General features: G+C 39.8%; 3 protein-coding genes across 5 annotated transcripts in view; 2 read left to right on the plus strand and 1 right to left on the minus strand.

Moving 5' to 3' along the window:
* Positions 1–9491: 9491 nt before the first annotated feature.
* On the plus strand, positions 9492–97317 carry SEC24D (SEC24 homolog D, COPII coat complex component). Of its 2 annotated transcripts, none has more exons than XM_037509527.1 (23): positions 9492–9594; positions 11716–11874; positions 20150–20279; positions 26008–26156; positions 27216–27482; positions 28034–28164; positions 33540–33651; positions 36671–36798; positions 55661–55799; positions 60245–60360; positions 67979–68103; positions 72277–72468; positions 73168–73261; positions 80296–80412; positions 81151–81321; positions 83378–83474; positions 83595–83740; positions 85270–85408; positions 86474–86592; positions 89258–89437; positions 90765–90956; positions 93613–93702; positions 96502–97317. In XM_037509527.1, the coding sequence occupies exons 2-23, from the start codon at positions 11757–11759 to the stop codon at positions 96640–96642; spliced, it is 3093 nt and encodes a 1030-aa protein (XP_037365424.1). In that variant the 5' UTR covers positions 9492–9594; positions 11716–11756; the 3' UTR covers positions 96643–97317. The 2 variants fall into 2 exon arrangements, with proteins under 2 accessions (XP_037365424.1, XP_037365426.1); XM_037509529.2 differs by lacking the exon at positions 9492–9594 and adding an exon at positions 9777–10346.
* Positions 97318–99689: 2372 nt separating this feature from the next.
* On the minus strand, positions 99690–118700 carry METTL14 (methyltransferase 14, N6-adenosine-methyltransferase subunit). The gene is made up of 11 exons (XM_037509530.2): positions 118479–118700; positions 114986–115074; positions 113991–114078; positions 112829–112909; positions 112383–112470; positions 110141–110231; positions 108792–108933; positions 108373–108465; positions 106864–106980; positions 105614–105824; positions 99690–103616 (listed from the first exon to the last, which is right to left on the minus strand). Exons 1-11 carry the CDS (start codon positions 118542–118544, stop codon positions 103312–103314), a joined length of 1371 nt encoding a protein of 456 aa, XP_037365427.1. The 5' UTR covers positions 118545–118700; the 3' UTR covers positions 99690–103311.
* The window catches only part of PRSS12 (serine protease 12), a 111366-nt gene continuing 82217 nt past the window's right edge, over positions 115031–144179 (plus strand). Inside the window, exons 1-2 of one of the 2 annotated variants that reach the window (XM_054694537.1) lie at positions 115031–115174; positions 121494–121545. In XM_054694537.1, the coding sequence (XP_054550512.1) occupies positions 115151–115174; positions 121494–121545 (76 nt within the window). In that variant the 5' untranslated portion in view covers positions 115031–115150. Of the gene's footprint in view, positions 115175–117950; positions 118169–121493; positions 121546–144179 lie in introns of those variants that run through there. The other variant, XM_054694536.1, reaches the window with a different exon arrangement.

A 144179-nucleotide genomic window follows, 5' to 3' on the forward strand; every position in this document is an offset into this window, starting at 1 on the left:
TGTGTGCTTGACTATCCGGACCTCAACACTGTCATTATGGGGAAGGAGATCATTAGTTTCTAAGGCTTTTTTCTAACTTTGATATTTGGTTATTCTATGAAATCTGGGCTAATTACCGAGATGCCCTCATACTGCGCTTGAACCTCTGGTCAAAGACTAAAGTAGGGGTGGGGGAGACAAATCAGCTTAAATCAGTTGAAAGGTTCACGGTTGCCTCCCTCAACAATGATAGCTCATTTTGCAACAAAGGAACAAAAAGGATTACATTAATAGTAACATATAGTATTTCTTCCAAGAGAGCAAAAGTTAAAAGTAGCAAAGCCAAAGACTACATAGATAAGACATATGCAAGTATCAGCATACACACTGGGCTGCCCTTGCTAAATCTTCCAGGTAAAATTGATAATGCAAATAAATTCAGAAATCAAAGAAAGCAATTACAACATAGTAATAAATCCAGCGAGAGCAAATGCTCTTATTTGAATAGTGTGATAGTTTACGGACCTAGGATCTGACAGAGCTGATTGTGTACACTTAATTTGGCTCAGCCACTAGCAATTCTGTGTCTTTGGGCAAGTTAATTATGTGTTCACTGTACATTCTTTTAAAAATAAAGAAATAGGGCCTCCCTGGTGGCTCAGGTGGTTGAGCACAACACTATGAAGCTGTCTGCAGCCTCTGCAGTGCAAGTTTGAACCCAGCTGGCCGTGGAGATACCCACATGGCGCAGCAGACCTCTCCTGTCTTGACCGCCTGTTCTGCTCCCCACTCCGTCGCTGGTGAATCATCTTACCCGACCACACATCTGGCCTGTACACTGGTTCTTGTATGCATGAATAAATAAATCTTTAAAAAATATACAGAAATACAGAAACAAAATTTTAATCAAAATATAAATAAAATAATTTAAAAAGTATATTTAAATATATTACAGTATAAATATATTTAAAATATTTAAATGTATTTAAGTGTAAATATATTTAAAATATAGAAAAATATCAAAAATGAAAAAAGCCTCAAAAAGGATTCTGGGAAAAAAATTGAAATTTTTAGTTTTCAAATCTGTTTACTCAAGGAAATAAAGTCAAAAGAGGTGTTTCTGTATTTTTAAAGTTAAACAGTTGTGTAGTATTCCATTTTGTATATATTCTTCCGTTTCCTCATACACTCATCTGTTGGAGGGCACTTAGGTGCTAAAACTATTGTTATTTTTAACATTGAACTTATTATTCATTCTAGAGGCTTGAAATATTTATGATATTAAGATTACCAGATCAAAACATGCTCTATTATTTCACCTTTACGAAAAACATCACTTAAACATGCATGCCAAAGTCATTTCCATTAAAAGTAAAAAAGAGAAATGTTCATAACCACATTTGTTATTAATTAGTGTTATTAATCAAAATTATTCTGGGAGTTCCAATGAACTTCAAATTTTTTTTTAAAAAGTTAAATGAAATTATTTGTAAAACTACTGGGATAGGAAAAAATGAGCTGATGAGGTAGCTATACATGTAGAGAGCCCAAAGTATTGCAGTTTTGAAGTAATAAAAAAAAGGAATTTGAGGGCCTTCCTGGTGGCCTAGGGGTTAAGTCTCAGCATTATCACACTATCAGAACTGTTGCCTGAGTTCAATCCCAGGCCATGGAGCTAACACACATATGGCACAGCAGACCTCTCCTGTCTCATCCGCTGCTCCCCTCAGCAGTGTATTTTAGTAAATCTGCTTGTTCTGCTTCCTACTCTGTTCTGGTGAATCCTCTCACTGCCCCCTATCTACCCCCACCTCTGGCCTACACCCCAGTTCTATACAAAAATATATAAAATTTTTAAAAAAGAAAGTGATAATTCAAGAAGTTACTTATAAAATATTAAAAAAAAAGTAACTTTTTTTCTTTTTGGCAATAGACATAGACATGAAAAAAAAGAAACTCACAAGAAAACAAATAATACTAATACTACTACAGAATTAAGCTGTAAAGAGTTAAATTAAAAAGGAAAACACAGGGTTTAAATGTTAAAAAAAAAAAAAAAAGAGTAGACTAATTCATTGAAACTCCCCAAAGCATGGCAAATAATAGAGCATGTGTTGAGCTAGGACTCTTAACATCACAAATATTTCAAGCTGCTAGAATGAGTAAGTTCAATGTAAAAATAACTACAGTTTTAGCACGTAAGTGCCCTCCAACAGACGAGTGGATAAGGAAACTGAAGAATACATACAAAATGGAATACTACACAGCTGTTTAAAAATATGATATAGTAGCTTTTGGGTCAAAATGAATGGAGCTCAAGATTATTATGGTAAGTGAAATTGTTAGGGGGAAAGAATGTCCTCAGCTAATTCCATACAGGCATTGTGGACTCCACCCCCACTCCGGACCAAAGCCATCAGGACACTGGGAAAGACAAATCCCGTCACCACGAAAAAGAAGGCTGCTGGGACCTGAGGGTGGGGTTAAGCAGCCAGGTTTGGTATAAAAACCAAACACATGGCCTCCTGGCTTCATGGCTGAAGGCTTGGGGCCAGCTCTCAGAGTGCCATTTGGGATTACAGATCAGCAGAAAGAGTAGGACACATTTAAGACTTTATCTCCCACTTTTCTCCCTGAGCTGTACATTTCCTCATTTCCCCTTCCCTTGTAAATAAACCTTTTATTAAGCTTTTGTGTGCACCTGCAGTGGAGTATTAATAAGACCTTTAAGCACGCGGGTGAGGACCCACAGCCAGGCAACCCGTTTTGTATCGGGGCTGCCCTGTAACAAAATAAGTCCATGAAAGACAGGTATCAGATGGTGTTGCTCACCTGTGGAATCTAAATAACAAAAAAAAAGCATGCACAGGCAAAATACAGCAGGAATAAATCTTGAATTTAGAGAAAGAATTTAATGGTTACCAGAAGAAAACGAGGGGAAGAAGAAGGGGATTAGGGAGGGAGGTAGATGGGATACTGGCTTGGGTGGTTTGGTGGAGGGTGAGTGGAACATATGCATATATGGGGGAGCAAAAATGTGAGCCCAAAATTAAAATTTTAAAATTAATTTCAATTCAGATATAATGCAAATGCAATAATTTATAGATATTTAAAACATGTAAAATGATAATTGCAAACAAGAGAATGGAAATACCCAATAACTGTCAAAAGTATCCCCTTTGTAATCTCTCCCTCCCACCTCTCACTGCGGCTTCCCCATTTCCAGGCAACTACTAATCTACTTTCTGTCACTCTGGATTGGTTTCCATTTTCTCAAAATTTGTGTAAACAGAATCATAAATGTATGTTCTCCTTTTCATTTGACATAATTTTTTTAACTGAAAATATTTGATACATAACATTGTGAAATTTTCAGGTATACATTGTTCTAATTGGATAAATGTATATATTTAATATAATTGCTGCTATTTGTAGTGCTATTTAGCATCTGAGCACAATACCTAATCATCATTTCTTTTTTAGTGGCTGGATGATTATATTTTAATCTCTAGCAAATCTGGAGATTTTAGTGTAATATTGTTACTGATATTCACTGTGCTGTGCGTTAGACCTTTCAGGCTTATTCTTATTCCAAATGACATACTTAAGCATCATTATCCCCTCCCATTCCTATCTTCCAGAAACCACCATTTTAGTCATTTTTATGAGTTCGATGTTTTTAGAATTGACATATAAGTGACATCATCTAGTACTAGATGTCCTCTGTCTTATTTAGCACATAGCTTTTGCCATTTATGTTGTCACATGTTGTCACAAATGGCAAAAGTTCCTTCTTTTTACTGACTGAATAATATTCCACTGTGTATATTACCATATTCATCCCCTGATGGTGTTTTGGACAGTTTCCATGCGTTAGCTAGTGTCAGTTGTCACAGTAAACATGGGAGTGCACACAGCTTTTCAAAATCCTGCTTTCATTTCCTTTGTCTATATATCCAGGAATGGGCTTGCTGAATCAGACAACAGATCTATTTTAATTTGTTGGTTTTCCATATTTACATTTTTCCGATTTCATTCCCACCAACAGGGAACAGGTTTCCCCTGCCAGGCAAAAGTGCGGTGTTCCTGTTTAACAAGGTGGTCCCCAGGAAAAGGGGAAGGTCCAGGTTTCCTGCCCCACCCAAGGGAGGGTGGGGCTGAGCAGGGAGGAGAATAAGCTGGAGAGACTGGAGGAAAAAAGAAAAAAGGATGGAGAACAAGAAGACCTGGAGGAGACACATGGAGCAGAGGCCCTGGGCATTTACCCAGGAAGGGATGGGGAACTTTGGGTACTTGACTTAAAAACTGTATTCTTCCTCTTTTTCTGTATTACACATTAATTGTATTAAAGTTTCTTTCCATTGAAGGTCTTACACACTAGAATATGTTTTGTCTTGATGCAGTGGATGGCAGAACCTATTTAGAGTGGGAAGGCTTGAGGGTTTTGAGGTGTCTCTCCCTGTCCAGTAACACTGATGCATGTCATGGGACGAAATGGCATAAAATTATTAAAAAAAAAACATTAATTTATATGGGAAATTTGATACACATTCAAAATTCATTATTCATTATCCAAAATTCACTATTTTCCCAAAAATAGCCTACTAAATCATACCTAATAACACATAAAACCTAAAATAACACCAAGGAGGAGTCGAAGCAGCCATGAGATGATAAACCCTGTCTATATAAAGCAGAACTGCCACGAGATAAGCTGGTTTCACTTACCAGAGTGTGGACACAGTGCGGGCACAGGCAGGTGGCGGTGATGACGGGGTTGGGGTGTGGAGGTTGGGGTGACGGAAGACAACGGGAAAGGAGAGAGGCGGGGCATCTGTTAACACCCCAGTGTCCCTGAATCGCTCAGGCCAGCAGGTCACATCCCCTGGCGGCCCTGCCAGGCCTGAGATAGCACCTGGGGCTGACTCTGGGCCTCACTAAGCTACAGCTCTTCACAGGCTCGCAAAACAGCCCGCAAGCCAGCTCCAGCCTCATGTCCTTGCCAAATTCAAGCCATCGTGCTCCGCCATCTTGGCGGGCGACCTTGTGCCTCGGGGCACAGGTCTCCAGCACGTGCTTGGCTCTTGGTTCCTGTGGCTTCTCTTTGGGGCTGTGCTCTCTATTCTGACCCCCAAACCCCGATTTATGCCTTGTCAGTTCTTGGGGAGAGGGAGGCCAAGACCTGGTGACCTTCAGCGTCAAAGTCCACTGCGCGCGGCCCAGCCGAGGCGCCCGAGGAAGCGCCTCGGGCTGAGGCCGCGCCGCTCACGTCGCTCACATCACTCACGTCGCTCATGGAGGCCTGCCGCAAAGCACAGCCGCTGACCTCTCGCTTTGCGACTTTTGTCGTAAAAGCGGCTTTTGTCGTAAAAGTGTGAAGCCTCTCAGCAGTTCTTCAGTGAGGGAAAAACAGATACAGTTGTTGCTCTTTCATGCACGCAGTGATGTAACATGAACTTGTGAGAAGGTTCCCTTCTCGCCACACCTTTGTGAGCTCCTGATGTCTTGGCTTTTGATAATAACCGTTTCAACAAATATGAGGTGAGAGATTTTTGTGGTTGTGTTTTGCATTTCCCCAGAGGTGAATGATGTTGAGTATATTTTCGTGTGCCTGTTGGCCTCTTTGATGTTTTTTTTTTTTGGGGGGGGAGGAGGGGAGGAATATCTAGTTATTTTGGCCCAGTTTTTATTTTAAAAAATGTTAAATTTATTAATTGAGGTGATATTAGGATACCCCAATCAGTATGGCCACCGCACCTCTCCCACCACCAAATCACCCATACTTCTCCAGCACAGACCATTGTGCCTCCTTTCCTCATTGTTTTTACCCCTTCACCCCCCACTACTTCCCCCAAATTCTTCAGTGCCATAGTCAGCTCTCAAGGGTTGATTTAAAAAAAAAATGATTTGTTTATTTATGCATACAAGAACTGGGGTACAGGTCAGAGGTGTGGGGGGTGAGAGGATTCACCAGAGACAGAGTAGGGAGCAGAACAGGCAGACTGACTGAAATACTGCTGAGGGGAGCAGTGGGTGAGACAGGAGAGGTCTGCTGTTCCATGTGGGTAGCTCCCTGACCAGGGATCAAACTCGTGCTGCAGTGGCTGCAGATAGCTTCATAGGCTGCACCTTAACCCCTTGCAGCACTAGGAAGGTCCTCAAGGGTTGATATTTAAACTTATTTTTATCCGACCCTTACTTTGGTTTCTCTGTATTTGTTGTTATGTTACTGTATGAGTCCTTATGTATTTTGGATATTAATCCCCTATTCAGTATATAGTTTGCATTTTTTTCCCTTTATGTTTTCATTCTGTCATTTGTTTCTTTTGTTGGGCAGAAGCTTTTGAGTTTGATGTAATCTCACTTGATAATTTGTGCTTTTGTTTTTTGATGACTTTAGTGTCACATCCTAAAAAATTATCACCCATGTCGAGGAGGTTCTTCATTATGTTTTCTTCAAGTTTTATCATATCAGGTTTGATTCATTTGCATTTCAGATTTTATGCATGGCATTAGGTGTATGAATCCAGTTTTATCATTGTGTTTGTGTCTTTCCAATTTTCCCAGTACCATTTATGAAAAGAAAATCCTTTATTCATTGGCTATTCTTGGAACTCTTGTTGAATATTAATTTACTGTATATGCTGGACTTCAATTTTGCATTTTATTCTGCTTCATTGGTCTACATGTCTTTTGTGTGTGTGTGTGTGTGTGTGTGTGTGTGTGTGTGTGTGTGCTGGCAACATACTTCCACAATTATTGTGAGATTCATCTGTATGTTTTATTCAGTTCATTTTACTTTTATTGATGAGTATTCTATTGTACAGATATGCCATAATTGGTCTATTCACTGTTAATAGAATTTAAAGATTTATTTTGTTTATTTATGCTGCACCAGGGTGTAGGCCAGAAGTGTGAGGGGTAAGAGGATTCACCAGAGAGTGGGGAGCAGAACAGGTGGATTGACTGAAATACACTGCTGAGGGGAACAGCGGGCAAGTCAGGAGAGGTCTGCTGTGCCATGTGGGTAGCTCCCTGGCCAGGTATTGAGCTCAGATTTAACACCTTGCACTACTAGGGAGGCCCTGTTTCAATTTTTTAAAACATAAAGCTTCTTTAAACTATTTGTAGATTAGAAATCAGAAATTTTCTAATTTCCTAGGTGACATAAATGATTAGTGCTTCACAGCTCTGATTTTCCAAAGGCCATATATTAGAAAGAAATCAGTTGACAAAAAATTCTCTCTTTCTTTGTAGAATTTTGTAGAGTTGACTCTTTGCTTTCTTTTCCTTTAAAACTTAGAACAGAAAGATCCTAAAGAACACAGAACCCCAGCACAAGGACACTCCTGTGACCAATAAGTATATATGGTTACCTGAGTGGCCAAGTTAATTATATATGAAATGACAGAGAGTGAACTAAGGTGGATACAGGGCAGGTCAGACCAAGGAAAGCTGGGAATCCTCGCTGACCCTGGGGTGAAGGCCAGAAATGCAACCCTAGGAATAAGGTCAGGCATTTGTCATTTACGAGGTAGCCACTTAATGCCATGACTAGGGAAGCAGGATTGAAATTAAAAGTCCATTTCATAAGGAAAAAACACTTGTGATTAGTAGTTTCAATCACTGGTGAAACTATATGGTCAATTAATATTTTAGTTATTTGAAAGCTTGACTATAAGGCCATCACAAGGGAAAAGGGCAGAATCAGGAAATAAAGGAATAGCAAATCAGTGAAGTACCAAGTGGAAAAAAAAAAAGAGGAGAAAAGAGCAGTGGAATTATAATCCAAAGGCATGCCTTGTAACTAGCTCTAAGACTAGAAAGACATTTTCATTTTCTGAACCAGTTTATTAGTCTATAAAATTATTGGTTAAATTTAGTCATCATTCATTGAATATCTATACCTCTAGAATCCCTTCCAGATTGAAACACTTAGGAATTCAAAACTATCTTAGAAATGAAATCACAAGTTGTTCTGGTGTGACTGAGCAAGGGGTGAGAACAAATTTACAATTTCAAATGTAGTGTTTTTATAGGAGAAACAAATCAACCAGCTTATCACAGGGTGTTCCTAATTCCAAATGGCTGCTCTCTCCCACACTGTGACATAGCTGTGATGAAACTTTTTTTATTGCCCCTACAAGCTGTACTGATTCAACTCAGGCCAAAGCTTCTTAAATTCCATCAAACACTTTTATCATATCCAGAATATAAGGGGAAAAAATTAGGCCAATTTTTCATTGTGGATTTTTAAACCTGTCACCAGTGTTGAAGCTGGATGTAGGCAGGCCATTCCACCTTAAAATCTTAAAAAGAACAAAGGAGAAAGGGTCCACTCGTCTTTGTCCAGCTGCAACAACTTAAAATGCTTCCAAAACTCATGTAGCATCTCAGCAGGATCATGCAAGTGTTTAGTTAAGCATTTTGTCAGTAAAGGGATTCAAGTACCTTTTACTTTCTTGTGGCCCCAAACTGTAGATCCAAAACAAAATATTGGTGTGGTTTTACTTTTGTAAGCTTGAGCAAAGTGGCAGTTATATCAAACCTAGGGTTGGCTTGATGGCCTATTTTGGGGGGGTTGGTGGACACAAAGCAACGTGGTGAGAAAGCAATCAATTTGTTCCGATTTTTATGGCCAGGTAGAAAGGTCAAGTTCCAGGCCTCAGTTAGAGTTCCTTTCTTAGCTGTTTTTTTTTTTTTTCACAGCACGGTGAGCTAGGCTGGTTACTTAGAGGCACAGCCATCCCTGTTTGGGGTTGGGATCAGCCATCCTACTTCACAGACAATGAATGCAGACAATAGTTGAAGGAATGCACAGGAGTCTAGCAAGCCCAGCTTCAGCTCCCCATACTTTTCAGTTAAAGTCCTCTCCTCCCTGTTTTACAGGTTGCCAGGCTGCCTGGGGTGTCCATACGACTCCATCATCAAATTGACCTTACAACGTGCTTTAATCACCTTTCAAGTATATTCTCCTGGTCCGGGATCCTGCGCTTTCTCGAACAGTCCCTGAAGCACCTAGACTCTCCCACTCCACTAATATGAATGAAGAGCTGAACCTGCAACCTGTTGAATGAAAGAATGAATGAACCCTCAGCACGCACTCCCTCCTCCCCTGCTCCACGCTGCGAACGTGGCTCCGACTTAGCAACCACGTTAAAATCTGGGTCCCTGGGAGAGACAAAGCAAAACAAAAACAGAACAGGAAAGGGGTAAACGAGAGAAAAGGGAGGGCCCCCAGGCGGCCAATGCGCCGGCCCGCAGCCCGGCTGAGGCTGCCCGCCGCCGCAGGCCCCGCCCCCTCCGCCGCAGGCCCCGCCTCTCCGCCGCAGGCCCCGCCCCGCCCCGCCGCCCTGGGCGCCTGTGCGCGTGCGCCGCGGGAGCGCGCAGCTGCTCCGAGCGCCGGCGGCGGGGGCGCGCGGCCGGGAGAGGGCTTGACGTGGCAGTTCCCAGCCCAGCTGCGCTGCGGAGCGCGAGGCCAGCCCGCGGGGACGCGGGGCCCGGGGACAGGCGCGGCGGGAGCGGCAGCCGCAGCGGAGCTCGGTTACCGGGGGCAACGGCGCTTGGAGCCCGGCGCAGGCTCTCGCAAGCCCCCGGCGTGAGGAAGCCCACCAGGTACAGCCTCGGCCGCCTCGGCTCGCTCGGGCGGGACAGCCCCTCCCGGCGCCGCGCGAGTGGGGTGCGGTGCCCGGCCGGGATGGGGGGCTGGCAGGAGGCGGGGTGCTCACCTGGGGCCGGGCGGCAGGGGACACCTCCTCCTCTGCTGCCCGCACCCCTCGCTGCGGTGTAGTAATGGGGTCCGGAGGGGAGGCGTGGGCAGTGGTTACCCGCCCCCCATCTTTGGGACTTGGGATGCAGGCACTGCCCGCTTGGGGTACCCCAGGGGAGCAGCCTGGGTTGTTCTCGTCTCCTTATCAACTTAATTTCCTCTTTGCCCGAGGAAGGGGATGTTAGAAATAATCGTGGTTAAAAATGGCAACTGTAGCTCAACGCTTCGGGGCATCCTTCTAGGGAGCCCGGAGACGGGTTTGTGCAAACCCCAACTTGGTGTCCAGGGTGGTCAGTGCACCTGGGCGGGAGCTGTCGGGTTGACAGTGGGCGAGTGGGTTCTGCCGGGGTTGGGGCTCCCCAGATTCTGATCCTAGGCCTGCTCGTGCCAAGTGGCTTTCTGCCATGTCGCCGCTTGAAGCTGAGTCAGGTTTCTGCAACTTGGTGCTCAGTGTGAGGAAGTTTGACGTGGCAAACTGGGTTGTTTGAGGAAGCAGATTCCTCCCAGGACCAACGAAGAGGACCCGACTGCTTCCTGCTCTGTGGTGTGAACATCCCTGCCTTTCCTTTCTGTCACTCAGCAACAGGCTGCTACGTAGGTGTGTTCCTGCTGACTTCCTAAGTGTGCTTGGTTGGATGAGCTTGACCAAAGCTCAGGCTGCCACGTCTCTCTCTCTGCTAAGTGGGAGGAGGGAAAGAATATTGTCAAAAACAAAGCTCACCAGCAGGCCTTTGCCTGGCTCTCTTCATTTTAGTTCCCGCCTCCCAAGGAGAAGAAAGTGCTCTTATGGTATTTTTACTCAGTGGCTTTAATTTTGGGAAGTTATGGCTTAATATAAAAACCAAACCAAGAGAGTGTCATTTCCTAAATACAGGTTCATTTCAGGTCTTAATAGGTATCACTGATCTTTTACCTTAAAAGGTAGCATTATCAAATAAAATGAATATTTCTATGCTGGGTGAAGAAACGGGCATTTGGAGGCTTTATTTGTTTGGTAAGAGGGAACAGAAGCCCAAAGAGGTTTTCCAGTTTATTGCAGGTCACACAAATAAGTATTGGAAATTTTGAAGTGAAAACCCACTTCTCTGGCCATCATTGGGAGTTTTTTCTGTCTTGTTATTAAATGTTTCAATAATAGTACTATGTGGACTGTCTGGAAAAAATGGAAAAGTTAAAGTACATTGATGTTTGTATTCCAGATAGAGGGTCAAGATAGTTGTTTCATTTGTGTCTATGTGTGACTAAACAGATTTGAAACTGTACTTTTTCCTTAATTACCTAAATATATGTGCATATGTTCTTACAGATGTGGTATTTCAATCTAAATAACTGTCATCTTCAACTGAGACCACTGACAGCTCCCCCAGTGTTTGCAGGCTACTGTTTAGCTTGGTCCGTTTACATTGAGCCCTAAAATGAATCCATCATCAACTTCTTTATCTTCTGGCCTATCTGTTGGACTATTGATTTTTCTTTCTCCCAACTGCCTGATTAAAATGACTAATTAGGATGCCACTAAAATGACACAGGTCATAAAATACCTGATTGCAGACCACTAGCAGTTCTGCTGGCCAGTCCATAGAATGCTGTGCAATGATTGGCAGTGGTGTGCTGTGTGCTGAATTGGAGCCATGGAAACCAAAGGCACAAAAATAGTAGATCCACTCTGAGAGACTGTATGTGAAATAGGTCATTCATCCATTAACTAAGTGGCTAGCAATTGTTCAGATTTTGTCTGAGAATTTGCCCAGGACTATAGAATTGAGTTACTGAGTTTTGTAGAGTTATGGCCGGAATCTTTTTAGGGGATCGTGATATGATATATTGTATAATATGAAGCTGTCTCATGCATCTAATAATTGTACCTTTCCTTAAATCATCATAAACATTTATTAACATTGTTTATATTTTTAGTAGCATTAAGTAGCTCTTGTTCTCTTGTTGACCTTTTTTTCCTTCTGTTACAGGGTTCTTTTGTGGCTCTATCCCTTGGAATGATATTTTCAAAATGAGTCAACAAGGTTATGTGGCTACACCCCCTTATTCTCAGTCCCAGCCTGGAATAGGCCTTGCTCCTCCACATTATGGGCACTATGGGGACCCAGCCCATGCAGCCTCTCCACCAGGTAAAGCGCATTACTTTGATATATAATGATCAACTTACACTCTGAGATATAAGATGTTCTGAAAGAGCAGCATTGGGAATGTTAAGTGGTCATTATATGATGCAATGCCTTGAGATTATAGGATCCTTTGGAAAAGGCTCTCAATCATCAGTTTGGTGGTTGTGTGAAATATAAGTTTGGTTTTTAAATATAGATTGAAACAAACAAGTTTCCTGAGTGTTTATTTTCACTGTAAGATTTGTTCTTGTTACTAATCAGTGGTGTAAGGTTATTGGAAATATTCAACTAAAAACAAATTTTACATATATATCTACTATTCATCCTATATATATATATATATATAACATATACTATTATATATGCCATTAATCATGTACACTCACACACAGTAAATTGGTTTTGGAAATGATAATCATTGTATTACTCAAGAATAATCAAAAAAAAAAAAAAAACCAAAACATGGTCTTAACTTGAATTCATTATTGAACATTATTAGTTTCTTTAAACTACCATACCAGGCAGATATGGGGGGTGGAAATGAGGAGGTTGCTTTGATGGCAGTTGACACTATGAAGCTGCCTCCCTTAATTGAGGGGCTGCTCTGAGCAACTATTTTTCACCCCTAAGTCTGGGGTGATGCTAGTAATAGCTTGTTTTAGGTGGATGTCTGAAATCCTCTGAAAATTTTTGTATAAGACAGTTCTTGGAGCCTCCCTGGTGGCGCAGCGGGTTGAGCACAGCGCTGTGGAGCTGTTCGCAGCCTCTACAGCGCCAGTTCGATTCCCTGCCAGCCAGGGAGATTCCCACATGGCTAGGCAGACCTCCCCTGTCTAGTCCGCTGCTCCCCTCAGGAGCATAAGACAGTTCTTGGGGCTTCTGAGAGAATGCTGAGGAATTCAACACAAATTCTTGGTGGAAATGAGTTGTGTACAAATTAGTGTCTTTGGGGTTTGCTAGGACTGACTCAGATAGGTAGGGTCCAGGCTGTGCTCCCAGCGTGTGTGCAGTGTGTTAGTGAGGAGAGCGCTGTAGGGGGGCTGGATGGTGGCATCCTCATGTTTCCTGAAAACGTGCACTAAGGCTATGCGTTTCTTGTGGTTACTTGCCTTTTTGATTTCTCCTACACCTAATTTTTAAAAACCTCCCCTCAAGGCATTTTCCTCTTGTCTAAAGCCAATACTCCCCCATTTGTAGTCTTGCCTTTCTAAATTCTGTGTGAACAATCTCCAGTTTCTCTCTTTCTGGCAATTCATTCCCTCTCAGCACTTATGTATTACAGTAAATATAAATTACTCAGAAACTAGTCCTAAAAACTTCACATGTACTGTTGAATTCTCTTATTAGTCCTGTTTTGCAGTTAAAAAAAAAACCCGTAATGTTGTATACTATGACTTGTTCAATGTCTCAGAGCTGGTGATGTAGCCAGGATTCATATACCCAGAACCCTAAAGAAAAGCAACAGCAAGTTCCAGTTTACACCCAGGGATAACCCTCAGCATTATTTACCCTTCCTTTCTCTCTTCACAGCCGTGTTCTTTTTTTTTTTCTTTTTTTTTTAAGATTTATTTATTTATTTATACAAGCATTGGGCACAGTCAGAGGCACGGGAGGGTGAGAGAATTCACCAGAGCCAGAGCGGGGAGCAAAGCAGGCAGAAGGACCGAAGTACACTGCTGAGGGGAGCAGCGGGCAGCAGGAGAGGGGAGCAGCTGGGGATCCAGCTGGTGCTGCGGAGGCTGCGGGCAGCTTCGCAACCCAGCGCTCAACCACTGCGCCACCGGGGAGGCCCCACAGCCGTGTTCTTAAACAAAAGGACCCACTTCACTCAGTGGCTCCCCATCCTTGCCTCGCAGACCCTCCCTTGCCCAGTGTAGTCTCCCTCCATGGTGCGGGACCATCACCCACTCCTTTATCCTGTCAGGGTCTTTGGTGGCCTCCCATCAGCAAATGCAGCTGGACGCTGTCCTTGCACTGCTCTTCTTTTCACAAAACTCACTTCTTTGAAGTCAGTAACACTCTCCTTTTGTAGCCTCCTGGGTTGCTTTCTGGTTATCTCTTGCTAACTAACTTTCCTTTCTCCATGACCCTCAAGGGTAGCTGCTTCTCTTTCTTTTTTCTACTGTACTTCTTTTCTCCACTCACTCTATAGATGTCCCCCAAGGCTGCATGATTGCCCATGAAGCGCTAGTGTCCCAGATCTGTTTCTCCACCCAGGTGTATCCCCTGAGTTCCAGACCCTTATTTTCAGCTGCCCACCTGTTCACATAGGCACATTGCACTCATCACGTCCACGACTCTTTGTCTTTCCCATACATCCTATTTTTTCCTGATACTACAAATCTCACTCAGCAACATCATTCATTCAGTTTTTCATGTTAGACATGTTTTCTGTTAAAAAAAAAAAGCTCTCCTTTTAACTTTTCTTACTCAGCTGGTCTCCCAATCCTTTTGGGATGACTGTAAACATCTCTCCTACCTGCTTCCTCCTTTTTTGTCCTCCTCTCACTCTTGTTCAAGCTCTGCAACTCACTTAGATTACTAAAATGGTCTCTTATCATTATCCTTCTCTGCCATCATGCTTTTCTTCATCCAGTTCTGTGCTGGGTGAAGGGATTTTTAGGGTTTGCAGATCTCATCCTGACTTCCTTGTACTTAGAATGCTTTATAGTTTCCCATTGCCCCTGATTATGTTTTAAGCTCTGTAGACCTTCATTAGTTTACCCATCTTCTTTTTGTCTTTTTTGGTTCGTTCCTCGGTCACTTTCCCATACCCATTCCTCAACTAATTGAGGCTTCACAATTAGTCATTTGGGGACCAGTTTGCCCTTACATCCTGATTTGCACCTCTTATCCCAGAAAGCCATTCTCTGCTTCCACTTTATCAATTCGAACCCAGCTCAAGGGTGCTGCTTGCAGGTGTTTCTGATCCCTCTTCCTCCTCGCGCTCTCGCACCTGTGCAGGCCTCTTGCCATTTGTCACGTTGTTAGACTGACTTGCCCGGAGCAGCGAGGCCCCCATTAAATTCCTATTCACTGAGCGAGTGAATGACAAGCTGCTGTATTCATCAGCAAACACTATGGTGTGTTCCAATATATATATTTTAAAAGCCCTGTCTTTGTTGGATTCAATTCATCATGCTTTAATTCAAACCTCTCTTTCCTGCAGTTCTCAGATGGATACCAGCAGGTTGACTCTTTGAAATATACCTTTCTGTAAGTGATGATGTTTTGTTTAATTATTTAAGTCTGCACTGGATAAAGTTGAATCCCTTAATCATCAAATGACTTTTCTAGTCTTTTTGCTGCTTTTCTGATAGACGCAGGCAACTTACTTCTGATTCCTTCAAGTGTCTATCCTGTCACAGATCTGGCCACTGCTAGCCCTTCTACTTCTCACACCCCGTATCTCCATCTGTGCCTGTGAAATACCAGTGCTCTGTAGTAGCATGTTTAACAGATTTATTGAGTGAGTACTTGTGGTGACAGAATAAAGTGGTGACTAAAATAAAGCTAGTTGTAGACATGATTGTGTCTACCATTCTAGGGGGGTGGTGCATTAAGTGGCAGGGATGATACAGGGGACACACTACTGTACAGAAGGTGGGGGGAAGATGGAGACCCTAACCAGGAAGAGAGGGAAAGAATGACCTGAAAGATGAATGACACCTGGCCTGGTATGGAGGCTTCTTGCCTGCGGGACTGGGGAAGGTGCTCGAGTAGGTGGCACAAGAGATTCTGCATGGCTTCAGGCAAGTGTTTGAGCAGCAAGAGCTGTGCCTGGCATGGCAGGCGGGCTGTTGACACTTGATTTAGAGGACTGGATTCTAAGGGCAGATGGGTGCTACTGAAGTGTTGCAAGCTGGGAAGTGTCGTCCTCCCATGTGCATTTTATTTTTTTTAAAGATTTATTTATTCGTGCATACAAAACTTGGGTACAGGCCAAAGGTGTGGCGGGTGAAAGGATTCACCAGAGACAGAGTGGGGAGCAGAACAGGCAGCTTGACTGAAGTACACCACTGAGGGGAGCAGCAGGCAAGTCAGGAGAGGTCTGCTGCATCATGTGGGTAGCTCCCTGACTGGGGATCGAACTTGTGCTGCAGAGGCTGCGAACAGCTTCATAGGTTGCATCTTAACCCCTTGCACCACCAGGGAGGTCCCCCATGTGCATTTTAGAGGTATGCTCCACGTCAGAAACTGAGTCACACTTGTGCTCATTGGAAAGGGGCAGCCCCCTGGTTCGCTGGAGCAGGGTTTCCTCCCCAGCTTTTTGGGCTTTGGGGGGCCACATCTTCTATTTTGTGGCAGGCTGGGCTGCAATTATAGGACACTTAGCTGCATCATGGACCTCTACTTAGTAGATACCAGTCCTCCCATCCCACTACCCTGTCTCCACCCTGCCCTCAAGCTGTAACAACCAGAAAAGCCATAGATATCACCAACTGTCCCTTCAGAGGTCAGGTCACCCCTGGTTGAGGACCACCAGTCTGAAAGCTCAGAGACAGGAAGCGGTGATGCCTTGGAACCAGGGTAGGGGCTGTGGGGTGGGTGAGGCCCCTAGTAAATGGTGAGCTTGTGTAGCTCCTCCACCTGCCACAGAGCCCACAGGAGGAGAGCCATGACAGTTCGGCTCAGAGGCTCCCAATAGGGAACTTACCTTTGTTTATTTTAAATAAATATTTACTTCACACATGTTTTTTTTTTTTTTAATTTTTGTTTCAGTCACTCAGATCCAGGGTCAAATTCAAGGTTTACTTTCCTGTGATGTATTTGTCAGGCTTTTGTTGATGATAACAGACACCACTCTAACATAAAGGAGCCTCTTAAAGGGTCCTTGGGAAGGTCAGAATGTTCAAGAGAGTAGGAGAGCCAGAGTTGGGTGTGTGAGGGCCCTCACTATGCACACCCCACATATGACTGTGCTGCTAGCAGCCACTGCCTGTCACCCCAGAACCACCCTTTCTTGACCCCATGCTGGTTGGGGTCTCCTGAAGGTTTGTTGCTTTGCTGAATTTAGAGCACATGGGAACTTAATTTGTAAGGGACTCCAGGATGGACACTTCATCTCTCTATCTCAGGAAAAGGCAAGCTAGAAAGAAATTGAAGTTGGTACTGAGTAAGCTGGTCTGTGTATTAAAGACCAGTTTGTGATTTTCAATATTTTCCTTCAGGCATGAGTGTGGCATGCCTCTCCTTTCTTGTTCAGATTCTCATACTACTATATGAAGAACCCACTTTATCTGTGATCACTTTTGAACATGACAGCACTGTGCTGAGGGGGAGACTGTGACTCTGCAGGTAATCATGATACCGACTCCCCTTTGCCCCCAGGATAGGGTCCAAGTGGCACACCGGACTTTGTAGTCTGATTCCAACCAACCTGGACAACCTCTGCTCTGGCCAATTCCCAGTCTCTCCACTCTGAACCTTTTGCCAGCCCCTCGTTACACAGAACCCTCTCTCTGCTTGCCCTTCAAGATTCAGCCCAAGCCATATTTCCTCTTCCCCCAGAAGAGTTAGTTTGTCCTTTTGCATATTATCACACTCATCATAAGGCACAATAATTGTTTGTTTATGTGGTCGTCACTTCCATAAGATTTCCTGGTGCCTCTACGGCCCTCAGTGTAAGTTTGAATCATTGCTGTAGACTTCATTTCTAAATATGAAAGGAAAAGAACATTTTTGTGTGTAATTTATGTGTATGTATTTAGTGTATAATAGCTCTGCTTGTCTATATGATAGATTTTTTTTTAAGATTTATTTATTCATGCATACAAGAACTGGGGTACAGTCCAGATGCATGGGAGGGTGAGAGGATTCACCAGAGACAGAGCGGGGAACAGAACAGGCAGACTGACGAAATACACTGCTGAGGGGAGCAGTGGACGAGACAGGAGAGGTCTGCCTTTCCATGTGGGTTGCTCCGAGGCCAGCAGGGATTGAATCCACATTGAAGAGGCTGCAGACAGCGTCACAGCACTGTGTTCAACCGCCTGCGCCACCAGGGGAGGCCCCTATCTGTTGTTTTTTTTATTCCCTGGTCAGGTATAGATTAGGGGTGCTGATAAAAATTGCTTTTTATCTACTTACTGGAGAAATGAGAGTATCTTTAGCTGATTGTAGTGCATGCAATTATTTACTATTTTAGAGTTAGTGCTGTGAATTTTCTACTTTTGTCCAAAATAATTTAAAAAATTAAAATACAAGTGTGCATGTAATCATGGTGTACATATTTCGTCAGAATAGAAATTCTTGAGATAAGAGAGACAGGGGATTTGATCAGAGGAAGGGAAACTAAGATTTGAGGAGTGATTACCTTCATGTATCAGGCATTGTTCTGGATAATCTCATAGCCACTGCATCACTTAGTTCTAGAACAGGCCTCAGTGATAGAGGACATTAATGCCATGGCAGGATTAAAAGTTGAATTTCTGAAAAAGTGTCTTGTCAGACCACACCTGTTTAATGGCAGGGAAGGAATTCAAACCAAGTCATTGTGACCACAAGTCTCATGTTATTCTAACCCTACTGGGCTTGGGGTTTACAACTTTCTATAAAAATGTTATAAGAATAATATTGTTTTTGTTCTCAGTATATGAAAATTGCTGAGTAGCATTGTGACTGTAAAGTTAATGTAAAAAAAAAAATCTTAAGGTTAAGAAATTCCTTTGAATAGAAGGAATAGAAGAACAGAAGAAAGCTTTGTAACAGTCTCAACAATAATATTCATGAGAACTACCATTTTGCTGGTTTCATTTCATCCTAGATTACCCAAGCATCTGAAAGCATGTTCTCTAAAGTGTTAGGTTGACATTATAAGAACCCGCCATGGGCAACTGCGAGGTCATCCAGGTAGTTCCCTTTTGAGCTGAGGGAGTAAATGCTCCAGAGGAAGAAAGAAAAAGAAAGGAGATGTTTAGTAGGAAACTCCATCATGAGGTTGGGCAGAGGAGAACATAGGGGCAGCTGGGAGATCACTGAAGCTGTGCCAAGAGGAGGGAGGGTCAAAAGGAAATGGAAGGAACAGAACAAGAACCAGCAGGATTCAAGTGGAGAGAGCAAATAGCAGAAATGTTTTGTTTATTTAAAAGTTTCTGTAATTTGGGGCCTCCCTGGTGGCGCAGGCAGTTGAGCGCAGGGCTGTGAAGCTGTCCACAGCTTCTGCAGCGCCGGTTCAATCCCCGCCAGCCACAGAACAACCCACATGGCGCGGCAGACCTCTCCTGTCTCGCCCGCTGCTCCCCTCAGCAGTGTATTTCAGTCAGTCTGCCTGTTCTGCTCCCCACTCTGTCTCTGGTGAATCCTCTCACCCTCCCGCGCATCTGGCCTATACCCCAGTTCTTGTATAAAAATAAATAAATCTTAAAAAAAAAGTTTCTGTAATTTAAAACTCATACTGGTCATCTAGTCTGAGCCTTTCCTTTGCCAGTGAAGGGAAACTGAGGCCTTCAAAGATTACACCCCCTGCCCTGGACCATACATCTGCTAGTAGGCTGCCAGGTGGGGCCGTGAACTTTTCTAACCTGAGCTCAATGTTTTCTCTTAGAAGAAAAGAGAAAAGGGATGTGAATAGTTCTCAAGAGAAACATTAAAGTCTGTTGGAGAAGGCTGCTTGCAGACGAAAAGTCACTGCAGGAGCATCCAGTGATCACATGATGCATTTTGTGTCTGAGCGAGTCTTCGGACACAGCAATGCTGCCCTTCATGTGTTTATCACCCAAGATTTGGAATCCTGGAGAGATGGTTAGCTTTGAAGTCTGGCTCTAGATGAGTTAGAAAAATTGATGCTACTCTCCATTTGCTTTCTTCATGGTGTAATGCAAGGCATAGTCAGAGGGTTTTTTGTTTTTCTGTGTTTTTTTTTTTGAGGATGTTCTACCAAGCCTCATACTGTTTGGGTTCACCGCCCCCCTCCCCATTTATTTGCTGATGTCCAACTGGCATTTTTCGCTGTGTATTCTAGCTTCTTTGGTGTGACTGTATGTTTGATCAAAGTGCCTCTACCATATGCAAAGTTTACTTCTTCTACTTTAATTTCTATTTAGTCTTAAATTGACTCCTATCTTTTCTGTTATCAGCTATGATGTCCAAATAGCTGTGCTGGGGCCTGGCACTGATAGCTCTCTGATGGTGGAAGCAAGTTTAAAGAAGAAGCTGTCTTAACCCATTCCTGTTCTTCCCCTACTTCCCTTCCCAGTTTGAATTTTTAACAGATTGTTGTTGCCTCCTCTCTCTTTGTACTTTTTGACTCTTCTAAATGCCTGCCCTTCTGTTGCAGGTATGATGAAGACAGCAGGGCCTGTGGGGCCTGCTGCCCCAGGGGGCATGTTGCCTCCGGGCCCTCCACCTCCTGGGCCTCATCAGTTTGGCCAGAATGGAGCTCATGCCTCAGGTCATCCTCCCCAAAGGTGAGCTACCTGCATCCCAGCTCTCATGTGCATCACCAGTTGTCTGAGTGCATTCTAAGCTGGCATGTGTATTGCTTGCAAATTTGACCTCTTGATATTGTCCACATCCTTAGAAGGATGTACTAGAAAACTGCCCTAAGAAACAAAGCATTTAGAAAAACTTGGAGAAAAAAATAGAACATAATAACATATTCTAAAATCTATCAAAAATTACTTGTGTCAATACCACACATTTTAGTTTGGGGTTATAGTCATCGTAATTTGAAGGTAAGTATTGATGTCTGATCCCTTCAGATGCCTATCACCTGTTTACTGAATAAAGTTTTAAATCACCTCTTCTCTTGACTCTTTCACAGAACAGACTCAGTGCCAATAGGTGTTTCATGAAGATTTTAAACATTAAATCACTTGGGTCCCATGGTAAAGACTGGATTGCAGGAGGCACAAGGACCTCTGAAAAGGCAGGAGAGTATTAAAACAACACAGGAAATAAATCTTGTGTTTGTGTTTATAATAAATTAAGGGAGGGAAAAGTTGGCAGCAGGCCTGGAGAAGCTAAGGTATGAAGTGTGTGAATTATTCAGAGCCCTGCAATCCACTGGGAAGGGAGCTGACCTCACACCTCTGCTGGAAATCCCATTATTGTTTGTCCTGCTAGGTGTTGTTGAGAATTGCAGTCCAAAGCGGTAGAGAGTATTTACTTTGGAGATTTTCCAAGGATTTCCCAGAGGTATCACTTCCCAGGTTAAGTATGAGTCCAGGTAATATGGTTTATGTGTGATGGTGGTTTGAATCAGGAGCAAGAAATTAAAGGACCTTACCTGGGAACCTTATGCCACTGCCTCTACCAGTAGTGTTGGGGGGGGTCAGGGGGACAGAGGGGAGAGCAGAAAAGCTGACACCCACCGTGTGGCTTCTGGTTGAAGCAATTCACTAGCCATGGGATGCCGATGCTTTCCTGGGCTACTAGGCCTCATTTTCCTCCCTTTTAAAGCGAGAAATAGAATTCTCAGCCAGAGAATAGAGGAGAAAATCTAGAAAAGTTCCTCGTTATGAACTCACAAGCATTTCAGATTTTGTTTAAAAGAGAAGGAAAAATCCAGTCATTGCTCTGAAGTCAGGAAAAGGTTTGGGTCACTGGTGTTAGCTCAGAGTAGGTTGAACTTTTTTGGTTGTTTCCACTTGTTTCGTAAATTAGGTTTAGGTTTCCCTGGAGTAAGTAAATTGCAGGCTGTACCCTCACACAGACCATAACTTATTTGGGGGTGTGCATGGCTCATCGTCGAGTACCTGGAAAGACCTACGCTCTAGAGTCAGAACCTTGTTCTGGTGCAGGCAGGTACCAGCAAGACGAGGTCTTTACCTCTATGTACCTTGGTTTCCTGCTCACAGTCTAACCAAAGTAACATGGTAGGACAATGTGGAAGGTGCATCCTTGCCGACGACCTCTTGTGGTGCCCACAAAGGGCTCAGGAAGGGTTACCAGCACCATTTCCACAGATGGAGAATGTCTGTCGCTTGCCTTTCCTGCTGGCTCAGTCTAGTCACTCCTGACAGACCAGTTAAGGAATCTGCTTGTTATGCTTCTCAGCGAATCACTGGCAGAATTGGCCCAGTCTCCTCCACCATTCACTTGCTTCAACTTGAAATGTGATTTCCAGGTTGGACATTGGGCTTAAGAAAGGGAAAGGCTAGAGACAAGTCTCAGCCTCCAGGGTGTCCTGCTACTTTGCCCTGGCGGGATACATTTCTGTGGTGTAGCTCACCTCCAGGGCAAAGGGCGCGCTGGCTGTGCAGGTGAGTCATGTGAGTCAGCTGGCCAGGCTGTCAGAGAGCACAGGTGGCTTCTGACCTTCTGGATGATTGCAGCATTTCTCCTCACCCACCCAAGGAAACTCTTCATTTTTACCATATTTAAAATGTCAAGTAAAGACTAGATGTAATTCAGTCATTACACTGATTTAAGCTTAAAGTATCTATTTTTTATTTTTAAATATTGCTATTTCAAAGGAAATGTCTCATAAAATTTAAAAACTCATACATAGTCATTTGCCCTTTTGATCTTGGCTGAGGCAGTAAATGTTTTAAACTTGTAAGTGGGGCTGAAGTCATCTACAGAGAGTTGCTTTTGGGTGGATTAGTCTATATAAAATCTAGAACCTAAAATTCTGTTTTTTTATTATGAGGAAAAGAATCAATTAGTCTATTGTAAGGGATCTATTTTGGTCAAGAAATGGTGATTTAACATGGGGAAGAAATAGATAGTAGTAAAACTACAGAAAAATTGGTTGTAGTGGGAAAAAAAGAAAGCAAGAAAAATAAGAGAAATAGTAATTTCTCTCTCTCGTGTGTGTGTGTGTGTGTGTGTATGTGTGTAAAGAAATATGATTTGGCAGAGATTTTGTTTTCTCAACTCTACAGTCTTAGTTTAAAATCCAGATTTTATTTTGTCACATCTTGAAAAATCTGGTACCTGATGTCCACATTCTAACAAACATCAGCACATTTCTTGGGCAGTTTGCTGCAAACTTGAAAATAAGAAGTAAATAAGTGTTTGAGGTTGAGTAGGCCACAGACAACTGAGACTTTGGATAAAAAGACTAGGTTTTCATGTCCCTCTTATCCTCTGGGTGTTATTCTTTGAGTATTCATTTTTTAAAGATTTATTTATTCATTTATTCATTTATTCATTCATTCATATATGTATAGAAGAGCTAGGGTACAGGCCAGACGTGTGGGGGGTGAGAGAACTCACCAGAGACAGAGCGGGGAACAGAACAGGCAGACTGACTGAAATACACTGCTGAGGGGAGCAGCGGGAGAGATAGGAGAGGTCTGCTGCTCCATGTGGGTTGCTCCCTGGCCAGCTTGAGATGGAACTTGTGCCGCAGAGGTTACGGATTACTTCATAGGTTACATCTTAACCCCTTGCACCACCAGGGAGGCCCTTGAGTATTCCTTTTGATGTCAAGTTTTCTCCTTTTCTTCATTCAATGAAATAGTAAATTAAAATGTGTAATTGACTGCTTCTTAGTCCATCTACATGTCACCTGAAGTAATCACCTTGAGAAATATTTAAATCTATATGATTCTTAATTTAACCACATGGCATTTTTAGCAGGAAAGGAATGCCATAACATTCCATCTGCTCATTTTTAAGATTTGAGCCTGAGAGCTAGAGGTTGAGTGCCCATGCCACAAACCAGGTCTCTGGGTGAGGGGTTGGAGGACATGGGGTTCCCACCTGTACTCTGATACCCACCCACTGTGTTACCTTGGATAAAGTAGCAATGAAACTGAAAAATATTAGACCACCGTGTATGTTTAAAATGTTCTGTTCATTTCTTTTCCCTTATGTGAGAGCTTTTATTAGCTTTTTAATATGAATTTTATTTTTATTTTCAAGTTGATAAATTTTTTTTTTTTAAATCCAAATCTATCTAAAGCCTAGAATGCTCAAGTTGGTCAGGAAAGAAATACTTGTGAATTTCTGAAGCCTAACTCCCACAATATATATTAAACATTGGATGATAATTAGGCATTTATGGGTCCAAAATTAATGGCTCATGGTTGTACATCCCCACTCCATATTTTAAATCTTTAACCTTTAATTTAAAAATCACTTGAGACTCCTTATGTAATAACTTTGATTTGAAACAGATTTCATCCTTCGATTTGAAACAGATTTCATCTCTGATCACTGTCTGCATAATAAATGATTCATATAATTTTCTCTTTTGCAAATAGTAACTTTGGTGAAATATCTATGAAAATGTTTTGGGGACTTTTCCCCCTCAAGCAACTGAGCAACACCTCCCCACAAATCACTTAACTGCCGGCCCCGGTTCCTGAGTATCAGATCCAAACATGCAACCTTACTGCCTGTCTGTAATTATTCCATATATCTAGTTCCATAACTGAGCTATTTTTATAGGACAGAATTTTTGAAATCAAAAGAAACAATTTCTTTTTATGAAGTATTGGATTTATAAAACACATTTAAGACCGTTCTTAAAATAATTTCTAGTAATACTACACTTCAAATGTATCAAATATATCTAGAATTATATTCTATCTTGCATATGTTTAACCCCCAGTTCATAATAGAAATCTAAAGAAAACTTTTATTTTAAAATGTTATCTTTAGCAGCAGTCTTTCTGCCCACCTGAGACTATGCAGGTGCTTCCTTTCACCAACTCTCTCCCTCTGCAGGGCAGCAGCTTCCTGCCTGCCCATGACCTGTACTATGCCGGGGCTTCTGTTCACTGACCTTCCTCAGCGGAGGCTGCTCTCCTCAAGGCCACCTGCCTGCAACCATGCAGGCCTCTCTCAGCAAACCTGTCCGTTTTGGGGCAGCTCTTTCTGCCCGTTTGTGTCTATGCGAGTGTCTTTTACTTTTCTGTCCCTTTCCTAATAAACCTGTTCTTTCAATATAAAAAAAATAATAAAAATGTTAACTTTTATATTGTCAATCTTCATTAATTTTTTCCAAAAATCGTGTAAATCAAGGACACTTAGAATAACTGTGTAAATCAAGGACACTTAGAATAACTTTTGTCATTTTGGTAGGAGAGAACAGCTTTGCTTCCCAGAAGTATTTACGTTAAAATCTTATTCATGCTATCTTCACAGCCGATTATAGCCATGTATCTGCTAGAGGATAACTTGCCCTTTTACAGAGAAAAAGCACATAATCATTTATCCACTTTACTGAAAGTATGGGTTGTTATCTTTCTGAAATATTTTGTAACATGCCATCAGAGTAATAGCTTGAAGGTTTGTTTTGTTTTGTTTACAATAATTAGTCAATTTAAGATATGGAGGAAAACGATGAGAAAAAATAGTGTGGTGTTTTGGAGAGGGTACTCACCTTTGTCACAAATAAGTTGTGGGTGGGGGACCCCAGGCCTCTCCCAGGCTCAGCTCTCACCTCTCCAGTAGCAGTAAAGAATGGAAGGCAAGAGCCAGGGCCACCAGGGAAATACTTTCTGGTTTCCAAAGAAATTGAAATCAGAGTGTACCATCTGGGAAAATTTAATGTTTATTTAAAATTGGTAAGAAGTCATAATGTGACTCTAAGAGAAGGATTTCACCTCCTTTGACTGATTACATAATGAGAACTGTTGATATGGCTGTCACTGTTTCATGCAAAACAAGGAAAATTAAGTGTACAGTGTGTTCAAACTAAACCAAAGGTAGAGCACAAGGGACTTTTTAGATTAAGAAAATGAGTGATTTTAAAACGATTTATTGGCTTGTTTGCTTTCAAGTACTGTCTTGTAAGGAATGGCTTGCTCATTGAAATTACAGAGCTGGTGACACTTAGTTTAAAAAACTGGGTAGAATATAAGGAGAATCTTCCCACAAATATATCCTTGAAGCATTTTGTTTTCTGGATTTCTGTGCTACTGATCCTTAATCTTGTATGGACAAAGCTGTGATGGGCTTATCTCCCCACATTGATTTCCAGCGCCAGTACTATGTTAACATTAGGATTTGTTGTTGTTAAACATCTTTACATCTTCAGCCTGTGAGCATTTAGATATGGGATAATGTTTCATGGTGTACTCTGGGATCATGTTATAATTAAAGACTTAGCATATAGCATCAGTCATTCCCCTAGTGCCTATTAGGTGGGCCTGTTTATTTTTGCAAGTTATGGACTTTGTGGCATGTCATTTGTGTATGAAACTATGATTCTGTTTAACTTCCTTTTTGTTCTCTCAGATTTCCAGGCCCTCCACCTGTCAACAGCGCGGCCCCATCCTATGCACCCTACCCACCCTCTACCCAGTCATCTTATCCGAGTCCTGCGTCTACTTCATCCGTCAGTCAGCTGGGCAGTCAGCTCAATGCTATGCAGATCAACAGCTACGGTACTGGCTCCAGTCTTAATGTTCACTGGCTACTTTGTGTTAGGAGTATTTTAATGAGAAAGTATTTTCTTCATTTTCAAAATGGACATAACTCTGACACACCAGAGTACTACTGTGGGAATCCCCACTGTAATAGCAGCATAACCAGCCATTGATCTTCAAGAAGAATGTTTCCATTCCTTAAAGTTAGCTTTTTAGAAGTCAGTGAAAAAAACCCTCAGAATGCTTCCCATCTTTTACTGATTTTAAAATGGTAAAAGCAAAGCAACTCAATTTCACATAGAGAAAGGGGAAAAAAATCTGATTTTTGCATCCCCCTTGTGTTACTTGCTTCTACTTCCAGTAACTGTTTGGTCAAGTCAAGGAGAGGATGTGAATAACTTTTTGAACCTATACATTACCTGAATGATGCTTGTTATATAATAACATTTTCTTCTATGTGATTCTCTACAGTTTTTATCAGATACAATCCTTGAATTAGTAGCATGCATCATGCAAAGTTGATGCAACAGAGTTAAAATTTATCCCACTACTTTTCTTTTTTCTTTTTTCTTTTTTTTTAAAAAGATTTATTTATTTATTTATTTTATACAAGAACCGGGGTACAGGCCAGATGCGCGGGAGGGTGAGAGGATTCACCAGAGACAGAGCGGGGAACAGAACAGGCAGACTGACTGAAATACACTGCTGAGGGGAGCAGCGGGCGAGACAGGAGAGGTCTGTCTCACCATGTGGGACACGAGCCGGCTGGCTGGGATCGAGCCGGTGCTGCAGAGGCTGCGAACGGCTTCACAGAGCGGTGCTTAACCACCTGCGCCACCAGGGGAGGCCCTTCCACTACTTTTCTTACTAAAATTATAAATGTTATTTTTACCCCTTTTAAATTCTCCAGTTGTATAAAATGCCCCAAATAGTGTTGCTCTCGCTTTCTGATTGAGGGTTTCATTTGCAAGGGCACCTTCTTGCTTTACATCAGCAAGACACGTGCTGGGCTGAGTACTTTGGAGAAGCTGGAGAGTAGAGAACCATGTGGTGCTCATGTGGTCTGGTCTTTCACAGGTTCAGGCATGGCCCCATCCACCCAGGGTCCCCCTGGCCCTCTGCCAGGGGCATCATTCCAGGGTCCCCCACGACCTCCACAGCCTTCCATTTTGCAGCCCGGATCTCAGGTTCTCCCACCACCGCCCACTGCACTAAATGGCTCTGGAGCCCCACCCTTGCCTCCATCAGCGCTCCCTGGGCCTCCACCTCCCAATGCTCAGTACCAGCCTCCACCTCTTCCAGGACAGACCGTGGGCTCTGGATATCCTCCACCTCCGCAGCAAGGTAAGGCTGGCTGGGCTGAGAGAAGGTCTTGGGTTACCTAGGGGTACCTTTCATTGAAAATCAACTTTCTGTCTATATTGTTAGGTTTCTGTCACTCGCTCTTAAAGAATAGTAGTTTTTGAATGGCCAGCACAAAGAAAAGGCAAATCCTAGATATTCCTTCTTTAATAAGATGAAATATGCAACATGCTTGCCTGAACAGATTGTTGCCAGTCAGCCTGACATCTGGGATGCTGGATTATAGTCATTTCTTTTTTTTTCTAAAGATTATTTATTTATACAAGCACTGGGTACAGTCAGAAGTGCGGGAGGGTGAGAGAGTTCACCAGAGCCAGAGCGGGGAACAGAACAGGCAGATGGACTGAAATACACTGCTGAGGGGAGCAGCAGGTGCGGCAGGAGAGGTCTGTCGCGCCATGTGGTACCCTCGCCAGGTAGCCGGGGATCGAACTGGCGCTGCAGAGGCTGCGGGCAGCTTCGCAGCCCAGCGCTCAACTGCTGCGCCACCAGAGGAGGCCCTATAGTCATTTCTTTAAACATTTCTTTCTAAGGAGGCACCTTCGGCCCCCAGATGGCTGGTGCACAGCTCTCCTACCCAGGAGGCTTCCCCGGAGGGCCTGCACAGATGGCTGGCCCACCACAGCCCCCAAAGAAGCTGGACCCTGACTCCATCCCCAGCCCGGTGAGTGCCTTTTCTCTCCTGAGGCCCTTCTCACAAAGGGTCCTCCTTCTCTCATTGTCCTCAGAAATGCTTGTTAACATTTATCTTGTCCTTTGTCATCATACCATAATGCCCATCCTAGGGGAAGGCTTCCTTCTCTCTATGAATGTATGGGGTCTACAGGGTGAGTTACAGCCTACTTTAGGGGTGTCTGTAAGGGAAACCTCCTGTGTGTCTTTGGTGTCCATATAAAGGTGGCAGCATCTATTGATGATGATATTGGCATGTGTTGACGGTATTGATTGAGGCCTAATGAGTGATCAGTAGGAAGAGTCTGTCCTATATGAAGTATGCCATTTTCTATAAAGCAGGTCCTTTTTCAACAAGAGAAAGTACCCAGAGAGTGAAGGGCAAAGTATTTTACATTTGTGTATTAAAAGAACAATTGTTCTGTATCACATTAGAACTGTAACTGTACTTCTTAACCCGTGAGAGTGATTTTCGTTGGAGGATTGTTGCTCTTTAGCACCAGTATCTGTCAGCTCTTACTAGGCTATTCTGCTTAACAAATGATCCCCACCTCTGCTTACCACTGCAGAAGTTTGTTTATTGCTTTGGTGACACGTCAGCAGTAGCTGTGCTTTAAGGCCTGCTCCAGGAGCCCTTATTGTAGACTCCAAGGTGAAGGGGCACCCCCACAAGGGACATGCTATCTCATCAACAAGGGATAAAGGGGAGAGAACAGGCCAATAGGTGCAGTAGCTCTGAAAGCTTCCATGCAGATGTGGCACATGAGCCAGCCACTCATGTGCCCTTGACCAAGGCAAGTCAGGTGGCAAAGCTGTGTTTCAGTGGGCAGGGGAGCATGTTCCTCCCTCAGGAGAAGCCGTGATGCTACAGGGCAGGCATGTAAGGTTCTTTGGGATAATGAAATTGATGCAGTTAACTTTTGTCTCTGAAGGTAGTTCTATAAACAGAAGTAAGAAAGGTAGACTAAAGACCACAAAGAGCTCCTGCATGAGCTAGCTCTCACTGTGTAACAAACCACAGGACAGACCATCCATATCAGCTGGCAGCATCTGAAAGATTCATGTTCTCAGGCTCCATCCCGGGCCTACTAGATCAGACCCTCCAGGAGAGCGACCTGGAGTCTGTGTTTTAACAAGCTGCTGCATGATTCTTAGGCATACTAGAGTTTGGGAAGCCCCCCACTAGGTACTCCCATCCATTGCCATGACTTTAAATGAGTTTCCCACTTTCCTAGTCAAGGACTTTTCTGGAAATCCAGATTCCAACCCCATTCTTAGAGTTCCTCAGCCATCCCTGATTGTCTCTCATACATCTCACATTTAGTTCTTTAGCTAATTCTATTGGCCCTGCCCTTTCTGCTCATCCTGTCAAAGCCTCTACCATTCATCCATCTGGATGATTACCATAGACTCTTCTCTGGTCAGCCTGGTCTTCCTGTCTGCAGACAACAGCCAGTGTCATCCCTTCCAGCGCTAAGTCCCACCCTGTTGTGGCTTAGAACAAAACCCTCAGTGTGCCTCTAGATAAAACCAAAGTTCTTATAGTCACCAGTAAGATCCTACATTATTTGCCACGCTTGATTCCCCACTCTGCTGGGGGCGTGTGTGCACACATACAAAAACAGACACACACGACACCCCCCCCACACACACACACGCCCCCTTACTCCCCTTCTCTCTAAGCTGGTTTCTTACCTCTCTTTTCCATTGCTTTGCGTCAGCTACACCAGCTTCCTATTATTCCTTAAACACACCAAGCACACTCTTGCCTCAAGGTGTCTGCACTTGACCCTAAATTCTCTTCCTTTATATCTGGGTAGCGATGGCCCATTTCTCATTTTCCGCATGTCCTCCTTGTTCTTTCCAATCTCTCTGGCTCCCCTGTTCATATCACTCCATACCCACAGCACTTATTTATATGTTTGTTTATTTATTGCCTGTCTTCCACCCTAGAGTGTCAGCTCCCGGAGGTCAGGGATTTGGATTTTTCCCTGCTACGTCTCCAACAGTTAGAACAGACCTAGTCCATAATATGTGTTCATGGTATTTCTTGAATGAATGAATGAATGTTAACAGCAAAAGCAATAGGCTACATGTACTGGGATTCACTCAAGATCCTTAAAATATATACATTGCAGATCAGTATTATTTTTATCTTAAAAGTAATGAAATAGCAATGCCAGATGGTGCCTGTTTATGTTCTATTACCAAAGTAATATGCTTTTACTAACTAAATAGATTCTTCCTTCTGGAAAGAAAGATGTAAAATCTCATTTACTGAACTCCTGCTACATGTCAGGCCTGCGCCAAGTGCTCTCAGCTACTCCTTTGGGTGTTGGTTTTATCCCTGTTTTGAAAGTGAAGAAACTAATATCATCCTTGAAATTCTTCCTCACTCTCTTTCTGTGTCTGCAGGAGGTTTACTAAGAAGTTGATCTCTGCTCTTCCCTTCTTGCTCATACCACTCCAAAGTTCAAATAATTCTGCTTTAGGCAGCCTGCCTCAGACATGCACAAATGCCTTATCTTTCTTGTTCTTGCATCTCAAGAGAATCAATCTTTTTCTCCTCCTCTTTCCTTTTCATTTTATAATCCCAGAATATTCTTTTCATAGCATAAAGAGTGTGGAAGTATTTCAAGTGGCACATCTTGTGAAGGAAAAAGAAATCTGTATGTTCACAGGTAGCTTTGGCACCATCAGGAATCACTGTCATCAAATCAAAGCACTTTAACAATTGATCACAGTGAAAAACTACTGACTTTCTGCTTATTGTTTTTTTTTTTTTTTCCTGAGCCTGCTTTTAAGAACAATCACTGGGGTTAAATAAAAAATTACCATAATATGTTTTTTTAAAATAACTAGAACCGTGGGACTATTTCCTACTATCTTTGTAGTATTCCAGGCAAGATGTGGATGAATTAAAAAATGTAGTCATCACATAGGGCATTGATTCTTTGGAGGCAGTGCTTTGTATATTGAAAACTGGTAGTTTATCTACCTGTTAATTTAATTTTATTTTGCAAAAGAACTGGGGTACAGGCCACAGTTACAGGGGTGAGAAGATTCCTTAAAGACAGAGTGGGGAGCAAAACAGTTGGGTTTACTGAAGTACATTGCTGAGGAGAGCAGCAGACAAGACAGGGAGATCTGCTGCACCATATGTGGGTCAGCTCCCTGGCCAGGGATCGAACTCAGGCCTTCTTTGTGATGGCACTGACACTTAACCTCTAGGTCCCCAAGGAGGCCTGCAAACTGGTAATTTAGAAGTAAATTTTTTTGAAATATGATCTATTGAAAGACTGAAAACTATCTATGTTCAGTATATTAATTATCATTACTTTTTTTTTTTATTTAAAAATTTTTAAATATAGGATTATCATTACTTCTACCTCACTTTCTTCTTTGACACGTCAGTGGTTGAAATGATTATAACAATTATTTATTTATTTTTTAAAGATTTGTTTATATAAGAACTGGGGTACAGGCCAGATGCACGGGAGGGTGAGAGGATTCACCAGAGACAAAGACAGAGCGGGGAACAGAACAGGCAGACTGACAAAATACACTGCTGAGGGGAGCAGCGGGCGAGACAGGAGAGGTCTACTGCGCCATGTGTGACCCTTGCTGGCCGGCCGGGATGGAACCGGTGCTGCAGAGGCTGCGGACAGCTTCACAGCGCTGCGCTCAACCACCTGCGCCACCAGGGGAGGCCCATAACAATTATTGATAAATATAAAACAATACTAATTTTGAATGACCCAGATTACTTTTGTGGTTGAAATACAGAATATAATAATGGTTTTTGATGTCTCTTCACATCTAACCTCATCTGTGCCAAACAGTAGTTATGTTTGGAGTATAGAGAATGTATGACCTTGTGTGTGTGTGTGTGCAGAGAGAGAGAGAGAGAGAGAGAGAGAGAGAGAGAACAATAAGTGTATAGAATATATAAGTCCTCAGTAATAATTCAAGTCCTGTGAAATTAGAAGGACAGAAAAGTATAGATTTCAAGAGAGACTAAATCTATCTGATGTTCCATAAAACCATCGATATCACTACCAGTTGGTGCCTGGATTGGGTAAGATGGGAGGAGAAAATGGTGAAGATAACTTTTCAGAATTTGGGGGAATACAGTTCCATATTATTAATAATTTCTTTAGGAATATAAAAACCTGCATGTCCTTCAAAGCTACCTGTTCCAGTCTGTGCACTTACCTATTTTTTCCCCCTCCCCCCTGCCTTTTTTTTTAATTCCCTTTTTTTTTTAACTACCTTGTCTCGTGTCTCTTTTGAGGGAATGGTGAAGATAAACAGAAAGATCATTATTAGAACTCTTTCTTAACTCATTTTTGTCATCCCTAGACAAATTACAGCAGTAAAACAATTTTGTATATCCGTATGCTTCATAATTTCATGTATCAGTTTTCTATGTTTATATTCTTCATCATTTCATGTAGAGAAATATAACATGTTCCAAATTAGTCAACAAAACCTGTGGATTTTTATTCCTTCTGTTATCTACACAATGACAAAACCAACGTGGGAATACATAATATTGTTGGTCTCATGTCTCAGAGAGGATGGGTGTGGTGGGGGTGAGAGACTTGAAATGCAAACTGAAGATCAAGAGGGATTTGAAGAAAAAAGTTAGCTTATTATTGCACATTTTTTAAAATTTAGTCATTTTTAGCCCTTTAGAGTTTTATTACAGGAAAATGTTTTCTTTCAAAAAGTTATTTTCAATTTCTTTTTCTACCAGAATCTTTTTTTTTAAGATTTATTTATTTATACAAGAACTGGGGTACAGTCAGAGGCACAGGAGGGTGAGAGAATTCACCAGAGACAGAGCTGGGAGCAGAACAGGCAGACTGACAAATACACTGCTGAGGGGAGCAGTGGGAGAGACAGGAGAGGTCTGCCACACCATGTGGGATTATCCCCGGCCTGCAGGGATCGAACCCGTGCTGCAGAGGCTGTGTACAGCTTCATAGCATGGTGCTCAACCCGCTGTGCCACCAGGGAGGCTGTCTATCAGAATCTTTTAAAAACACTTATCTCTGGTTCCAGTAAACAAAGTGAGTAAAAAGCTCTCTAAAGGATTAACGTCAGAGCTCAGAGTGTTACAGAATAGAACTGGGAAGCCAGTGGTCTCAGTAGTGACACGTACTTTATTGAGAAAGTAGACAGAAGTGCAGCTAAAGACATGGTAGACTCTCAATGAGACCTTGATCTGAAATGAACTGAAAGGATATAGGAAATGTCTTGTTTTTGTATTGTGAAACATGAGCAGGAGGGAGACAATTTTGGGTAAAGTCTTAGCTTAACTTGCTCTGGTATCTTGTTTAACTTGCTCCGGTATCTTATCAGATCCAGGTGATCGAGAGTGACAGAGCTGCCAGAGGAGGGCAAGTTTATGCCACCAACATCAGAGGCCAGGTCCCGCCCCTGGTCACCACAGACTGTGTGATACAAGACCAAGGTAACCCTCCAGCTATAGTTTTAGTTGAGATTGTGAAATTTCTTGCCATTTAAAAAAACAAACAGCACTGTTACCACTAATGGGTAACTCCTTAGGAGTTGATGAGCGAGACTGACTTGCTGTAATCACTCAACACAAAGAAGTTCTGCCAACCAATTCTGCTTGCTGCTTTAGAAGTCTAGCTAGTATCTGGTAAGATAGTGTGAATTCTCAGTTTAAGAAAATGATTTCCACTTGTGCTTTTAAATTAGTTCATGCCCTGCTTTGGTTTAATTTATTTACCCTGGAAGGTCAGCACAAGCAGAGCAGTTGAGGCTGGACACTGGCAAAGTCAGTAGGCCTGGGTCTTGCCCCTGTTGCATTTTTTCAGCAATTTTGGGTTCTGTTTCACTACTTTTCTACTGGGACAAGAAAAGACTGGGCTCTGCCTCTACTGACTGTCCTGTCTGTGCTGTCAGTTTAATAGTTTTGTTCCCCCATATGGGTTTGATCTTTCCAAGAAAATGTTATTCTGTTGTTCATGGCAAGTTAAAATACAGCCTGATGGAATTTGAAGTGTCAGATTCTGAATTTGCCATTTTAATGGATCCTGTACTCATTCCTAGAAGCAAAATGTGGGGGTGCAAACATGCATTTTTGTCTCTTTGAGTGGTCAAGCCTGCCAGGTGGAGCGGGGACCTCTCTCTGTGCTGCACAGTCCTTACAGAGCTGGAGGCACACTGTGGCAGAAGGTGCGCTGATGGGGAACTTTGCACCCCTGCATGTGAATCCAGGCTCCCTCCTCACTGCCAGCATGAGCTTGCTCATCTCAACTCTCTGAACCCTGGTATTCTTGCCTTGTGTAAAGTATGAACACTATGAAGATGATGATTTTTTTTTTTAAGATTTATTTATTTACTTGTACAAGAACCGGGTATAGGCCAGATACGCAGGAGGGTGAGAGGATTCACCAGAGACAGAGCGGGGAACAGAACAGGCAGACTGACAAAATACACTGCTGAGGGGAGTAGCGGGTGAGGCAGGAGAGGTCTGCCACGCCATATGGGTATCTCCCCGGCTGGCTGGGATCAACCGGTGCTGTGGAGACTGGGCACAGCTTCACAGCTCGGTGCTCAACTGCCTGCACCACCAGGGGAGGCCCATGAAGTTGATGATTTTTATTCATCATTGTTGACTACAAAAACAGCAATCTCATTTCAATCTAATAGTGTTATATAAGTGTTTTCTCAATTTCTATTTTTTTTCAGTGTTTTGAATCAATAAAAACATTTTTGAGGCTTTTTATAACCTAAAGAATACTCCCAACCAGCCTTATCTTCTGTTCATTTCCTTCTTTACGTCTGCCTCAGCTGTACCAAAACTCATCCCCTTTCCCCTCATGTCTCCGGTTCTCGCTTTGTGCAATTTTCTCTGCAACAAATTAGGTACTTTTGTTAAGGTATTTTATGCTTTTGGTAGCTCAGACTGAACACCTTGGAGTCCTGCCTGACTACTCTCCCTGTTTCTCACATCTCCCATCTTCACACCTTAGGTGTCATACATGTCAACAGTGAACCACGCACCTTCAGAGGATGCCCAGGCCTTGGGCACTTGTCACACATATTGCTGTCAGCTGGAGTCTACCACTGCCGGCTCACCTGGCACAGGCTCCAAGCTGGTCTCTCTGATTCTTCCCTCCCCATCACAGTCCATGCTCTAACCAAGGCAGAGGGAAATCAAGTCAGATCATGACACTGTTCTTCTTAAAACGTGGCCCCACCTCTCTGTTTCCCTCCAGAAAAGCCAGAGGGTTTAAAAGTATCTCAAGTGTTGACTTGATGTGACCCCTGTTGCTACTCTGAGCCCCTCGCCAGCTGCTGTGTCTCCCACCTGCTCCAGTCCAGCCACACAGGCCCCCTCACTTCCCCTGGCAGACCAGGCACACCCCACTCCTCTCCCTCCAGGGCAAATCCCTCCTCCTTGGAGTCTTTCTTAAGTGTTAACTTTTTTAAGACGTGGCCTGTAACAATTTAAAATCACAATCTCTTCCACTAAGACACCTTTAACCAGGTAGCATTTTTTTGTAGCATTTATCACCTTTAATAGCCTGTATAATTTACTCATTTATTCAGCTTAATATTTATTGTCCATGTCCTCTGCAAGAACTTAAACTCCAGAAGGAAACACCTAGGGCAGTGTGTAAAACTTAGTAGACATTCAATAAATACTTGATGAGTATGTCCTTTTGATTTGGGGATGTACTGTAATTTTATTTCAGAAATTTATATGAGTCATTCTAATGATTCAAAGATATTCTTCAGGCCATGGTTAATACTCATATGGCTGTGAAATAAAGGTATTTGAGGAGAATATTCATATATGGCTGTGAAATAAAGGTATTTGAGGAGAATACTCATATATGGCTGTAATACTCATATACAGCTGTGAAATAAAGGTATTTGAGGAGAACAAATGTGTATGAAAACAGATGAAGGTGTTTTTAAAAAGTAATATTTCTCTTGCAAGTAGAATTTCATCTCTAAATTCAGCTTCTAGATTTATAGAAAAGCCCAGTCAAATGGAATCATATTTGACAAGTATCACTTGCTGACTTGAAGTGGTGCACAAATGCTCACCCTCCCAGCAACAGATGTGTTGATAGAAAAGGATGAAGAAAGCTCTTGATCCTTTCTTGTTTCTGTATCTTTGCTTTATTTCTTCCACTGACTCTGAACATCTCCCAAGTCTGTCACTTGGCCATATTAGTATCCTGATTACAGAGAATAAGAATAATTAAAGCACCTCTTTTATTTATTTACTTTTTTGCAGTACAACTCAGAGTGCTTTATTTTCCAAAATATTATTGTGTACCCAGAATATAAATTGTAGAATTGCATGAGACTGCCTTTTTATAAGAAATTATATAGTCTTACAAATCAGTCTTACAAATATGTTGTCACAAACACCATGATACATAATTAAATATAACAGGGCAGACACTTTCCCAAGCTTGTCTGAAGTGTGTTATTTGATGTTCCAGGCAATGCCAGCCCCCGGTACATCCGCTGCACGACCTACTGCTTCCCATGCACATCGGACATGGCCAAGCAGGCTCAGCTCCCACTAGCTGCTGTCATCAAACCCTTTGCCTCAATTCCATCAAATGAGGTAAGAGTAGTAAAAGAAATAGCAGTCTAGTGGTTCCCAAATTCTTCTTTTATCTTTATTTTCTCTCACATTATTATGTGTTATAAATAGAAAATAGTCTGTTTCTATACTGCAGAAACATCTCGTCATTCATGTCATTAGGAAAACAAAGATGTGACAAGCTGTGTTTTCTGGCATCCTAAACACCAAGCATTGACAATCTGGGTCTCTTTGGGAACTGTTGTAGCAAAGCACACAAACAGAAAATGTGGAGTGATGCATGGTGATAAAGACCGAGGCCTCTTGGGAGGCCCTTCCGTCCTAGTTCAGGGCCCAGGAAAATAGAGCCTAAAGCTCCTTGATCTGACTGTGTCCACCTTAATAATCACAGGACCAAGATGCTCATAAATCTTAGTTAAGAGCATCATAATTAGAAAGCACAAGGTAAAGAAATCTGTGTGTGTTGATTAGGTAAGATGTACTCTATACATAAACAGTTAAGAAGTGGTGAATATTGACCCATTCTGACCTTAGGATACTGTTAGTTGGTGAGGTAATCAGATGTCCCCCTGCACTGACCCTGTTCCTCCACCTGCTGCCCCTGAGTGGCGGACACCCACTGCACTCAGGGGTGACACTGGGTGCTGTGGCAGAGCTGGTGAAAGGGAAGGAGAAAAAGAGTTTTGTGTCTGGCTGGAGCTTTGACCTTAACCCTGTTGCAGTGGTCCAGTGGGCTTGGCCGAACTCTGGTTGCATTTTTTGCACTAAAAGCTGAAACCTCAGATTCTCTTTCTCAGCCCAGCTCCCATGATCCTTTGAGGTCAGCTGGTGTTATGCACGCCTAGCACCATCTGAGCAAGAGGCAGAACATCTGCAAGAGAGAGCAGAGCTGGCCCCTTTCCTGGGTTGGCCATGCCAGCTGGTATGGGGGTCAAGTGGTATGCTGGAGGGAAGAGAACAGAGCCGGTGTCCACATAGACATGGCTTCCACCTACACATAAGTCTTCTTTTAGGGCTAGAGTGACCTGGAGTAGAGGAGGGCATTGAATGGGGTGTTCCTAAAAGCCAGTGTTATGCTTTGTGGACCCATTGTTTTTTTTTTTTTTTTTTAAGATTTATTTATTTATGCATACAAAAACTGGGGTACAGGCCAGAGGTGCAGGGGTTGAGAGGATCCACCAGAGACAGAGCAGGGAGCAGAACAGCAGACTGACTGAAATATACTGCTGAGGGGAGGAGCAGGCAAGACAGGAGAGGTCTGCTGTGCTATCTGGGAAGCTCCCTGGCCGGTCCGGGATTGAATTCAGTGCTGCAGAGGCTGCAGATAGCTTCACAGGGCTGTGCTTTAACCCCTTGCGCCACCAGGGAGGCCCTTAGTGGACCCATTTGTAACTCAAGAAGTACTGTTAGTCTGTTCTTACTGTATGCATGATCTCTTACATGATGGTCCTTGAAATTTAATGATCATAAATAACTCTTTAAAATTTCTATGCTCCATAAAAGCAAAATAGACCAATATGGATTGACAAAACTATTCATGCCATCTGTGATATGTATGTATGTTTTAAATAACATAGAAGCATTTTAGTTTTTTAAAATGTTTTATTCAGAACTTTTTTAAACATACAGTAAATTTGAATGAATTTTACAGTGAATACTTGTATACCTGCAACCCAGATTCTCCCATTAACATTTAACTGTCCTTAATTTATCACAGTTCAATCCATCTGTCATCAATCCGTCTTTTTTATTTCAAAGTAAATTTCAGTCATTGGTATACTCTCCCTAAATACTCCATCATGCATATCACTAATCAGAGTCCAATATTTGCTTGCAGATTATTTTTCTTGAGGTAACAGTCATTAACAGTAAAATGTGCGCGTCATGGGTTTTGACACCTGCATAGACCTGTGTAACTCAAACCCCTATCATAGTGTAGGATGTTACTGTCCCCTCATGCCCCTGCCCAGTCAACTTCCCACCCCTTCTCACAACCCCTTCTCTGCCAACCTTTTTTCAGATTTTTTTTTCATCCTGTTTTGCCTGTTTTAGGTCTTCCTATGGACTTACAGAACACGTGTTCACTCTTTTGTGTGAGTTTCTGTTAGCATCATGTTTTAGAGAACCATTATGCTGTTATTTAAATTTTTTATCACTGCAGAGTATCTCATTGTTTGTATCTTCCAGTTTGATTATATCATCTTTTATTGATGGCTCTTGGGCAATTTCTAGTTTGGGGCATCATGAACAAAGCTTCTTATAAGTATTCTTGTTTTTTTCTTTTAGATTTATTTATTTATGCAAACAAGAACTGGGGTACAAACCAGAGGTGCAGGGGTTGAGAGGATTCACCAGAGACAGAGTGGGGAGGAGAACAGGCAGTTTGACTGAAATACACTGCTGAGGGGAATAGCACAAGACAGGAGAGGTCTGCTGCTCCATGTGGGTAGCTCCCTGGCTGATTGGGGATCGAACTTATGCTTCAGAGGCTGTGGACAGCTTCAGAGCGCTGTGCTTAACCCCTGGCGCCACCAGGGAGGCCCCTGTTCATTTTTTTATCCCTCACATTAACCTACTTATTATCCCCTTCTAGATATAAGTAAATTGAGGCACAGATTTAGAGAGTGTGTTCTGGTCAGTTGCTACTGAGTAGCAGGATTGGAGTCTAGTCCAAGAGGTATGGCATCTGAGCCCTCCACTGTTACCCACATTCTTTCATTCATTCATTCATTCATTTCTGTATGCCTAGCCCATTTTCACATATCTGAATGCCCTTCTGAAGTCTATTCTTGGGGGCTCATAGAAACCTCAAATTTAACATGTAAGCAAATGTCTGGTCTCTACACTCGAAACCATTCATTCTCTCATAAATCCATAAATGACACGGACATTTATTTATCCAAACCTGAACCAAAATTAAACAATTATAGTTAATAGAAAATGAGGGACAACACTGATATTGATACTTAAACCTATAGTTAGATCAGTGGATTATTACATGTATAAAACAACTCTGTATATGAATAGCATCTTCATTTCTTTTCCTCTATAATAAATGGCATGCATATTTTTAGGTTTAGTAAAATTTTAGGGTTTTCTTCCTTATATGACTAATATTGCCGTCATTACTGCAATTAAAAAAAAAAGGTATGCTTAAAAATATCCTGATTTGGCATGTACCAAAAGGAATTAGTTAGTACAGTTTTTAAAAGCCAGTTCTATTGTTTGACAGAACTTTTTAAAGCTTGCCATTGTGTTAGCAACGACCTATAAAAATAAACCTAAGCTAAGCAGTTATGATTGGAGAATGTTCCCCGTGAGCATTTGCTTAGAGATATATGTTACTTCCAAGGGCATATCTGTGTTGTTCTTGCTTAATATTTCATGTTCTTACCATAAATTTTGAATTTTTATTTTTCTAAATGAAACCCACTGTCACCTTCACTATAACTGTTAGGTATTTACTCATCAAAAGTAATTGATAATTTAGTTAGCTCTTTTGTTAACTAATCTGTGATTTTATTTTTGAAGCTGTATTTGAAAAACTGAGGTGGAAATGGTAGAGGTTTGCACTACAGGATTGTGATTAATTTAATTTTGCATTTTCCTTAAAATAGGATATCTTTATATTTCAAACAAGTATACACATCTAATTATGCATAAAATTAAATAATTTCACCTATAAACCAGATGGCAGAAGCTTTTACTCCATCTGTGGCTAGATCCAGGAATATCTGTGTGGTTTTTAAGACTATAAATGGATATAATAGTCAAAGTAATTTCTTTCCTTATTGAATTAACTCAGTGCAGATAAACTTTTATCTAAGCCATTAAACTTTGCTTGATTTATAATCCTCTGTTTCCTCTGTGCTAGAACTGGGTTGGATTCTAGGGATAATAGAAAGGCAATCCTTATTGCTCTTGTCTAGGACTTGGAGAACAGGTAGGAATACAAAGCTAATTTTTGTACAGTGTGAAAAAGACTCTGATGGAGTATAACCTCCTCCTCTGGAGTTGAGGTTCAGGAAGTTTTACCTTAGTTATGACTTTGTGAACAAAGAGGTTTGTCCTATTATCTGTAGTATTTAAATTCCTTTTTCTTAGTGATTGTTCATATTCTCATTGATTCAGTAGATAAAAAAGAAGCCATTGGAAAGAAAAGGGAACAGATGTCAAAGAATTGACATCCAAAAAAGGAAACGACTGTCAGAGAATAAACCCAGTGCCAGCATATTACATCAGGAGTGGACTTTGTATCCCTCACCTACAGAAGGGATTGTTTTGCTCTGCATTTGACTTTTGATTTTAGCCAATCTTGCCGTCACGAGTTGACATAGGTTTGGCAGAGTTTACACTGCTGCTTAATGCATCAAAGGGGAATGCTGCCTCACTGTAGGATCTTGTCTGTATGCCAAGCTTTTTTCAGGAATCTAGCAGCTTTCAAAGGGGTGTTATCCTGATTCGTTAGATGTAGAAGCTCAACAGGTATTGGGACTTTTAAAGTCATACAGCTAAAACGTAATGCTATTGGAGCTTGAGATTCCAAACTCCAAGTTCTTTCAACTACATCTGGCTGTAAATGAGCTTATAAAGTTTTACTTGGTTAAGCATAGAAATGGCATCCCTTCCTCTGCTGATTGTAGTTTAATACTAGGCGTCTTGCTTCTGCCAGCTTGTGAATTATCTTCATATGTCATTCTTAGACCTCTTTTCCTGAAATCTTCAGGCTTAAGCTGGGCTTAGTACTCACTGAAGGCAAAGACATGCAGAATCCAGCAGCAGGCTGGACTTACAAGACAGGTCCTGATTGAATGAGTATACCCAGCTCACAATGAATCGACATTTCAAAGACAAAGTTAAACCAAACTACAGAATGGTGGTTGATTTCTAGGTATCTTGGCATTCTCTGCTAATATTTTTAGCATAGCACATCTTAATTATGAAGCTCCTTGGCAGTAGTTTGAGTCTGTTGATAAATACGTTGCTAATGAAGCAAAAATTTTCATCCTGCTTTGGCCAATTTGTTTCTTACATTAAATGACTACAGACTTTACTTATCAACCCCATGCATCTCCCTACAAACTCTGGGTAAGGAAAAGATCATTTGAGGGGTCCTAGGTGTATTCTATCAAATGAATATGCATGCTGGTGTATTGTCACATATTCGTGAGATATGTTGCATTTCATTATAAAGAGCAGAATAAGCAACCAAACAGGTAGCTTTTTTTTTTTTTTTTTTTTGATCAAAGATGTTTCAGGAACAATAAATACTGACTACTTTCTCAAAAGCGCAATAGGTAGTAACCAAAAGGTAGAATATGGGGATAGAAGCCAAGAAATGACTTTTGTTCTTCACTCTGTCTTATCTTGAGACCTTGGACATCCATTCCCAAGAGATAAAAACCTGACTGTGACATGCAAATCTAGAAGGCTGCTAGATCTCACTTTTCCTCTTTATTGGACATTTGGTGTGGATTACATGTATTTATAACACACCTGCACTTTATTAGAAATTCACGTCAATAAATTGCTCAACCCAACCAAAAGTGGTTTCATTTATGTTGCACTTTTAGTATTAGAAAGTGTGAAAATTAAAATAAAAACAAAACACAACAAGATTGTCATTATGCATATTTTACACATAGGCCAAATGTAGCTAGCTTTAGTGATAAATGTGTTCTAAAATGAACCTGACCATTATATAATATCATGTCCTTCAAAGAACTTGAAGAAGACTTACATTAGTAAATTATTGTTAAATGAAAACTCAGAAGCCTGCATCTATTTTCCCCCCAATATGTGAATTGTTATCTTTAGTTGTTTGCTTTAATGCAGTATTTTGAAAAGTTTTAACATAAAAACTTGGAAAAATAATGCATTTAAAATAATGCATAACGTGACTTTGGAACAGAATCTTATCCCTTATAGATTTTGGCCACTGTTTTTATAGAGCTTTGAACAAGTACTGTGAAAAAGTTTGGCAGCTGAAGAATACAATGTTATCCCTTTTTTTAGAACAGTGTTATAATAGATTTACAGGGAGAGTTCCATTTGCCAGGGCAAAGCTTGTTAGAACTCTATTTTGAGTTACAGTTTAGAAGCTAAATGTACCCAGTTGATTTGCTCAATCACAAAATTATTTCTGCACATCTTTATTTTTGTATTAAATTGGTACCTTTAGGAGAAACAAGAATCTAGAAGAAAACATTCTACCTTGACTAAATTTTTGGTTAATCTAAGTGTGCTTGGTCATAAGAGCAGGGCATGTGTAGCATAGGTGTGAGGAGACCAGCCCCCCTGGGTGTTGAACCCTGGGCATCTGTGAGGGAAGATGAAATATTTTCCAGCCATTTTGCTGTCATTTTCATCAATTCTAAGGTCCTCATTTTTTCACACTAACATTTCTAAAATATTAATACATTTCATTAACAACTTAGCATTGTGTCATGTTCCATTGGAAGCATTGGTGCCTTTAAAATTTTTTGGGATTTTAGAATCAATGAACACTCTTACACTTAGTGATCAAGTATGAGAAAGTCAAATATTTTAGTTTTTATTTGAATATTTCCTAGGTATCAAGTTCTCGCTGAGTAAAAGGCTAAAAAAGATTAGTAAGTAGAATAGTGTTCTTAAGAAGAGGGAAGGTGAAGAAAACCCTGTGCAAACCTTTAATTTGGAGTTTCATGTTTCCTGGAATAAAAATAACACCCAAGTGTGTGAAGCACAAGTGATTTTGGAAGCAACCCTTTATTAGGATCTTAGCATCATTATGATTAAGATGGCAAGGGTGGGAATTCACCAGGCACAGGAAGTTGGTTTCCAAGTTGACTCTGCCATTTCTAGTAGTGTGATCTTGAAAAGGACTTTTGAGCCTCATTTCTCTCATACATAGACTTTTGTTAAGGCCACTGAAATCTTAGTTGTTTAAAAAAGTATAAGAAATGAAAGTTATTTTTATTATCATCTTTATCAAGATTGTTACAATTTTTTTTGATTGTGCAACATTACATTCCTCCTTGGAGAACATTAATCATGGATGTTTGGGTATGTACTTACAAGGAGGAGATGTATGAAAATGACACTAATTTAAATTTGCCTGAAGTATACACAAGAGGAATATCTTCATATCCCCTTCAGGGATTCTGGCTCCATAGAAGCAGCAGGAGGCGGCTGACAGGGACTCCACAATTTATGGTCATATATAAATGGATAGGGTTGGTTAACTCATGTGCATTTTTTAAAAGAAATGTTGCATGGAATCTGCCATTTGATATATATTGACTTTTGTTAATCAAATGATAAGCAACCAGCATTACATAAACATTTGCATAGCTTTTGGTGCTTCAGAGGCATTTGCTAAAATAATTTTCCTCAGTCTCCTACCCACTATTCTATCCTTCTAACCAGTTAAGTCCCTAATTCGACTTTCAGATTTCAGTTCAAATGCCTTAGGATCACTTTCTGTAGTTCCACACATACCTCGTACCACCGTTTGCAAATTTGTATTTGTGTTTTTGATTATATCATTTTCCCACTGGATTCCCTGATGGCAGGGAGCAGATCTGATTCTTCTTTCTCCCAAGACCTGAGACTTAAGACAGTTCCTTCAATGCTTTTGAGCTAAATAAATATTTAATAAGGTATTTTCATTGTATAATATCACCTATCTATGAAAGTAAAATAGAGTCTTGAGGTCTAGTATTGTGAGATTTTCCACCATACAGATCTAGACTGAAACATTTATTGAGCATCTATTTTGCATAAAATGCTCTATTTGATATTGAATGAGTTACAAAGAAAGGAACTGGCAGTCTAGGAGCAAAGGCAAGGCTAGGACCTGTATTTCAGTCATTTCTTTATCCAGGCATCTGTCATTTAACTTGAATTTTCATGTCCTACATCAAAGAAAATATTTTATTTCTCACACATGTTCTTATAGAAAACAGCCACTTGGGGACTCACTGCAAATTTCCCTTGCTTTAAGTATGGCTAGAGATAAAACAGCTGTGCCAAACAGGATAACAGTTGCTGAAGGAATTTCTTGGGCAGTAAAATTCTTTGTAAGTTTAGCCTAGGGTTCACTTTTCTTCTCCGCTCTAATTTTTGTTTCTGTCACTATCATACCACTCTACGTACGTATGTAGTATTGGGTTGTGTGTGTGTGTGTGTATGTGTGTGTGTGTGTATGAGAGAGTGTGTGAGTGAGAGAGAAAAGAAAGGGGAAGGTTTAATGAGTTATACCTGTTAAAATGGATTAAAATTTTTAAAATTTTATTCATTATTTGGAGAAATGAGAGCATCCCTGCCCTTCATAAAGACTATTTCTGTAGTGTACATGTAGAAGAGAAAAGCCATAGTCAGGAATCTAGTCCATGTGGATATCATGAAACTCTTCCACAAAGATCATCTTCATGATCCTCAGCTAAACTACAGAGGCAAGTTGAAGTATATTATAGTCTTTACCATGGGAATGAGATTTGTTCATTTCATTTGCTATATCCCCTACTTTCGTCCTCTACAGTTTGAAAAGTATTGAAAATTCTTTTACCTGGACACTTCAAACATCTACATTTCTCTTTTTGTCAAGGATAAGAGTCAAAAATATGTATTATCTGATAATTGTCCCTTGTTATTATTTGATAAATTAAAAAGTTTTTGTCCCTCTCCTCCCGGCTCATGATTGATATTTAATAAATCAACAAAATATTTAGTGCTCTAGATGCTTTCTTTAGTTAAAAATAATGTGGAAATTATTATTTTTTAACTAAAGAAATTTTTTCTGAACATTTTAAAACCCTGTTTTCAAGTTTCTCCTCCAATGGCTTTTGATTATTTGCCCAAATGATATGAACTCAAAAAATTTGCTGCATCATTTGGAAATGGTCTGGCTAGGGCCGGGACTCTATATCAGGACTGGGGACCAGGTAGCATTTTGCGCTGACAGCAGATTGGACTCTTGACTCTTAAGAGTCCTGTATCTTTCCCACTCTGAAAAACTCTCAGAGAGAGAGTTTCAGATATGTTTGGATAAAATGTATAGCTTCTGCCAGTGTCTATTCTGAAAAGGGAAATGGTAATTTGATTTCTCTGCTACATTTATTTGTAGAATCCATTTTATAATTCTATAATCACATCAAGATTTTAGAAGATTTTCAGTGGTCTTGTACACCATCCTCTGGACAATAATACATTATTATTTGATGGGATCATTTATAAGTAGTGTCCATTTGGTCAAGGACTGTTTATGCTCCTTATTCAAACAAGGATTTTACTGGACAAGTATTTGTTCACATTTGCCAGATGTGGCTGTTGGTGCTTGTAATATGTCAGTGAACAAAACAAACTGCCCTGTGGAGCATGTATTTTAATGGAAAGAGGCAATACAGTGACCCTTGTAACAAGAGAATCATCTGCTGTACAGAGAAAGAACAGTGAGAGCAGGTAGGAGAGGACTGCCCAGAGGAGGGCTGGATTGCAGGTTTCTGATTAAATCATGCAGTCTTGTCCACCTGATTGAGAAGGTGTCATTTAAATAAAGACTTGACTTGAAAAATGTTTTGATGGTCTTTTTCTGACGGTAAGAAGATGTGAGACCAGTGGAGGGAAGACTTTAGCTAACTTGTAATTCTGCCAGAGAGACAGAGGGAGTTTGCCTCTAGGCATATTACTTCTCTTTCATCTCTTTAAAGTATTTTACAACTTTCCTTTGAGGTACAGAAAACTGCCAATTATTTTGTTATGGAAAAAAACAAACTTGATTCCTAGGGTTTTTTAAAGGCTACAATATATTAATCATCTATGGTACTTTCTGTATTCTTGTAGCAATTAAATATGTCTTCTGCAAGTGGTCTATAGTCAGACAAAAAATAACCTATAATAGGTTAGAGTTTAAAAGATGCATGGGAAAATGTCTTTCAACTATAAAATTCCTGAAGATTCTCATTCCTTGAGATCGGTGTGTCCAATATCTGTTCCAGAGAGAAAAATGATGCTGATCTTTGCAAATATACCCATAACTTGAAAGATTGCATCAACATAACCAACCAAAGAGACCTTTTTAATTTTTTGATTTAATCATATGGTCCATTTATAATTCAGTCCTGAATAGCACTGCTACTCAGGAAAACTGACATTATGGTGCTGTTTTAACTGCACTGATATATTTATTTTTTTCTTTTGGAACTTTGGATGGCCTCTCACCAGAAGCAACCCTTTTATAGATTTCAGGAGAGGCCTGATTTGCCCACCTTACCAAATAACCATCCTGGTATCAGGAACCTGGACAGAAAGGTCACAGCTATGTTTGCTTTAAGATGCCTTTGGTCATTCCTAGAGAGAAATGTCTTAATGTGGTTATTTGTACATCTTTAGGGATGGACTTAGCACTTTAGGATTTATTGTGCCCAGTCCTGACCTGTGATGAAGGAACTAGGACACAACCTCTAGTCCAAATATGATTTCTGTGATATTGAATATGCCTCTCTTCATTATTTTTATTTGCACTTCTTTCAGACTTTAGTTTTTTTTGCTTCTCCCCCACCCCTTCTTTTTTTGCTATTACTCAACAATATTGAGAATTAAGTATGTAATTTAGATGGATCATTGGTGAACCTGAAGCTTACAAAATGTTGCTAAGGAGTGAAGACTTTCAGTTAGATGTTTAATTTAAAAATTAGAAGTAATACTCAAACATATTCTGATTTTATTTTATAAGAGCTTTAAGTTGAATAAAATATAGGTGATGATGAAACAAGCAGAAATTCTAAAATTCCCTCATGGCAATTGTAAAACATGATAGAATTCACTAATTTGTAAGTAGGTTCCAAACCTAAACCAGATGTATCATTTTCCCAGAGACTTTCTTTGAGTTCAGTGACTGGCGAAATCTCTCAACTGCTGTCAGAATTGTTACCTTATAATAACAAGTGATTCAAGTGATTTGAAGAGGCAGAGGACAGAGAGATAGAGAGAGTTTGATTTTGAAGGCTCTCTGCAAAAACCCTCTAATCTTCCTCTTTATCTGCCTTCATCTCAGCTGACCAAGGCTGGTTGCCTACAGCCACCCATATGCCCCCGACTTTTCTGTTGCATTAGGTTGCCCTCTGATTGAAATTGTCCCTCTGTCATTCAGTGGATGGTAATTCCTCATCACTGCCCTCTTTTCCTTGAATAAGATTTTGTTGACACCAATCACAAGTGATTCTTCTTGTGCCTTTTTCTTTAGTGTCATTGTCTGTGGCCCTGGGCCTACGAGGGCATATTTGTCTGGACACACAATAGGTGTATTTGTTTGTTTAAAAACAGTTGCCTGCCCACTCAGATAATGTGCTGTATGAGCCACAACAGTAAATAGGTTATTAACCTGGGCTTTGTGGGTCTTAGAATTTAAAATGAGGCTGAAATGTGAAGTCATGATGCAAGTGTGGGATTGGGGCTTAAGGGGGTGGAGCACACAAGATAAGACTGGACAGCTGTGCTGTCTAAGCCCTCCCTGAGGGAGGAAAGAGACCAGCTCCCAATTTAGACTAGGTGTCTGAGAAGTCAGGAGGGGAGCAGGAAACCTCTGCCATTGAAGGCAGAGGCAGGAGTAAGGAAAATACTGGGCAGAAGCAGGTAAATTAGCGGTGGGGAGAAAGTCAAGATAATTCTTAGCTTTGGTTTTCTATTTTCTGTATGAACAAGGAGGCACAATTATCTGCTTACAAAGGTGGAAGGAAAGTTTATTGGGAGCTATAGAATAACTCCTGTAGAGAAAGAGAGAGAGAGATGACAAGAGATGCTTAATGGCAACCAGGGAGTGCTGAGGACTTGGTGTAAGGCACAGGACATGGACAAGAGCACCTTTCTCTGGACAGATACACTCTCCTGCAGAAAGGCTGCAGGAAGTGTCTGCATTTATAGCACAGGGGAGGTGGATAGCTGGTTAAACAGAAGAGATTCAAGCTACAGCTCTGCAATCTGTTGGACAAGTCACTTCCTATTGCTGATTTTCCATTCTATTCTGAACATTGGGATATAAATCCCAATCCCAGAACTTTTAGCATCTCAGCATCAAGTTGAGATTATATGAAAGCATTTAAACTACAAATCATATAGATATAGTTACTGTTTTACGTATATTATGTTTGAAACAGTATATTTTTCAGGGTTTTTTTTTTAAATTAACTCATTTATTTAGAAGCTATTATGCTTATCTCTATAATGTTTCACCATTTTTTAAATTGAAGTATGATTGACATAACATTTTCAGGTGTACAATAATACGGATTTGATATTTGTATATATTGCAAAGTGATCACCATTATTAAGTCTAGTCAGCATCTGTCCCCATACATAGTTATACAATACAGGATAATAAACTGTAGTCACATACTGTACATTATACTCCAATGACTTCAATGTATTATAGGTAGACGTTTGTACATTTTGACCTCCTTCACCATTTCAGTAAAATTTTTCAGGGTTTTGCACAAACCAAAAAAGATTATTTTATAAATGAAAGACATGTTCAAATCCAATGTAAACTGTAGATATAGTTATAAGAAGAATATATAGACTCTTGACAGCAATGCTGAAGAGCAAAAAATTGAAAATGATCTCTCAGTTGCCATCAACAGTTGAACTAGCAAGAGAATAGTTTTGCGGTAATATAAGCACAAAGTTTTAGGTTAGCAAGAGTCACCTGAAAACATTTTTAGAAAACAAATGCATTTTTAAGATTAATACAATAATTGAGTGTATATCAGACTCTTGTACAAGTTTCATGATTTATAAAAGACTTTGAGAAAATATTTTCATGCTATAATCGTTATTTTTTAAAGTCATGCGTACTAATGCTGCTATTTAGAAAACACAGGTCCACAAGTTACTGTCACCCCGTACCTTTCTGGTCTGGTAGGCTAACCGGATGTCATAGGTGGTAAAGTTAAAAATAGCAAACACAAACACTGCTTCTCAGCTCTCTTTCCTATGGAGGTATCTTCAGTAAGTGCAGTTGAGACATATACTCTTTTCATTTTAGCTACTGGGCATAATCTTCTGGGAATCTGTCTCTGTCTGTCTTCCCTGCATGCCTGAGTCTGAATGTTTGACATTGTTAAAGGGTAGTTGTTCTTCACAGCTTCTGGATTATCTTTCCACATACCATTGCCTTGCTCCTCCTCACATCCACCAATCAATCCAAATTACCAACTGACCTCTTCAGTTAGATCCCAAAATAAGGTGCCACAATGGCACTTCACATGTGAAACCATTGCTGATGGAGACACCCATTGACAGTGACTTATTGGGAAAAACAATTGATGTTTAATAAGATCCTTTATCATGCCAAAGGACCTTGTCACAGCTTGGCAGGTCTTCTTGCTTTAAGTCTTGGCATTTGATTTAGGACCCACCTGAGGGAAAAAGGTCTATCCCATTATCAGTAACTGTTTGGCTGAGGTATTTCCTCCAGGCACTTGTGGTGACAACTGTGGTTTCCCAGGATACTAATTACTTTCCTGGAGATGTCTAGTAAGGAAATAAAAGGAGAGGATAAGAGGAAGACATACTGAAAGTGGAAAATAAGTATTTTTTCAAAATCAGTAAACATGCATTAGAAGACAGAAAAGTAGGTGGTTAAGAAGTACAACTGTGCACACGTAAATCTTTACGTAAGCACTGGTGTTAAAAAATAAATATTTGGGGTAGTGGAGCGAATGTGAGAGCAAAGGAGAGATGGGACTATCATCAATATCTGGAATATAAGGCAGGACTAGCACTCCTGACTCAAGTGTTTCTGAAATCTCAGATTTGACCACTCTCACCTGCCCCTTCATCCACGTTGCCTGTGACCTGATGTTTGTTAATGGAAAACTACTTCCTGGCAGAGGGCTGCTGGGTGGCAAGGCCAAGCTCCACCTGGAGCTGCTGTGCTGCTTTGCACCTGGACTTCCAGTTTGGAGAACAGGTGGTGGAAGGGGCAGCAGGAGCCATAGCTTCCAGAGCCCCCTGGCTTCCCAGGTCTCTAAGGTTCCTGCTGCACTCAGGGATTGCTAGCCCAGCAAGACTTCAGTTTCCTTACATATACTTGGAAAAATTGGTGGAGGATTAGAAACTTTTAAAATGAGTTTTTCTGGGCTAGGTAATACATTTGATACATCCTGTCATTTCTATACAGTGCATGCTTGAAATAGCCTGTATTTTTATGTTGTTTAATCTCTGTGTTTTACCCAGAATACTTTTTTAACCAATATGAAAAGTTTCTTTCAGGAAAGGAGGGTTTTTAAATTTTGTGGTGGTAGCAGCTGATGTCAGTATCAGAGTTACTTAAAATGAATGTAGCTTAATTCTCTTGAATATTTTAGTACCAGCTGAGGAAATTGCAGACCTTGAATAACGTCATTTCACTCAATGTCAATTCATTATAATGTTGAGAAAAGAAATCCCAGTTGACATTGAGTAAATTCATGTTATTCCAAGACCTGGTTTTATTGTAAGTCAGTTTGCCTAAAGTCACAGTTTCCAAGAACCTACCCACAAAGTTAAGTGAGGAATTATGCTATAGCCTTGTTTTATTTTTTAGTTGCACAGTGCCACCTACTGGATCCACACTAAGCTCGCTCTCTGTCATCCATCACTTTTCTAAAGCAGAAATTATACAGCAAAATTTCTGTATTCAGACTATTTATTTTTCTAATGCCATATTAATAATACATAGACTATAAGCTGGATAAGATTTTCCATGTGGATTTCTTTCTTTGCATGTGCTTTGTTTTCTTGGCACATTTATTTTTAATTTTTTTTTTTTGAAATGCAATCTGTAAGTAGATTAACTTTGTCTTTTAAGCTAAAAAGAACTTTAAATTTTTTATATTCTGTTTAAAATTTTTACTGATTTTCCACTAGTTCACATCATTGTAATTTGGGGAATACAACTTAACACCCCACATATGAACATGCCTCGCTCTCCCTCCACCAAAGCTTTATGCCACGATCCTGTTACTTTCCCTCCCCTGTTCTCTTCTCCCTTACCCACCTCCATTCCTTCTGGAAACCCATATATTTTTTATAGAGTCTAAGAATTATTCTTGTTGTTTTACCAGTTGCTTTTCTTTGGTTATTTATGTTCTGCAAAATGAGCGAGATCATCCCGTAACTGCCTTTCATTTTTGACTTATTTCAACTCACATGCTCACCTCAAGACCCATCTTTGTTGGTCTAAAGAACCAACTCTGTTCCAAAAGTTACTAATTTAATTTTTTTCAGTAGTTGAGTAGTATTGCATTGGGTATATATTCCACAACAGTTTTTAAAAGATTTATTTATGTTTATGCAAGAACCAGGGTACAGGCCAGATGTGCAGGAGAGTGAGAGGATTCACCAGAGACAGAGGGGAGCAGAACAGGCAGTCTGAAGAAATACACAGCTGAGTGGAGCAGCTGGTGAGACAGGAGAGGTCTGCTTCACCCTGTGGGATTCTCGCTGGCAAGCCGGGATCGAACGCATGCTGCAGAGGCTGCAGACAGCTTCACAGTGTGGCACTCAACCGCCTGCACCACCAGGGAGGCCCTGTTCCACAATATTTTTGTCCAGTAATCTGTTGATGGACGTTTAGGTTGACTCACTGTCCTGGCTACTCTGAGCAATGCTGCCAGGCACACAAGGGTACAGGCATCTTGTCATGTTAGTATTTTCATATTCTTCAGGTAAATACCTACCTTCAGTTAAATACCAGCAGTGGTAAAGCTGGGTCATATGGTATTTCCTTTTTATTTTTTTAGGACCCTCCATGCCTTTTCCCATAGATGTTGCACCCAATAGCATTCCCTTCCACATGGGTGAGGGTTCCTCTTCCTCCACACCTTTGCCAACAATTATTGTTTCCAGCCTTTTTGATTTGGGTCATTCTCACAGGAGGGAGGTGAAGGCTCATCCTCTCATCTGTGACTTTGATTTGCATTTCCCTGATGATAAGTGCTATGGAGCATTTTTTCATGTTCCTGTAAGCCATCTGAATGTCTTCATTGAAGAGGTGTCTATTAAGGTCAAATTAAATAGGCATTTTATTAATGATGCTTTCCTGAGTATTCTCTGTACTCCTTCCTTGCTCTTTTAATGTTTGCTTGTTAGTGTGGGATCTTTCTGTCTGACTGAACACACAATGACCCTGCACCTACTCTGTCTTATTCTTTTGCTTTTTCCATTTAAGAGAACGGAAAGGAAAGAAGAGGCTGCAATATAGCAGAGACCAAATGATTAAAGTACATTTATAAGCAAAATTACAAAATCTGGAACTATTCCTGAAGGAAATTTGATATAATGTTCCTGGTAAGGTGGCGGAATCAACTTAGAGAACTTTTTGAAAAGTGAACTTTTTCACACAAGCTTTATACACTGAAGTTGAACTCAAGAAAAGTGAGATTAGCCATTTATGAGCTCATACTCCCTACTGTAGAGTAGATATGAGGGCATCTGGAGCAAAGCAAAGTCTCTGATGGTTTTCAGTGTAGCCTGCCAGATGAAACAGAACAGCGTAATTTAGAAACCCTTGTCCTGTTTCCCAAACAGAAAAAGTAAACAGTTAAAAAGCTTTTAACATTCTTTCCTGTCACCTCAATTGTCTGAATACCTTATTTATCTAGCTGTCATCCAGATTCCAAAAGCATGAAAGTAGAAAAAAATTTAAGTGTATTTAACAGCCAAGATATAGTAATTACTTGTTTCCACTTTATTACTAGACATTCATTTTCAGTTTGGCAAGTTTGAATCTGTCTTGACTGGAATGCTTAGGTGTAAGTTGCTGACAAGTTCATTGTCATTTTAGACTGAGCCTGCCTTTGAGTAGATCATATCAATAAAAATAAGGTTCTTTGCCCTCCATTGCTTTGGCCTTGATCAGCAGATAACTGTATCATATTTTATTTTCAAAGTCTCTCAGGCAATTGATTGTAACCTTTGATCTCCTTGAAGATAAAAGATTGAGAAACATAAATATGACTGAGTAAATGCAAACTCAAGACTTTTTTCTTATTTGACTCTTAAGAACATCCCCCGATACCAGAGAAAGCTGCAGAACAGGACAGTGACCAAAGGCATGATTGATACATTAGATTTTTGATCCAGGAAAACCTGTGTTACTGTACATTTTTACTTTCAGTTCTTACTCTAGTTTTTCATTCTTTGTCCTAAGGATCTCTGTAGTTCCTCACCTAGTTGATCCTCTCAGACTATTCCATATTACTGGAGAGAGGTGACAAACATTTGTCCCTTTGTGCTTTGCAAATAAAAAGTTGTATGCAGAAATGTATAGATGTCAACATTTGAATATGTATATTTGTATTTAAATCAAATTCTCAGAGTGCTTTAAAAATCTACGGTGCCTTTTTTCTGGTAAGCTTTTGATTATATGAAAATCTCCTAAGATAGATTCCTGATCTTATATAATTTTGGCAATAATAATTTAGAGCAACCTGTAAGGTACCTTAAATATTCATATAAATAAGTACCATTAGAAATTGAAACCTGTGTAAGCCTTATTAATCTGTAATCCTGTTATTAAACCCTGTTATCACCTCTCAGGGTGAGTGATTTTGAGAGAGGAAAGGTTGTTCTCTATCTACTCTTACAGTTACTTGTTATCCAGTAATTTTGTGCCAGGCACAGTGTCCATCTTGCTTAAGTACTACTCATGAAGCCCTTGTCACAGCCCTACCATCAGTCAGCGGACCTGTGCCTGTCCTAGGGGGCAGAGGAAACCAAAAAGAGAAAATCCTACCCGTCTTCTGACTTTCTTGAAGCAGGAGGTGGGGGTGAAGGCAATGGGGAGTCAGTTGAGGTGGATTCTGAAATTTTTTTATCCTTTCCCTGAGACTTTCCTGTTTTACACTTAATAACACCCCCCACCCCATGCTCTTAGAACACAACAATGAATTCATTTTCACTTGCAACATCCGGGCAGGACAAATAGTAACTCTCAGCTTTCTGAGATGAGCAGAAAATGGCCTTGTCACCTTAACTCAGTGCTTTATTCTGCCAGCTCTTTGGGTCTCCATGGAAAAGCAGCCTGCTTTATTTATGAATTTATCTTTAAAGAAAAACTTGGTGGATGTGCCAAGCCAGCCTTGTAATTACTGGGTTTTTCTAGAAATGTTATCTTTAAGGAGATTCACAGGAATAATAAGAATCTTTGTGGTTTTATTTTGAAAGCCAGAAAAATTGAGAAACAGGCAGACTTACAGTGCTAAAGCTTTTCCATTTTCAAGCTGTGAAAGATGTGTTTGTGCACATGTGTGTGAGGAAGAAACCATTACGTATTTATTTTTTCAGTTCTGGCAAAGAACGAGTAGCTACATTAAGAGTACTTTGTGAAACATTTTGTCATCAGAAAAGACACAATCTTCCCTCTTGCCTAAATAAGTGAATGTTATTACATGTTTCTTAAGAGAGTTGCATTTTTGAAGAAACATTTTATGTGCTTTAATGGAGCTGTCTAAATAGGAGACTGCTATGAAAACTAGGAATGTTAAAATCAGACCTGATTTACTTCTTATCTATAGTTTGTGAGCTCACTTAGCAAACTATGTGATGCAAGATGTTCAGGACATTTTTAGTATAAACTTTATTAGGTATTAGTACCATTTTTATATTTTCTCTCCTCTCTCTACATACATTTCAGTAAATGTCCAGCACACATATACGTAAATATGCATATATGCTTATAAGTGATATATAATAAAATTGATTTTCATTTGGGTATTGCCTTGAATTCACAAAGTGTCAAGTGAAGTACCTAGAGTTCCTTAGTGAGTGCCATTAGACTACTTTTCAGGCTACAGTTATTGCATAGGATTTCTGAAATATCTGGAAACCCTTTACCCACCTATGTCTTTATTTGCTTTTATAGACTCCCCTTTACTTGGTAAATCATGGAGAGACTGGACCCGTCAGATGCAACAGGTGCAAAGCCTACATGTGCCCATTTATGCAATTTATTGAAGGAGGAAGGAGGTATCAGTGTGGATTTTGCAACTGTGTGAATGACGGTAAGTGGAGCCATAAGGTGCTCTTTGCAAAAGCTCTTTATTGAATGAGATAGACGTCTTAGATTTGGGGCAAAAGTTCATGTTAAACCTGTATGTGTGTATATAGACATACACATATATGTATGTAAAAGCTATCAGTTATACCTGAGCTTTTCCTAAATACTGATGAGCTCACATTCAAGAATAATTCAAAGGAATGACAAAAGAGGAAACATCCCTCAGCTTTATCATCTATAAACATAGAAGGTAAAATTGCATTTCCCTCCACCTTAGTGGAAGAAGATTCAGGAAAAAAATACCTACTTTTAGTTGTTCTTTTATAAAGAACATGCCAATGTCCATGTGGGTCCCTATACTTATGTGAGCCTAAGAACACCTGAATGTCCCAAAAGGAGCATGTTCTTGGTGCTTTCCGTGCAGGGAAGTTATAAAGAAGAAACCTTTTTCTATCTTAACTATGTTTATAGATGATAAAGTGGAGAGAGATTTCTTTTGTCATTCCTCCAAGTTTTTCTTGAATGCGAATTCATCAGTATTTAGGAAGAACTCAGGTATAATCATAGACTATAACATGTATGTAGATTTTTTTTTCACTTCTGAAGTGAATATTGTATTGATTAGGAAGAAAAAATAGTATGTTGGGCTTAACCAGAGTCACAATATGTTTTATATGGTATCTGCATAATATATATTTTCAGTTTCATTCCAGTAAGAATTCACTGATGTTGGGGGAAAAAACTGCAGACTTAGACTTACTGAAAGTGCTTACATTTATTATATTTACAACATGTCTGTATTTTTAATTCTTTGGTGTCCAAGAAAGCCCATACCAGGCTGAGAAAGTTCCCACTCTATTTATATTGCTAAAACTTTCTGAGAGCCATGTGATGTTTATTAGAGCATGAGTTTTCTACATTTTCCCTCCATTTTATCTCTGTAGGCATGCTTCCCTGCAGGGCTTTAGATCAGAGGAACAGCTAGCACACTCTGCCTGGGAGCCAGGTCTTGCATGGCAGCTGGCTGCTCCCTCATGACGAGTGAGCTCAGGCACAGCTCTCTGCCAGCATCACTGCATTTATAGCGTCTCAGCCCCGTGTGTGATCTTTGGTGCGAGAGCTCTCCTTGCCTCCTTGCTTCTCCACCCCCTTTCACAGGCTACGGCTTTGCCCAATCTAGAGTGTCAGAGACTGGCATTCCAGGCTTTCTCACAAAGACCTTTGGTCTGTTCTTAAAACGCCTTGCTATGGAATGGAATCATTGCTTTCCAGCCTCATCTTGGGATATGTCTCTCCTTGCTCCAGTGGTCACATCTCTTCAGCACAAACTGCATGTCAAGTGAGAACAGATTCTGTTGGCCCTCCACCCTTAATTCTCTAAGGAAGATCTTTTCCCATCTCTCACCCTGGATGAAATCTATAATTCAGACCTCTCTATCTTGGGACCTAGATCTCAGGGACCCTATGACAAGTCAGTTTCCTGTGCCTTAGTTTTGGTGGGGATGGAAATCACGGGAAGTCAGAGGCCTCTCATAAAGGATTTGGATGCAGCTCCCCACCAAGGTCATCTACCCCTCGGTGTTCCCAGGCAAGCCCTCAACTTACTTAGGAAAGGATCAGGGATGTGGCACTAAGAACACCCAGGGGCTTCAAATTGGTGTTACTTCCTGGTCTCATACCCAAAATGTCAGCTCAGAGCCAAACACACCCAGCTACTTCCTGTTCTAGAACCACCCCTTAGAGTTCTTATATCTCCACAAAATACATTCTTTCCCTGGGTACCATTCCAGGAGATCACTAGGATCCTTTTCCAGTAGGGTTATTCATACTAGGATCAAACATTTGTCCCACAAGGGACACACACTCCTTCAACTTTATATTGACACCTTATTCTTCACTTGGGTTTAAAGAAGTCAGAGGTTTGCTGGGCTTAAAAAGAACCCAGCAGGGCTGGCCGCAGGATTCCCCTCCATTTCCCTTCAGAGTGTCTAGGGATTGCACAGTTGTGCAATTGTGATTCAGTTGTGAACTAACTGTGTGGATTACAACAGGACTGTTCTCTTAGGACGGACTTAAAGAAATCACTGAGGTTTGATTTTTCATTTTTTCTTTTATTTATTTATACAAGAACCGGGGTACAGGTCAGATGTGCGGGAGGGTGAGAGGATTCACCAGAGACAGAGCAGGGAACACAACAGGCAGAAGGACCAAAGTACACTGCTGAGGGGAGCAGCAGGCAAGACAGGAGAGGTTTGTGGCGCCATGTGGGACCCTTGCCGGCCAGCTGGGATCAAACCAGAGGGCCAGATGTGATTTCTGGTGTGACTTGCATTTCAGTTTATGAAACATGACAACTAATATTAAGTGCTAACAAATACCAAATTAATTAATAGAGGAGGGAACAGTTTCACCTATTACATGCAGATGTGTGAGTAAAAGCTACACAGTGTTAAGAACCTTGTATGCTGACAAGCAGAGGGTAGTCCATCTCAGTGAAGTGTAAGAAAGTAGCAGTTCAAGGCACAATTTAATCAGTTTAGTGGAGTCTGGGGAGGGGCTGGTTCACTCCCATAATCTCTTCAAGGCTCTGCATTGTTCAAATTCAGAGATTCTTCTGAACATGTGGATTTTATTTTATTATTTTTTAAAAGATTTATTTATGCATACAAGAGCTGGGGTACAGGCCAGAGATGCGGGGCGGGAAGGGGGGCATGAGAGGAACCACCAGAGACGGAGTAGGGAACAGAACAGGCAGATCGACTGAAATCCACTGCTGAGGGGAGCAGCGAGCAACTCAGGAGAGGTCTGCTGCGCCATGTGGGTAGCTCCCTGGCCGGTTGGGGATCGAACTCATGCTGCAGAGGCTGCAGTGCTTCTTAGTGCAGTGCTTAACCCCTTGAGCCACCAGGGAGGCCCCCACATGTGGATTTTATAAAACTTGTTTCATATGCTATGGTAAGAAAAGATATAGTAAGAAAAAATGAAAAATCAGGGCCTCCCCGGTTGCGCAGGTGTTTTAGCACCACACCGTGAAGCTGTTCGCAGTGTCTGCAGCACCGGTTCGATCCCGGCTGGCCGGCAAGGGTCCCACATGGCGCCACAAACCTCTCTTGTCTTGCCTGCTGCTCCCCTCAGCAGTGTACTTTGGTCCTTCTGCCTGTTGTGTTCCCTGCTCTGTCTCTGGTGAATCCTCTCACCCTCCCGCACATCTGACCTGTACCCCGGTTCTTGTATAAATAAATAAAAGAAAAAAATGAAAAATCAAACCTCAGTGATTTCTTTAAGTCCGTCCTAAGAGAACAGTCCTGTTGTAATCCACACAGTTAGTTCACAACTGAATCACAAAGAATACTGAGTTGTTGGCTTTATAACAAAAGGCATTACTTCTGTGACTTTCCACATGAAAATGTTGTTCTTTAGGAAATGTTTGATACTGGAGCATTGCTGGTTATTCTAAGTATCTCTGTTAGCAGTGGTTTAATAGCCAGCCCTTTTAATCTCAAGGCAGCAAGAGTTGGTTTTCACAGAGATACCAGCCCATATTTGTCCAAGTGTTCAGTATGTGACTCATGATTGTTCCTGTGCTGTTGGATGGTGGCCAGGTCTCTGCCTGAACTAACCTTCTTAGACATTTGAATCAAATTAAGATTCTCTCAGCTGAGATCTCAGTGGTGTCATCTTTCCCTAATACAGTAATCCTCTCTCCTCAAACCCAAACACAAAAAGATTGCCATGCAAGCTTCCCAGGACTAGAGGCATCTCTTAATTAAAGGATGGCACACATATTGTGGCTAGTAGTATAGTCAAAATAACCATTGTCTGTTTCTATTAAGTAATTTTAAAATCGTTAGAAAAGCCAGAATCCCTCCTAAAAGGTAACTAACAACTTAAAGACACCACTGCTTTCTTTTTTTTTTTTTTTAAGTTTTTTTTTCTAAACATTTATTTATTTATACAAGAACTGGGGTACAGGCCAGAGGCACGGGAGAGTGAGAGGATTCACCAGAGACAAAGCAGGGAGCAGAACAGGCAGACAACCGGAAACATTGCTGAGGGGAGCAGGGGGCAAGACAGGAGAGGTCTGCCACACCATGTGGGTATCTCCCTGGCTCGCCAGGAATTGAACCCACGCTGCAGAAGCTGCAGGCAGCTTTGCAGCGCTGCGCTCAACCCACTGCGCCATACTTTCATTTGTTTCTCTGTGATATTTCAAATCATAAATACCCCTTTTCATCAGTAACTTGTAGAGGGGCCTAGAGGATTTTTTCAGAAAATCCTCACACTTTCCTGGACATGCTTTTTAATAGTGGGCATTTAGAATATACTACATTGCAGCTTTAAAACACACTTTTTAAAATACTAACTCATTTTCTCCCATAATGAATTTTGAGCATTTATTAAATTCTTATAAATACAGAAGATTTCCTTTCTTATTTTTATTTCCATTAGTACCACCATTCTATTTCCAACATCTGGACCACATGGGAAGAAGACTGGACCACTATGAGAAACCAGAGCTATCACTGGGTTCTTATGAATTTGTTGCTACTTTGGATTACTGCAGGGTAAGTGTTTATACATTGATGTTAGGTTCAAGTGAATAACTTTCATAATGTAAAGAGCTGCCTTGATTCACAAACAAAGCATTTTGGTGGTGCCATTGAGATTTGGAAATGCCCGAGATACAAACCAGGTCTTCTAGTCATTAACCTAATTAAGATGCAAAACTATTCACTGCCGTGGTCATTTTATAAAACTAAAATGTGGAGCCCGAAATAGAAAGTAATTTAATTTTTCTGTCTCTACCAGATAGCATAGAACCTCTCTACCTCCAATCTCCAACTCAGGAATCTCTCCCAGACTAGCTCAGCTACATGGGTACCTTGATTTAAAAATTAATGTAAGGGCCTCCCCGGTGGCGCAGCGGTTGAGCGCTGGGTTGCAAAGCTGCCTGCAGCCTCTGCGGTGCCGGTTCGATCCCCGGCTGCTCCCCGGCCACCGGAGGAGGGTCCCACATGGCGCGCAGACCTCTCCTGTCGCCCGCTGCTCCCCTTAGCAGTGTACTTCGGTCCTGCCTGCTCTGCTCCCCACTCTGGCTCTGGTGAATTCTTTCACCCTCCCACGCTTCTGACTGTACCCAGTGCATGTATAAACAAACAAACAAACAAATAAAACATGCCTCTATTAAAAAAAATTTTAAAAAAATTTAAAAAAAATAAAAATTAATGTAAAAAGTTTAGCTTTCCTTGTAAGATCATGAACTGTTAGATCCCAAACCACTTCCTCACCTATTTATTCAATATACAGAATCCTCATCTTTTACTCTGAATTGCAAACTCCTTTTACATGTCTAGGATTCTTTCCACCCTCCTGTTATGGCTATCCATATCCCACCTGGCAAGCTCCTTATTTCCTCACACCTGGCTGAAGTGTATGTGCATGCATAATGCATGCACATAGAGTAAGAACACAGATTCTTCTGATTTCATCTTGCTAATGATTTACTGAATTTTCTCAGTTATTTTTGTTATTTTCATGGAAATTGGTCCACATATCTATTTTAGTAGTTATCTTGAGGAAATTTGAATCTTCTTACATGTTTCCTTCTTCATAGAAAAATAGACGTGCCCAAGTCATTGTTCTGACACCTTCCACTGATTCTGGCACAGAGTAGGCAGCTGATGAAACATATATTTCCCTTCTCCAGTGTCATAGTGCAGAGTCATCATTGTGCATACCTTATAGGACTTTAAAGTTCTTGAATGATTTAGAAATACCTTCTTGGGCATGAGATCTTGACTGACAACCAGCAGTGATTCTGACTTATTTCCTTGCTTCCCCTTCCAAAAATGAATGCCCAGTTTCCAGGAAACAGCCTCTGGTGCACCAATTTTTTTCATAAATGTTTTGCAGTCTGTGAACAAAGAATGTTTCTTTAAACTAAAGTTTATTTAATTGATTGCATTTAATTTTTTTCAATTAACATAACTTTTGCATTTATTTTTAGCATTTTACAAGATTTCTTCACTGTTTTACATAGGATTAGTTATTAAAGACAACTTAATTCTTTATTAGTTTAAAATGCTATACGATTTGAACATGTTCTGGGAAATGTAAGAACACATTTGGTACAAATGTGTTATTTCAAGCAAAAAGCATGTCCTGCAGTACTGATAGCCAAGACAGTTGATTTGTTCTTTACTGCTACTGACTGAAGGGGAGTGATTTGGCAGACTATAAACATTTGAAGTTCTAATTAAATGTAATAAAGCCATTATAACTAGTGATGGAAAATCTATTCACTGATCTTTGCAACTGTCATATAAATCTAACCAGGCTCTGAGTTACCATGTCTCTGCCAAAAAGGTTACGCTATCTGGATTTTATGTTTTTTTTTAGCAGAAACTTGGGCAAAGAATCAAATCTATTTCTGGGAACAAAAGTCTTAGTATCTTCAAACTTTGTTATCTGGAAGTGTTCCAGATGTCTAATTGATGAGAAATCTCGCCTAGCAGGCAAGGAGCCAAATGAAAATTATACATTTTGAAGAACTTTGTAAACTTAATCTTCCTTTTATTATTCCAAATAGAATTCAACATAAAAGATGTTGTAAATATCTTCAAATTTAATTAAAATTTAAAATATAAATGAAGTATAATAATGAGTTGCCTTAAGGATTTGAATGATAGAAAAGAGCTTATTTAATGCCTACATGTGCTTTTTAAAAAGTACCCTGCCAACTACAGGAAAATTACAAAATCACATTTCCTTATTCATTTTTGTTTCTTTTAACACCAATTTTAGATGTTAAGTGGGCATTTCCTTAACATTTACTCTGTGAAGTTCTGTGCTAAGTGCATGGAGTCATTTATTTCTCACAGTGAAACCATCTGGTGAGTGCACCATTAAAAGGGGAAACTGAGGCTCATGGAGTTAAGGTACCAACCTTAGTCCCCACATGTAAAAAATGATGGAGCCAATCTCAAACCCAATCTGTACACCTAGGATTCCCGCTTCTCTGTCATACCACTGTGGATATGGAGGCAAATGCTTAGAAAATCACCATGGAGCTCCCTTGGAAAATCACCATGGAAAACTGTCACATAACAGTTTTCCACTTATCACTTTATAGAATATAGTGGCATATAAAGTGTACCTGAAGTGTAAAATCGCATCTCATCTAGGCTTTTCTTTTCCTAAATAAAAATTAGCTTCTCTACTTAATTTTAATTTACTTTGACACTTATTGGATACCTAGCATGTCCAAGGCACTTGGATATGTCCTGCCAGTGAACCTGAAATTAGCTAGATGATTGATGAACCTGATCTCAAGATACCTGCCATGTGTAGACCCGATAAGAAAAGTATATAGTTACCATACAAACTGATTATGATCGATGAGGTAAGAGTAGATTAATCAAAGTGCCATAAGAAAACAGATTAGCAATAACAGGATTTGGAGGGTCACAGAAAGATTTATATAGGAAGTGACATTTGAGCTGGTTAAACTGTGAGCAGAAAATGGACATATGGAAATGGAGGCTGGGGATCTAAATGTTGGGGAGAAGCAGGTCTCACAAAGGAACTTGCAGCTGACTCCACTTTCTTCAGGAGCTAGGCAACACTGTGGGTGAGTAATGTGGGCTGGTATGGGGACAAGATAATTGGAGACTAACTTCCCCTTTCCTCCAAAACATTTTCAAATTCAAACATTTTAAAAAGTACTCTGCCAAGGAAAACAATTTTCTGGCCAAATTCTTGGCCTAGGCTCACCAGATTTGACTTCTGGATAGGAAATACTTTGAAAATGGCAAGCACTTAAGTTAGTTGGAGGATTGTGTATTGGGAAATAAGGGGAAGTAAAGCTGGGAAACTGTTTGGATACACACAGTGTCCCTTTACTTTCCATTGGATCCAACATCCTACCTTTGATCTCTTAGAAAAAGTGAGTATTAGGGAGAGTCAGGCCATTGACAAATTTATTTTAATTCAGTAGTCCTTGAGGGCAATTAATGGTAAGATGGAGTTGTCTCCACTTCTCTGTCCACCCATCCACCCACATATTCATTAACTCAATCAACCTGCAGTTATAAGCACTTTTTGGCTTTTATTTATTTATTTATTTTTTGGTGCCTTGCTCCATGCATGGTTCCAGTGACCCAGTAAACTTCCTACAGTTGGAGTTGGTAGCAACATGATCTGTATTACATCTCAGACCGTCTATTCTGATGACCTATATTAAATGAGAGGAGAGAGATTAGAAGCGGGAAGGTAAGACAAGTTAATGCAGCAACCCAAGCAAAAGAAAATGAAGGTAGTCTAACAGCTCCTCAAAAAAAAAAAAAAAAAAAAATAGAATTGTCATCTGATTCAGCAATTCCATGTCTGAGCATATACTCAATACAATTGAAACTGTGCATTTAAACATGTTTAAGATGGTATTTTTTTTTAATAATAAATTTTATTTTTATATTCCCCATACAATTGCAACCCCCCATTCTGACCCCAATCCCTCCCCTCCCGCCCCCCACCCCCCAAAGAGTGCCTCTGGTTCATAGTTTTTTGTTGATTTTGATTTTCACTTTCTTATAGTTATTCATTTTCCTGCTCCTTTATTTAAGTTTTCTAGATTCCTGCTATGAGTGAGACCATCCGGTATTTTTCTTTTTCTTTCTGGCTTATTTCGCTGAGCATGACCCCTTCCAGCACCATCCATGTTGCTGCAAATTGCATGTGTTTATCTTTTTTGAATGCTGAGTAATATTCCATGGTCTATATGTACCACATCTTCTTGATCCCGTCAAAAGATGGTATATTTTTATTGTGTGTATTTTCCACAGTTATTCATAGCGTTTTGCACCATATTCATAGCAATATCCAAAAGGTGGAAACTACCCAAGTGCCTATTGACAGTTGAATGGATAAAATAAAAATTTTGACATACATGCGTGTGTAATGAAATCTCCTTAAAAAGGAGATTTTCCTTAAAAAGGAAAAGAAGTTATGACACAGGGATCAGTATCGAGGACATGATGCTAGGAGAAATAATCCAGTCATAAGAATGATAAATACTGTCTGATTCTACATTTATAAAGTACCCAGAGGAGTCAAATTCATGGAAACAAAATGTAGAAACAAAGAGTGGTTGCCAGGGACTGGAGGGGGACATTGTAAGTTTTTCTTTAATGGGTGAAGAGTTAAGTTCTTGTTAGTTGTCTAACAATGTGAATATACTTCATGCCCCCAAACCGTACATTTAAACATGTTTAAGGTGGTATATTTTATGTTATGTGTATTATTTGTGTGGGGATGGGAAGTCAAATGGACAATTCCAGGTACAGAGTGAGATGTCAAGCCCAGGTTATTGTAGAGGACCATGCTTTCTGGTACTTTCCTTAGAGAAAATACCAGTTTTGTGGGAGAAATGTATTAACTTCTAAAATTTTGAGTGTAAGGTGAGGGCAGTTGTGCTATAGCTAATTGGATGCTTGTCTGGAGCTCGGAAAAGAGACCAGGATGAAGGAGAATTTGAGAAGCCACCTCTGTAGAGGTGCTGGTTGAAACTGAGTAAGTGAATGAGATTTCCATGAGGGAGCAGGTGGGGAGAAGAAAGAAGAGGGTGACCTTTGGAGAAAGCTAAGAAAATAAAAAATGGAAGCAACAGTCAGAAACTGGGAGAGGAAATGATCCCACAGCACATTGGAAGCTGAAAAGAGGTGTTCCATGCCTAAGAGGGCAAAGAAATAAAGACATTTAGAAGAACTGGATTTTAGCAGTTTTAGTAAAGTGTCATGGAAAACCAAGTATTTGTAGTATTGTGATGGTTAAGCATGTCTGGAAAAGCAAAGTTGGATTGATGAGGGAGAGTCATCCACTGAAGAAGGCAATGAGGAAGCCATTAGAGTTTTCTAGGTGCAAAATAACAAGCTTCTGAAGGTTAAGAGTAGGGATGGAGTACAGTATGTGAAAGAAGCATTTTGTTTTTTCTTTTTTTTAAAATATTATTTCAAGTTTAATTTCTAAAGTTTTCTTAACTTTCTTATACTGTTGTTCATTTTTGGACAGTATTTGATTTCTTCTCTCAAGTGTAGTCCCTGTAGTTCTCCCACCACCATAGCACCTGTGACCCATCACTGAAGTCCCTGGCGCTCCTCCTACCCCTATTTTGAACCCTCTCCCTTCCCTTCCTCTGCTCTGTGCCTCAGCTCTGTGATCAGCTTCCAAATTGTCTTTTTTCCCCCCTGACACTTTGTTAGGTTTCTCTATATTCCACAGGCAAGTGAAACCCTCTGGTATTTATCATTTTTCTCCTGACTTGTTTTGCTTAGCATAATCCCTTCCAGCTCCATCCATGTTGCCATAAATGGCATGGGTTTATCTTTTTTGATTGCTGAGTAGTATTCCATTGTGTATATATCAACTTTGAAAGAATAAATTAGTGGAAAAGGAATAGTCAAATCTAATTCATGTTTTTCAGCCTTTGAGTTGGTGTGTTACAGAAAGAAGTGGAGGAGAATGTAATTTAGAAGAATAATGGAACTACATAGAAAAGCTACAGTGTACAACTCCCGTAGAAAAGAATAATCTACTAATAGGGAAAACATTTAGAGAGAACTCGTAATGGTAAATTTAGGAGAGAATGCAAGCATGGTAAAGGTACATTTGGGTTGGTGATATAATTAATTTAGTTTAATTAATGGAAATGATTGTTATTTTAATCCCAAATACATTAACTTAAATCTATGCAATGAGTAAAATTGGTCGGGATAAGGATGATTCACAATAAAAATTGCTAACATAGCAGTATTTTTCTTCCTTTTTTGTTGGTTTGATGTTGGATGTGGCAAGTGATGAAGTTTGTAGGTTGATGGTTTTTCTGTCCTATAATTTCCTCTACTTGCCAATGAAAGACTTTTGTTAGGAGAACATATTTCACCTTGTAGTGGATGTAGAATGAATCAGTGAGTTAATTTGGAGATATTATCATCTAGGTTTATAATTATAATAATTACAATATTCTATTGTACAATGCTTGTCATTTATCATAAAATTAAAAATTAAATTGATTTAACTCTTCAGTCTCTAGAAGAGTTATTTCTGAGTCTCTATGAGTCATTTACATTGTTGGCCTGTGGCTCTCTTTTCTCAATATGTTTTAAGACCCAACTGAAAGAATCACTTCCTAAGAGCTATTTGAACACCAGCCAGTAATGGAACCAACAACTACAAAATATTTATACAGCAGCTGTTTTATGTTATAGTGATTGTTTAAAATAGAAAAGGCCCAATATTTCCCTTTTTACCATAAATGGGAATGAAATAGGTGGGTATTTAATTATATAGTATAATCTTTATGTATACAGTTACATTTTTGTATATAACTTCATATCTTTAAAACAAAAAGAACTTCTAAAGGAAGAGATTTGAAAATAGCAATATCAAGTTAATGGTACAAGTTAATACAGTTTCCAAAAACAAATGCTAATTTTTGTATACACTCTTTTTGGACAGAATTTTTCAGGTTCCAGGCACATTCCCTCCTGTAAGATGGAGTGTTATAAACAAGGCGGAACGTGGACAATACGTGCTCTTGCACAATTGTAGCAATAAGGTCTTTGGGGCTTTATGAAAGTGAACTCTCTCTGCTAGATATTGTAATACTATTTCAATCGTGGAACCTAGGTCATATCCTAGAAAATAAATAGCTTGTATATATATATTTTTTTTTTTAAAGATTTATTTATTTGTTTTATGCAAGAACTGGGGTACAGGCAAGATGCGTGGGAGGATGAGAGGATTCACCAGAGACAGAGCAGGGAACAGAACAGGCAGACTGATGAAATACACTGCTGAGCAGAGCAGCGGGCGAGACAGGAGAGGTCTGCCACGCCATGTGGGACCCTCACTGGCTGGCCAGGATCGATCCGGCACTGCAGAGGCTGTGGACAGCTTCACAGCACAGCACTCAACTGCCTGCGTCACCAGGGGAGGCCGGCTTGTATATTTTTTATAGCTTTAGAGACTGTGTTCTAGAAAGTGATTCACTTCCACAGCAGTTACATCCTAAATATTGGATGGAACATTGATGTTTCAACAGCAAGAGTTTCTGAATGTTTTAATTTGATTATGAAATGTATGCACGTCATAATTACATGTTTATGTGATTTGTTTGCTTTCCTGTAGAAGAATAAGCCTCCCAACCCACCAGCCTTTATCTTCATGATTGATGTTTCATATAGTAACATAAAGAATGGACTTGTGAAGCTCATCTGTGAAGAACTGAAGACCGTGCTGGAAAGACTTCCAAAGTAAGGAAACTGACATTCTTTTTATAACTTATACAATGCTGCCGAATTAGTTTATCAGTAGGAAATTTATTAGACAGGAAACAAGTGCTATTTTTTGCTAATGAGGACATTGGGTAATTCTTTATAGGTTAACTAGCACCAATCTTTGAAATCCTATAAAAATCATTGTGAACTTTGGTACAAAGCAAAAGGAAAAAAAAAACAACAAAAACACCTGACAAATAATGCTGTCATGAACAGTATTCAAATTACATTGTCATTTACAAGGAGAATTCCAACAGTGTGGTAGAGAAGACTTTGGAAGCTGTGTTTCCCTTTTTCAAAAGCATTGTTTTCCAAGTGGACACTAGTGGTTGCTAGGCTTGGTAAACATCTAAGGGGTGACAGAAAAGGAAATTGTTGTCTTATGCAGAGATGGTGCTTTTTAACCAAATTTCCTTTTGCCCTTATAATACACTACCTAATGCCTTTGCAGCTTCCTTGTCTCTGTGTTCTGTGACTGTGCAAGTACACCCCTCCATGGCAGGGGCAGTGCACAAATGGAAAGGTGGAAAGGTAGCTTAGCAATCACTGTGCACAAGCTGTTTAGGATGGGAATTTGCATCCAGTAAGGAGACTCAAGAACAGAGAAAATGCCTTCCTTTATGAGAAGAAGACATGTTGAGAAAATAAAAGAACTTAGGAAGGATGGTCTGGCACATGCTACCTGACCAGTCTCAGCCTCTTCCCATTCTACGCCTGAACATAAAAGCAATCTCTGTTCTGGAAAGGGAGCTCTGGCAGTAGCTTATCTGCAGCCCACAATCTGGGCTGCTACTCTTCATACCCCCGCCACTTATGGCCCTCTGAGAGCGCGCGTGAGGAGGCTCGGCAGAGAGAACTCTGGACCTCCCAGGAGTAGTTTTGTTTGTTTCCATGAAGCTGAAATCATAATCTTCTCGAGCACGGTTTGGAAAAGCTGTGGGGATGTTTAAAAAACACTGAGGTGATTTCAAACTGAATTGTAAAATGAAGAATGAGCTGGAGGCAGGCTGAAGAGGGAGCATCAGAAAGGCATCTGCCGCCTGCAGACTTGTGACTATAGTTTGTGACCTCTTTCTTAGGGAACCTTGAGAGGCAGGGACTTTTTTTGTTACTATGATGTTATTTTATCAGAGAACGCTCTACCTGTGCTGTTTAAATTTTGAATCTGAGTTTTGAGCTTGATGAGTATGAAAGAAAACTACTTTTTGGAAATGTTCTCTCTTCCTTCTCTCACCCTACCTCAGATCAGGCTGGTCTGCTCACCAACCATGTGTTCCTTTTCAACAAGTGATGATACAAAACTTTTAAGTCATAAAATCACACTCCTTCTGTAAGTGTCATCATAACTTTGATATCCCACTGGAGCAGATGTGTGGCTTTGGCGAAAGATAAAAATAAAAAGAAGACTGATGGTTAATTCCCTGCAACTGCCCAAATACCTCTCAAAAGTTTTTATTAAAGTCCAAATGTCTTTTCTCCATCATCTTTTCAAACTAATTTATTGTTTTTTTTCCTTCTCCCCCCAAATTTATTTTGGTCTAATCATGCATATAATTTTATATACATTTTTACAATAAGATTTCCAAGATTTTGATTTATTTTTTAGAAGTAAAGCAGTTAATATGCAAAATAACCTTTTTAAAACACTGTTCAAGTCTTGATGAATGTCTTGGGTATGTTCATCTCTTAGTTAATCTTTTGAAAAGGGAGGACCCCATTCTTTAGTATTTAACTTCAAATTTATATCTTTGCTATCCCCAGGTTGCCAGACTTTTCTGTCTTCTCTAGAACTGAAATGGTTTGAAATATTTCACCCATTATTCAGATCAAGCTCTGGGGTCTTTTCTGGTTGTTTGTTTTGTTTTTAATGTTGTAGAGAAAGTGTTCTAAGTGCTTGACTTTTGAATATTCTGGTTGATCTAGATGCTAATATTTTCAGTGTTGCTCTGTCAGATTCATTTGTTAAAATAATGGGAGCAAATTCTGGGGGTGGTCACTGAAAAGCAGGATGCCAACAACATATTGCTCTATACGGCATCCTTTATGTAACTCCATGGAAATTGTATAGAGTTAGTACGAAGGAGAGGGTAAGACTTTTCTTCCAGATATGATTTAACAAGGCAGTTATACTGTTGAAAAAGAAAATTTTAAGTTAGTTCTTTGTTTCTCAAACAAATTAAGAAATAATATGTTCCCATGGGGATGTGTTCCAATATTTTGAAATATTGTGAGACGTTCTGATGAGATTTTTTTTTTAAGTGTTAATTTAGATGCTAAGTGAACCTCTGAGTCCCAGGATATACCTTTCTCATCTCTTGAAAATGTCCAATCCCAATGGGAAATAGCAAACCAGAATCGTCATTTTTCTTTTGTGCTCTTTTCTTCTGTTAGTTCTAAGAAATCATTGAGAGAGAGTAAGTGTCCTTAATGATTTGCTGGACCTTTTTTCACCTTAGGCAATAAAAGGTTTGCTGGGAAATGCGACCCTCACCAGTGCCGAGTGGCGTACTGGCTCTCAAAGTAATCAAGCCTGGATTTTTGATGTTTGCTCATTCCTGTGGTATAAATACTTCCAGCCAGGCTGATTTTAAATTATGAAGGTCTGTCACCAAACTGGCCTTGGAAAGCCGTCCTATAATTAGCTTATCAATTGTGCTCTCACTTGCCAACCCAAACACCCTGTTTCACCATATAATAATCACCATCAAGGACCTCCCCAGTGGCGCAGCAGTTGGGCGCTGGGCTGCGAAGCTGCTTGCAGCCTCTGCAGTGCCGGTTTGATCCCCAGCCACCTGGCTAGGGTCCCACATGGCGCGCAGACCTCTCCTGCTGTGCCCGCTGCTCCCCTCAGCAGTGTATTTCATCAGCCTGCCTGTTCTGCTCTCCGCTCTGGCTCTGGTGAATTCTCTCACCCTCCCGTGTTTCTGACTGTAACCAGTGCTTGTATAAATAAATTAATTAATTAAAAAAAAATCATCATCAACAAACCCTCTGTTCCCACATTTTCCTAGACCCCACAGGGCTGTATGTACATAAACCTTGAGCCCTGAACTTTACTGTATTTTAGTCAAGAATTGGTGAACTGTTTGTTGAAATGCCCTATATACTAAGAGTCCACTGATGATTATTTTCAGGAATTTATAAGGGGAAGTAACTTCTGGTTGATAGCACCAGAGGAGGTTTCACAGAGGAAGAAGATTTTGCACTTGGTCTTGAAGTTTGTAATTCACAGCTTTCATGTAATTGTGAAGCAGTATGCATCGTCAGTGAAAATTGTTAATAATATTAGTTATGTCTAAGTGTATAATTTTAGGGCTGCGAGAGGGAGAGAATGTGGCAAAATGTAACTAGAATGTGGACCTCTTAATTCTGAGTATACTAAGTATAGACTTGAAGGAGACTGTTCGTGACTATTCATGCTTTTATTCCCCTTTCAGGAAGATTAAGCTTTTGTTTTGGAATTCCTCGAAAACAGAGTTAACTTTTTCATGGTTTGTTATGTTTCAGGACCTTTATTGCTTTCATTGTCTTGCCAAGACTGTCATAGTCTGCAAATAAGAATGACACTGTCCGGTCCTGTATGTGATCTAGTTCATATGCTGCACAGAGTCCTCAAGATCGAGCCCATTTTCTCTTGAGAGTCTCTAAGACTCAAATGTAAGAAAAGAATCATGTAGGATGGGCAAGTTCTTTCTTTTAAAAAATAGCTGCCCTGTTAGTGCTCTGAGTGTGCCTTTCTCTTGCTTCACATAGTCCATTTGTTCTTCTCACCTTCTGGTGACATCAGAGAGAGTTTTGGTTATAAAGAATATAATAAACCTGACTTGTTTATGGGGAGGGGACCACATTTGTAATTGCTATGGATTGATAATAAACATATTTTGAAGAAATAATAATGAAAAATGTTTTCATAATGCCCATTTGATTTTTTACTTGAATATTAAGAATTTTTTTTGTCAACTATTTTTTAGTGATTGTCATCTCCTTCCACTGTGACATAGTACTCAGCTGGTAAAAGAAATAAAGATCAAAACTTTAAATATATCTGTTGTATATTTTATAGATAGTATACTCATTGAATTTCAAATAGAAACCTTCCTTTTGTTGTCAATTTATGAAAGAACCTCAAGCACTTTTACTTCTTTACAGGGAAGAGCAAGAAGAGACTTCTGCAATTCGAGTTGGCTTTATCACATACAACAAAGTTCTTCATTTCTTTAATGTGAAGAGTAATTTGGCCCAGCCACAGATGATGGTGGTGACTGATGTTGGAGAGGTCTTTGTTCCTTTGTTAGATGGTTTCCTTGTCAACTATCAAGAATCTCAAGCTGTGATTCACAAGTAAATACCAAATGCTTTATAATTTTGAAAAGAAATTCGGGTATCTGGTTTTGATTGCATTGTGTTTTGATTCAATGACACATTATTCTGTCTTGTCATTAGCAAGGAGTCTTTAAGGTATGGATTGGATGGCTCTGTCATTATGTTAATCTCTCTCTCTTCAATGTCCATCAGAGTCTAAAAGGAGGACTGTTTTTTACGCTCACATTCAAATCTATTCTGTTTTCTGGAAAGGTAAAGCAAAGCAGATCTTCCTGCGTGTGGCTGAGTGGTGGTGATAGTCACTAAAGATATAGCCACTAGTTCAAGAATGTCTAGTCTGACCACAGGGGCTGTGGTGGTAGGAGAGCTACAATGACACCTTAGGGGAGAAATCCTATACTGCCAAAAAATTAACAAGGATATAAAATAACTTCATTAAAAAGTTATAAAGATTTTTTGCTTCAGATCAATAATGTATTGAGTAGAAAAAAATATTTACAAAAAGTATAATTTTTGTAAATATCCTAACCATAAATTTTGGTGCCAAACCACCCCCCAGGTTATAATTCCCTGAGGAATTTCTCTGTAATTCATCCATACATGTTTGGTGTCAAATGAAAATTTATGTGTTTTGGCTTGAGATGTGAATGATTTATTTTTGAAATTTATTCTAAATATGCTGAACATTTAAAATATTTTGCTCATTTCTTTCTTCAGCTTACTGGACCAAATTCCAGAGATGTTTGCAGACTCTAATGAAAACGAGACTGTCTTTGCTCCTGTCATCCAGGCTGGCATGGAAGCACTAAAGGTGAGAAGTCGTCTCTTTTAACTGGTAAATCAGTTTTAAACACACACACACACACACACACACACACACACAGGAAGTTTTATCTGTGAAAGAAGGTTGCTAGGTTGCCAAACCACCCAGCAAATCCAGGAGGAGGACCTGATCCAGACCACAGTGTGCCCCCGGCATTTATATTCCAGCACTGTTAGCTTCTGAACAATTGATTTTGTCAGGATTTCCAGTTTAGCTCCTCCCTCTAGCTTTTCTGTGAATTTACATGATCTATTTTGAAATTATTGCAGTGCTTTTTGAGCTACCAAATGCAAAGAGAGCAGTCTCTCTATATCCCTTTGCTTCCCTAGGGTTTTTGAACTTGTGCAGGCAAAATCCCCAGCAGTCAGGGCACGTGTGAGTGTCAGGCAGGGCCTCCCTGAAATAAAAGCAGAGATGATTTGAGCCTGTCTCTAGTTGGGAAGCTGAACCCAAGAAACTTTGGTCTTTTTCATAGTAATGGACACATTCTGAGATGGCAAAATTACTAAAAAGCACTTTTTTCTGAGTCATCCTTGGTACGAGAGTCATACCACTTTGGCTGTGATAACTAATTCTTAAAATTGAGTGTAAATTTTTTTTAAAGATTTATTTCTAAATTTTTTCAAGTTAAAGTTACCTTTTAAAATGAAATAACTAATAATACTAACAGTGGCAGCTGCAATAATAAACAGCAACTGTGATAGTATAGAACTGTGTTCAGGAAGGAGTTTGTGTAAATTTTGCATCTAAATATCACAGTTTGCTTATAAGTACAGTGACTCTTGCCTGGGTTCCTTTATCTTCAAAGTGTTTACTCATTTGGGATCAAAGACTCACACGTATCTCTTAAAAAGTCACAGCATACATGTGAATGTTATGTAAGATTTAAAATAAATACGTCATAAAGTAATTTGGGGATGTTAGGGCTTACCCAGTAGAAGCCAACAATAGTGACCGGTTAGGTTGCTGGAAAACTTGAGAATTCCTGTTTCATTCAACAGCTCCAAAAACAAATATGTTCCATTTCAATCTGAGAGTTTTGTTATTGTTGTTCTTTCTTCAATAAGGTATCTAGTATCCATATGTGAATTTTCTCATATGTGGTAAGTCATAGATGGCCCCACATATTCTTCTCCTCTAAGAAGTTAGGTCTAGGAATAAATTCTCATTCATGCATTCATGTTGGAAGGATCAGTAGATATTCATCTATAAGTTAATGTGTAAAGTAGAAGGAAAAGTTGCAGGCCTGGCTTCTAGTGGGCTGGAGTCCAGAATTAGGGCCCACAGCATCTAACCACTTTGGCATCCACAAGAGGTCCAGAGGCTGTTTAAGTAGTATCCTTGAACAAAAAATTATCTAAAGCAAATTTGTGTGCATGCTTTCTGTGTGATTTTGGTGTGATATTATTATGCATGACTGGAAAACCACTGTGTTCTTAATAACCACAATGTCCTTGGAGTTGGCTCATGTACTGTGCCATCAATGTGCTCAGCATTTATCAGAGGCCTGTTCACTTCACCCAGAGTGCCTTTTGCATATTATTTTTTGTTATATTTGTAATCTTATTGTTAGAGTAATATATACATTTACATCAAAGTTGAAGAGTGAGACAAAGCTAATATCTGAATATAATGATTTGGAATAACTCCCCAAATATCAAAGTAAATAGAAATAGTTTTAAAAAATACAGTGAACTCCCTTTAGAAAAGGTGAAGGACTGTTAGTAAAGGGATAGGAAACTGTCTTTATAAAGTGATCTGTAATGTGAGGTCAGGGGCATGTGCTTGCCTTTGTTCTCCTGCCACCAGTATTCAATCAGAAGCTCATCACTCTCCACTGCTACAGAGGGCTCAGTATGATGGTCGCTCCTCAACTAACTAGTTATGGAGTCACGTGTTAAAGGGCAGGTGCTTCTGTACAGTGCAGTTTTCTGGCCCCACTCTCATATTTGATTCATCAGATTCCCTCTTTGTCCTGCTGATTATGTATACTTGGGAGCTACTAGCCAGATGAATGGCTATTCATGCTGCAATCTCTGAGAGTATCTTTAAATTAACTCACCACAAAGTTGCATACTGAACCCATGCAGCTTTGTATGTTATTTTGCACTAAGAATGCTTTCAAATGATGCTTGAATGTCTTGACTTAGACTTTTAGTCAGTGGTTAAAATGATAGCGCCACACGGTAAGTTTCTTTTGTAGAACATCATTAGAACATACATCATTCAGTTTCTTGCATGTAAAAGAGTCACTACTGATTTCCTATATTCCATTATCATATGCACTCTAATTCATGTTTCTTTTAGCCTTAACTACCAAGAAAGGTACTAATAATACGTAAGGTAGATTTTTTGATATAATTATTTCATTTCCCTGGTCGGCTTATGGATTTCTGATTGTTGACATTTGCTTTGGCAGATTGATTATATCTGTGTCTTTAAAAGAGTCTTTCTCAAAACTTTTCTTGTAGATTTTTTTTCAAATATTTATTTATTTATGCATACAGGAGCTGGGGTACAGGCCAGAGATGAAGGGGGTGAGTGGATTCACCAGAGACAGAGTGGGGAACAGAACAGGCAGACTGACTGAAATACACTGCTGAGGGGAGCAGCAGGCGGGACAGGAGAGGTCTGTGCCACGTGGGTTGCTCCCTGGCCGGCTGGGGATCGAACTCATGCAGCAGCATCTGCAGATTGCTTCATACTACAGTGCTTAACCCCTTGCACCACCAGGGAGGCCTGTAGATTGTTAATATGAATAACAAGTCTATGAAAAAATTTCCCTTGCATCTGACGGGAAACTTGAAGGTGATTATAATATTTTGTACAAGAGCACAACTGCTGCAGAATAATTGGGGTTTGTTTGCAGTTCATGCCTTTTTTTTTTTTTTTTTTTTTTTTGCCTCACAGCAACATTACTGTTTGGATGGAGAAAAAAAGATATTCAAATAGGTGTGTGTGTGCACGCGCACGCATATGTACAGTGTGTGTTAGTGTCTGGTATGTGTATGATTATTTAGTTACATTTGACAGTAATGTTATCTTATAATCTTTTCAGGTCCTGTGTGATTAAAAATCATACTAAAATTGGTATAACATACACAATAGTAAAATTGTTACCTGAACTTATAATTGGCTAAGGGCTAACATTTTCGAGATTTTGCAAGGTAGTGTCTAAGTACCGAAGAGACCCCCTAATTCATTCTCTTGTTCTTTCAATCAGTAGGGGTGTATTAAATGCCTGTGTTTCATAAGGCAAAGTACTCTCCCTTCCTCTAAGTCCACTTACACTTAACTATGGTCGAAGAGATGTAACTCTTGAGGCAAGATTTTTATTGCTTGTGTTCCCCAAAAGTTGAGGGACAAAGGGCAGAGAGTAACTCTGGAAAGCCTAGGACTGCTCTGGTGAGCTGAATAGCCAGGAGGTCACGGGATGAGGGTCTTATCCTCTGTGGACAAGAAGTGGAAACTGAAGGAGATCAAAGCACAGCTCTTCTTATTGTGTGTCCAAGTGAGGACATTTTAGTACTCCCCCGTGAACTATAGCTTCACACACTATCAGCTAGATGCCAAGTGAAATCTATGCTCATCAGTTGTAATAAATTTCATGAAACAAAGTTAAGTAGACGAAAACTAACAAAAAACATGTGCTGATTTGTTGCGAAGATAAAGAGGGCCCATCTGGAAAGTTCTTATACAGACTTTCTCAAAAGTCCTTGACCTCTGCAACTGAAAGCTGCAATACACCGTCTTCTGCTTAAGTGCTTCTTTGTCCCCAGAACCTTGCATTTTCATCGTATTTCTTCCACAGTCTTTCAAAATCTACATCTCTTTCAAAATCTGACTCTCATAACTCAACTATATGTGAATTTCTGGCATTGTTTTTTTTAACTTGGCCAAAGAACATTTTCTGAGTTAGCTATTACTTCCACAATAAAACTAAATAAATACAATGTGAAGTAAGAATTTGGCAAAAAGGTGGCGGGAAATGACCTTTAGTAGTTATGCTTAAAATATGTCAGTATGGGGGAAGCCTATCTTTAAATTATCTTGATATACACCTAAATTTAATTTTAAGATGATGCATCACAGCAACATTCCTTCCACAAGTATTTATGGAGCATAAATATTTATAGATTAAAAGACACCACACCCAATGGGGATTGGGGAAGCACGTTGTAGAAAAATCATGTGGTTTTTTCTGTTTCCAGTGAACCTTGAAAGTGGAGAAGACTTTAGGATACATGAAATTGTATGTACCATTGCTAATTCTAAAATGGTGGCATCTACAGACACATCTCTCAGAGGAAAGGACAGTGGAGCTGAATTTTGAGCAGAGAGAGGGCAGCCTTTCTCAGCCTTTGCCATCACAATAAGGATGATATTTTTCATTCATCTAATTTTATATGAGAAACTCATATAGGTCAAATTAGAAATTAGATCTTGGTGAAAACATAAATTTTGTAGGCATGTAAAGCATAAAATGCTACTTGGGAAGCATTTAATAAGTGCAATTAATGAAATTATGATCCTAAAACTAGTAGGAAAATATAAGGAAAAACATATAAATATGGCTGCATTTTTCTAGTAGTGAGCTTTATTTCTTTATGGGCCCAAATTTTTTCCTTTCAAGTTTAAATCTATGGGTACATGTATGTTTAATTATGTATGTGTAATCATAATTATTAACATTTACTAAGTTATTGAATTCACACAGTTTTTATGTGGTTGCTGTTTTTCCCTTTTAATATATAAGATAATCGGGGCTTAGAGAAATTCAATAATTTGCCTGATATCACTTAGCTAATAAAATCACTCGAACTCTAACCCAGTAGATAGGAACTAGATCCCACATTCTCAACATCCATGGTTTGAAATGACAATGCTTCTGTGAGTAGAAACTAACTAGGTGGAGAGTTTTTGACAGTGAATTCCTTAGTGGTATTGAGTGACCTAGGCAAAAGAAAAATGACTACTGGGGAGGGTCTCCCTGGTAGTGCAGCTGTTGAGCGCTGGGCTACAAAGCTGCCTGTAGCCTCTGTAGCACTGGTTCGATCCCCGGCTGCCAGCGAGGGTCCCACATGGCACAGCAGACCTCTCCTGCTGCGCCCACTGCTCCCCTCAGCAGTGTACTTCGTCAGTCTGCCTGTTCTGCTCCCTGCTCTGGCTCTGGTAAATTCTCTCACCCTCCGGCACTTCTGACTGTACCCAATGCTTGTATAAATAAATAAATAAATGTTTTAAAAAAAGCAAACTGGGGAGAAGACGCACATTCAAAAATGTTTTATACCTTTTCTGCTACTGGAATTAAACAAAAAGTTTCTTTATAATAATAAAAGTAGTAGAAATTAAAAAAAGGCTATAGAATTTCAAAATTGTTATATTTCACATGTTTTTGTCAATATTACTATAAATTTTACTAAGCTTGGTCTCTGGAACTAATGTGCCTTAACTGGCCAAAACATACAGGTGGGATGCCTGTGCTACTTCATCTATCCTTGCTTTCTTCCTTCTTAATGTTGTATCTATCTCTAACTCCAAGTAGACGAGTCATGCAGCCATAAAACCACCACTCACTGCTGGCCCAGCAAAGACAAGCCAGGATGCAGGTGCATGTCAGCTGTGACTGCAGGACTGTGTGTCCATGTGACTCACGCCACAAAGTGTATCAGAATGTCCCTCAGTGGAGCACATGAGAACAGGGCTGATGTGAATTCTCTCCACATCAACGAATACCTTCTTTGAGGAAGGTATTCACAAGCCTAAGTGTACCTTATTATTAATAGCAAGTAACTTAAACACACCTCATAGCCAGTCCCACTAAACCAGCCTTACAGACACCAGCTCCAGGCTAAGAGGAGGAGGAAATGAATTCCAAGCTGAGAGGATGGTGTGTGCCAAAGGATAAGAGGCGGGGCGTGGGGGTGTAAGGCATGTGACATGTTCCAGGAAAGCTGAAGCCCTTGTGGCTGAAACTTTCAGTCTAAGGAATGGCAGGTGGGAGAAATGTTGGCGCTTCGCCTGGAAAGACAGAGGCAGACCCATCTGCATGGGGCTTCAAAACTGACATTTACTGGCTGTGTCACCTGTGTAACTGGACGAACGTCAGTTTTCCTGAACATGCAGCTATACTTCTTTCTTCCTGGGGTAACAAGCAACAAATAAAAAGCAAGTGAGGAGGGGCTGGCACAGTGCTGCACACAGCAGATGTTGGTAGCAAGGCCTCTCCCTGTTTCCTACTTCCTGTCCCATTCACCCGCCAACAGCTGCCCTGTTTGTGAGACAGCAGATGGTTTAGAGGAAGGCAAGACTGGAGGGGCAATATATCACATTGTTTAATTTCCAGAAATTTTGCTTGGTAGATTACTTCATCTATCAGGGATTAAAGATTAAAATCTCCTTAAATAAAATGTTCGACATCCCTAGTGCCAAATTGACTCTCAGAGAGTCTGAATCATCTCTCTGTTGCCTCCCAGAACCTGTGACATGCAATCTTGATCACACTGTCCTCCCCCCATTACCTGGCTAGAGCTGGTTCCTTGTTTCTGCTGTTGCTACACCACTCCTACAATCGTGTGCACCCTTCCTTGAGGTACCCCGTCAGGTTTAATGCACATTTCCAAAAGGTTTTAAGGAAATGCTGCTACTGCATTAGGATCCAGGGGATTCTGTCATTTATTTTTGCATCACAAAAAACCCCTAAAGACCATACTGTAAGCTAAGTAAGAAAGTATTTCCACTGTAACATCCTTGGAGTCATTTTTGAAATCATATTATATAAGCCTATATTTAAATATTGGCTCTTCCATTTATTACCTGGACACGTTAGGCAAATCTAACTCTCTCCAGGCCTGTTTCCCAAACTATGTAATGGAGAGAATAGTACTTATCCAAGGCCCTGAAGGTCCCTGTGAGGATTCAGTGAGATACATACAGTGCTTATACTTTTGCTTATTTTCTGATTCCCTTCAAAGAAAACTTTGCCATTCAAGGTGTTGTATGTGGTTTTTTTTTTTCTTTAGGCAGCAGACTGTCCTGGGAAGCTGTTCATCTTCCATTCCTCCCTGCCCACTGCAGAAGCACCAGGGAAACTCAAAAACAGAGATGACAAAAAGCTCATTAATACAGACAAAGAGAAGGTATTGTCCTTGGAAGTGACCATGTGTTGGTTATTAAAGAGGAATTCAGAAGGATTGTCACCTTTGTGCAAGAAAGAGATGGAGAGGCTAAATAGAATGTAAAAGCCCAGGCTGTTACATGGTATAGGGATAATTTGAATTAAAAATGATTTAAGAAATCTTACATGCCTAGAAAAGCTGGTGGCTGAAATATACCTAAATTCCAGTAAAACCTCACGTTTTTTTCATGTGTGATCCGTTTGTGAGTTTGGAGTGAGTATGGAAATGGAGGCTGTAGGGGAAATGCAGAAAAAAGAGAAAGGAGAGCGAGGAGACAGACTACACCACATCTGAGGCATGCAGTGGAGGACCCTGAACCTCACAGTATTCTTCGCTCAAACCCTGTGACGGTGTAGCCGTGGGGACAAGTCGGGAAGGATAAGACCATGATGTCGGCGTCCATCAATGGGACACCAGACAGGCTGCCTCACCAAGGTGTCTGTATGAGGGGGCGGCAGGAACTGCTGGAATTGTTGAAGGGCCAAGGGGAGCCTCTTGCACACAAGTATTTCCCGCGGCCTAAGCCTGGCACAGGCTGGATGCTCTTGATACCATGGTTTATTCAGCCCAGTTTGCGTTACTGGAAAACAGATTCTTTTCATTTAAAAAAAAAATTAGTAAGAATTCAATAGAAATGTCAAATTTAAATCAAAACTATTTTGTGATTTTCCTCTTCCTTTTGTGTATCTTTTTCTTCAGACACTTTTCCAGCCCCAGACTACGGGGTATGACTCACTGGCCAAGGATTGTGTGGCTCACGGCTGCTGTGTGACGCTGTTCCTCTTCCCCAACCAGTACGTGGATGTGGCCTCTCTGGGCCTTGTACCTCAACTCACAGGAGGAACCCTGTACAAATATAATAACTTCCAGGTAAAAGCCAGCAAGTCCTTCACCTGGGTGTTCTGTGGCCCTTTCACTGTGGGTACTTAGATGATGGGCTAAGCAAACTGCCCCCAGATAACAAATGTAATCTAGAGCCGATAAAAAAGTGACACCATCTGATACTTGTCTTTCTCCCTCTGACTCATTTTGCTCAGCATAATCCCCTCCAGTTCCATCCGTGTTATCAAAATAGCAAGTTTGTCTTTTTGATGGTTGAGTAGTATTCCATGGTGTGTATATACTACGTCTTCCCATCTACTCATCTGTCTCTGGGCACTTAGTTTACTGTTTCCTTACCTTGGCTATGTAAATAGCACTGCAGTGAGCATAATATTGCATGTATCTGTATTTTTGCATAAATTGGATTGATACTGAGAAATGCAATTGCTGGATCATATGGCAGATCTATTTTTAATATTTTAAGCAACCCCCATACTGTTTTCCATAGGGGCTGACTGGTATACATTCCCACCTACAGTGTATGAGGGTTCCTTTTTCTCCACATCTTTGCCAGCACTTGTTTCTGGTATTTTTTGATATGAGCTTTTCTTACAGGTGTGAGGTGTGGTATCTCATTGTGGTTTTGATTTGCATTTCCCTTATGTTAGGGTTGATGAGCATTTTTTTTTAATGCATCTATACGTCATATGTACGTATTCTTTCGAGATTTGTCTATGTAGCTCCTCTGCCCATTTTTTGACTGGGTTGTTGTTTTTTTCCTATTGATTTATATGAATTCTTTGTAGATTTTGGATATCAGCCCCTTGTCACAGGTGGAATATAGAAAAAGAAAGGATCGGATAGAGCAAAACCAATAATAAACCCTAGAAATCTGACTGTAGAATTGAGAACATCAGGAGAAGCGAGGAGAACGAAATGGTGCCTGAGGGAGCAAAGGGTCTGTGGTGGAAGACTGTGGGTGACTTGGTGGTGGGTGTGATAACACTGAGAGAAGGGGGAGCGCCTACATCTTTTAAGTTGTCCATCAGTAATACAACATTGTAAAATAATGTTACCACAATTAAAATAGAAAGAAAGAGAACTATAATTGTAGTTCAGCCACTGCCTCCCTAATCCTTGTTTTTGGCATTTTTGGCAACAGATTAACCTCATTCAGCCTCAGAGAATGTCACTAAACCTCTATGATGTGGAAAAATATGGTTTATATATATTTTTTACATTTTATAATAAGTATATTTAAGATATTGTTTTGAAAAGTGGCTCAATATATTTTAAATTGTTGGGACTTGGAGGTCCAGTATTATACCCTTCGCTTCTTTTGAGAGATAGACTTAAGAGAATAAAAATGTCAGTGTTAGAATATATGTAGGTCTGTGGGGAAGTGATTTGCTAATGCTTCACCCTTGACTGTGACAAACTTAAACACTCAGGCATAGGTGGGCACTGTTTCCTGTGACCACCTGCACCTAAAAAAATTAACATATTAAGGGGCAGGCAGCACAGTGGACTATAGTGGAGGATGTAGGTGCCCTAGTGGTGGGTGTGGTGTGGTGACATATCTCTAAAGGGTCAGATCCTGTGCCTCTAAATCATACAGTGTCATAAACCAGTGTTACCTCAATAAAAAAATATACTTAAGAAAATCATTAAGGGACAGGAAAGTGTGTCCCTGCAGTAGAGGCCGCCCCAGAAAGGACACAGAGGAGGTTGGCCTATGCCTACCTGCTTTCTTTTTCTAAATTTACTAATCAGGTAAGTCACACCTGCTCACACCTGAGGGATCGGAGTCAGGGGATGCCTCTCATTTCTGTACCTCCACATGGAAACATGGAGTAGGAAAATTGTTCCCCCAACATAAATGGCAGATGTTACACTATCTATTTTTACTTTTCATCAATAAAGTTGGCTTTTGAGGGTTTTCATAAGACCAAAGATTACAAATGAAATACAATTGAAAAAGATTTAAGAATCCATTCCAAGATTTCTAGATAAAAATAAGTTCTAATCAAGATTTAAAAATAAAATGGTCATTGTAAGTGTTTTACTGCCATCTAGTGGACGCTGATCATACTTTATTTTTTAGATTCACTTGGATAGCCAGCAATTTCTGAATGACCTCAGAAGTGATATAGAAAAGAATATAGGATTTGATGCTATTATGAGAGTTCGTACTAGCACAGGTATGAATTTTCATTTATACTATTTTCCAGGTCTCTACTGTATAATTGTTTCCTCTTCAAATTGATAGCCGAGCATCAAAGGGAATAAGAAACAATACTTCCCTTTTTCCTCATCCTTAGGTTTCAGAGCCACAGACTTCTTTGGGGGAATTTTTATGAACAACACCACCGACGTGGAAATGGCAGCCATAGATTGTGACAAAGCAGTGACTGTGGAATTCAAGCATGACGACAAACTCGGTGAAGACAGCGGAGCCTTAATCCAGGTTATTTAAAACTTACTCCTTTCCATTGTCTACTTCTTGCTTTGTTACTGACAGTGATCAGTGAGGAGAGTAAAATACCATCAACTGTCATTCTCTCTATAAAGAAATTCAACTCCACTCTGTATTCTCTATACTTTGATTCACATGTGCTACTTGATGACGTAACAGTCAAGTGTCATTGCCTAAGAGTCCACTGTGGTGCGTGATTCAGGCATCAGCAAACTGATTGCCAGTGGTGTTCCTTTCTTTCAGGTTTCAGCTCCCATTTACTCATTTGTTCACTTGTAAGCAGAGTTTGGTTTTGACTTAGCCATAAGCTATAGTTTATAGACTTTACCAAAGCTCTAAGCTTTGAATTAACAACAGTTGTGGCCAGTGGCCATATTTTAGCAACAGTTGTGGCCAGTGGCCATATTTTCACATACTTAGTATTACCTTTAAAGATTGGAGTGAGGGGCCTCCCTGGTGTTGTGGAGAGTTGAGCTTAGCACTGTGAAACTATCCACAGCCTCTGCAGCGTGGGTTAGATCCCAGCTGGCTGGGGAGAAACCCACATGGCGTGGCAGACCTCTCATATCTGGCCCACTGCTCTCCTCAGCAGTGTATTTTGTCAGTCTGCCTGTTCTGTTCCCTACTCTGTCTCTGGTGAGTCCGCTCACTCTCCCGTGCATCTGGCCTGTACCCCAGTTCTTATATAAACAAATAAATTAAAAAAAAAAGAATGGAATGAGGTAAGCACTGAGTTGATAAAGTACTCTGATGTTTTTTATTGGAGATATTTGGGGAAGTGACTATTTGTTTGCATTTTTGAAAATTATAGTTCAACAACTTAAAACTTAAATACATTGTCAAAGCTCGTTGTATTTTTTTTTTTAAAGATTTATTTATTTATACATACAAGAACCGTGGTACAGGCCAGATGTGCGGGAGGGTGAGAGGATTCACCAGAGACAGAGTGGGGAACAGAACAGGCAGACGGACTGTAACACACTGCTGAGGGGAGCAGCAGGCAAGACAGGAGAGGTCTGCCGTGCCATGTGGTTATGTCCCTGACTGGCCGGGATCAAACCCACACTGCAGAGGCTGTGGACAGCTTTATAGCACTGCGCTCAACCACTTGTGCCACGAGGGAGGTCCCTCTTGTATGTTTTTAAGGGGAGTGATCCTTGAGTAGGACTATAGGAACATGAGATGTCATTTCTGGACTTGGATCCCTGGTAATAAAATCGAAGATGTGTGAAATGCAGACTAGCCATGGAAATGCTAACAGATAATGACATTTGAGCTAATTGGGAAGAGCCCATTTAAAATTTAAGCTTAAACCAGTGAAATGTTACATGGAAACCCAGTCAGTGTGTGAATTGATTCCTTACTTGTCCTGTTCAAACTTTAGCAATAATAGGAGAGGTTCTGTGAAGCAGTTCAGAGGTCTTTAGCTGTACCCACTGTTCTGTAAATGTAAATAAGATCAAGCTTGCTTGGGTGGTTATGTTAACCAGGAAAATGTGTTCTGGATATTGCCTCTGCAGTGTGCTGTGCTCTACACAACTGTCAGTGGCCAGAGAAGACTTCGAATTCACAACCTAGGCTTGAACTGCAGCTCCCAGTTGGCTGACGTCTACAAGAGCTGTGAGACAGATGCCCTTATCAATTTCTTTGCCAAGTCAGGTAATACTTTGCTAATCCTATGAGCAGCATACCTTGTCTAGCAACTCAGTCAAACTTGTTGGCTGGTTGAGTTAGTAGCTGACAAGCACTGTGTTGGCACAGCCTTTTGGTGGGTGGATTCAGAATTTGTATAAGCAAAGGATGAAGGAGGAGAGTTGGCAACTCTAACGCTAGATTAATAATGAGGACTCACTCAGGCCCATGCTATATGATTTTTTTTTTTTATTTTTTTTTTTTAAGATTTTTATTTATTTATACAAGCACTGGTACAGTCAGAAGCGCGGGAGGGTGAGAGAATTCACCAGAGCCAGAATGGGAACAGAACAGGCAGACTGACAATACACTGCTGAGGGAGCAGCGGGCTACAGGAGAGGTATGTCGTGCCATGTGGGACTCTCGCAGGTGGCCAGGGATCGAACCAGTGCTGCAGAGGCTTCAGGCAGCTTCGCAGCCCAGCGCTCAACCGCTGTGCCACCAGTGGAGGCCCCACGCTATATGATTTTATTTAAAGTTCCCCGAGGGTATTCTGCATTGAAATTTAGGAAGGGGATACTTAGACTCTGTTGGAAGGGATTGGGTGAGCTCTAATGCAACTCACTCGTGAGTTATGAAACTTATGATACTTATGAAATGGTAGGGGCCCAAAGTGGAATTTTCTTTAACTCCTCTCTCCCTCCTCATTCCCATATCAAGATTCCATACTCAGATTTAGAAGAAGCACCAGTCTAGTTCATAGGAATTCAGGACTTTAGAAGAAGGAAAACTGGTCTTTCTTTTTCTCTGTGTGTCGAATTCCGTTTCTCATATTTTGAGGGAAAATCTGGACCAGTTACCTACATTTCATTAGAGGTAGGCCCATTGTTCTTCACCGACTAACTCATACTAAGTCATCACACTCAGGAGAGCATTAGCAAGTGACCTTCACATTTTTTGAAAGACTTGGTCCTTGGTGGGTCGTCTGAAGATGATTTGTTTATTATTATTATCATCGCTATTAGTATCATTTGAAGGGATCCATATCTGAACTACAACTTTGATGCTGTTTTCATTGTTTTGTGCAAATAGCTTTTAAAGCCGTTCTACACCAGCCCTTGAAAGTCATCCGAGAAATTCTCGTTCATCAAACTGCCCATATGCTGGCCTGTTACCGGAAAAACTGTGCGAGCCCATCTGCAACTTCCCAGGTAAGCTGATGTGCTGGGATGCAAAGGTGTCACGGGCCACTCTGCCCCTAAGCATTAGCTACTGAAGCTTCATGATGCCCCACCCGCTAGATCCCACCTAGTAAACAATACAACCAAGAAGACTGATAAAGGGACTGTAGTATTTTTTTACCCAATATTAAAAAACATACTGAGTTTACAAGATGCATGAATGAAAACGTATACATAATGGGTTGACAGTTACTCCATTATGTATAAATAATAGAATAGAACTAAGAAATGTCCTAATATAAGTGGCATTGTCTCTTGCATATGAATATGGATCTTTAGTTGTGAAATATGCATGCTTAAATACACTTTATACATTACCCATCAAAGTGGACTTGAGCTAATGGCAGTCACGACTTCTTTTTATTTATTTATTTTTCTTTTCATTTTCATTTATTTATTTATTTTATTTATTTATACAAGCACTGGGTACAGTCAGAAGCGAGGGAGGATGAGAGAATTCACCAGAGCCAGAGCGGGGAACAGAATAGGCAGAAGGACCGAAGTACACTGCTCAGGGGAGCAGCGGGCGGCAGGAGAGATCTGTCGTGCGATGTGGGACCCTCCTCCAGTGGCCGGGGAGCAGCCAGAGATTGAACCTGCGCTGCATAGGCTGCGGGCAGCTTCGCAACCCAGTGCTCAACATATGCGCCACTGGGGAGACCCACGACTTCTTTTTAGATGCAAAAGTATCTGAAGGTTAATAAGAGGTATAAAGAGTTTTGAAGGAATTGCCTCTGGCTATCATCTAGTGATTTGAAATTTCAGAAGAGCCTTTAGATAAACATCATTTAGATGCTCCTGTAGAAGAAAGAGTAGAATCTCATATCCAAATTTATTTTGGCATCTGTTCTCTTATCCACATCCTTCCCTATGTCAATCAAAGGTGCCATTTTCATAGTGTTGTATTAAACATTTCAGCATAGAATTTGGATTAAAAGAGAAGCTGGGGAGCAACAGATAGGAGAGCTTTCTGCTTCATTCATTGTCAGAAATGTGTGCTGAGAGGACATCTGAGCCCTCCCCCCCGCCCCCCAAAAATATTAAACCTATAGCAACAGAGATAATACAGATAAGTTTTGGGGTTTAATTCATAATATGGGTAAAGTAGGAAAACAAAGCTATTTGCTTGGATTTTTCACCAAAGTTCCTTTCTGAGCTATCCAAAATGATTAAATTAACTGTCCATTCATTCTTCTCCTGTGTTGATAATCACAGAAGCATCTCTTTAATTTATACATCACTGTTTGGAAGACTTACTGCTTGAGTAGGCTCCAGTATCTGTGCCTTCCACAGAGCATCAGTTTAATTCACACAAGCCCACCAGCTGCCTGGATGGAGTCCAGCTGTGAGCTTCTGGCCATCCCAGTTTTACTATTTGTCTCAGAGCTGTGGGAATGTTACTCTGTCTCTGCAGTGTTTCACTCTCTGCAGGATTAGTTGAGGAAGAACAGGTACAGTCAGCATCCTCTCGGGAAGTTTATTTGCTAATGTTAAGGTGAATGGATCCTCAAACCTTAAGTTTGAAACAAATCTGTTGCCTGTTTGAGGAAAGAAGAAATAGCTGTCAGTTTCTTCTGATTTAAAAGTTAAAAGCTTTGTCTCTACACTTAGATCGTCTATATGTGTGGTTTATTTCTGGAATAAAATTGGGTCAATGCCAAATTTCCTCTGAAAAAGTTGAAAGAGATAATTCCTGTTCTTAGGATGACATATTTATTTCTCCATAAAAGCATATGTCAGGTGTACTTTTCAGCTAATGCTGTGCTTTGAAACATGTAACTTAGATATCTTAGGATTATCTATCAGAGTCTGGGAAGCATAGCGATTATAAAACTGTTAGTAACCATAAAATATTAAAATAGACCATAAAATAAAAAAACCAGAATTGTTGGATTTGAGGTTTACTTCAAATAATGTGGCTTCAGATTTGGTGCCCTTCCACAGTTTACTTGGGAGAAACAGTTATCTGTGGAGGAATTCCTGATGGAATTCTATTTTATCCTTTGCATAGAACCTGTAACAGTGGCATTCAGTAAGTGTTTGATGAGGTTAGGACTGAATTTCATGTGCATGAAAAGCAGAAAGGGAAATAAATATACTTCACAGGCAGTTGGAAATGCCATTCTGGAACTCAAGAGGTAGACAGATGGTCTTGGTAACACAGATTAGGAAATCATTTATTTCATTTTATTTAATAACACGTACATGATAGTGAGTGTTTGATACAACTGGTGGTGCTTCACAAGCTAGTCATTTAATCCTCCTCTCCCCACATTATGAAGTAGATGAGCTATTATTCCACTTTAGGTTTGAAAACCAAAGAAAAGAGAAAGTATTTTGCTGGGGGCACACACCAGCAAAGAGGCTGAGCTGGGATGGTATCCTGGGACTGTGATCAGGTTGCCCTCATCGCCGAGACCCCAGACTCTGTAGCTCTAGATTGAACGGAACTAATTGCTGTTCTGTGAATTCCCACTCTGTTCCGTTTCTGTGCTCCAGGGTCTTTAAATCTTGGGCTCCCTTTTAATCCTCACCATAGCCTCCAAAGCAGATGATATTGCACATTACACATGCATCTCTGGGGGCTTTCTCAGTAAATGGCCAGGCATATAAAACAAATGTCTTTCTTTTTCAGCTTATTTTACCGGATTCCATGAAAGTATTGCCAGTGTACATGAATAGTTTATTAAAAAACTGTGTGCTGCTTGGCAGACCAGAGATCTCAACAGATGAGCGGGCATACCAGAGGCAGCTGGTCATGACCATGGGTGTGGCCGACTCCCAGCTCTTCTTCTACCCACAGTTTCTGCCCATAGTAAGTCCTGGGGTGGCACAGGTACCAGCGGGGTCTGCAAGGGAGGCACATTTTTGTCCTCTTCCAGATCTTACGTGTCGAGCATTTTGAAGGCCTCTGTCTCTGTGTTGAGGCTCTTTCCCTGATACCTAACCAAATATAATTGAGGTATTAGAGACGGGGAGAGTGATGGCTTATTTCTAACCCCTATATCCAAACTCATACTCAGGTGCCAGTCACAGAGCAATTGGAAAGTGTTAAATTGGGTCAGAAATAAAACATTACTATTTCTATCGAGAATATTAGATGCAAATGATTACAAGTGATTGACTTTCAGATACGATTGGGTTGTTAACAGTCTACATACCTGAGAAACCAGAGCTGAAAGGGATGAGAAGGTCACCATCCCACTTAATTCCCCTTGTCAAGGTCACTGGACCCGCAAGTTGCTAAAGCCAATGGGCCGTTCACGGTCCTCTCTTTGACCCGTTGAGAACATCTGCTCACTTCCTCTGGAAACACCTCTTCACGTGTCTTCTTCTGCCTTCTCTGCTGCTTCCTTGGCCTTTCCTGCAGCTGCTTTTTATCCTGCTAGTTTATTCTGTTCCCGGGGGGGGGTATCCCAGGTAGTTCTGTGAAGCATCTTTTGTCTGTCTACACAACCCCCCTCAGGGGTCTTATCCATCCTAATGGCTTTTATATACTGATGATACCACTTCCCGAGCGCCAGCCCTTCCTCTTCCCTGAACTCCAGATGTGGCTGTCCAGTCACCTACTGAGCATCTCTGTGGGCATGTAATGCACATCTTAAAACAGGTCTGGAGAGCACCTCCCAGGCTGGCTTCTCCGGTTCTCACTGCTACTTCCAATTCTTTGGGTCAGAAGTCTTGCATTCATTCTTAACTCCTTACTTCTCCCATCCACCACACATCAGCTCTCCTCTCCAAGCATGGCCAGAGTGTAACCACTTCTCACCTCTGTGATCACCCAGATGCAAGCATGATTATCTCTTTTGAGATGAGGCAGTAGCTTCCCAAAGGTCTCCTTTGGTTCACATTCTTGCCTCTTCAGTCTGTTTTCAGTTAGATTAATCCTGAGAAAGTGCTTGTCAACTGTAGTGCCCTCTACTCAGAACACTCTGGGATTTCCATTTTAGTAGAGGAGTTTCTATCACCCTTGATCCAACCACCCTCACCCACTGTTACCTGCTCTGCCCTTCTCCTTTCTGCCTGGCACAGAGTCGGCACTCGTTAAATATGCCCTGGACAGGAGGGAGAGGCAGGGAAGGGGAAAAGGGAGAAGGAAGAGAAGCGTAGAGTTCCTGACTCTCTTGCCTTTGCCTGCACAGCACACGTTAGATGTCAAGAGCACAGCATTACCTGCTGCTATTCGTTGCTCTGAGTCCCGTCTTTCAGAAGAAGGAATATTCCTGTTGGCAAATGGTCTAAACATGTTTTTGTGGTTGGGAGTAAGCTGTCCGCCAGAACTAATCCAAGGAATATTTAATGTGCCATCTTTTGCACATGTTAACACACATATGGTAAGTATTTTTCCTCTTTTTTTTTTTTTTGTGGTACAGTGCAGATATAAATCCTTAGATGTTTTCTATTCATGTGTAACTTGTATTTTTAAAGAAGGACAAACCATAAGGTAATTAGTTCTGTTTAAGAAAAAGAAAGTCTCATGTTTTTTGTTTTTTTTTAAAGATTTATTTATTTATTTATACATACAAGCACTAGGTACAGTCAGAAGCGCAGGAGGGTGAGAGAATTAACCAGAGCCAGAGCGGACAGCAGAACAGGCAGACTGACGAAGTACACTGCTGAGGGGAGCAGCGGGCGGCAGGAGAGGTCTGCGCGCCATGCGGGACCCTCCTCCGGTGGCCGGGGAGCAGCCGGGGATCGAACCGGCACTGCAGAGGCTGTGGGCATCTTCACAACCCAGTGCTCAACCGCTGCACCACCGGGGAGGCCCAAAAGTCTCATGTTTTGATAAAAAATAATTAGTTGGTATAAAGCTGTTTGTATGAAGTATTATAAAACAACCAAATCATAGGTCTTTAATAGAGGTTGCCAATGCTTCCAGATCATTCACTAGGTTATTGTGCTCTGAGTACTTTCAAGACACATTTCATTGAACTCCCACAAATCAGTGGGATGAATTTTGTTACCGACAATTTAAAGATGAACTGATTGAGGCGCAGAGATGAATTCTCCCAGGTAGTAAGTGGCAGAGGTGGGAAGTGAATTTAGGTCTTATGCTCTGGGCTCAGCCCCAGTGCTGAACTCTGAACTTCAGACGATCCAGAAATCCTTCCTGTATGTTCAGCTACAGACTAGTCAGATGAATGAGTTACAAAATGATAATCCCACAGAATATACTTCTCTCTGTGGCAGTCATCACAGAGATATGGGCTAGATGTGGGATGAAATGACTATTTTTAGATTGCCATGGGAAAAATCAGTTATACTTTGAGAGTCAGCATTGCTTACAAATGTTATTTGTAAACCATGTTGCTTGTGCCGGCTGCTATGCTGGTCATCCTACCTTACTTGTGAATTCACTTCTAGGGCTCAGTGCTGAGCTTGTTCCCCAGGACCTCACTTTATGTTGCAGCAGGATGACTTAAGGCTCACGGGTTCCTCCATTTCTGGGGTGGAGATACAATTTAGAGACACATAGTATCTCAGAGGAAGGGACAGGATTAAAATTACAGACCACATAGATAGGGCGTCAGTTAGAGAGCTGCATATTTATTATGACTATCTAAAGTATATTTTCAAGGAACCAAAAGGTGTACTTATTAAGGGACTAGCTTCTTAAGATTAAGATGTAGAAATAGTAAAATATCTACATGTGGTTGAAATCAAGGAACTATTTGAAGTGCAGTGGTGTGGAGGGGCACAGTGGGCTGTGGTGGAGGATGCAGGTGCCCTGGTGGTGGGTGCAGTGTGGTGACAGACATCTAAAGAGGTGGGATCCTATGCTTTTGAATCAGGTACAGTGTGGAACACCAATATTACCTTAATGAAAAATAAATAAAAATCACATTGAAGTGCAAAAACATAAAATTAAAAATAAAAAGCAAAATGAAGATTCTGTAGTCTAAGAACTGTAAGTCTGAAGAATATACAGAATTTAAGGAAGTCTTCTTTTCTATCACTGTGTATTAATGAAGTAAATTTTGAACGTGTATTTGCTGAGTGGATACAAGTATGAAATAGCCAAAGTGTCTCTATCACAAACCAGCAGATTGGTAGGTCTGTGCTTTTATCTCCATGTCTTCTCAACCTTCTCAAAAATTAAAACAAACCACATGTAATCTTTTAGAGACAGCTGGCATGTTGACATATTCACATGAAGGATATTTACTTTCTGTTATTATTAAATAAAAAGTTCTACCATGTTAAAGAACACACATGGGGGATGGACTGTGAATATAAATGAAGAATTTCCTGTTTTAACAACTTCTGTGGGAAATATTGGCCATGCACCCTTCATGACACTTAATTACTTTGTGGTCAAACTTTCTTTCTTTCTTAGTGACAAACTCACAGATGATGTGTGGCTCTTGGTGTCTTCTTGCTGAGAAGCATTAGCATTTTACTCTGTCTTTATGGAAGAAAGCTGAGTCTCCACCCTTCACATGCCCCAGAGGCCACAGGCAGCTGGAAAGTCATGTTTTAAAGTCCATTAACCAGATGCCAGGGAAATCTAAGAAGCCCCATTTGAGATATCAGGAATTGGTGGTCGGTTTTAATGTTGGAACAGTGGAGTTCAAATGGCAATTTTCCAAACATGCTTATGCCTCGGAGTCCTGTACTCAGTCCTTTGAAAGAAGGGATAAAATAATTCCTTTCCTCTCACAAGTTGTCCTAGAAATACCCATCATGCCAAGGGATGCAGTTTCCTGATACATCCTTTGCATAAAACATACATCCATTGTGTCATTTTAGATGCACATAGGTTTCAGAGTCATGTGAAGGATTTTTATTTTCAAAGGGCAGTTCATTTGTGGAAATGTATGTTAATAAAATCAATACATTTTCTCATAGTTTGGTTTTTAGGTAAGCCAGTAGTCAAGTTTCTGGTTTAGAAGGATGTTTTTCAATGATAACATTATCATCTCATTGCTGCTTCTGTTTACATGTTGTAAGTAGAACTGAAACTTAAGCCTTGATTTTCTTAAATCTTAGACATTACTGCCTGAGGTGGGAAACCCACATTCTCAAACACTCAGAATTATAATGAGCATTATCCAACAAAAGAGGCCATATTCAATGAAGGTAAGAATGAGATTTTATTTTTCACTTTTTTCAAGTGATTTTAAAAATTTCATTAAAGACTTTTTAAATGCATGCCCTATACTTTCATAATGTGATTTTTTTAAATAGAAAACTCAAACCTCAAATAAGTGTCTACTACTTATTAAGTGTATCTACAGGCACAAACATACACATATAATTCTCTTAGTATAACTTAGATTTCATGAAGATCCTCTTCATGGCTTAGGACAAATTGGTATCATCAGCAGACTTTGGAATGACTTTTCTCTCAGTATTTCAATTAATTATAGAATTATTCAGAACATTTGTAAATTTAATTCTTTTTTTTTTAAGATTTATTTATTTATACAAGCACTGGGTGCAATCAGAAGCGCGGGTGAGAGAATTCACCAGAGACAGAGCGGGGAACAGAACAGGCAGACTGACAAAATACACTGCTGAGGGGACCAGAGGGCACCGCAGAAGAGATCTGCGTGCCATGTGGGACCCTCACCCGGTGGCCGGGGATCGAACCAGCGCTGCAGAGGCTGCAGGCAGCTTTGCAACCCAGCGCTCAACCGCTGCGCCACCGGGGAGGCCCCTGTAAATTTAATTCTTACAGGATTTATTATCACTGAAAAGTTTTGTTATCCAGTCTTTCTAAGCTCTTCTAGCCTTTTCTGAGTTTGAGTAAAAGAATTTAAAATGTCCCATTTCCTGGGACCTCCCCCCTGCCCCATACTTTTTATGTCAACCTGGAACAAATGATGGGCGGTTCAACTTAGTCTGAGACTCAAATCACAGAGGAGAATAGTCATACTTTACCTTTACTGAAGTTTCTCCCTGCTCTATTCCCTTCCTCACACTGTGGCCAGACACATCTCATCGCAGGCGGCTTTACAGTGAGCACCACACAAAAACAAAACAAAAAAATAGTGCACCTGAAGGGCAGCAAGAGAAAACAACCCCACAGATGAGCAGCCTGAATGCTCCCTCTTCAATTTCCATAGAGAAATCAAATCCTAAAGAAACCTGACCCTCGAGTCCTTCCCTCCACAATGTCTTTTCCTGCCCAGTCTCAGCCTGAGTCGTGTCATCGAGGCCAGACGCAGGTTGCTGTTGCCCATCACAGGCTAAGCAGGGTCCTGGTGGCTCAGAAGATGCTGCAATACAAGTAGAAAGAAAACAGCCTTGGCTTCAGGCCTTCCAGGTGCAAGTCTTAACCTCGTGTGGATTTTTCATGAAGGAGTTGATTTTGCTTCCCAATATCGGGGCACAGGCTATGCTTCTCCACAGAGCTCTTCCTCTGCCGCCCCCCAACGCCAGTGGTGACATCCGGGAGCCCAGACATCACACGTCTGTGTCCACCTGCAGTCAGTCAACTGAGGTGTGGTGCAGCGCCGTCAGCAGTTGTTATATACTTTTATGAGGTCAGAGGTGGCTTGAAGGTTATCGGCGTCGGGCTCCCGCGAAAAGAACATAAAGGAAAACTGTAGGGGGTTGGGGGTTTTCCTCTAGTGGATGTCCTGGACTCTCCTGGGGGTAGGTGGATGTTGTTTTATAGGTGCAGCCCCATCCACCCCAGTCAGACTCAGTAAATAGCAAGTTCTGGCCAATCAGATCATTTCTTCTGCCTCCCTCTCGCAGCGGTGAGTCCGCGGGTACACAGGAGGGCACAAGCTGTGGCTGACAGACCTGCCCGCTTCCCGCCCTCTTTCCCAGAGCAGCTCCGTCCACTAATGCAGCCGCGTGAATTCTGTTTCCACATAGTCATGTTTTCAATTTTTTACTATGTACTTAATAATATGTATTAATTTGATATGTATTAACTCAATATACCTCAAACATCGTTTCGGTGTAAACAGTGCTTGGATTTTGCATCTTCTTTTACATGCTATGTTGAGAAATCCATTGTTGTGTTTTCCACTTTCAGTACATTTCGGACAAGCCAGGTTTCAGGTGTTCAATGGCTACACACAGCTCGTGGCTGCAGCGCAGCTGGCCCCCAAATAACCTTATTTTATTATGTTAAGAAAAACAAATTCAGGCCAGCTTGAGTGTAACGATGTCATCCAATGACCTGCTTTCATTATAAGTCATTTTGCTTAAAGTTACAATTTCCAAGAATGTGTAGACATTGAGTGAGGGCTCACTGGACAGCAAGACCCTAGAGAACTGTAATGAGCAGGAACAAGGGTTCTCCCAGGGGGTCCCACCTCTGCAGCGCCCCTCAAATTTCCTCCCTTTCTGCCTGCCCACCTCCAACTGCTCCATGGCCAACTTCCCTCACCTCCCTCGGATGTGCTGCAGCCTGCTGCCAGCTGGCTCACCTTCTCACTTCCTTTTTCAGCACCTTCCCTGGATCACATTTCCTACCAAAGCCCAAATTTCTTAACTGTGGTTCTGTTTCTCTCACCTCCCAGACTTTAGAAGACTGTGTTCATTTACATGCCAGTCATGTCTGTGTCTTTGGCACCTGGTATATGGTACAGGGTACCCCACTATGGAATGCTGGCCCACCCCCATCCTTAAGGAAATTCTATTCTGTCCTTTAAGGCTTAAGTGGTAGTCACTGCTATTGTAATGCCTCCGTTGTGGTGCTTTGCTTACATTTCATTGTTGCCATTTTTAATTGTATGCCTTAGTTTTTGTTATTTGGAGGTCAGTGCCTCCCTCTACTCTAAGCACTTTCGCATCATCCTCCAAGGCTTCACGCACAGTGGACATCCTATAATTTTGGTGACTCTGAAGCTCAAGACAAAACTGAGCCACATTCAGAAAATGTTTAATATAATTTCCCTTTCTTTGTTTTCCCCCCAGCTCACGATAGTGAAGCAGCGAGAACAGCCAGAAATGGTTTTCCGACAGTTCCTGGTAGAAGACAAAGGACTTTATGGCGGATCCTCTTATGTAGATTTCCTCTGTTGTGTCCACAAGGAGATCTGTCAGCTGCTGAATTAATTGAACCTTCTTTGTTGTCGATGTTGCATTTCTGAGGAGATCATCTCCTTCTTGGTGCCTAATTCTCTAGATGCTAACAGGCTAGTTTTGATTTCTTGCTCATTTTCAGAATAGCTTTCCAATATGGCATTCAGCACTTCAGCTGTGGTGCTCAGGTATAAAGCCAGTGAAGGCACAGTTGTACCTTAAAGGGAACAGTCTTATTTCTGATCGCACAATTTTTAACTGTTGAACAGATGCAGTTTGCAGTTCATGAAAGGCATAGTTTACAGAACTGTAAACATTCTCAATTTTCTTTATTTGTGCTAAACATATAAATTATTTTTCCAAATGTATAGATTTGGGGTAAAAAGTTGTCTTGCAGTGAGGGGAAAAATTAATTTTTACATTATACCTAATTTTTTTAAACCATGTGACCCCATTAAACACATTTTGCAACTGAAGGTTTGCATAGCAGACTTTTAATAACCTTGGAATCTATTTGGTAGGACAATTTCTGTTCTACTCGTTTTTTTCATAATTATATGTTGTGTATGTTAAAACTATTTTCCATTTGTTTTGTCTATAAAACTGTCTTTATCAATATTCTTAATGGTTCTCTGTACAATTTTGAAGGTTTCTACCTGTATATAATGGATCTTAACCAGTATCAATAAATCACTTCATATGCTCTTACTCAGTAGGTAGAATTCATTTTTTAGTTATTTTGAGATTTTAAAAAGCAATAAGGGTAGTTCTTAGTGTCCTGGGGAAAAGCTGTTCAGATGAATCATTAAGAACAAATTGGGAAAACTAAATTGTTTTTTGAGGATTGGAAAGTGATAGGTAAATGAATAAATCTAGGATATATCAGACGCACCTTGAGAGAGGTATTTAAAAAATGTTCTAACGTGTCCTTGTGGGCAAAATAAATTGCTAACTGACGACATGAGACCATTACTAATGAATATGTCTAAACCTAGGAGAGCAGTTTTGAGTAGTATGACATGGACCATCTGTCCTGTATCTTGCCTGTTCAACTTCTTTATCATTGATATGAATAAATACTGAGTGTTGAAGTATATCAAGTATAATTATGTCCCAAGAATTATACTGTGTTCTAACATGTCCATGTTTATTCCTCACAGCAACCCTGTCTTCTCATCAGCCTCTTGTCCTTGAAGTGATTAAGTACCTTCTTAGTATTATGACACTGCCAGCAAGGTTATCTGTAAATTAGTAGATGCCATGAAACTGAGTAGAATAAATACACAGACCTTATTAAAGTCTCCCTGTTACTCAAGATGTTTCAGATCAGCTTTCAGGAGTTTAATAAGAAGAAATGTACAGTCATTAACTTGTGTCCAAAAAACAAATGCACATTAGATGCATTTGGGAAATAACAGATACCCTGAAAAACTTAGGGAGTTTGTTGATAGGCATCTGTAGTGGGGCGCATGCAAGTGTGATCTTCAGCTACTCTGTTACCAGGAGAACCTGTTACGTGAATAGAGCAGTCGTCCGACTCCAACGCCTGGACAAGCATTCAGTTCTATCTAGGCACCATCTGAGATGGGCCCAGAGCACATTCCAGCCAGAGGTGTGACACTGACACACTGGTGGAAAGAGGTCTATATTATGTAGGAAAACTATATCAATAGTAGCAAGTATTTCATTCCTCAGCTCCAGACAATGCTGAAGATGGGAAGACAGAGGAAAAATATTTAAACGACTCTTGGAAGACAAAAGGGAATAGAGTATGAATGGAAAATCAATTTCCAAGGCAGAAGTAACTCAGTATAGACAGGAAGGACTCCAGTACTCTTGAATGACTGCTTGCCAAAAATGACTAAGTGCTGTTCCCCCATACCATACTGTTCTGAAACAGTAACGTCCTCCCTCAGATTTTGAGAAACAGTAGAAACAGTAGAGCATAATGGCTAAAAGCATGGACCGTGGAGCAAATGACGGGTTTCTATCCTAACTCCACCGCTAGCTGTGTGACATAGGGTAAGTCAGAAACCTTTCTGTGCCTCAGTTTCCTTCTCATTGTTTCAAGAATTAATGAATATATGAGCTTAGAATAGTTCCCTGCACACAAATGCTATTCATTATATTCACTGCTGTTATCATTTTATTAGGTTTTGAAAATTAAATTTGCTAAGGATCATGAAAACTAGGAGTAACCTGACTCATTTGCTGTGAGCTCATGAGTATTTTGATAGGCTCAAAATCAAGCTGTCTTTCAATGTTACAGAAATTATCAATAAAAAGACAGTTTCTTAGATTAAAATAAACATGTGGGAAATGTTGCCTAAGTGGCTTAAGTGTTAAAACCTAAAACTTCAATAATATAAAACAAGAGAAGAATATGTATTTTGAGTGGATGCAAAAATGAGTTTACATACTGAAGACACTTTGTTGAGGCAGCTGTTAACTGGCATTACTTCTACTTCCAGGTAGTCTAACCTAGTGACAGTCAACGGAGAATATCTTTTAATGTTCAGTCAGATGGAAACATGTTCATTAATGAAATAGTGAAGAGTAAAGAAATTTTGGATCATGTTTTTCAAACACAGAAAAGTAATTTGAAATCGAGCTGCTGTTCCACTAGAGGGCAGTATACACTGAAGGCAAGTCTAAAGCCTTCCAGAAAGTCTCCTCCGTAGTCTTTAGGACAAAGCAGTTCTTTGGGGTACAATTGGCTATGTAAATTTTAATCACCGAAAACACAAGTAATGCTAACTAGTCTGGGTAAAAAGAAAGCTCGGAGGAGTAGCAAAAATCCCCATGTCATCTCTAATGAATGTTTGGGAAACAACTTCCTCTTTTCCAAACAGCTATTTATGAAGTTCTGTTTGTTGGAAAGTGGTATTTAGCATCGTTTCCCTAAAATTTTTCCTCTTGGAGCAAGTTCCGTCTTCAGAGGCCACTGGTGAATTTTCACTGCACTGGATGACAGTGACTCAAAGATGCGCACGTGTCCCGAGCCTGGTTCCTGTCAAGTCAGACTCCCCGGTTCCCAAAGCTCATCATGCTCATACACATGGAGCCACTGCCATCCAAACTGAACACATGGAAATCCAGCTTTAAATCACGTAGAGAACAAACTTGGGGAGGAGGCAAAGTGACTAGTCCAGTCAGTCTCTATTGTTAGAATAATGACTGCAGAGGATTTTTAGGGGTAAGCCTTAATAATGTTACCAGTTATAAATGTGACATTTTTACAATAAGAATTTACCTTGAAATCTTTTATATAAGACTTAAGTCAGTTTTCCCTCAAATTGAAGTATTAGTGGGGTCCATGAAAATATCTTTAAATACTTACTATTGGTGTTTATAAGGAGGTTTAGAGTATGGTTACTACATTGATATTCTAGGACCCAATATGCCTTAGGAAAAAGGGTAGTGCACTTATGAGTTCGGTGAATCAGATCTAGCCAATAGAAATTTGAAACAGTAAACTAGTGCGCAAAGAAGTCTGGTTTTTAAAATCAACCTAACAGAATCTGAATCAACCTAACAGAATAGAATCGGTGGCTGTTTATTAAGGTGTTTTGTGCTGTTCCTCTCTTCTAGAGAGGAATTTAGAAAACCCACCAAAGTGGGCAAACAGCACAGATGAGGGGAATGGGAAGTAAATGAATTATTACCATGTTTAATATGCAAACAAAGCTCGCCAGAAAGACCATTATTCCACTATGAAAAAAGCTCATGGTTTGCTTCCACTATTTGGATTACATGCTTGGTTCCTGTATGCTTCTTACACTCTTGACTTATAGATTCTCAAGAAGTATTTTTGATAAAATTTAGCTTATCCTAGCTTTCTTAGCCACTCCAGTAAAAGAGGTAAGAACTGTTAACATATACTTAGACTGGTCATTTTAATCTTTTATCTAATACTGGGGAAAGGGTTTACTAGAAAATAATCATCTAGATTAAATGAGGGAATTTTTGCTGCATTGTAGCTAGACATCTTTATATTTGAGTAAATAATGGAAACCTTGAGATAAGCAATATGACTTTTCCAGAAAGAGAGTCTTCTGTGGGCTCAGTTGGCTGAATAAATGTTCTAACCTTCTAGGAAGTCCTAAAATTTACAACTTCAAAGCAAACTACATATATTTTTGAGAGCCAAGCTAAAGTTCACTCCCTACCACCAAACAAACATCAAAGATAATAATGTAAAAAATCTCACATGAACCCCAAGATTACAGGACTGTTCTAAAAAAAAGGCTTTTATGTAAAGGTTTGTGTTTTTAATAGCTCATAAAAATATAAGACACATTTAGATCAAAGACTACTATTCAGAATGAGTCCCCACTGGGCCATCATTTTGTCAAATTAATAAAGATTATATAAAACAAATGAGGAAAATCTGGAACTCTACTTCAAAGACTACATTCTATGCTCTTAAATTCGGGATAAAACAGTACAGGTTTTAAAATTAGCTGCTGTAACTAATCAAAATGTTGTAATTTAGCAATTAAGAGATTAAAGTATTTTAGAAGACATGAAAAGGAATCATTCTGAATAATAGCCCCAAGAATCTCAGCCAAGGCCAGCACACTGACTCCCAAGCATGTCACTGTTACAGCTCCGTTAGCTGAAAATGAAACTATGTCCTCATGCAGGGCTTCAGAAAAGGGAGAGATGCAGTTTAGGTTTCACATTTGACTTTTAGATTCAAAGGTGACCTCTATCCACAGTACTATCAGAACAGTCCCTGTGGCTACAGTATTGATCCTTGACAACTTTGGCCATAAGGTCCAGCTGCCAAATCAGACCCCAGGAAGGCTGGACTCCACAAACTAGTTTGACATAAATGAAACATGACATAACCCGTGAAACATGCCACACACCACAAATGATACCTATTAACGACTCACACACGTCATGAATGCTGCACTTGCACTGAATGACATCAGGTACACTCAAGTGTTTGTGGTAGTCATCACAGAAGGAAGTGCTATGGTACCCACATCACAAATGACATGCACAACATGACACATCATAAATGACAGTACCTGCACCAGAAATGGCATGTTACAGATCACACACACCACACGTACGCCTACACATGATGGCCATAACACACAGAATTCATGCCCTACACTAAACTTGTGGTGGTCACATGTATGTCACATGGTGGTCCTACAACAGTCACGTGTGTCCTGACAGTCATACGATGCTGTGGGATGGTCAGATGTATGCCACATGATGGTCATGTGTCAGACTCGTCATGGTCAAATGCCATCTATACTAGGAAGAACAGCTTAAGCAAGTTAAATTCATCAGGTTTATAAGGATCTCAACTCTATTTCTTTAATTCAGTCCTTAATGGATATAATATAATCTCATTTTATGCGTTAATATGAGCCAACAAAAGGCACAGAATTAACTACTAAGCTGCATCCCAGGCCAAACAATGAATCTGATCTTAGTTCAGCCTTTTTCATTTGGTAGCAATAGCAATTCCACTTGCAGAAAACATGCTTTCAAATTCCAAATTCCAGAAGTTTCAGTAGAAAAATTATACACAAAATAAAAAAAATATATTTATCAAGAGCAATGGTATCTCATTCAACAAATTTTCAATTACATGAGTTATAGAAAGAGAAATGACAGTATAGTCTCATACAACTGAGCTGCAAAGCCAGTTCCTTAAACACATCACATCATATGACTTCAGCAAGAGGTGACCACAGTTCCATTTCTAAGCTGTCTTGCTGAGGGTTTTCCATAACTGTTTTTATATTGAACTTCTTCCATGACAAGTTTAAAGGTGTTTGCATTTCCTCATCCACAGTACTTTATTCCCTGAAATGCTGAAACCACACACCTAATAAGCAGGTGTCTCTGTTGGTGCCTTCTTTCTCTTATTTTGCTAAGGAATATAAAACTGCTTGGAAGGTGAATCCAAGGTCAAGACTACACCAAAGTTCTACCACATGGATATTTGTCCTCTTCTGCTTCTTAGGAAGCATGATTAAGAGTCACCTGCAGGTACGCAACTGAGATAATGATGCACTTTCTCTTCTTAAGGTGCCTACCTCTTCCTTCACCCCTATAAGCTCTACCTCCCCTCACAGATTTAGATGTAGGTGGAGCCGATTTTGTTCAAAGCCTCTCATTTTCTTCTGTAGTCAAATTATATCTGACTTTACAATTTCTTTAAAAAGAAAAATAAGTCTTTTTACCATTTCATTAAGGAGCTGTTAAAACTCTGACAGAACTTACCATCTGTCCTAAGTTCATTCTATCCAGACTCCCAAATAGCTTCCCATTTGCTGTGACAGCAGTGGCAAGACCCCGTTATCCATGACCATAAGCACTAGTGAGATGCAACAGATTTTTTTCACTGTTCATTTCAACTAGTACTAAAAGGCAAAAACCTTTATAATTAGTTGGAACCTGTCAGAATAACTTCAAGCTCTGAAAGTAAAGGTGTCCATGGTGTTCCATCCTGGTCGGTTACATGCACATGACTAAAGGTAGGGCGACTTTTTTATCTTGGACTAAATTAGTGTGTGTGACAACTGCCTAGGAGGTTGGCTAAGATACTCCTGCAGCCTTGAGAAATTAAAGCAAAATGTCAGCTGGAACGGAGTTCTAAAGTAATTGTCTCCCAACTGAAATTAAAACTACAAGAAGGTAGCAGGGCATTAAAAGGATCAGCGTCTGACAAAATTATCGGGGTGGAAAGCCACCTCTGTGTGCTCCTCCACGACCCCCCCTAAAGCCACCTCTTTCCCCCCGGAAGTTTGATCGATTTCTTTCTCGTCCCCGGCCAGCAGAAGTTCCTCCTCTTCCTCCACCTCTGGGAGCTCCACCTCCGCGATCAGATTTAGATTTGGGAGGAGGTGATTTTGGTCGAAGTCTCTCAATTTCTTCTGTACACCCAGTCAAATAGGAATTAGGGGCACTGAAGTAGGATGCGTAGGTTTCTGCATTGTAGTTGCTATTGGTAAGAGTTGGGCCAACTGTGAGCCAGCCTGAAATGAAGAGGGAAAAAAAATGATCCTTTTGGTCCTTCAAAATGTAGAAAAGGTAGCAAACATTTCTGTATAATGAGAATTTAATAGATTTTATATAACCTTCACAAATGTTCATTGTTGTAAAACATTGATTTTTACCTAACAGTACAGAGACAATAGGACTTTAATATAAAATATTAATAATAGGTATATCATACGGAGCCTGTTATTTATCACCTAGTGGACACCCTGATTGGTAGAGAAGAACCTCTAGATCAAAGAGCAGCTTCCATACCTCATGGGCTCATGGACAATTCAGTCTGAGATTTTTAATTGCTCTCCTCAAGATTGACTTTTGGCAGGTTTGTGGTGTCAAGTACAACATACACACAACATTAAGGGGTAAGGAGCAATTGCATTTAAAGATTTAATGAAAACAGCTAACACAGTCTCTGTCATGCCCCGGTGACTCTTACAAAAACAAGTTTCACAATATGAATCTTTGCAGAGTAACTGCAAGAGACACGACACAGTAGTTCACTATAATCTTTTTGATATTTTGATGTTTGCTTTTACTCGCAGCAAAACTCAAATAGTTATTTTGCTTTTTCTTTGACGTTTTCCACCTCCTTTAAACAGCAGTTGTCACTAGAGACAGTTCCCAGTTTCAGGAGTTATTATGGAGTAGGACAGGTTAATGATGGACAAGAAAAAACAGTTTATTTCCTCAAACCTCAGAGCCACAATCTGAAGAGCAAACATTTGCTTGTTGTAAGCTGTGCTGCTGAAATATTTTTACTTTGATAAGGCAATAAAATCACCCACAAAACTTCTAGGCAAGGTGTTTGAATATATGGTGAGAGGAAGTCTAACAACTCAAAGTTCACTCAAAGCTGTATCTACACAGTGCATAGAATGACAAGCATAAACCATATGTGCACTGAGAAAAAGATTAAAAAATCAAGGAAATGACATTTAAATCACAGCATTCCCACTGTTTAAAATCAGTATGCTGTTTTAATTTAGACATTAATAATTAAAGGATGCATGCTGTAATTTTTAAGATAACTACTGAAAAAGCAATAAAAGAACATCTAACAAGCTAATAAAAGGAAAAATAGAAAAAAAGTATTTAAGCTGTCCAAAAAAAAAAGGAGTAGGGTAATACTAATGTAAAGCAAAGAGCAGATAGTAATTTTTGCCCAAATATATCAGGAATTAGAATACAAACTGACTATACAATTCAATCAGATAAGCTTGATGGAAAACAGCCATGTGTTTGTACACAAGATAAGGCAGATTGAAAGTAGTAGGATGGAAATAAAAAGCCACATAAACACAAATCAAAAGAAAGCTGTTACAGTAACATTAGTTGAAGTGAATTTTAAGGTAAGAAACACTAGATAAAGGAGGATATTTCATATTATGATGCTAGGAAGGCATAAAAATTACACATTTTTAAATACCTGACCACAGAATGTCAGAGATATATACAAAACTGACAACTAAACAAATCACAAGTCCTAAGGACAACAGATTTCAAAAGACCTTTCTTACAGAAGAGTTTAAAAAATTAGTAAAGATATGGCAGATATAAACAACACATAATAAATACAATAAACCTACAATAAAAACAACATATATTTCTTTAGACTTGAAATGGTTATCTAAATTGTATCAAAAGCAAACCTCAACAAATTACAAAGGAGTGAAATCTTAGTCTATTATTTGACCAAAATAAGCCAAAAAGTAGTAACAAAATAACAAGCAATTCTTTATTGAATGACACACTGTTAAGGGAAAAAAAACATTTTTTCTAAAGCCAAACCATATGGTATACAATTCACCCATGGAATAGCAGTGAGAAGAATGAGCTTGGCGAATGTGAAGTACAGCAAAAAGAGGAATCAGACACCTTAACAATTTTATTTCATAGCGCAGTGTGTGCTATTTTGACACCCATATTTCAAGAAACCATAAAGTTTTTTTTTTTTCCATTTTTTCTGATGTCTTACCTGGTCGAATTGTACTATCTCTTCCAAACAGATGAAGGCGTCTTCTACCAAGACAGAAATGTTCAATTATATGAAAAATTTCAACAGGTTTTTCTATATTGCCGATTTCAGGTTCTTCTGTGATAATCAAGTCAATGTCCACATTAGCATGAATGAAGTCTCCGTCTGTGCTGCGCTTAACAGTCCCCTTGATCCCCATGAGGCAGTGCTCCTATGGGACAGTAAAAGCAGAGCAGGAAACTAGTCTCTTTTCATCACCAGTCCTATCTTGTAACATTTTCATTTCTGTAGCCACCAATTCCAAAACAATCCTCTTTTCTCTGGATCCTTGGGATACTGGGCACAAACAGAATAGGAAAACCTAGATCCCTGGATGTGGAAAGACTGCCAGGGAAGCTAGACATGAGGATATTAAATTTAGAGTCATCACATTTTAGAACAGTCAGTGATCAAAATCTTGTCCTCTGCACTCAACAGAAACTTGTTTTCATCTGTTACGGAAACAAGGCACTTGATTTTGACATCTTAAAATGGCATTATTATTATTAAGAATATCTCATATGATCCAAGATCAAAAATATTAGTGTTGTTTACACAACATAAATAAGTGTGAAAATGAAACAATTTTGCTTTGGTTTTCTGACCTGTATTTAATCTGGATGGAAGGGCGTATAGATTAAATGAGTCTGATCTTTCACTGGACTCCACGAACCAATAACGGCAAGGATGGCATACTTTCCCTTCAAAAGAATTTTCCATTCCCCAAAAGAACCTCACACTCTTTAATTCTAAAGAGTGAAAGACTGAGGACACACTGTTTCAATCTGAGACTTGCTGGACAGCAGAATAGTAGAGGTTCTCAGGGGTTCTTAGTATAGATTCTAACATAGCAAATAGAACAAAAGAAAAGAAATGCCTCTAAGTTAAGCAGCTACAAGTTTTGCCCTCAACTTTTTTTTTCTGGATCTAGCGAAAGGAAAAATTCTGGGGGAGCAAGGGTATTGAGAGCCTGTATTTGAACTATAGCAGTTTAGGACACACAGGCATATATATTTCCTTTTACAGCATCGTGGGGGCTGCCTAACCCTGTGAATAAAGCACTCTAAAATGATTTTTTATGTAAACATACTCATTGCCATTTTTACAAGTCCAGGAAAAGAGCATTTCCACCAAAACCAATTAAAACAATATACTGTGATTTGGAAAACCTTGAGAGAAAAGAAAACAAAACAAAATAGTAAAGGCAATACCTTTGTTCTCTGGAAGACAGCTTTTGGATCTAAAGTCTTAGTCTTTCCAGGATTGTTTTTATTGGTTTTTATCCAACAAATATCTTCACATCTTCTGTAACCCCACTTGCGTAAACACTAGAAAGAATTAAAAAAAAAGAGATCCTTAGCTAAAAGAAATAAAATGATGCTTATAATAACCAACCAGCATCAAAAAACTTCCTAGAGGTCTGAGACAACAAATTCGAGTATCTTTCAGTAATTTTTAGTGTAGAAATAGAAAAAAAAGAAATACTAGCCTTTAAATATCTAGCCATGATACAGGACAAATGTGTGTGTGTGTTGGATGTTAATAAGTGGTTGATATTACTACACAGTGTTATGTAATACTCACAATAATACTGAAATAATACCTTTTATTGCCTTCAATACAAAGTAGATTTTAAAATGAGAAGAAAACACTCAGACCCTCTTTAATTATAAAATAGCTCCACAAGATAATTTGATTCCTGCCACTTCAACTATCAAGCTAGGGACAAGGCTGAAAATTACTGAAAACACTCTAATAACTAAAAAAAAAAAAAAATTGTTATTGTTATGTATTTAATACTAAAAACCTCAAAAAATTCAAACATTGAAGACTGTTACATGTATCTTTATTGAGGAAAACTTTCTTTACTGCATTTGGACAGCAGAAATGAGCCCCAAACTGAATACTACTGATACCCACACACCTAATGGATAAAAGGCATGTGTGATTTTGTTAACACTTAGAAATCCAAAATACTCTAGTAAAAAAGAGTTCTGAACTAAAGTAAAGTACCTCAAATAAACTGAGGTGTTGTAATGCCTTTTACACTTTCAGTCATTCAATGTGTTCTAGATGCTGGGTTATTTTTCCAACTTCATTTGGTTTCCACTTGGAACTCAGCAATTAATGCAGTTCAGAAGAATATGTTTTAGTTACCCATAAAGAGCAGTAAATGGCACAAAGAAGTGTTTCTGAACTGTAATGTAGTTTCAAATCTCTAAACTGCTCTTCTTCCTGTAGTTCCTTCCAATAAACTATTATTTTGATTTATTCATGCCTAGTACTAGTTAACTATGAGGGATGATCTCCTGAACTTTCTTTTCCTCTGAATATTTTAGTATTCTAGAAATGAAGAACAAAAATAACATTAATCTTCAATTCCTTATGCAACGTATTATAGTTTTTAAAAATAAATTTGGCCTCCCCGGTGGCGCAGTGGTTGACCGCTGGGCTGTGAAGCTGCCCGTAGCCTCTGCAGTGCCGGTTCGATCCCCGGCCGCCAGCGAGGGTCCCACATGGCGCAACAGACCTCTTCTGCCGCGCCCTCTGTTCCCCTCAGGAGTGTATTTCATCAGTCTGCCTGTTCTGTTCCCCACTGTGGCTCTGGTGAATTCTCTCACTCTCCTGGGCTTCTGACTGTACCCAGTGTTCGTATAAATAAATAAATAAATCTTTAAAAATAAATTTAAACATCCACTTTTAATAAAACACCACCTTACCACTCTTCCAAGGTCCAGTCCCTCCCCAGAACCACACCAAAGAAAAATAAAAGATCGAGGAGCTGCAATCTCATCAATTTCTAACTTCATGATCTGTAAGAAACCAAACAATATTGCAAAACAAGTTGTTATTTCGCATTCATCCTAAAAGAACAACCACTGAGATTTATCAGGATTTTCAAGTAGATGTATTCTTTAAATGTACTTATTTTCATTGGGAAATATACTAGAAAATATATAAATATACTGTAATATTTATTAATATACCTTATACTTTCAGTCACAAAACATGCTATAAATCTATATTTATGATCCTAAAAAAAAATACGGATGATATCCAAAACCTTACTTTGTCAAGTAAATATAAAATCATTTCAAAAATAAGTAACTCATGACAAAGTAGAAAAGTTTCATCATACATCATCCCAAGTCCAGCATTTTTCATTAGCAGTGATGCCAGTCTCTCTGTAATACTCTTCTAATGGGGGTTCCAGAAGAATCACATCAAACTTGGGTGTTAGTTCTCTGATGTCAAAGGCTTCTATATCTGCTTGTAAGTACCTGTTTGATTGAAGCACAGAAAGCAAGTAGGATATTTTCAAATACCTTAAAGATAGTGATGAAAGAAATTTCTAAAATGTCACTAAATGCTATGTATGAAGTAATCTCGAGCTGATTACTGAATACCTTTTTATGGATGGAATCATTCTTCAGTACAGACAGTAAACCATCTACCATTGCTCTTACCTAGGACATGGATAGAACTACAAAGTAAAGTCACTGCCCCCCAAAGACATTCAGAATATAAACTTCTCACTTTTATATTACATATCCATACTCAAATGTGAGTCTGTGAGTCCCCACCTGTTATCAACTAGTTATCTAAGAAATACGTTACTTTTTTTCCTCAATTGTTTAATTTCAAAAAGCTATTTGTAAGTTTTAAATGTCTCTCTCTTAAAAAGTTTCTAAAGATGGATGTAATTTTCATTTATTAGTTTGTTCATTAGTAAAATCGTTCATATTAGCATTTCTTTCCGGCTATCTAATACAAATTACCACTAGTTTTAACTATGAGGTTATGTCCACATAGCATGAATGCATTTTAGATGTAAGGGTATTTTTAAATAGGATAAATATTAGCGTCTGCTAATATTTTTCCCCACATACACAGACTTCTTTGTGGTTCTTCTAATCATTAACAGGATACATTTTAGCAAATTGTCAAATGTCTACAATGTTCAAAGTAAGCTAAATGTGAAATAAACATCCTCTAATATCAAAGACCTTATATACATTTTTGAAGAAAATTAGTCCATTTAGCAAAAGTTAAAATGAATTATCTACAGTATTCTAAAATGTTCAGAAAAGTATCTGTAGATGCTGAGTCAAACTTAATTTTTATTTTCTTCTTCTTCATTTAAGTCTTTTTTTGGTCACTTCAAAATACAGTCACGTTTTTAGTACATCTCTTTTAATGAAAATGAAGATGGCGTCTTTTATAATGATAGAAAAAGTTTCCATCATCTTTTTATCTATATTTTCTAAAAAAATATAAATATAAAGAAACTTGAAGCAAACGAGAAAAGTGAAAACGATTACATAACCTGGTATACCTGCCATTAGAGCTTCACATTAATTTATTTTAAAGAAAAAATAGCGTGTTAACCTTTACAAGTGCAAATACTTTTTTAACAGAAAGATTACAGAATAAAGAGTATTTTAAACCTCAGTTGGGAACAAAAGTCATTGCAAAAAAATCACTTACATAGGAGGAGTGTTAGATTTAGCTATTAACTCATCCTTTAGCCTGATGAGTTCCCTCAGTTTAGGGTATTCTTCAAATCTGTCTGCCAAACCTGAAGGGGAAAATAAGCAAATTCCAAATTTTAGTACAACTGAAGTTATTGTCAGTGAACTCAAAAGGTATGAGCTCCTACACACTACTTTATTATCATACCTTTTCAAAAAGGCAATCTTGGAGTATTTTTAAACATTTCACATACACATTTCCTATTTCATGACCCTAACCACATATGCTAGCAAAAATTCAGAGGTTTTAAATGGTGGTTCAAGTCAATAAATTATACATTTTTCATTTATTCTAGTAAATAAATAACTATTAGTAGCATCAAATCTAACCTTTCTAGTCTCAGGAAAATTAGCAACGACTGAGTTTCTTCCCTTTCTTTTAGTTATAAATAACATCACTTCTCTTAAAGAATCTTGTGATAATGCTGTGATAATTACTTAGTTTCTTGGATAATTATACAAAGTGGAAAAAAATGATTATTTCCTTTCTTCCTTATGATTAGGTGAAGGAGGGGACAATACATGCTATAGCATCAAGGATCCTTTAAAACATTATGCTAAGAGAAAGAAGCTAGTGCTGAAATACCACGTTATGATTCTACTTACATGCAATTCTATAATAAGGAAATCAATAGAGACAGGAAGTCAATTAGTGGTTACTGAAGGCTGGGGCAGACAGGTAGCTGAAGGGCAAATGTCAAGCCTGTGTTCTGCAGTTAATACACTCTTACCCATGTAGATGCCTAAATTAAGGTATCGGATGAGGGGCAGGTATGGTAACTGATTACCAATAGACACAGTTTATTTAGAGGAGGTGAAAATGTTCCAAAATCAGATTGTGGTCGCAGTTGCATTAACTTGTGCATACAAAGAAAAGCTGGAGCTACAGTCTTTCAATGGGTGAACCAGAAGGTACATGAATTATCTTACGACTTTTTTTTTTTTTTTAATAGAGGCATGTTTTTATTTATTTATTTATTTGTTTTGTTTATACATGCACTGGGTACAGTCAGAAGCGCAGGAGGGTGAGAGAATTCACCAGAGCCAGAGCAGGGAGCAGAGCAGGCAGAAGGACCGAAGTACACTGCTGAGGGGAGCAGCAGGAGGCAGGAGAGGTCTACACGCCATGTGGGACCCTCCTCCGGTGGCCGGGGAGCAGCTGGGGATTGGACCAGCGCCGCAGAGGCCGCGGGCAGCTTCGCAACCCAGCGCTCTACCGCTGCGCCACTGGGGAGGCCCTATCTTACGACTTTTTAAAAATGTAGGGTAACAGGCTTATCAGTAGACTGAACACCATTAAGGAAATAATCTCTGAGCTTGAGGATATCTCAATAATAACCTTCAAAGCTGAGAAGCAAAGAGAACAAAAACTCAAGAGTCAGAATATCTAAAAACTCAGAACATCCAACTACAGTGTAACACACACATAATGGGAATACCAGAAGGTGAAAAACAAAGGGAAAGGGCGAGATGAAATATTTAGAACAATGAGGACTGAGAATTTCCCCAAATTTATGTCACACATCAAAGCACACAAAGCTCAGAGAACATTAGCAGGAAAAATGCCAAAGAAACTATACCTACGCAAATCATTTTCAAACTACAGAAAATCAAATATTTTAAAAAAAAAAATCTATAAAGAAACCAGAGGAAAAGAACACTGTATTTAGGAGAATAAAGATACTCATTTCTTTTCGGAAACAGGCACACAAGAGTAAAGTGGAATGTTTAAAGCATTGACAGAAAAGTGACTTAGAATTCTGTACTTTGAAATTATCTTCCAAAATTGAAAAAGAAATAGATTTTTTAGACACACAAAACTTGAGGGAATTTTTTGCCAGTAGAACTGCCTTGCAAGAAATATTAGTTCTTTAAAGACAAGGAAAATTATTTATCAGAAACAGTGATCTATTTCTACACGATCTGATTATAGGTACTGTGCCATACAACCCATCTCTAGGACAAATTTTTCTGTGTTAAGCCTCAAAGAAGGAATAAATGAAAGCAAAATAATGAGTTTAGAACCACGCTGGAGAAGGAAGAAAAAAAAAAAAAGGAAGGTAAAGGAGGGAAGAGTAGAAGCACTGAGGACAGAATGGGGAAGCCAAGCCAGGGGAAAAATTTTGTAAGAAAGTTAACCCAGAAAATGCATATTACCAAGAGTTAGCAGTGGCATATTCCCAACAAATCTGACATACCTACATCCCTGATGAAATTTTGAGGTCTATGTCCAGTATCTACAAAATGTTGGCAGTAATCATTATGGGGATTTAAACTCTGCGTTCCCTAAAGAAAAAGCCAAAATTAAATTAACGTTGTGCACGCTGATGGCAGATACATTAACTCTTTGTTTTTTGTTACAGGGCCATATAAAACATAAGTTGATTCACAGATTAAAAAATTACTAATATTTGAAAACCTAACTAAAATGATAGTAGTATTCTTCGGTAGCCACAGATGTTAATAAAACATGATCTCAAAAGTCAAGTATCACAAGAATAGCTCACAAATAACTTTATTTTAAAATAACATTCTTTATTTCATTATAGTGATCACTCAATAACTGAAAATATCTTGAAAACATATTTAAAATCTTTTCAGGCAGAGATGAAATGTGAAGTTTCAAGATTTGAAAATTATTTACCTTAAGAAAAGTACTAGAATCTTTATAAATTTCTTCTTCATATGGCAAATTCTCTTCCTCCTGTTGCATTTCAAGTTCATCCTTGAAAAAGGAAGATGAAGTAAATATATTATGCATAGGAGGAATATTTCATGCTAGCGTGATTATTTAGGCAAAATATATTTTATTTCCCAAGGAAGGACAGCATTTTCAAATTACCATTGAAGTCAAATCTTGAAGTCTTTGCTTTCCCATCATTTGATCTTACTACTTGATTATTTTTACAACAAAATAAAAATTTCCTTTTCATTCTCATCAAAAATAAATAATGGTTGATTTTGCTAACCAAATTGCCTAGCATTTTTAATATCAACTGTTACTATAAATATTTGAATTTACTTTCAATCAAAAGATAAGCTCACCAATGTGGCAATTTTAATTCTAACAGAATGAATCATATGAAACTATGCTTTTATAATCACATGAAACTACTGCTTTACTAGGTCAAAAGTGTATCAGAAATTGGATACGGTCTGAAATAATGACAAATATTTAAGTTACATCTTAGCACAAGTCAGAATGCAAGATAATATTCATGAGATTAGACAATTATATCATCAAACTTCCTAGAGATTTACTGAAACAAAGCATTTTCTATTAAGTAGAGTTGTACAACCAGTACCATGAAGAAATGGAGATAGTATTCGGGTTTTGTCCACAATATATTCTTTTCAACAAAGTATTGCAATGACCAGTTTAGAAGTTGGCTTTTTCTTGGGCTTCTTTCAAAAATGATTCTACATTGCTGTCTATAACACATGAGTTTTCAAGATAATTTAATTATACCACCTTATATTGTTAACATGGAATAACACAAGTCAAAAATATGGTGTCATAATCTCTCAAAATCTGATCCAATTACCCAAAATTTCTGATGTACTTACTTCTTTACCCTTATTGAAGAATGTTACTACCTTGTGTTTACCAGCCATTATGCTAACAACTTTGTACATATCACCTAATTTATCTCACAAAATTCTTGATTAAAATGAGGAAATGGATAGAATTATCTTAATTTAATTGAGTATACACATACAATTACTTTAAATACTTCAAAATTCAGCTGTCCATCAAATTCTTTTTCTTTTGTCTTGACCATAAAATTGCCCCATTCTCTACTTGCCTTATATTCTTCCATTTTGTCTTCATCTGTCTCTCCTTCATCTTGATACTTCCGTTTTGAATTTGGAGCAGAGGTATCATAAGAAGCCCTAAAAATTAAAACTATAGGATCATGCACAAATATATGCAAGATGTACAAATACATCTAGCAGTAATATCAAATAACTGGTTCTAAAAACAGAACTTTTCCTGACTTAACAGTATCTATTTACCCAGCTTATTATAAACCATCAAAAAAAAAAAAGGTCATACGATATAATTAATGATTCTACATTTGATTTTTATGAGAAAGTAACCAAATGAGAAAACAAGCTGTTATCAGGGATATATGACAAAAAGAAACTTCTAGATTATGTATTGTTCTAATATGTCTTGAACAATGATGATGTTCATATTAATTAGGACACTGAAAAAAATCTGAAATGTTTTATGAACGATTAAATAATGAGCAGTTTTAGGGTAAGTATTTTCTAAGAATTTTTTTTTAAAGATTTATTTATTTATGCATACAAGAGCTCTGGTACAGGCCAGAGATGCAGGGAGTGAGAGGATCCAACAGAGACAGAGTGGGGAACAGAACAGGCAGATCTACTGAAATACACTGCTGAGGGGAGCAGTGGGCAAGGCAGGAAAGGTCTGCTGCGCCATGTGGGTAGCTCCCTGGCCAGCCGGAGATCGAACTCGTGCTGCAGAGGCTTTGCATTGCTTCATAGTGCGGTGCTTAACCCCTTGCACTACCAGGAAGGCCCTCTAAGAATTTTTAAAATGGAATTGTAAATCATCCTCTAACATTCTGTTTTCTAACTATTTTATCAATGAGAAATAACTGCACCTAGAAAAAAATTGTAACTCATGAAAAATGAAATTGAGTGTTTCTGAAATTCTCATTTTGATGCTTTTCATAACAACGCCACTTCATACCTAAGATTATTTATTAAAACAATGATTCTTTTACAATATTGACATGTCATCAAAAGAAAAAAAAATTCAACTGACCTGCACGTTTCTCTTGTTTCAGCAATTTCTCTCTGCTCATCTTTGCTATTTAACACAGCACCAATGCTGTCGGCATTTTCGGCTCCCAACTGAGAAAAGACAAAAGGAGAAATTAAATCACAAAGTATTGAAGAGACTTTCCAGTCATTTGTAGTAGCATTTAATATGTCAAGTACTAAAAAAAAATCTGTAAGTACCTCAGTGAACAGATGGATTAATCAGCTTGCAGGACACTATGGTAATACCGAGAATAAAACCAAGTTAATTAAGAAATATTTTGGGGGCCTCCCCGGTGGCGCAGCGGTTGAGCGCTGGGTTGCGAAGCTGCCCTCAGCCTCTGCAGTGCCGGTTCGATCCCCGGCTGCTCCCCGGCCACCGGAGGAGGGTCCCACATGGCGCGCAGACCTCTCCTGCCGCCCGCTGCTCCCCTCAGCAGTGTACTTCGGTTCTTCTGCCTGCTCTGCTCCCTGTTCTGGCTCTGGTGAATTCTCTCACCCTCCCGCGCTTCTGACTGTACCCAGTGCATGTGTAAACAGAACAAACAAACAAATAAATAAATAAATAAACATGCCTCTATAAAAAAAAAAAAAAAAAAAAAAAAAAAAGAAATATTTTGGGGTCTCCCTGGTGGTGCAAGGGGTTAAGACACAACCTATGAAGCTATCTGCAGCCAATGTAGCACAAATTCGATCCCCGGGCAGGGAGCTACCCACATGGCGCAGCAGACCTCTCCTGACTTGCCCGCTGCTCCCCTCAGCAGTGTATTTCAGTCAATTTGCCTGTTCTGTTCTGCACTCTGTCTCTGGTAAATCCCCCAACCCCCACAACTCTGGCCTGTACCCCAGTTCTTGTATGTATAAATAAATAAATCTTTAAAAAAAAAAAAGATTTTGACAGCTGAAAAGCATTTTACACTTTGAGTTATATTTAAAGTTAAGACACTTAAGCCAATCTCCAACTTTTAAAGTAAATAATAAAACACAATTCAGAAGTAGTAGCAATAAAAAAAAAGCAGCTAACATATAGTGTTTACAATGCGGTAGATACTACACTAAACACTTTGCAACCATTAGGTCACATATACCTTACTTATTCACTGCTGTCATTTTTTTTAAGTTTTTTTTTTTTTTAAAGATTTATTTATTTATTTATTTATGTAAGCGCTGGGGCACAGACCAGACGCATGGGAGGGTGAGAGGATTCACCAGAGACAGAGTGGGGAACAGAACAGGCAGACTGATGAAATACACTGCTGAGGGGAGCAGCAGGCGAGACAAAAGAGGTCTGCTGCGCCATGTGGGACCCTCACCGGTTGGCCAGGATCAAACCAGCACTGCAGAGGCTGCAGACAGCTTCGCAGTGCGGCACTCAACCACCTGTGCCACCAGGGTAGGCCCTTAAGATTATATTTGTTGAGCCAAGTCTTTACAAAAAGACTATAGGCACAACACTGAACATTTTGCAAATACCTTAAAAACGGCAATGCAAATTTTGGTGGGCAACTGGGGAAAGTTTGCAAAATAGAACAGATGTAAACACATCAGCAGTTGAGATAAGGTTGACTAAGAAAAGTGCAATTGGTTAGTTCATGGAAAACTTTCAAAGCCAGACCAAGAAATGCAGAATGCGATTTATAGGCCAAGAGCAGCCATTTAGTACTTTTAAGCACAGGAAGGACATGAAGAAAGATGCATTAAGTCATCATTTTAGCTCAGTTGAGAGGGGAGAAGGCACACTAAAATATCAGAGCTGCCAAGTCCCCAGGCTGGATTTTAATCACCCCTGTCCTTTTAGTCTCCCCACTCACAACTCCCCTAAGTCTTCTCCAGTGATAAGTCTCTTCCAATCTATCAACTGCTCCTGACCATAAATTGCCCTGACTTCTGTTCCCTTTAGTCAAACACACAGACACTTGGCACAGCTCAATGCTTTCTAAGCTTCTTCCCATCACTGACTCCTCCCTATTCTTATCTCAGCTGGGTCCAAGTTATTTCCTGAAAGCAGGCTCTTCTACAAACATTGTATCTAGAAAAAGGAGTCTCTTCCCATTATTCTCCTTTTAAGGTCATTTCCATATTCAAATCAAATTACTTAATACAACTGTCAATGATTTTACTATTGTGCATTCCCAATTTACATTGATTCCTAGCCTCTATCATAACTTCCACTTATTTTATTTGTGTACTTTAATTAACTCACTTTTGCTTACTTCTCCCCACTGAAATGTAAGTCACCTTAGGAGAACTCTGTCCTGTTGACAGCTATGGTCCCTTGTTAGAATAATGTCTGTCTCATAGCAGATGCTCAACAAATATGTGAATGACCCAATGAATTTTCTCCTGGGGCCTAAACTGGCAAACAGTATATTACAAGACAAGTGCTTTAAATTAAGATTTTGCTTACATATGTAATTGTCTTCTCAAGTTCCAACATTCTCAAACAATTGTGAAATAACTGCATTAGGTCAACATTAGATTTTCTATTACAGTAGCACTAAATATACCATATCAACAATTATGACAATTTGGTATCATCTGAAAGCAAACAGGATTTTTGAAATAAACGTTCAAGTTAAATAAAAAGGCATAAATTGTGAGTTTGTAGCTACTATGGTCGAATTTTAGCAGTGAATGGTCTGTGGCAGTTCTTAACCTCTGAAGCCTGTTTTTTTTTTTTTTAATATTTATTTATTTATGTACAATAACTGGGGTACAGGCCAGAGATGTGTGGGGTGAGAGGATTTACCAGAGACGGAGTGGGGAACAGAACAGGCAGACTGGCTGAAGCACACTGCTGAGGGGAGCAGCGGGCGAGACAGGCGAGGTCTGCTGCACCATGTGGGTAGCTCCCTGACCAGTGATAGAACTCGTGCTACAAAGGCTGTCCAGCTTCCTATGTTGTGTCCTAACCCCTTGCCTGTTCTTTATTCATTATGTTAAGATACTCCTACTTATTTCTTAAGTAAGTATGACGACGATTCTATCATCCACCGGACAGTAGACTGCAGCACACAAGAACTGGAACCCCAAATTTCCATTGCGATGACATGATGTTTAGTACGATCCCAAAAGACAGTGCAGCTCCTTCATAATGAAGCCACCTCAAGAATTAGATGCTAACTGCAAGAGGAGGCAAGACACAGAGAACCATTTCAGTAGTGAAGAAAATCTAGGAATGAAACAGGTACTTCTCCTGGCAAAAGGGCGGGGGTGGCTTTTACCAAGACCAAAGCTTTGGACCCCATCATGGAGCCTGTGCCAGGCACTGGGCGGGCAGCCCATCAAGGCGGCTTTATACCCATCCTGGCGTTTGGTTTAGCACAACTACCATGATCCCGCCACAAAGTGGGAAATATTCGGGGCGGCGCGGGCGCCGAGCACAAGAAGGGCGAGCGAGCCCAGGGGCCGCGGCGGGTGGGGAGGGGACAGCGCAGGGCAGGGGAGAGGAGGCCGGCCGCGCACGCGCACTCGTCATCCCTCCCTGGGCCGCGGACCTGCTGCGCGAGGAGCTGTCGCCGTAGCTTCTGCCGCTCCCGGATCTCCTGCAGGCGACTGTCCATGTCCCCACTCTTGTTTTCCACTACCCCCGAAAACTTGGCAGCTCGCGGAGAAATCTCCGCCCAGTTTGTCTTCCGAGTCGGCGGAACGCAAGATTCGCCGAAAGGTTCAGGCGGCGCGCATCTCTTATGCAATCCCTCAGTCGCTATTTCCGGCGCGACCGGAAGTGGCTCGCCCAGCCCGGAAGTCCCGCCTCCCCTGGACGCCTACGATTTGACGCCACCTGGAGGAGCGCCAATGAGGGAGGCTGCGCGCCGGCTGGAGACTTGGAAGCCCTTGGCCTCCTCCCACCCCCGGTGGCCTCGGCAGCGTGGCAGCAGGGTTCCCTTGATGTGTCTGCACTTTATCCGAAGTATGGGACCTTTTGTATTAATTCCTTTTCCATGAGTCCCCCGGTGCCTGTTTTAACGTTTAAAAAGCCGCCATGGGACTCCCTGGGAAGCAGTTCGCAGCCTCTGCAGCACGAGTCCGATCCCCGACCGGCCAGGGAGATACCCACATGGCGCAGCAGACCTCTCCTGTCTCGCCCGCTGCTCCCCTCAGCAGTGTGTTTCAGTTAGTCTGCCTGTTCTGTTTCCCTCTCTGTCGCTGGTGAATCCTGTCACCACCACCCCAACACCCCTGGCTGGTACCCCAGCTCTTGTATGCATAAATAAATCTTAAAACATAAAAATAAAAAGCTGCCATACAGCAGTTTTTCACTGAAAGCGCAACTAGAGCCAGGGCTGGGTTTGGACCACAGTGTGTTATTTACCGGCTGAGAGAATTCAACTAGTTAACACCTTCCATGAGCTCAGTCTTCCCTACCTGGTAGAGCTGTGAAAGAATGTGGCCCGGGGCACACATACATGGCCCTGGCATTCTCCATACCCCACTAGCCCTTGAGAAGGTCCCTATTTTACCATAATGCACTTCACGGATTCTTGACGGAGGTGGGTGGGTGGAAGTAAAATGTGTCTTGGTTCATGTCCTATAGGTTAGCGGGGAGGGGAACCCCTTTTTTGTGTTTCTACATTTGTCTTCTTTTTAAAGATTATGTTTTCATTTATACAAGAACTGGGGAACAGGCCAGAGGTGTGGGATGGTAAGAGGATTCACCAGTGGCAGAGTGGTGAGCAGAATAGGCAGGCAGACAGACTGAAAGCACAGCTGAGGGGAGCAGCAGGAGAGTCAGGAGAGGTCCGCCGCGCCATGTGGGTATCTCCCTGGCCAGCCTGCAATCGAACCGGCTCTGTATAGGCTGCGGCCAGCCTCACAGCACTGCTCTCAACCCGCTGCGCCATTGGGGAGGCCCTGTACGTTTGTCTTTCCCAGAAATGACCCCAGGATATGGAAATAAAAAGCCTGCTGCAATTACTTGGGCGTGAGAAGTTGGGATGGTGGTGATTCTCTTGTTTTAATAGGAAAGGAGTGGAGACCAAAGATTTAATCAAATTATCATCATTGTCCACATTTATCATCTTATTCCAAACTCATAGTGTCAGAAGTAGATTAAGACATCAAGTTGCCTCAAGTTTAATTGGAATTTGTGGCAAGCACTTAGCAAATTTATAACGTCTATGCTTTGGGGCTGGATGTAATTTTTAAAAACAGTATTAAATCTTTCAGATAAAAACCAGGTAAGAGGAAACTTCAAAAAGTAAGAACATGGAAATATCTAGCATAAGCTAAAGTAATATGAAGAAAGGAAGTAAAGGCAGTCACAAATTATTCATGATAAAACTGAAATGAAAGATAAAAGGCAAATCAAAAGATAAAACATGGAGACATTTTCTTTTTTAAAACTTATTTAAGAAAAGGGAGGTGGATGCAAAGAAGAGAAACTTTATGAGTTTTGACAGTGTTGTTTAAATGCCATTAGTATTAATTATACTTCATCTCTGAGACCAAAACAAGTGAGGTAAGTGCAACACACAAAGGGAAATATTCTTCCAAGGAGTAAACTAATCTCAAAATTTCATTGTATAAAGCATTACAATCTTTTTTTTTTAAGGTGTGCTGCATTTCAAAGCATTTAAAGTATAAAGGAGAAGAGTAAGATACTTTAAAATTGCTTACCAGGGGCCTCCCCGGTGGCGCAGCGGTTGAGTGCTGGGTTGCGAAGCTGCCCGCGGCCTCTGCGGCGCCGGTTCGATCCCCGGCTGCTTCCCGGCCACCAGAGGAGTGTCCCACATGGCGCAGACCTCTCCTGCCGCCCGCTGCTCCCCTCAGCAGTGTACTTTGGTCCTTCTGCCAGCTCTGCTCCCTGCTCTGTCTCTGGTGAATTCTCTCACCCTCCCGCGCTTCTGACTGTGCCCAGTGCATGTATAAACCAACCAAACAAACAAACAAAGAAAACATGCCTCTATAAAAAAAATAATAAAAAAAAATAAAATAAATAAAAATGCTTATCAATCTTAAGGTGGAAATACAAAAACAGTACTATTTTCTGTAAAAGTTTTTTTCATTTCTATAGACTTCCTGAAACATTCCATATAAACTGATCCCTATTTTATTTTTATTTATTTATTTTTTTTAAGATTTATTTATTTATTTGTTTGTTTGTTTGTTTGTTTGTTTATTTATTATTTTATACAAGCACTGGGTACAGTCAGAAGTGAGGGAGGGTGAGAGAATTCACCAGAGCCAGAGCGGGGAGCAGAGCAGGCAGAGGGACAAAAGCACACTGCTGAGGGCAGCAGGGGGCGGCAGGAGAGGTCTGCGCGCCATGTGGGACCCTCCTCTGGTGGCCGGGCAGCAGCCGGGGATCGAACTGGCGCTGCAGAGGCTGCGGGCAGCTTCGCAACCCAGCGCTCAACTGCTGCGCCACCGGGGAGGCCCGGGGTCCCTATTTTAAAAATACTAATAATGCGACTATTTTAAATATCGATAGAATGAAGGATTTAGTAAGATAAAACATCCTTTTGAAATGAAAATAATTTATCCCTTTTGTATTTTCTTTCCTTTCACAGGTCACTGTATCTCTAAGTATTAGAGAAAATGTCGAGTTAAAAGCTTGTCTAGGTAAGTGAAATACCTGTATATATAAAAGTTTGTAGGGAGTCTAAGAAAATTAACCTACCAACATAAGAAAATGGAATCGCTTCGGATGCAAATTGTTCTGTGGTTTTTAAAAGAATATGAACTTTTGCAGTGTAGCTCATTGAAACTTGCAGCCTTAATGTTTTAAAACTTTTCTTAGTTTGTTTTTACAACTTAATTCTTTTTTTTAAAAAAAGATTTATTTTATTTATTTATTTGTTTGTTTATACAAGCACTGGGTACAGTCAGAAGCGCGGGAGGGTAAGAGAATTCATCAGAGCCAGAGCGGGGAGCAGAGCAAGCAGAAGGACCGAAGTACACTGCTGAGGGGAGCAGCGGGCGGCAGGAGAGGTCTTCGCGCCATGTGGGACCCTCCTCCGGTGGCCGGGGAGCAGCTGGGGATCGAACAGGCGCTGCAGAGGCTGCAGGCAGCTTCGCAACCCAGCGCTCAACCTCTGCGCCACCGGGGAGGCCCCTACAACTTAATTCTTAATTGAAGTTGAGTAGTTTCTCCTTCCAAAACTGGCAAAACAGGAAAAGACAGTATATTCTATGATGAATCTATGATGAATTTAATCTAATATCTATATTAGAGGAGATTTTGGTGGTATGGTAATACTAGGTACTGCTTATTCTGTTCAATGATCTGTTCAGAATTTTAAACATTTATCTCATGTCATAGAGTAAAAACAGAAGATCTGATCTCATATTTTATTAAGTGCTAATGAACTTTAAAATGTACCATTTTAAAGAATTATCATTATAAAGAAAGATACCTTCTAGGTATGTGGATCAAAAACATTAAAATTATTTTTGTTACTTTATATCAAACTACCATAAAAAGGATTTATTTGTTTTTTTCTTTAAAACATTATAGTTAATACAAATATTGTAATATATATATATATATAATTTTAAAGATTTATTTATTTTTATACAAGAATTAGGTACAGGCCAGAGGCGTGGGAGAGTGAGAGGATTCACCAGAGACAGAGCAGGGAGCAGAATAGGCAGACAGTTGAAAGGCACTGCTGAGGGGAGAAGTGGGCGAGACAGGAGAGGTCTGCTGCACCATGTGGGATTCTTGCTGGCCAGCCGGGATCGAACTGTGCTGCAGAGGCTGCAGACAGACAGCTTCACAGAGCTGCGCTCAACCCGCTGCGCCACTGGAGAGACCCAATTTTTATATTTAGAATTACGTTTCTGGGGCCTCCCCAGTGGCACAAGTGCTGTTAAGACACAGCACTATGAAGCTATCAACAGCCTCTGCAGCACAAGTTCAATCCCTGGCCAGATTGGTGACCCACATGGTGCAGCAGACCTCTCCTGTCTCACTCACTGCTTCCTTCAGCAGTGTATTTCAGTGGATCTGCCTGTTCTGTTCCCCACTCTGACTCTGGTGAATCCTCTCCCCCACCCCATACCCCAGTTCTTGTATGCATAAATAAATAAATCTTAAAAAAATTACATTTCTAATCCAAATAATTAAATTTAAAATGAATATAAAAAGGCAGTCCTTGTATATGCTCAAAATAAAAATATTAAAACCAAGTTATAGCTAGCATACAAAATCTGTTTCAGATTATAAATGAGTGCATCCAAAAGAAATCACTGGAGTTGCTCTCCCTTCTCCATTCCCAGATTTTTCCTCTGGGCATTTATGTCAGATTACTTAGGAATGAGCAAACTTAGTATTCACTGGCCTGTCATTGTAATTTAGAATTCCCTCTAATTTGAATGATCTTAGTTGTGTTTCTTCATTTATCCATTTATGGGTCTCAGGACAAATAAATCAAAGCAAAATTGATCCTGGTGAGATTTAACAGAGAAAAACATCTTTGACCAGTGGACACAGAAACTTGAAAAAGCTTTTGCCGAAGGGAAAAAGTGAACATTTTTATATCCTGGGTTGGAACTGAATTCTAATTTAAATGTCCAATTTGAATAGTGTTGCTATCCTTCCAAAGATAGAACCTTGCCTACTATAAGACTTATCTCACATGCAAATATGCACTTTCATATCTGTAGTGTATAAGGGAACTAACTAAGGAAAACTAGAAATGCTATTATGAAGAAGCAGCTCTCCCAGATCTGTGTCTAAGTCTAGATTGGTAGTTTTTGAAACAGATATTCATGGTATGGGAAAAATACATAATTTTTTATGTATATGTACATAACATATATCACAGAGCTGTATATGCTAATAGTATCATTGGGAAAAAAATGTATAGGAAAATTATCTTTGCATTTAGAATATGGAAAAAGCAGGGTTTGTAATGTTCATTTGTGGACCAAATTATTTCTTTGCTTCTACTATTTCTGTGAAGCCTGTCCCTGGATGAAAACATCTTCATGCTTGCTTGTACTAGCCATTTAAGCTAGTTATTTAAGCTTATTTAAGGTTATTTAAGCTTTTTAAGGTTATTCAAAAGTGAAAATTTAATTCTTACTGCCAAGTTAAGGCTTATCTTCCTGCCCGTCTCTGGGCCAATTACAGGCATGAAGCTTGTAGTCCTAGAGGAAGGGCAGGAGGTAGGCTGCTGCTTCTCTCTTTCTCCGTGGGGCTGCTTCAACTCCATCTTGGTCAGGCCTACTGGTCCTCCCAGGCTTTGAGTGTTCAAAGTGGTGGGCTGGTGGTATTTAATGGAAGCAGAAGGAAGTTCTTACTACACTGATACTGTCTTTGTGGTCTAAATTGCAACTTTATGCACTTAGATGTTTAAAATTGATTCTTCCTCATGAGCATTTTCATGGTTTCTTCCAAGACCTGCTCCACCCTCCCTATGGGTTCCTATGATGAGAGCTAATGCATCTTTCTTCTTACTGGTCCTTGTCTTTGTTTAGTTGCTTGACATCTTTCTACAAATGACTTTTCACCCTTCTTGGCCATCCTTTAGGTACAATCTAAGACGATCCCATGCTGGCTTACTTAAGTGAGTAGCCCACATTTGGTTTATGGGCATTATATGCCCACAGACTGTAGGAGCTTTATTTCACTGTTGAAATTCAGGAAAATCAGAATCGTTATTATAAGTGACCATTTAACAACATCACACTCCTCCTCTTGTCTCTGCCTTATGAGCAACTATCCAGCATTTTGTAGCTTTTTAGAGTTTCCACGTCCCCCAGCCCTTAAGTTCTCTTGTGGTCCCCTTAAAGCCTCCTCTCCTGAATTAGGGTGAAGAATGTTGACCCTCTCTCACACTTCCTTGAGGAAGTGGTGCTTTCACATCATAAAAATAGTGATCTCTGAAAATTGCTTCCCATCTCTCATTCTCTATTACATGAGACTTTCAAAGAGAATAAAGTAATTTTTAGAGCCTGTCCATTTTCCTCTACTTCTTGTGCAAGTCCTTCAAGATAGCCATGATTCTCACTCTGGAATGTTATGTCTACTGAGGTCCTAGTCAAAACTTCCTGGGGCTCCCCTGGTGGCGCAGGCAGTTGAACACCGTGCTGTGAAGCTGTCCGCAGCCTCTGCAGTACCAGTTTGATCCCGGCCACCCAGCCGGCAAGTGTCCCACATGCCATGGCAGACCTCTCCTGCCTCGCCCGCTGCTCCCCTCAGCAGTGTATTTCGTCAGTCTGCCTGTTCTGCTCCCCACTCTGTCTGGTGAGTCCTCTCACCCTCCCACACATCTGGCCTCTACCCCGGTTCTTGTATAAATAAATAAATAAATCTTTTAAAATAAAAAATAGAAAAAAACTTCCTAATGTCCTATTGTACATTTAAGTGAGAGATCTCTCTCTCTGTCTCTCTGTATATCAGAAAACCCTCTGAAATAAAAATAGTTAATTTTTTAAAGTTTGTATTTTGAAATAATTATAGCTTGTCATGCAATTGTAAGAAATGCTACAGAGAGATTCTGTACACCCTCTACTCATTTACCTCAGTGGTAATATCTTCAAAACCTGTAATACTATATCACAACCAGGATATTTGTGATGGTAGAGTGTTTCCTTCACCACAGGTTCCTTCATGTACCCCTTTTTAAAGCCACACTCACTATCATACCACTCCCATCTCCTCCCTAATCCTCTGAAATCACTACTGTGTTCTCCTTTTCTATAATTTTGTCATTTCAAGAATATTATCTAAGTGAAATAAATACAGTTATGTAACCTCGGGATTATCTTCTTATACTCAGTGTAATTCTCTGGAGATTTACCTAGATCGTTGCATGTATTGTTATTCCCTTCCATTTTTATTGCTGACTAATAATCCACAGTATGGATATAACATAATTTGTTTAACCATTCATCGGATGAAGGACATACATTTTGTTTACAGTTTTTGTTATCATAAATAAATCTATAAACCTTCATCTATAGGCTTTTGTGTCAGAAGAAGTCTTCATTTCCTTGGCATAAATGCCTGGAGTGTAATTCTTATGTGTATGAAAGTTGATGTTTAGTCTTTAAAGTGCATAATATAATTTTATATTCCTACCAGTGATATATGAATGATGTGATTTATTCACATCCATGATAGCATTTGATAGTTTCACTACTTTTTTTTAAATTAAATTAAATTTTTTAAAAAGATTTATTTATTTATACAAGAACTGGGGTGCAGGCCACATGTGCAGGAGGGTGAGAGGATTCACCAGAGACAGAGTGGGGTACAGAACAGGCAGACTGACTGAAATACACTGCTGAGGGGAGCAGCGGGCAAGACAGGAAAGGTCTGCTGCACCATGTGGAATTCTCTCAGACTGGCCAGGATAGAACCCATGCTGCAGAGGCTGCGGACAGCTTCACAGTGTGGCACTCAACTGCCTGTGCCACCAGGGAGGCCCTACTTTTTGTTTTTTAAGATTTATTTATTCATACACACAAGAACTGAGGTAAAAGCCAGATGCGTGGGAGGGTGAGCGGATTCACCAGAGACAGAGGAGGGAGCAGAACAGGCAGACTGACAAAATACACTGCTGAGGGGAGCAGTAGGAGAGACAGGAGAGGTCTGCAGAGACAGGAGAGGTCTGCCGCGACATGTGGGTATCTCGCTGGCTGGTATCAAACCTTGCTGCAGAGGCTGCTGACAGCTCCACAGTGCTGCGCTCAACCACTTGTGCCACCAGGGAGGCCCAGTTTCACTACTTTTTATTTTACACAGTCTGATATATAATGTGGTTTACATAGCATCTCCATAAGTTATACCACATTGCAGATACTCTCCTGATTTTGAGATGAAAAAGCTTTCTGATGTTACTAAAGCCATTTCATTGTGGCTTTAATTTGTATTTCTCTAGTAAATAATGATGTTTAACATCATTTCATTTGTTTACTGGTCATCTTTGTGTCTTTGGTGAAGTGTCTCTTCGTGTCTTTTGCCTGGGTAGTTTGAGTTTTGAGAGTTAATTATATATTCAAAGTATTAGTACTAATGGGGGCCTCCCCGGTGGCGCAGCGGTTGAGCGCTGGGTTGCGAAGCTGCCCGCGGCCTTCGCGGCGCCGGCTCGATCCCCGGCTGCTCCCCGGCCACTGGAGGAGGGTCCCACATGGCGCGCAGACCTCTCCTGCCGCCCGCTGCTCCCCTCAGCAGTGTACTTCGGTCCTTCTGTCTGCTCTGCTCCCCGCTCTGGCTCTGGTGAATTCTCTCACCCTCCCGCGCTTCTGACTGTACCCAGTGCATGTATAAACAAAACAAACAAACAAATAAATAAAGCATGCCTCTATCAAAAAAAAAAAAAAAAAAAAAAATACAAAGTATTAGTACTTTGTTAGAGTTGTGGTTTTCTAGTATTTTCTCCCAGCCTGCCACTGGTCTTTTAACCCCCTTTAAAGAGACTTTCGCAATGAAAAAAATTTTTTAAGGGTTATTTATTTATGCAAGAGCTGGAGTACAGGCCAGATGTGCGGGAGGGTGAGAGGATTTACCAGAGACAGAACAGGAAGTAGAACAGGCAGAAGGACCGAAATACACTCCTGAGGGGAGCAGCAGGGGAGACAGGAGAGGTCTGTCGTGCCATGTGGAAATCTTGGCTGTGTGGGAACCTAACGAGTGCCAGGGAGGCTGAGGACAGCTTCACAGTGCTGTGTTCAACCCGCTGCACCACCGGGGAGGCCCTCACAATGAAAGTTTTAATTTTAATGAAATCTTAGTTTTATTTTTATGGATTGTGCTTTGTGTGTGGAAATAATTCATGCTCTCTTCCTCACCTCTCTTGTCTAAATCATTGACAGGTCTTATAAACACAATCTCCAAAATATAACTGAAATGTATCTGTTTCACTTTCTTAACAGCTGTCTCACATGTTCAAACCACCATCTTCACAAGCCAATTGGCTTCTCTTCTTTACTTCTTTGCCCCCTTTTCAAACTCTTAATTGTACCATTTGACTCTTTAACTTAAAATCCAACAAAAGAGAACCATGGGTTTAGAACAAAATTCAAACTCTATCCCCTACCTGCAAGAATCTGTCCCATCTGGCCTGCCTGACTATCTCTGATCTCACTTGGGTACACTAACCTCACATCCTTACTGTCAGGTTGGTGCACTGCACAGCAGCCCTCCTCCTTCCTGTTTGTCCCTCTTTCCTGGCTTCAGCCCTGGCATGTGCACATCCCTCCCACAGCTATCTCATTTAGGTCTTTCCCCAGTTCACATGTCAGCAACTCCAAGGTACTTTCTCTGATGGCCCTTTTTTGAAAAGCCTACCTTTCTCCTGTCACATTGTGTTATTAATCTGTTTTATATTTTTAGAGCACCTTACTAGATGCCTTTATTTCGTCTTCCCCCCCTCAAAGGTAATCTGTCAGAGCAGTGGCCTTGTCTGCCATGTTCATCACATCTTAAATACCAAGCATGCTGAGGCATTATTTAATGTTAAATGCTGAACATTCCCGTTTCTTTTTCAAAAAGCACATTTCCAGGGGCCTCCCCTGGTGGCACAGCGGTTGAGCGCTGGGCTGCGAAGCTGCCCGCAGCCTCTGCAGCATCGGTTTGATCCCTGGCCACTGGCGAGGTTCCCACATGGCGCGCAGACCTCTCCTTCTGCGCCCACTGCTCCCCTCAGTAGTGTACTTCGGTCCTTCTGCCTGCTCTGCTCCCCACTCTGGCTCTGGTGAATTCTCTCACCCTCTCCCGCTTCTGACTGTACCCAGTGCTTGTATAAATAAATAAATAAATCTTTAAAAAAAAGTTGTTTGCATTTAAAAAATAAAAAAGCACATTTCCAGTGAATCTACTACTATTCAATGACTTGTAGATTCATTGTGTCCTCAAAAATGATTGATTCTGGTTTCTGATAAATTCAAGGCAAGCTTCTAAGTCTTGTCCTTTATGTTGCCTGAAGTACACAAACATAATCTAGAATAAAATATATCTCAAACATATCTTGATGTTAACTACAAGAAGAGATACCATTAATGTGTTATAAAAAACTCCAGAAAATGTGAAAATTCTTTTTTTTTAATGTTTGAAACAAAACATCTAACATTGGAGCATCTGAAACAACCATTTGTTTTACAGTCTTGTTCCTCTCCTCAAACTTGACCTCGGCTTCTGGCCAGCCTTGATTTGAGAACAGGATCTCTTGTTGAAGACAATTTTGTCCAAGGGCATATGGCCACAGAGTACCTTATGCAAAAGCTTGATCTTTGGCCTTTTGGTGATTTTCTTTTTGCCCATGGCAGCAGTCACTACAGGTTTAGGGGTCAATCCCAGTCACCAAAGTGTGGCTGTAGGGGCGATCTGAGGTGCTGCCATTGATGTTTTTCACAGTAACTGCTTTGCATCTGGAGTAACATCTGACATAACGACCAGACCAGCACCAGCACCACCTCCTGAGTTTCATGAACTGACCCATTTCAAAAGCAACCACCTGGGCCTACTGCCAATGTGGAAATTCTTACCGTTGAGCTTCACCAGTAATTTTGTGGCTTACCCTAGGCAAGTCTGAGCTTGGTTTCTGATTTTATTAAAAGGATATAACGTAAGTTTACCTCATGGAGATGCTATGTAAAACAGTTTCTATTTATTGAAAGTATTATATGAATTTTGTGTCTATATTGGTGCAGAACGGCATACTTATTATTATCCTTCATTCCATGAAGGATGTCAGAATCTTGGAGACACAGAGGGATCATATGGCAAGTGTCAGATTAATACGGGGGATTGTGTTGCTTTTAAATCTAAAGGTAAATTGGGAAATTAGGCAGGCTGGAAAAAAATTCTCAAATTATTTTTAATTTTGTTCTTAGAATAAGGCTCTTCGATATCTTAGGATAGCCTCAAAACTTTAGTAGAAAATCAATGAAATATATCTTATAAACATGTCTTTTATGCATTTGTATTATATAAATAGAACATTTGAGACACATTGTTTATGTTTGAATGGAAAAATGTCTGCTATTACTAGTATTCATTTACATGAGAACCTGTGAAACTCAACCAAATAACAGTACTGGAAAACTGACTTGTGTACTTTCAGAAAGCCTACTTACTATGTGAAATCTGAAACCATGACAATGAATTTTTCTAGTCAAAGAATAATAACTTTACGGGAAGTGACCTGACACAGTTACTAGAGATGATGCCACCGTTTAATATACTGCTGCAGGGGATGTAAGGAGGGTTTTTCCTTTATCTTTATTTGACTGCTTTTCATCAATGAATATTCTTTTATTATATTAAAAATACTACTTTTTGGTGAGTTTTCTCAGGGCAAGATATTAGTAAGGTAATCTCTTTGTATAGACAAATAGGTTTTACAATAAATTGATGACACTGATTATCATTAGTTTAATCTGATATTTTTTCTGTCTCTCCAAACTGAAAGATTTAAGTAGATTGTTGGTAGGGGCTGGAGGATAGGCTAGAACAAAGATATAGTTTAATAGTCACATTAATAGTAATAATGGAATATTGTTCTGCTTCAATTCTGTCAGCAGGATAATGGGTGCCTAGTCACTCAGTCTTTCTTTCCAGATCAAGTAATCATCAAGATGTTTCTTAGATCTGTTCAGAATCTGAGTCTTCTTGGACCTTTTCTCCTGTTTGTGCTGATAATAATTAAGTGAATCACCAGATTTCTGGTCGTTTGTTCTTTCTTGGTTTGATAGACCCTACTCCTCATTTATCGGTGCCATTAGGACAGGCAGGTTGTAACTCTCTTGAAGAGGTGTGTATTCCATTCTTTGTTTATTTCTGAGATCTTTTCGGTCTGACAGTATAAGAGTTAAGGATTGGAAGTTGTTCTCATGATTTAAAGTAGCTAACACAATTGTTGCCCATACAATGAATTTTATTTTCTCCATGAAAGTAAACCAAGCAGTTCTACCTGTTTTCACCCTAAAATTAGATGATGAATGCATAAGAGCTACATGCTCTAGAACTCATTCTAGGAACTGTAGTACCCACTTAGTATCTCTCTCTCTTTATCTCTCTCTCCCTCTCATTCTTAGATACTCCTGTGCCTGTTTTTTTCCCTTCATTTTCTGTAGCCCAATCATTAATCACCATTAAATAAATTTGATCTATGCACCAAAGATTTAAATATTTCTGTGTCTCAGAACCATCTGAGGGTAGGTACAAAAATTTTATTCTAAGGCTGTATCTTCCTTTTTCAAGATACAAAAGCTTTGTATGTGTCTAGAAAAAGGGGCGGGATGAGAGGAAGGAGTGATGGCAGGGCATGGCTGTCTGCAGGCCGCAGGGGTGGAGGTTTGGTTAGAGGGAGAGTTGATCCCCTCTCTCGCCCACATTGTTCTGGCCAGTCATTCCCCAGGACAAGCCAGCTTTATCTATGAGAATATGGAACATAACAGAACTAGTAATACAAATCAAGGGGAAAAGAGGGATCACTTAGGCTCTGTATGGCTCAGTAGATGAGGAAAAGTAAATTTAGTTTCTTGCTTTACTCCTAATATAAAAATAAAGTTACATGGATGAAAAATATGACTATAAAAGGCAATACTATAAAGTTAATAAAACACGTGAGACTGTATTTATGAACTTGGGATGGGAAAGAAAGCTTGAAGAAGACTAAAAAGGTACAAGGCTAATGGGTAGGAAATGGATGCGTATTAAAATTATTTTTATACAGACACAATAGACAAACTTAACAGACAGGAGGCAGATAAAAAGATGATTTCAGGGCCTCGCCTGGTGGCGCAGTGGTTGAGCGCTGGGTTGCGAGGCTGCCACAGCCTCTGCAGCACCAGTTCCATCCCCAGCCACTGGCGAGGGTCCCACAAAAAAAAAAAAAAAAAAAAAGATGATTTCAAAGTGATTAACATATAGAATTATGAAAGTGATTAAAATATAGAATATATAAGAAACTGATAAAATATAAACAAACAAAATTAGGACATGGAATTAAGAGATAATTCATGGGAGAGATATCCTAAATAGTCAATATGTGTATGGAGAGATGCTTAACTTCACATGAAATCAGAGAAATTCAAAGTAAATCAACATAGAATTGGTAAAAATGTGAAAGCCTGTTAATACCAAGTGTTACATAGCATGGGGAGAAATAAGAAACCTCCTGTCTATTGGTGGCAAGTAAACTCATACTATTTTATGAAATAAATTATCCGTATTTTCTACATGCATTGTATCCCCATGTCTGGGTTCATACTGTGTACAAGTTCTTAAGGGGCATTTGTGAGAACACTATCATAGCATTATTTGTGTTACCAAGCAGTTACAGGAAGCCTTGGTAGATTCAGAAGCCTAAGGGCTTTTATGGAAATTTGATTGAATGTGGACATCTCTGATGAGGAAGACAAAGGGGAGGCAATAATGAAATAATGACAGAAATATCACATGGGCTTATAATGACAGTGAAATAGGAAATCTGTGTATTTAATTTTCCATATGATTTATGGACAGTGTATATTTGTCCTAATTTGAGGGAGGAATAAGTAATGTTTCCAGCAAAAGGACACATGTTTTACAACACATTCTGGGAGAATTTGAGTGGCCTTATGTAGAAGACAGATGGATACTTGGTTAGTGTAAACTTTTGCTTTAAATGTATTCCTCCATCAAAAGTGTTAGAATTCATCTGAAATTTGCCTCCAGCAATTGGTATAGGAAAGGAGTGGATATTTGAAAATATGCTTATTTAACATTCAAAGAGAATTACTCTGTACATCTGGAAAATACAAAGATGTTCTGCCAAAAGGTTGCCATTTGTTGATTTTCGTGTTATCTGTCAAGTAGTAGTTTAAAAAGCCCTCAAGTTGTTTTGTTCTGATATCATCTCATGGCATGTACTAAACCTTGTATTCCTCAGCAGAATTTCCCCTGTCATCAATTCTTATGTAAACAACATACTACAAATTACAGCTTTCAGATGTTACTGTGTCATGTTTACCTTATTGCATTATTCAATTACTTTGGTTTCCTTGTTATTAATCATGGGCTTTTTAATGCATTCTATGTACTATGTCATTTCTGTTTGTATTATACTCAATAAATCAGGAATTATAGCAGGCATGATTTATATAATCAAATGAGGCTGAATTCAACGGACTAAAATATTCAAAGGTCACTACTTTTTTATAGACAATCTCATTTAGAAATTTTTATGAATGTTTCTCTTGATTTAAAAAGAAAGTATTCAATATAACCACCTTTTACTATAACTCTCATTTTAGGAATGAAATGCTTTCAATTACTACTATTTTAAGCAATATCCCTTAAATCATAGTTAGATTGTTCCATTAAAATAGTGTTCCTAATTTTGTTAAATGTTTCTTATTGTTTATGAATTTTGTGATTTCGTTATTCAATCTATCTAGTTCTTGTGCAACTTACAGAAAATTGGGTAAGTTCTCGCTTAGATAGATAGGGTCTTGGAAACTGTGACTTTACATGAAATGAGAGCTAATGAAACCAGTTTGAGTGCAGGATAATTGTCATAAACAGGAGTTAAGTTCCTATGGAAAACTTTTAATCACAAAAAATCAGCAAGCTTCTAAATAAAGTCTGAAAACACTTCTGATAGTAAACAATAATTTGTATTCTTTCACTTTCCAAAACCACTTATTCCATCTCAGGGCAAGAGAAGGCTGGGGCCTGTCCCAGCAGCGCAGACCTATGGCAGGACCCAACTCTAGACAGGACACCCTTCCATCACAGCTCACCACACACAAACACACTCTAACTGGGAAAATTCAAACAAGCCATTGACCTAATGCATACATCTTTGGGCTACAGGAGGATGCTGGTGTACCTGGGAAAAACCCAGGCATAAGAAGGGAGAACATACAAACTCCACACACAGTGGCCCTTGATGAGAATTGATTTGTTTTTCTCATCAATGTTACAATTAAATAACATTGTACAGAGAGGACCTGCTGTATATAAATGCCCTGAACATATTAATGTTCTTTCCAACATGTTTCTTGCCCTGGCAACATAAAATATGATAATGTTTGTAATGTACCCAGAAAAATCTTGGATCTGATAGCCTGAGGCAACTGCCCTGCCCTGTAGGTCCTGACCTACCACCCGGAGGACTGAAGGGGGCGTGCTCTCCTACACACTTGACAACTGTATTCCAGCAACTGGATTAGGAAGCACTGCTTAATGCTTTGGAATTTTTCAAAAGAAAGAATTTTTCTATCCTCTAGATGTAAGGTAGTTCTTAAATATAGTGAAACTTCCTCTGATATAAAAGATTCAGAAGCTATAAAAGATGGTAACATAGTCTGGTATTTCAATGAGTGAGGACGACCCAGGGAAGATCTTGGGAGAGTTTTCTAATGACTTTTCTTAGTATTAGTAGCTGCATCAGCAGGCATGGTTTGTATTTAGAATTGTGACATCAGTGTCATTTTTGATTCATTAGTGCTTAGGAAGCAAAAAGGTGATAGGCATGCAGAAAAGAGTTGTTGGAAATAACTATAGGCGAGAGGAGACTAAATTAGAGGGGGAAGGAGACTAGTCCAGAGTAATGAACCACAAACTGCTCAGACAACCTTTTAATATTCACAATAAATGGATGAGACAGTGAGCAGGTATGGACTGGACTGCCTGCATTTCCCAAACTTGACTCTAAAGAATGTCTTTGTGAGATACTCCAAAGTGTTTGGAGGGGAAGCCATCCCTGGAAAAATGTGATTCTCCAGGACCTTTCTTCAATATGGCTATAATTTTTTTTTTCATTATAAAGGTCATATAGTGATGTGACAGAATCTTTGGCAATTTAGAAAAGCAGGACAAATCGTATGCATAAAATCTCTACTCCAACCCAGTCTCCTTAAGAAGTTTGGTATTGCTATTTCTGTGAAGTCTGCGGTGTATATGGTTTTCCTCATCCTGTGGAGCAGAGCTCCCACTCCCAGAATAAACAGTGTTAAGAAGAGCTCATGCATGTCTGGGCACATCTCCAGGTCCTGTTGAGACCTGCTAGAGGGAGTAGCAAGGTGGAACTCTCAGGTGGGAATTACTCCAGTGTCACCCACAGATGAGGTCACTGCGAGAGCACAGCAAATAAATATCAAAAATCAACCAACAAGCAAATTAAAGCCCATTCTCATGGCTGAGACCATGGAGTGAGAGTTTATCATTCAAGGGAGAGAAGCATGATTCTCACAAAATCAGCAGTGATTCCAGTGGAGCTTCTACATTCAGACTTGGAGACAGCTTCCTGATGCAGGGAAAGAGGACAGACAGTATCGAGCATGATCTTACCAATGAGATGATGTGAGATGACCCCTGGGGGTGGGGGTGTGTAGAAATATTTGGGGCTTTCGGATGGGACCGCAGGCCCCACCATCAAGGAGAGCGGAATGTTGTAAACCTTTCATTCTACTTTCAGACTGGAATGAGAAGAAATCAGGTCCATTCTGGGGGTTACTGGAGGGAGAGAATATCCCCATGCATGGTGTATGTGCTCCTATGACCACTTCCTCCCCCTAGAATTATGATTAGTTGACATATTTAGGGTGATGTGGCAATGTCATTAGTAAACTGTGTTACAAGCTGGGAGGCTGGGACTGTGCCTGCCTCACTGTCTATCCCAACACTTACACAGTGCTAAACAAATGCTGAAGTAGCTGTTGCCCGTGGTTACAGGTAGAACATGCAGAGGTCATGGATGATTTGGGGAAATCAGTGAACTCTGTAACAAGGTTAAAACCAAAAAGGTCCCGTGGACTGCTTTAAACTCTTCAGAGATGGGAAATGAGGCTGGAAATCCTTTGTGTCCTTAGTGCAAATGGTCTGTACCATTGTGATGGATCACTGTGAGAGAAGGGGCCAGTTCAGAGAAGGAGAATGTTTGAGAACCTTTGGAACCCCAAAGCCAGCAATAGGTTAGGAATTGTACACACACACACAAGGTTCTATGTGTCTAAGAAGTGAAATCACACCCCAAATTTTAGTGACGTAACACAAGAAAAATACTTGCTGTTAGGGAATGTGAAGTCATATACCCTGTCTCTAGGGTAATTTGGTCATGTACTAAACATCCAAGTACCAGACTTTCTTTCTTTCTTTCTTTCTTTCTTTCTTTCTTTCTTTCTTTCTTTAAAAATTTATTTATTTATTTATACAAGAACCGGGTGACAGGCCAGATGCGCAAGAGGGTGAGAGGATTCACCAGAGACAGAGTGGGGAACAGAACAGGCAGACTGACGAAATATACTGCTGAGGGGAGCAGCAGGCGAGACAGGAGAGGTCTGCCGCGCCATGTGGGACCCTTGCTGGCTGACCAGCTGGGGTCAAAGCGGCGCTGCAGAGGCTGTGGACAGCTTCACAGTGCGGCACTCAACCGCCTGCGCCACCAGGGGAGGCCCACCAACTTTAATGAGTTAGCTTCTTTGCTTCTCTCACAATCCCAAGTTATGTATTAACTCCTTCATCTAGATGGGGAACTGTGGAAGTAGTAAGGAGGTCATGTGGATGAATAACAGAGCCAGGCTAAAATGGGGGTGGCTGAGCTTTGGAGGCCAACCTTTCAATCCCTACACACATATGTCTCTCTAGTTGGTGAGAAGTGAGGGCCTTCCGAGTCACACTTACGTTTTTAGGAATTTATTCCAAGGACAAATAAATATGTTGCAAAAAAGACTTGTTATTGCAGCCTGTACTATGGTGGTGAGATTATGCAAGCTCCCAAAATGTGGCAGCAGATCCTAGATGTTAAAACTCCTAGAGGGTCCTAGAGTCTATAGGTTCTGTCTGTCACCTCACACAGGAGCTCAGGCAAGTCACCCATACATTCCAAATGACCCCATACAATTAGAATAGCAGTGTGCCCCTGCACAGGAGTTTAAAATAAGAAAATACTGCTTTCAGGATGGTTAAGTTAAAGATGTGACTGCACACACACTAACGTTCTTAGAAAATCTCCAAATTTATAAGATATTTATGCAAGTAAAGCAGTGTTTTCCTACTGACATAGTTGGCTCAGTCTTCAGTGAGTTAAACTTTGGGAAACCTTGAGTGAAATTGTAAAGAATGAAAACTGTAAAATCAGCAGCAGCGCTGATGAGGTAAGAGATGACTAGCCTGCATCTTTATAATTTGTCTGTACCTTACAGAGACCACAGTCCTTGGCAGTGTAGGTTCTATACTGTGTCTACCCACTCAGACCCTTAAGTGCCTCTTTTTTTCCATAATGCAAGGTCACTAGGCATGCTTCTTTGTTAGTGTTGCTAGAAAGTATCCTGTCTTCTTTCATCAATATAACTGTTGAAGTTCCATCACTAAGGGCATAAAAGGAAACATTCAGCCTTGAGGCAGCAAAATTTTTAGATATAAGAGTGGCTTTGAATCCCACTCTTAGACTGATCCATCAAGCAAAACATTTAGTTCTCTGTGTGCTGGTGAAAGGGAATGAAGGACAGTGCTTTAAAACTCTTTGCTATAGTGAATTTATATGATTGCATTAACTTCTTAATTTAGAAAGATAGTAGCGGTGGGGGGAGGGTGTTGCTATTTCAGTGTTTTGAACAAAGCCATCTATTGAGACTGACGTTTTTTTGGAAACCACCCATGTCAATTAAAAAAAAAAAGTTTGCTGCTACTTATGACCATTCATTTTATGATTCCTGAAATATGGTGGGACTCATGGAAGGGAACGATGCCAGTAAAAACTCTCGGTGGCAACCAGGAAGACAGACTCTGGAACAGGTGTTCTGACTGACCGATACCCCCGGCAATAGCTTATAGGATCAGACACTGCATTCTGGAACACAGTACTCCTATTTTGAGAGTTCTTCCTTTGTAATCTTTCTGAGATTTAAACCCTTTTTTGGATCCTAGTCCAGAATTAACTCTTGGCTGAGGGCCACTGATTGCTGACAAGATGTTAAAGCTGCAATGTAGCTGATGACAGATGCGAGGAGACTCGATGTATGAAGGGGAGGGCAGGCTGTGTTTGGGTGAAAGAGATGGAAAAAAGTGTTCAGTACACAATTGAGGGGGTTTTGCACATCTGATCTCTGTTATTCAGGGAGTATTGCTGCTTAGAAGAAAAGTACCCTATTCATCAGGATCTTGTCAGAAAAATAGAACTGGCCCCAGTAATCAAGTGGAGGGAATTTAATACAGGAACCGGTAACAAAGGTCTTGAAATCTCAGGCCACCATGAGTTTGTTTCACTAGTGTCTTTACTGTTCGGCTATTTCTTTTAGGGAAGAACAAAATGAACAGATCTTTTTCATTTGCTTCTTTCTTAGGAATATTATTTTTCACTTATATTCATTAAGATATATGTCCAACAGAGTTATTCTAAAATCCTTTTCTTGTTTACTTTAGTACAATGGACTGCATACTCAGAAATCCCCTTAAAATGGTAAAAATCAACAGTGGACATTTTATTTTATTTTTCAATATTTATTTATAAATGTATTCATTTATATATATATATATATATCACATCATTTTTCATTTTTGTACAGTGTTGCTTTCTCCTCTCAGGTGTAATCCCTGTAAAATTCCCACTACCAGTTTACCCGTGAACCATCACCATGGTCCCTTATGCTCTTCCCTCCGCTGTTTTGATCCCTCTGCCTCCTCATCCCTTGCAGAATGTCTCTGGTTTATAGTGGCCTGCTAATTTTTTAAAATTTATTATTATTTATTTATTTTTCCTGATCCCTTATTTGGTTCTTCTATATTCCACTTATAAGTGAAACCATCTGATATTTTTCTTTTTCCTTCTGGCTTATTACACTGAACATAATCAACAGTGGGCATTTTAGAAATAAAAAATGTAAAGAAAAAAATTAAAACACTTGTAATTCTACCATCCAGAGATAATACTTTCAATTTTTTGGTTCAAAGGCTTATAGAAAAACCTGTAGAGGCTAATACAGCCTTGCTACAGGGTGTGTGTGTGTGTGTGTGTGTGTGTGTGTGTTTATGGAAAATAATTTCTTTCTTACTTTATTAAATATTCTTCAGAACTTCCCTTTGGTAGCATCAATATATTCCAAGTGTAACTTTCTTTTCTCATTTACCTACTACTAAATGTTGCATTTATTTCCAACTTTGTTACTTCAAATGAAACTGCCATGTGATTTTTTTTTATAAGTAAGCTGTCTTCCTGCTTCTTTGATTATTTCCAGAGCTGAGAAAAATCTTACCTTCTTTTTATCTATCCTGTTAATAAGGATTTCATGGGTGGGGTGGGGGTGAAATAAGCTTTGACCATGACTTAATGTGAGTAATGCTAAATGATATGCCCTCTTAACTTTAACTTTAAGAATATAGTTGTGGGCCTCCCTGGTGGTGCAAGGGGTTAAGACACAGCCTATGAAGCAATCCGCAGCCTCTGCAGCACGAGTTCAATCCCCAGCCAGGGAGGTGACCCACATGGCGCAGCAGACATCTCCTGATTCTCCCGCTGCTCCCCTCAGCAGTATATTTCAGTCAGTCTGCCTGTTCTGCTCTCCCTACTCTGTCTCAGGTGAATCCTCTCACCCCCCCACACCTGTACCCCCACACCTGTCCTGTACCCGAGCTCTTGTATGAATAAATAAATAAATCTTTAAAAAAAAGAATATAGTTTCATTGGAAGGATTCTGTCGTGAAAGACTATGGGATTTTTGGTGGTGGGTGTCGTGTGGTAACATTGATCTGAAGAGGTGTGACCTTAGTCCCCTACATCATACATGGTATTATGAGCTAATGTTACCTCAATATAAAAATTAAAGTAAAACAAACAAAAAATACAATTGCAATAACAACCTATAAAGATCTTGTGTTTTTTAGTCCCCTCAATGTTTTCTTCATTTTTTTGTTTTCTTCTCAATGAATCTGATTTTCTTTTGTATCATTCTTCAAGAAAAATATTCTTTTGTGTAGATTTTCCACTTTATTTACTATTGTAATTAAAGAAAATATTTCCTACTATTTCTTCAATTCTAATAAGTTGATTTTCAACAAAATAATACACTTATATATGTGTTCTTATACTTAATATAATTTCAAGGGCCTCCCTGATGGCCTAGGAGTTAAGTCTCAGTGATCACTGCCATGGCCAGGGTGCTAACCCATGTATTGTGCAGCAGACCTCTCCTCTCTTTCCCACTGCTCCCCTTAGCAGTATATTTCAGTAGATCTGCCTATTCTGCTCCCCACTCTGTCTCTGGTAACTCTTCTCACCCCCACCATGCCTCTAGCCTGCACCCCAGTTCTTCAATGCATGTATGTGTGTCTATAAATAAATATATATATATATATATAATTTCAGTAGGAAAGTCTGTTCAGATGTTCAAATGCATATTAACAAATAAAATTTTATTTTTTAAACAAATAAACTTTTTTAAAAAAGATACATTTTTATTTATAAAAGAACTGGGGTACAGGCCAGAGGTGTGGGAGTGTGAGAGGATTCACCAGAGACAGAGTGGGGAGCAAAACAGGCAGACAGACAGAAGACACTGCTGAGGGGAGCAGCGGGCAAGGCACGGGAGGTCTGCGCACCGTGTGGTTATCTCCCTGGCCTGCTGGGAATCGAACCCATGCTGCAGAGGCTGCAGACAGTTTCACAAGCGCTGCACTCAATCTGCTGCGCCACCAGGGAGGCCCTAAACAAACTTTAAACAACACAATTACTTACAAGTAAAGAGATTCCATTTTCTCAAAAAGTAGACAACATAGGGAAGAAAACTTGTCCATTCTTCTCTTTGCGAGCTTTTTTGACTGGTCTTTTGATTAAATCTACAGAACACAGATTAACAAGAGAAAAAATTATTTAATTTTGTAAGTATAAGTGTCTTAAGAGGTATAGAACCAGAGAGGTGTTCAAAGTATGCAGTTTTTAATACCTTCTAGACAAAGAAAACTTGACAAGAAAAAAATTGGAGCTTTTAGTTTAGCCAAGAAATAACAAAGTTTGTTTCTATTTCCTTCTCAGCTTTAATTCTCTATTTCTGGTGATAAGGATGTCTTCTATCCTTTTATAGGGAGGGTGCTTTTTCAAGTAGGGTCTTTATCTTGTACGTTCAAGAACAAAGGAGGATTAGAGTGTTCTTGCACCAACTGTTTCTAGTAACTTTTATTGAAAATAGTAAGTCAAAGAGGCATGTTTTGGAGTAACCTCCTCTGAATCCTATCAGCTGTATTTAGTTAAGTTCATATTTCACAATTCGTATATTACCAAATAATATGCTTAGCTACATAATTCAAAATCATGTCAAGCATGAGTGCTTTCTTTTCTAAGAGAGGTATGTATGTGTGCATATTAGATATTAAATATGGTAGTTTTTTTGAAGGACCTGAATATTGGTGTTATTGACATGACCCTTAAATTATATTGAGCTCTAAAAAGATATTTTAAATGATAATAATGAAGTTACTGAACAAGATATTCATCTCTGTTGCTTATTGTCTCTTTGTCCTACTTTATTTTTCTTCATAACATTTACTACCACTTGGCTTACCATATGTTTACATGTTACAATATTTATTGTATAACATTCTTCACTAGACTGTAAGTACCATGAAAGCACCTTTTTTCATTCTCTGCTTTATATACTTCCTAGTACATTGTAGGTGCTCAACAAATGTCTTCTTGGTAAGAATGAATTTTGAGTGAATAAACAGGATCAATTTTCACATTTGACACAATAGAAATAATATATAGCAAAATATTGAAAATTATGTAAATGAGTCCAAGTTTAAAAACTTGCAAGTGTCATATTTTATAATAACTTGAAAAACTGAATGTGTTAAATGTTTGGCTAAATCTGTGCAGAAAAGAAATGTGAGTCTCAAAGCTTACAGGAAAAAAAATGTGTCTTTCTTCTTTCCAAGTAAATTAAAGCATTTGTCTTTAAAAATATGAAAGAAACATAATTTTTTAAACCAAGTAGCTTTGCTAATGGCTTTAGAATGTGGTTGCCCTGACCTTCATGCAAAGTCAAAATATGTTTTTAATTTAATACAGACTTTGTTTGCTATATTCTTATTAAATAAGTTAAACCTCCCACATCATAAAAAAATTACCCTTGAACAATGAGTAATATGTAATTCAAATCTTCTGAAAGTAAGAATTTGCAACAATTCTTAGAGGGACAGGCTCTAAAGAAATCATAAAAATGGCCAGGGTCAAACCTAATCTGGCTTTATTTTGCAACAACTCTTAGACATAGGAATGCATTTGTCACAGTGTTTTACAGAAGTTCCCACACACAGTTAAATGAGGGAATGGAATTTGAATAGACTTTAGACAAATGTTTATTAAAATCCACAACTGTATTCATTGTTGATTACTGGACCTCCAAAGAAGAATAATGAATTTAAATAATAATATTTAAATAATAATTTAATAATTTAAATAATAATTTAATAATTTAAATAATAATTTAAATAATAACAGGAATAACTTTTTTTTTAAGTTTGTAAATGGAACTACAAATCAGGTTGGAAACAGTAGAGAAAGTATCAACAGCAGTCAGTCTTATAAGTGATCCTTTTGCTTGATGCATCCCTGAGAGGTATATAATAGTCCCTGCACATTTCCATTACATTGCATTTCTCCTGTCTCTTTTCCACTCTAGGCTTCCATTACCAGACCCCTTCCCACCTCTCCAAAACAGTCACACCACACTTTTGTGAATGCACAAGTCTGCCTTTGCTATAAAGCTATTGTCTTAAGGTTACACTTAACAAGTTGGATTTTCTTTGTTAACGAGAGGATTTAATCACAATTGTTCCATTGAAACAGTTACAACAGTAATTTTTTATTACTACAGAAAGGCCTATGAGTGAAAAAGTAATTCCATTTTCTTGTTCTAAAATGCCTACCTTGTAAAGACTGCTATTACTTTTACCATTTCCTACAGTTATCAGGCAGTTCATATTATTGAAGGAATAGGAAGAAGACTTTATTTGGTTTGGCCCTTGGGATCACATAGACATTTATATCAGACCATCAAGATGTCAATAATTCCAATACTAGCAAATCTGTCCTAAAATAGCAAATCTTCCAAAATAAGAAATTGTATGGATGCATGTATTGTAAATAACAGATTGTTGAAAAAATAGTAGAGAAATCACAATATTAATGGAATCTTTGTAAAACAGGGGCAGGCAAGGTTCAGAGCTAAAACAACAGTGAGTAGTTCAAACTACAGCAGTTCCTGGAATATTTTATTAGTGTGCTGCAATTGGAATTAGTTGACTCCAGCTGCTTTTCCTGTCTTGATTTCAGTTGGCTTAAGATTCAAAATTGAGAGGGGGCAGTAGGGATGGAGGGAGGGAAGAAGAGAAGAAGGAGCAAAAGAGTGGAGGGGTCTAAGGAGGAGGGGAGAGTGAGGGAATGCATTTGATTGGTTCTGTGTAGAAAGACAATGAAGATTCCAAAATAGTGGGTTGAAGATAAGAAAATAGCTGTTTCTTTTTCATATAACAAGTCAGATTATAAGTTCAAGAAAGATCAGCAGCCTGTTCCACAGCATCATCCTACTAGCCCAGTTCCTTTTGCTTTATTGTACCACAAACCATACCCTAGTACATACTGAATTTACCCAAATGAAAGTAGTTGAGTCAGAGGTGATGGTGCACAGGTGCGTTGGTGAAGGAAACTCTATGGGGACTACACCTGAGGAGGTGGAGGGAAGCAAATATTGTTTAAAAATGAACAATGACGTAAAAATAAAAAATAAATAAAGAAAAAAGAGAAAGTGGTTGAATCAAACCACCACATCCAAGCCTGCAGGAGTGACACAGAGTGCAGAGGGGAGAGCAGCTTCCTTTTGTGCAGGTACTGGTTCTTTAATGATCCAGAAGTTGCACACAATGCCTGGATTCATTTCCCCTTTCATTTATGTTAGCTACAAATACATAGAGCTGGAGATGAGATTAAGAAACATGGTCTCTTGTGCAAAACTAAAACTTGGGAATATTATGTTATTAAAAGAAGGAAGAAAATGCATGGGTTGAGGCAGGGTCTAAGATGAGGCAAGTCAGTCACCAAAGAGGCAAAATTTAAGGAAACTCTCTCTCTTGGATATGTGCTCCTTAGATTTGTACCCTAACTGTCTCATTGACTCACCTTGGTTTCATTCTGCTGGGGACAACTGGCAGTATCTGCCACACCTTATTTATATTGTCTACAAACACCGGACACTTTAATAGTCCCAACAAGAGTATAGCATTGGGCAAGAAATATTTCCCTAGGGCCTCCCCGGTGGCGCAGCGG

The sequence above is a fragment of the Talpa occidentalis genome, unplaced genomic scaffold (genome assembly GCF_014898055.3).
Source record: "Talpa occidentalis isolate TD23 unplaced genomic scaffold, MPIMG_talOcc4v2.1 talOcc4.13, whole genome shotgun sequence".
Taxonomy (NCBI): Eukaryota; Metazoa; Chordata; class Mammalia; order Eulipotyphla; family Talpidae; genus Talpa; species Talpa occidentalis.

What these genes read in the sequence shown, in the direction of transcription:
- METTL14 (XM_037509530.2), bottom strand. Translation starts at nt 118,544, where the DNA reads ATGGACAGTCGCCTGCAGGAGATCCGGGAGCGGCAGAAGCTACGGCGA. An exon ending in ACAAAATGGAAGAATATAAG is followed by an intron (nt 112,910 to 113,990) that starts GCAAGTAGAGAA and finishes TCCTTTTTCAAG; the next exon opens with GATGAACTTGAAATGCAACA. An exon ending in AGATAGTACAATTCGACCAG is followed by an intron (nt 103,617 to 105,613) that starts GTAAGACATCAG and finishes TCTTCATTTCAG; the next exon opens with GCTGGCTCACAGTTGGCCCA.
- SEC24D (XM_037509527.1), top strand. Translation starts at nt 11,757, where the DNA reads ATGAGTCAACAAGGTTATGTGGCTACACCCCCTTATTCTCAGTCCCAG. An exon ending in TCCTCCACCTCCGCAGCAAG is followed by an intron (nt 27,483 to 28,033) that starts GTAAGGCTGGCT and finishes TTTCTTTCTAAG; the next exon opens with GAGGCACCTTCGGCCCCCAG. An exon ending in GTGCTGGAAAGACTTCCAAA is followed by an intron (nt 68,104 to 72,276) that starts GTAAGGAAACTG and finishes ACTTCTTTACAG; the next exon opens with GGAAGAGCAAGAAGAGACTT.